Source organism: Drosophila erecta, unplaced genomic scaffold (assembly GCF_003286155.1).
Source record: "Drosophila erecta strain 14021-0224.00,06,07 unplaced genomic scaffold, DereRS2 tig00000126-arrow-pilon, whole genome shotgun sequence".
Lineage (NCBI taxonomy): Eukaryota > Metazoa > Arthropoda > Insecta > Diptera > Drosophilidae > Drosophila > Drosophila erecta.
Genome location: NW_020825209.1, coordinates 9,541,749 through 9,648,178, shown reverse-complemented (window position 1 = coordinate 9,648,178; position 106,430 = coordinate 9,541,749). Strand labels below are relative to the sequence as shown.

The window sequence follows — 106,430 nt, the reverse complement described above, 5'->3', positions numbered from 1 at the left end:
AACAATACTGCCAATAAATCCCAGGAAACATCTAACGCCAACAATCAACTCAAAGATTTTAAAAAACCACCCCAAATTGTTGTTAATATTAGCAACTTAAATGACCTATTTGAGCTCATACAAGAAAAGGCAAGTCTAGATAACGTCGTAGTCAAAGCTAACCAAGGGGAAACAGTCAGAATATTTCCCAAAGACAGTGACACTTACAGAAAAATTGTTAGCTATATGGATGAAATTGGTATGCAGTTTCACACTTACCAAATGCTGACAGAAAAAGCACACAGAATTGTAGTAAGGGACTTACATCACAGCACACAAAACAAAGATATAACGGCCGATCTGAAATGTTTAGGCTATGAAGTACTTCACATTCACAACCCTAGTTCAAGGGTTAATAAAGATGAAAAACTCAATATTTTTTTCATTAACATTAAGCCCTGCCCTAATATTAATGAAATTTATCACGTGAAGACCCTTTGCCGACAGAAAATACGGATCGAAAGGATGCGAAAGTCTAGTGAAATTGCACAATGTCGACGTTGCCAGGAGTATGGCCATACAGCTAAATACTGCCGCAGACATCCAAATTGTGCCAGGTGTGGTGAAAATCACCAAACCACACAATGTACACGTCCTGTAGATGCTCTGCCCACATGCTATCACTGTTCTCACGATCACATGGCTAGTTATAAAGGTTGCCATAAGTACCAGGAGCTTCTCCGCAGATCTATGGGGCCTGCGAAGAAGGCGAATCACTTAAATAGGCAGAATCATGGGTTCAACCATAGAGATCAGCAACAGTTTCCTTCCGTGCAGATTAATCGCCGTAAGAGTACTAACCAGTCAACTGAAGATCAGCAACCAACACAACAACACCAAAATATGGTACAGCATCAACCATCTATAGGCCCTGGGGTAAATACAAAAGTATCCTATGCCACAGTAGCAAAAGAATACTCTAATACAACTCCCTCCAAGGATGGACCAGCTCAGCGACGTTTATATAACTTACAAACGCAACAGTTATCGCAGCAACAACGACTGAACACTCAGCAAAATAATTCACTTGACGTCCAAGCATTGTTACAACAGCAACAACAACAGTTCCAAGAATGGCAGCAGCAAATGCAACAACAACAACAACATCAGTTTCTTATGTGGTTGCAACAGCAGCAACAAGATCAGCAACATCACAGAAATCAAACCAATCAACGACTTGAAAAGCTCGAAAGAATGGTATTTGAAATAACCACCATGTTAAAGCAAGGAGCTGGGAATGAACATACCTACCAGCTTTCTAACAACGCTCCACACCCACAATGAATCCACTAAAGATTCTTATTTGGAATGCCAACGGCATTTCAAGAAAAGCTAAAGATATTGAGCTTTACGCGCACAATAATAGCGTGGACATTCTTCTTGTGACGGAACTTAGAATTAAAAGAGGGGATACTGTTAAGATATATGGTTATGCTTTCTATCCAGCATTTAGGCCATCGCAAAATAATAATAGCGTTGGTGGAGCAGCCGTGTTCGTTAGGACAACTCTTCGCCATTTCCCGCAAAGGGTCATAGAGACACGCAGCATACAAATGTCTACAGTAAAAGTAGCTACAGGACTGGGTGACGTGCAGTTCGGCGCCATTTACTGTCCTCCCAGTGTTAGTATCGACGAAAGACAATTTACTGACACAATACGCTCTTGCGGCCAACGGTATATGATTGGTGGCGACTGGAACGCCCGACACTGGCTTTGGGGCGACACCTACAATTCACCCCGGGGGCGTGAGCTAGCGGAAGCCATCTCTATCACTGGAGCTAAGATACTTGCAACTGGTTCGCCAACCAGGTATCCTTATGTACCCAGTCATACGCCTTCCTGCATTGACTTCGCGGTGCATCATGGTATACCAGATTCCCTAACAAGTATAACACAAAGTTGGGATCTGGACTCCGATCACTTGCCTTTGATCATCAGTATTGTGACAGATAGTACCCATGTGAATCCAAGTCCACGATTAGTCAACAAGCACACTGACCCGCTCGCTTTTAGTCAACAACTGGAGAGCATGATCCCGTTGAACATCACGCTAAATTCTGGTGAAGAAATTGAAATGGCTGTTGATCACCTTACGCAAAGTATTCACAGGGCTGCGACTGCATCTACGCCTTCTGTTCCTCGGACAGGCACCCCCTATGGAATATCCCTAACAAGAGAGGCTAGAGAGCTCCTGACACAGAAAAGGAGACTCAGAAGGCGAGCAATCCGATCTCAAGATCCCTGGGACCGCATCTTATGGAACCGTGCTGCAAAACAACTACGAAATGTGGTAAGAGACCTTCGAAGTATCTTTTTTGAGCAGAAGCTGGCTTCTATGGACTATACGGTGGATGCTGGGTATTCACTCTGGAAGTCCACCAAATCCCTCAAAAGACAACCGTTCAGACAGGTACCCATTAGATGCCCGGGAGGTGAACTTGCTAAAAACGAGGAGGAACAGGCCAATTCCTTTGCAAATCATTTGGAGACTAGGTTCACCCATTACCAATTCGCTACAATGGAGCAGAATCGAGAGACGCTTGACAGCCTAGAGATACCCCTACAAATGTCGCTACCAATTAAACCAATCAGGGTTGAGGAAATTGCCGAAGTCATTAAATCAATGCCAATAAAGAAGACTCCTGGCATCGACAATGTCTGTAATGCCACGTTAAAAGCGCTACCTCTCCGAGCCATCCTATACATGGCGAAAATATTTAATGCTATATTTAGGGTGCAGTCCTTCCCAAAGCAGTGGAAAATGGCAGCAATTCTCATGATACATAAGCCTGGGAAACCTGAAGAGGATCCGGAATCGTATCGGCCCATAAGTCTGCTGTCTTCGCTATCCAAGATATGGGAAAGGCTGATTGCCAACAGACTAGGTGACTTTATTAAGGAGCGCCGTATCCTCCCAGATCACCAGTTTGGATTTCGACAGGGACACAGCACTGTGGAGCAGGTTCACAGACTGGTTAAGCACATTATTCAGGCGTTTGACGACTTGGAATACTGCAATGCTGTATTTATTGACATGCAGCAAGCATTTGACAGAGTCTGGCATATCGGCCTACTCTGCAAAATAAAAAAGCTGCTTCCAGCACCATACTATGGAGTCCTGAAATCTTACCTGGAAGATAGGAAGTTCATGGTCAGGGTCAGAAGCACCTACTCAACCCCTTGCTACATGAGAGCTGGAGTTCCGCAGGGCAGCGTCCTCGGCCCGCTGCTCTACTCAATATTTACCGCGGATTTGCCTTGCCCAAATATGCACCATATGGAAGCTCCCAGGAAGGCCCTACTCGCCACTTACGCTGACGATATCGCACTGTTATACAGCTCCAGTTCTTGCACTGAGGCAGCACGTGGCCTCCAAGAGTATCTCAATACTTTGGCTGCATGGTGCAAAAGATGGAACTTAAAGGTAAATCCACATAAGACCATCAATCCTTGTTTCACCTTGAAGACTCTCATTAGGCGCACACCACCCATACAATTTGATGGCGTAACCCTAGAACAACCTCTGCAGGCTAAATACCTTGGGATCACCCTTGACAAACGGTTGACCTTTGGCCCACACTTAAAAGCTGCGGCACGGAGATGCGGTCAGAGAATGCAACAACTGCGATGGTTGATCAACAGAAGAAGCACCATGACACTTAGAGCCAAAAGGGCAGTATACGCCCACTGTATAGCCCCGATCTGGCTATATGGAGTGCAGATCTGGGGTATTGCTGCAAAATCGAACTATAAACGCATTGAGGTCTTGCAAAATCGTGCAATGCGTGCCATCACCAACTGCCCATACTATGTACGTAGCTCAACCCTTCATCGGGACCTTAATCTGCATACAGTGGAAGAACAGATCTCAAGGCACACAAGCAGATACAGTGATAGGCTTAAAAGACACCACAGCATGCTAGCAAGACGCCTACTCCCTGCCAGGCCTCTAAGAAGGCTTAAAAGAAAGGGCTTTGCCAAAACAATTGGACAGCTTTAAAGACCCCCTCGACGTTTGAGACTCTGTTGTTAGTCTTCCCACGATAAGTGAGAAGTTTGGTTATATTATTTATATGTTTAATTGCAATGTTATGGTACTAGTACTGCATGTACGGATTCGTCGCTTTATAATAATAAACATTTAAAAAAAAAACTTACTTCCACGGTATTTTTCTTGAAAACAGCAATGAAAATATACATTCAGAATTGATTTTTATTGCATCCTTCCGTTCGTCGCATTCATAATAAATATATATAATTTAGTTATTTGCAATATATATAAATGTAGCATAATGTGCCTTTGCTGGAGTGAGGGTGAGGAGGAGTAGGAGTGGGGGGAGCAGGAGGAGGAGGAGGAAGAGGTCACGGACGTCAGAGGTCAGGGAGCAGGAGTATTATGTACACACTTCTCGTGCTCTCTCCCACACTCGCTCTCTCCCTCTCTCTCTCTCGCTCGCACTCGCGCGCTTGACTCCGAATTGTACATTAAATAATTAGTGAGTGAGAGAGTTTTGGATCATTAAATGGGAGATTCGATTCGATTCGGTTTGGTTTCGAGTGTTACAAAATAATATTGCATGGGGTTAAAAATATGCTATACGCTATTTGCTATTTGCTAATCCGTAATCCAATATCCATCGTTCAAATATCAGCTATTCCAAAAAATGTCAAGCCATTTTCGATTTCCATTCCATTTCCGATTAGTGAATTAATATCTAAGGGAATGAATATTACATCCATGTTGTGTACTAAGTGTGGGCATTTTCCTTCATGGGGGCTTTAATCTCTACAAATGTGTCCGCGAGTCATCAAACTGGGACCAAAAACGGGACCACATGTTGGGTGCCAGTTTCTTGTCGTCATCGTCATCGCCATCGTCATCGTCATCGTCGTCCTCCGACTCCGGTTGGGTTGGCCTCCCAATCGGTGCATCGCGCTTAATCGATGTGCGCGGCTAAAATGTCTGGGCATTGCGACAGACACCGCAGCCGAGGGCGAACTCCTCGCCGGTGGGCGGATGCATCACATGCAGCGGGCACTCGTCGCCCAGCAGCTGCTTGGCCTTCGGCCCGGCCGGGCACTGGGGCAACTTGACCTTGGGTATGTTGGTCAGTCGCTGGAAATCGTCGTGGCAGGTGTCGCAGAAGTGTGTGGTTCCAAAGCAGAAGAACACCGCCACCGAGCAGCAGTAGCGGCACTTGTACTCCAAGAAATCGGTGCCATGCTTGGGACACATCTGCGCCCGGGCCACATCCGAGCAACCGCCGCAGACCAGCTCCTCCGGATCGAACTTCTCGCCAATTTCCGCGTCACAGCGCGCCTCCCCGCCGTAGTACGCCTTCTGGCACTTAAAGCACACATAGTAGGCATACCGATCCATCGCCAGCTGGGTCATGTTGACGTCCTTGCTGTCCGTGTCCTTTACCACGCCCTCGTACTTGATCCTGAAACGAAGGGGAGGAATGCGCAGGTTCACCAAACGGCTGTAGTTGAAAACCATTGCACTTACCGCATGAGAGCCTTGCGTTTGACATCCTGTTTGAGGCCATTGATCGGCTCCAGGATATCTGCCAGCAGGGGATGCTGGATGTCCGCCTTGCAGATTGGACACAGGGAGAAGCCAAAGGTGATGCGCGGTCCGCTCCAGCGCTTCTCCAGCACCGCCTTGCAGCAGTGAAAGTGGAACACGTGGCCGCACTCCAGCTGCAAAATGGTTAAACATGAATGGAATTTCCTGGGACACAAGCTAGCGTTTCTCGTACATGTATGGAAGGTGCACAGGACAACGCCTCCACGAAGCATATCATGCACATGTCGTCCGCATCCTGGGTGAGCTTCGGATCCCTCAGCTCCTCGGCCATCTCGTTTTCGCGCGCATGGCATACATGCTGCAGGCAAGGCAGACACTTTCGCTCGCCGGTGACTCCTCCACAGGCATGACCACACGGCTTGGTCTTCAGACACGAGTTGGCCGCGTACTCCTGGCACTGCGCGTCCGCACACACGTTGCCGATCTCTAGCAGCCCAGAGTTGCCGGTCAGGCCACAGAAGCGACACCTGCCCACCGCCTCCTGGGGACCCGAGATGATCGTGTGACTGCCATCCCGGAACTCCACCATGGCCTTCAGCGTCTTGGAGTCGGCCAGGGCCAGCAGCCAGAAGAGTTTCGTTCGGCCACAGGACTCATGCAGCTCCACGCGGATGGCCTCCTCCTCCTCCTTGCACACCTGTAATACGAAATGGAACATGTGAGCCTACATGTATGGAATACCAGCTTATGGCTACTCACCGTTCGCTTGTGGGAGCGGGTTTTGCGGTTCAGATGGAGGAAACGATCGCAGTCGCCGCAGAGCGATCCGCAGGTCTCGCACTGGATGATGGCCGCCGTTTCACCGTCGTCATGGTTGCTGCACAACGGACGCGTATCGCACAACTTGGACCACTGACCGGAGGATAGCTTCTCCACGTGATCGCGCTCCAGCACACACAGACTGGCCAGTGCCAACCACAACGTGGAGGTCTTGGTGCAGTGCTCCGGTGAGCGGTAGATCTCCTCCAGCCGGGTTAGATTCAACACGGACTCGGCTATGGCCGCCTTGGTGATCTGCGACCACTTTTCGCTGAGCTTACCCTGCAAAGAGATGACGAAAATCAAGTTACCAGGTTAAGGTACAGATCGATTGGAATTTTGTCATGACTCGAAGCCCATGAAAATGATGAACTATCTTATTGGACATGTGACTCTAAGGCTTCACTTACGCTTGCCAAATCTCTAATGAGACTGATAATGCTCTCCGCCTGCTTGGTGGAAATGACTCCGTTGAGGAACCACCGCTGGTTGAGGTTTCGTTTCGATTCCTTTCTCGGCGGCAAGGCATCGAACTGGAAGGGATCGGTTGCTCCCGGCTCACCGGTGGGTGGTCTGGATCTTAGCTGCTGCACGGAGAGATCTAGGGAGCTGCAGAGTCGCACAAAGGCCGGAGTCTTCTCCTGCTGTCCCGCCTTCAGAGCAGCTCCGCCGTTGCCCGATGAGCTGCCGGACACGCCTCCAGATCCAGATGGTCCCGCTGAGGCAACTGTGGTCTTAACCTTCACCTGCAACTGCAGTGACTTGGCGATGACGGCCAGGAATATATCAAGCAGACCCAGCCGGCTCATATCAAAGTCACTGGCCGACTGATGGGCGATGCTATAATCCGCTGGAGGTAATCTCTGGACTCCCAGCAGCTCTGAAAAGCTCTCGGGTGTTATTTCCGGAAGGATCCGGCGTAATAATGCCGTCACCTGTCGCTGGACCCGATCACTGCCGGTGTGCAGCAGTCCCAGGAGATCCCTGAGCAGGCCATGTTGCTGAGAGAGATACGAGCGACCAACTACGCTGCCCGACAGAGCCAGCACCATGCTAAGCATCTCGAAGCAGTAGGTATCCGGCGCTCGACTCCGCTCCGGCGTACTCTCGCAGCTGGCGGAAGCGGCAGGGGCGGGCGCAAATGGCTCTTGGGGTGACTGCTTCAGGGCGTGCGCCAGGTTGGCCAGCTCCCAGTCCTCCTTGGCTCGCTGCGCCTCCTTGCGGATGGCGTGGACAATGTGGACGATCACCTGCTTCTGCAGGTGCGATAGTTTGCTACGCGAGAACAGAATGCCCACCATGTGCTCCCTGAGATCCAGTGAATCGGCCAGCAGGGAGGTACTGGCGCAGGCTGCTCCGGCACTTGGAGGGCCTATGCCCGCCGAATCCGGTGGCACCAAGTCCGAGCTCACATTACTGATCAGTTTGCCAAACACCTGGCCAGTAATCAATCGGAAAACTCGCAGGGTTTCCGCCTCACAAATCTGCTGCTGGATGCGGGAGGCATGGCTTAAACGCACGTGAGGCTGGTGCTTGTGATCCGAGGGATCCTCCGCGCCCACTGCTCCTCCTATGGGCAGGCCCAGCAACTTGATTTGGCGCACACGCAGCGTGTTCTCCGGTCCATGGAGCTCCAAGCGGAAGTGCGTGCAGCTGTCATCGCAGATCTTCGCCGAAATCCAGCAGCAGGCCTTTGGATCCACATCCGCCGACTTGATTACATTCGTGTCGCCCAGCGACTGGCCGGCATAGAACACCACGTTGAGCACCTTGTTCTGCAATGAGAGTTGCATTAAATCGATATCAAGAGGTATTAGGGATCCATTAGACCCACCTGAATGTCCCGACTGTTGTCGATGTGCACCAAAAGATAGCGACAGGCGTAGTTCAGCTTGGTCAGTGACAACTCGATGATCTTGCACTTGTTGCGATCCTCCTCGTCGCTCTCCCAAAAGGTTTCCGTGGAGTTATCCGTCAGGGATTCCGCCATGGCTGGACGCGATGACACGGTGACCTCGAACATGCCAGCCAGGTCTGTGTAGCAAAGGAGCCGTGCTCCTGCACCCGATGAGCCGCCCGCCGCAACCGGATGCACCTGATTGTGCTCCGCATCGCAGTCGGGTTTGAGTATCGTGGAAACGGCCATGGCGTCGTTCTGCTCATCCGACTTGGACAATATCTTCGAGATGTTTCCAAATACATGCGAGCTATGCAGGAACTGATGATCCGCCTGGCGAAAACGGATGCCAAAGCACTGGATAGCAACCCGCTGCAATGGCGATCCGAGTGGCAGGTGGAGCGTTAAGTCCGCCACGGATTGCAAAAGCACGTGCAGGGACTGGGTGATCAGATGGGCGAATCTGCCGCTGATCTGGGTATAGGCCACTGGATGCTCCAGGGCAGGCTCGGCGGCCTCCTCGCCCCTGCCCTCTGGCTGCTGGCCGCCAGTGGCATTCAGGGAGCTCACAAACCACCACATCAGATCGTGCAGGCACACACCCTGGGTGACACTGCGCAGGAGCCAGTTGAGCGCTTGCAGGGCGTAAATCCTGCAGGCAGCGATCCGCAAGCTCCTTCGCATGGCTGCCCTCAGTCGGTCCAGTTCGTGTTTTTGAGTGATGAACGCCATGGCGGGACGGCTGAGCAGCAGGTTGCCTCCTCCGTTTTGGCCAGCTGACTGGTCAAATCCCAGCGTGCCAGAGGCATGTTCCTTGCCGGTTCCGTCGCCGCTGGCTGTCTGCATAACGGAAACGCTGGCCAGCAGCTTTGGCGGCACCAGGCGACGCAGATGCTCCGAGGGATAGCAAATCAGCAGAGATCCATCGCCTTCGCTGGTGGAGTTGTTCCTGCGCCTGTAAACCACCTTCGGCTGACCCTCCACCGGTGGCACCTGGTGCTGCTGCAGCTGCAGGTGCAACTGCTGCTGCTGCTGGTGGTGCTGCTGCTGTGGGTGGTGCGACTGCGGCTGGTTATGCTGGGCCAGCGATGCCCAGCCCTGGCCCATCGAGTAGCTGCGATGGAACTTGGACAGATTGCCACCACCCACCGCGCCGGCGGCTGCGGTTCCTGGCGCCAGGGAGCCGGAGAGCAGCTCGTAGTTGTTCGGTTCGCAGGACTCGTAGGAGATCTCCGACAGCGGCTGCGGGCGGGTAGTTAAACGGTAGGATTTAGTTGGAAAAGGACTTACTATAGCCATTTAAAACTCACCCTATCGTAGCCATTGTCATTCGAGTTGGGCCCCAGACCAAACATTTCGTATGGCAGATCCTCGTGCCCAGCGGTGCCCAGGCACTCCAGGCAGGCGAAGCTCTCCGGCGCCATCCACACGTTCTCCGGCGCCACCGGTGGGCCGCCCACAAAGCTCTTGCGGAAAGCTCCGCCACCCACACCTGGACAGAATTTGGAGCCACTCAACCGCGCCATACGGCTGCAACGACTGGTGCTCGGCTTCAGATCGGAGTTGCCCAGCTGGTGCTCGATCACCACGGGCATGGCCACCACGGACATTTGCTGTGGAGAGCGCTTGGCGGCGGAGCTGCTGGCGGCCAGGCTGCCTGCTCCCCCGGATGCTGAACTGGAACTGGAGCAGAGCTCCAGCAGGAATGTGGCGTTCTCGCGCATCGTGGTGTACACCTCAGCATTGGCTATCAGTGTGGTGGACTTCACACCAAACAGATTCAGTTCGTTTCCTGCAAGAACGATAAGGATTAGGATTGCAATGGTGCACATAGTGGGCAGCGGAAGACTCACCTTCGGCGGCACTGGACTCCAGCTGACGGGCGGCACTGTTGATGTTGTTGACGCTGCGGCAGGAGGCGAGATAACGATCCCGGCAGGGATCGCACATCAGGAACCAGGACGAGGCACCCTTGCCGCCCTCGCCGCAGTTGCCAGCCCATCCCTCGCAGAAGATGCCCACGGAATTGTAGCCCTTGCCCTTGGCCGATTTACCGCAGCCGGGATGGGCAATCCTCATGTGATAGGTGACGGGCATGGGCAGGAATAGCTCGCAGATTTCGCACCAGCTGCCGTCGTCCTTCTTTTTGCGCTTGCACTTCCTGCCCAGATCCTTCTCCGCAGCGGAACCCTGGTCCGAGTTTTTGCCCTCCTTGCCCTCTGTGTCCGCATCTCCGTTAAGATCTCGACCTCCGGGTGAGAGCAGCCGCGGCTCCCTCTGCTCCAAGGCATTCGACTGTACAATCTGCACGCAGCCGGAGCAGATCTGCTCCCACAAATAGACCAGGCATCGCAGAGCCGGCGGCAAAACGCTCACCATTTCGGGCAGAGCCTGCAATTTCTGGGCCGGATCCTCGCCGGAATTGATGGCTCCGCCAGCACCGCTTAGAAGATTCTTCCGATACTTGCTGCGATTGTGCAGCGAGCAGTTGCCACTCTTAGTGAGCGTTTCCAACGTGCTCGGCCGGATGTTCAGGTAGTTACCCGCATTGGCCACCTCCACGGAGTGCCGCTGCTGGGCCTTCTGCTCCCGCGATAGCTGCAGCCTAGGATCGCCGGCCTCGCCGCGCCGCGTGACCACTGTGGCGCCCTCCTTGGGCAAGCCGGGATGGAACTTGAGGAAACTGGCACAGGCCATGGCATCGTGGACGACGCCTTCGTGCCAGAGGAGGGCTGCAAACACCGCACGGATGCTCTCCGCGAATGAAGGAGGCATGGCCCGCTTGATTGGCCCTATGGCGCTCCGCTTGGCAGCCGAGGAAGCAGTGGAAGCAGTGGAAGTGGTGGCCAGCTGCAGTTCGCTTTGCTGCTCCCCCTGACCCGTCGTCGTCGTGGTAATCTGCAAGAGGCTCAGCTCGTCATCGAAGCCACTGGTTTCGCTGGGCACAACGGCACTCCGTTTGGGCGTATGCTTCGGGGTGGAGAGCAGCGCCGCCGTTTGACTGGCCGAATAGTTGGGTCTCCTCATGCTGGCCAGACTGAATTCCGGATCCTGCTCCTGCTGGCTGCGATTGCCATTGCCGCGTGGCGAGTCCTGACCACCCATCGCTCGCACCAGCTCGCGCACCGACACTCCGCCAAGCGGAGGCGAATGTGACGGCGTTAGGGGTTGGGATCCATCGACAGCGTCGCCCTTGAACCACTTCTGCAGGGCCTGCAACTTGATGGCTCCGCCGCCAACGACGCCAGCTATGGCGGATCCTATGTGGGCGGGCAGTAGTTCAACGGCGGGCAGTGCCTCCTGTTCCGGCTCTCGATCGTCGGCATCCTCATCCAGCACCTGCTCCTGCTCCTTCTCGCGCTCCTCCTGCACTTGGGCCTCCCGTTCCGCGAGATCGATGTGCTTCGCTGGGTAGAGGAAGGGATTGGTGGACTGGTGACCGGCAAGGAAGCGGCCTGTCTTGGCCTTGGCCGGACTCAGCACTGGACTGGGATCCGGTTCTGGTTCGGGACTCGCCTCGCCACTGGCCGACGGAGTTGCAGGCGGTTGCTCCTCCTCCTCTTCCTCGGCCGCCGCGCCCTTCCGCACTGGATTCACCTCCTTGTCGCTGATCGGCTGCAGGAGCATCCTGGCCAGGTGCTGATTGAACTGCAAGCACCACGCCTCCGTCGGATACCAGCCCATGGTGCAGTGCTGCCGTATGGACTCCGTCGATAGGCGCAGCCAGACGCCATCGTCGTTCTCGATCTCGTCGATGAACGAGATCACGCCGCCCACCCGCACCACGCCCACCTGCTCCGACTGCAGCGTGGGATGGGATCGTATCCGCAGTCCCGAACTGTGACGAGCCTGAAATCGGTATTGGGATTAAATGCGATTTAAGCCGATCTTACATAAGAAGGTAAAATTATTCACATATGGGGACTTAGTCATTATCTGACTGCATGCCTTGACCCGGAATATGGAAAAGATATGGCGGACTGTTACCTGAAAGCGACGCAGTTTGCTGGGCGCTTGTGGTCTTCGCTGGGCGCTGGTCCTCTGAGTGGGCGGCGGGAGAATGCCCTCCTTGACGTCCACGCGGTAGACCTCCTCCAGCGGTATGCCATCGATGGTGACCGCCAGGCAGTAGGCGCCCACTGAACTGGGCGTCCACTGGACACTGAAGGTGCCATCCTCCATGTCCTTGGCGTTGAGCAGCTCCGTGACGCGCGTTTGCACCGGACTCGCATAGCGCAGCTCCTCGAACGAATAGTTGGTGTAGGGCTTCATGAAGGTAATCGCCTTGAAGACCATCTTCTCCTTGGAGGTGGGCTCGTAGTTGAGGCGCGGTGGTGGCGCCATTCCGCCCCAGCCCCAGGTGTCACCGGAGGCGCGACGCATCCAAAGATTCGGACCGGGTGCCGATACTCCGGCCGCCGATGTGCCGGACGGTCCCGTTCCGGTGGCACTGCCATTCGGACCCGAACCCGTGGGTATCGCCTTGATTTCCACCTTGAGTTCCGGCACCAGAACCGCATCCCCATACTGATCCCGTATGGTGACCGTCACCTGGGAGGGCCAACCGTAGCGCAGTGGCTCCGTGATGGTGTTCAGCTCACATCTGGAGGACAAGGCGGAGAATTAATGGGGAATACAGTATTCCTATATTTTGGGATTGTGGACATGGGCTTGGGCAACCTACTTATTGGGATCCAGTCTGGACTCCGGCTGCAACCAGGCGGCCAAACGGGCGCCCGACGATCCTGGCGCCCCGCTGATAAAGTCCTTGAGGAACTGCCGCTCATTTGACTGCGATCTGGAAAGATAGATGGAAATGCCAGGTAATATGAATAAAAATACGATGTAAAACATACATATGCAATTGAATTGGTATAGAGTTTTCATAAGTTTGCATACGGTATATTTATTATTAGATCATCAATTACATCACTTCAGTCATTTAAATAGCACCAATGCTTAAATATGTGATAAAAGCGCAGTGAAACGCATTTTATTGCATATTTTGTATGTATTTACCTTTGAAGTCAACAAATGCTTATTTTCCAACTAACGCAATAATGTTGTAGAAGTATAAGTGGCCATGTTCCAGTCATGCTTTTCGGCCCGGTCAAGGGTCAAGGGGTGAGGGGTGAGTTCCCGAACTGAACAGGTAGAATCGCGGTGCCCGCAAATCCCATACCATCCCATCCAATCCAATCAGACGCACAGCATCAAAGTTGGACCGCCGGGTGACCTGCGGTTCGCAGGCGGAAGAAGTGCAGCACGTAGGGCGACTGGAAGTGGGGGGGGCTGGCTGGAAAGGGTCGAAGGGCACGTAACGGCACAGCGGGCGGTGCACGTGTGCGATTGACTGGACAGGCACACTCACGCACAAGCGTGTGATAAAATAAAAGGACGTCGAATTTAACACTCACGCATCGGAACAAAAACGGGTCGAACTATCAGTTATAACTCTTATCTTTGTAAATTGGCCCACTATCTAATCTTGTGACGTTCAGCTGTGTGTATGTACACGTAAATGCGTAATTGTGATTCACGGTCTCCGCCAATATAAGTATGTATGTATGACGTACATGACTTCTAGAGAGCGTAGAACGGTTTGAAATGGAGCTTGACAAAGCTTGTTCAAACGCCCAATGTTCAACAGGTGACTCCGCTTTGGAGAATTGGGTGGAAATTAACGGTGGTATTTTTGGGTGAAAAGGGGGAAATGGAAAGGAGATGGGGAATACAACCGAAATGCACGCAAAGCTGCGTACACACATTTTTATTTACATAAAACGCAAAAAAAAACAATACCAAAAACAAAACAAATACAAATGAAATGGAAATGGAAACGAAAATGAAAAATGGGTAATGCGTAATGGGAAACGAAAAGGGGAATGGGAAAAGTGGAGTTTTAGTGTTCGAATGAAAATTATAATGTCAGTTGGGGGTAACCCCAACTACAGCACTGTAGCACTCAACCGCGTGGATGCGACCCTGCACTTCAGGGCGAATATAAAAACAAAACAAACCCGATAAACAGGGGGAAGAAAGAACGAGGGGCAAAGATAGAGAGATGGAAACAAGCATAGGGCAGTTGTGTAAAATTAAGTATGTGTGCGTGTGGTACCTGTGGGAAATACGTTTCCACTGTAATTTACCCCTTCTCGCAGTCCTCCTCCTCCGCTCTCCCCCTGAAACCAACGCCCATCAGCCCATACTCAAGCCTACACTTAGAGGAACATTTTGCATGTTTTTCTGATAGTCCAGACTTTGACATGAGCCCATAAGTGCTTTTTGGAACTGGAATATATTCAATATTTTATATTCGTTTCCTTGCAATCCTTACCAAAAATGTTTATTATAATTATAATACTGTTTCCTGGTGTTGGCACCGCATTTCGCTCAGTGCACAAGTGCAGAGAAACAAGTTGCGGGATCCCAACTGGAGTTGCATTGATAGAAAGGGCGGTGGAGCAAACGAGGGGGGTGGGGAGGGGGTGCCACGGGTAGTCGTGTGTGCTCCCTATTGCGGCAATGTAATCGTTCATTCATTCATTCATTCAATGCGGAAGAGTTGCGTTGTCCAAAGGGGCAAAACAACAACAACAAAATGAAAGTGGTGGGGCAGAGGGAGAAAGAGGGGCAAGAGACAAAGGCAAACAAAAAGTTTGACATTCGTTATCGCACACTCAACTCTAGGAAATAAAATGTGACCGTAGAAAATTATAAAATTAATAATTTCATCGCATACATTGTATATATATCGTATATAATATATTTATTAATCGTGGTGTTTCCATGAACTTGAAAGAAAAACCGTCATAAATACAGACATTTCGGACAAGTAATTTAATACAAACTAAATCGAAACATACCAAAAATATTACAAATTGAATTGATATGAACAGCAATTTATAAAATTAAAAACGAATTTTAGAAACAACTATCTAAAATGCGCTAAACTCCTGTTCACTTACACTCCTGAAAAATCATCTGAAAATTGAACGTGGATATCAGTTAAGCCTGGTAATTAACTCTTAGGCTATAAAATCACTTAACTGATATGGGTATTTTATTGATCCATAATAATGAAAACGAAATGTTTGGCTTGAGTTCGCTCAAATAGCGCCGGTGATTCCTCTCGCACGCCCCCATTATAAGTTAATTTTTGTATTGGAAATCGGGGAGGTTTTCGGAAAGGAAAATATCATGATGAAAACTGAAACTCAGACAGAAATCACCGATACAACGATGTAATAATTGAGTGGTTCGGAAAGTGTGTGGCGGGGAACCCGTATCTCCGTTCAACCCGGAATGATCATCTCTCTCTTTCGCACTCTCTGTCTCTACATCTCTCTTACTCTTTTTCTATGCAACTTCCGCTATCCGTGTTGCCGTTAAATTGAACGCAAATTTATTTGCCGCAAGATGTGCAAGATGCACCAAAATGGGGAGAAGGGTCAATATACAGTGCTCTCTAATGGCTTCAATTAAATTTACTAACCAATTTTCCCCTAAAGAAATACTTTCTCATAGAGAAGTTCCTACGGTTTTGAGTTAGCTTAGAGATTCACGAACATTTTCAAAATGGTGCACATTTTATTATAAATCTTATAGTAAGTAAAGGCATAGCAATTGATTAAATATTTCTGAAATGTATGTACATTTCTGATTAAAATAAAAGTCATCTGCCCAATATGAAGTGCTTAGTCATTAATTAAATAAAGAAAACATTTACCCTATTTGTAACAGTGAAATATTAAAATTTGATAAAATACATACCTATATTAATATATGCACATATGTATATTGTGGAGAGTTTGTAACCAGTATTAGAAAAATGTAACAAATTACATAAAATAAACTTAAACACAAATATGTAACAAAGTTTAAGCATATGTCCGTACGCATTTTGTTATTCTAATATGTACATATCTTTAGTCATAGGAGTATGCATTGGATCATACAAATTCACGATAAGTGGGTTTACTTTATTCACTTTCAGCGTTCCTTGTTATCTTCTTGTTCTCTTCTCTGGTTTATCTACTCAAGAGAATCAGCTTCCAGCATGAAAATAAAGAAACAGTTCAGCGGATTATATTTATCTAAAAGCACAGCCGTCTCGATGAGGGACAGAGTGAGACAGAGAGATAGAGAAACACAGAGAGAAGATAGACAGAAAGACAAAGACGTGAAAGAAAAAATGCACGGTAAAAAGGCTCTCTAGGCATTTCACTGTGCGAAACTGTTCCACTTCCACCATTCCCCAACAATAAATCATATGCATTGGTCAGCTTTCATTTAGTGAAATAATTTTATGAGGTATTTCTATACTTCTATATAATTTCTATACTTATTTCTACACTTTAAAAAAATATGGAAATTTTTTTATGATCATATGATTTTTCCATATGATATATTCTTACAAACATATGAGTGTGCGTGGCAAAAAGTTTTTGGCAAATCATATAGTCGTATAGTCGCAGTGTATAGTGTCGTGAGAGCCGACCGAGAGAGCATGGAGAGAGTGGAATCGGAACACAGTCACTTCTGTGTTTTTGATCGGCGGATCAATGCGACTTCAGTACTGAAAGAGCTCTTCTCGGCGAAACAAGTTGGGCGCACGCAAACGAAAAATTGTATACAAAAGACATTGTGTATAATAGACATTATTTTTGTTTTTTTTTTATAAGTTTTTTCTAAAAAGTTTCTGCGAATGACGAAGAGCCCCGTTTTAGTGTGTGCCCCTAAGATCGGCGATCGTAAAATAAGTGGGGTGATATAGTGCGGAGTGACCGACGAGGTTCTTGTTTTTTTACTGAGAAAGCATATCAAAAGTGGAGAAAAAATAAAAAAGAAACAGAATGAATTCGCGACGAATTACTCTGGTCCTACTCGGCATTTTTCATTTGTTTTCTGTCCATGATGCACTAACCTATCCGGAGCGCTTCGATCGTCTGCCCATTTGGGGTGGCCATTCCCAAATCCGTGGGGCGCTGATGGATCCCGCCCAACGGGAGAATCGGGAAAGCAGGGAGAACAGGGTGGACATATGCCGGCACTGTTACTGCACCCATCTCAAGGCCATCTGCGATTACAAGCTGAACAAAACGGTGAGTTTTAATGTTGGCATGGCATATCACTCATCGACTGGAGTCTGGTTACTTAATTAGTCATCGCTTCTGATACATCTCTATATATCGAGATATTAGGCTTGCCAATTGGAAAGACGGCTAAGAAAACTAGTTTCGCTTGGTTTTTTTTAAACAAAACACCCAAAAACCTCTATAACCGTAAATTTACCATTTTATATGATGGAAAAGTCTAGAACAGCCCCAATGCTAATCTTTCAGCCAAGTCAATAAAATTCTCCGAATTGCAGAAATTGCAGTGGGGAGCAAAAGTGATTTTCATGTTTGAGCTCACATAAATATTATACAATTTTTTTTTTGTTGAAGACCTGGTTTGGCAAAGTTGGGCAAAGTAGAAAAATAAGAAATGGAATAGTTATGATTTAAAAACCAACACAACTGGCGAGCGCAAAATCCCGACCTCAGTCCGATTGAAAACATATGGCATGATATGAAAATGATATGGTACGATATAAAAATATGAAAACTTGGGCGATCTTTGGGGGCGTGTAATTCGAAAAATTAGTTAAAAGTATGCCAAATGTCTCTGGACAAAATATTGATAATGAAATTATTTTGTAGTTTTTCTTAAATGGTGTAAAACTGGTGTAAAAACGCTGTTTTTTGTTTTTGAATTATTACTATTCTATAGCTTCTTCAAGTACTTTATTACTTACGCCTTGTTGTTACAAATGAACCAATATTAAACACTACTATGCGCTACAAAACATGAAAACTTTGACCGTGGAATCACTTTTGCTCCCCACTGTATGTACATATACATTGAAAACAGAAAACAGTAGAAAACATTACAGTTTACTGTGTGGACTCCAAAATTGGTTAGTCTTGTTTTTCCAATTAGCGAAACGTTTTAAGTTATTATCTGTTTTTGTGTGACATTTTTAAATGAACTTCATTATATGGTCTGACTTATACGTTGAATTTGGTATTAAGACGTTGCCAATTGTTCGCTTTTTGACCACTTGCTACCAAGAGTGGCATGTTGTCTTATCTTACTTTAACACTTTAACAATTACAATGAATGAACACACTAGATGATCGACTACCTGGCTGATTTCGTATTTTATTACCGAATAATTTGAGTTATCAAATTGACGGTAGTCAAAAAGATAACAAATCATATACATATGTAATGTAAGTGGTTAACGGCAATCAGTCGGCAGACTGTTGATATCTCAACATCTGAATCTCAACTATAAATAAAGTATAGTAATAGCTGAGTACTGAGTAATGATTTTTTTTTTTTTTTTTTTTTTTAACGTTTATTATTATGAAGCGACGAATCCGTTGAGTAATGAGTAATATACAAATATGCAGTATTTTTGAAAGTAATTGCTCCATATCTTAAAAACTTTTCTAAATTTGTTTTTGATTCAGCTGATGCTAAATAAATCCAAACTTAATATACACCACAATATATGTATACAAAATATTCACAATAATATCTTTGATGTACTTGGAGAAAAGTATCCACGTACATACATACTTCAAAGATAAAAAAAAAACAAAATTGTGTAAAATGTAAGGTATTCGACCCTGGAATTTTGGTCGAAAATTATAAACCCCAAGAAAATGCGCTTTTCCAGCAATTTTTGATTAATGACACGCCGAATTGTAATGTAAACAAAAGCTAGAGCAAAAGGCAAAAAACAAAATGAATGAAAGAATGAAATGAAATGAAATAAAAGTTCCCCCTTCCCCTTGCCGCCCCCTCTACAAGGTGGAACGCACGCCCTACCCCAACCCCCCCTCTTCGCCCCGCCAACCCGTTTGACAGGTTATGCTAATGAGTCAGGTGTGCCTGTGTGTGTGTGAGTGTGTTTGTGTGCAGTTGCTGCTGCTCTCTGGAAAATAAAAGCAGTGAGCAAGTGATTGCAGACTGAATTTTTGGATCGGATTCTTAAACACACTAGATAGAGACTAGATCTTTATCTATCTACTTGCTTATCATCTGTTTGGTTATTCTATCTACAACTTAGAGGAAAACTGCATGAACTACAGTTCACAATAATAATAAGATTATAGAAAGTGCAAGCGATGGCTATTTATAATTGAATTTCCACACCGATAAGGGGCTTTAGTAAATAATGATTTACTTCGATTTGCCATCGCAGGCACTTAGTGTTATACTTGTCATTTTTAATTGAAAGCAACTATAAAGCAACTATTTCGATTATAAGAAATATGAAGGTCACTTATTAATTATGATAATTATTCGGACTACGTGCACACATATATATGTATATCTACATATAATTCCATATAGCAGGGAATACGTACAATTTGAAATTTGTTTATTTGTTATTTATTAACACAATATGTTTAGAAAACAAATCAGAGTGCCGTTCTAAGAACTAAAAGCCGTTTCTCCACACAAATCAGCAATCAATAATCCAAATGCTCCACTTTTCCGCTCGTCAAGATCTGTATTTATATGTATAATGTATGTATATAGAAAAGACATATGACCTATGCATGTTTTGTTCGCTCCGATCCAAAAATATATCTTCTAGTTCCACAATAGATGCAGATAAGCGTTCTATCGCCTTCCAAGCCATTGGATTCTGCACTTCCTTAGCAATTGGACGAACTAATATGATTTTTCCAGCGGATGTGGGTGACACTTTCCCCACCCCCTCCTTCTGCCACTTATCGCTTCTTTGTGAGCGATTGAATTCGAGAATTCGAGTATGTGCGCCGCATGTGTCATCATCTTATAGATACAGAATTGTATTTATTTATTTGCCGCGTGGGCCTGCAGTTCAGTTTCAGTTCTCTGCGTGCAGTTCTCTCAGTGAACAGAAACCGAAAGCGAAATGAAAACCGAAAACGGGTGGATAGCAACAGAACCAAGTGGAAATGCATTCCACCCACTTTTCCGGCCCAAATAGCCCCCTTGAAATCTATTGATTGACAGTAATAAGCCAGAGAGACCTCTTATGTAGTGTCGGCAGCTGGAGTGCACCGCGAACACTGCGAGAAAAACTGACATCAATGCTGGGTCACAATTGCCCACGTAAATATTAATGGCTTAGGTATTTAATCTCTTTCAGTACTGGAGCTCCTTGGGTTAGCTGCTTTATTTTTCAAGTAAATGCGAACACGAAATGCGAAAGTATTTTTCAACATTTTCTAGCTGTGCAAGGAAAAACGAATTTGAGGTGGCGGCTTATTTTCGTTTCGAGTGCTCCTACTTTAGTGGAATGCGCCTACTTAAATTCCCGTTTCGAATGGCTACTTAAACTACTTGGGACCAAATGTTATGGCTGTGAGCTGCTAAAAATCCATCAATTGCCACAAATTGAATGCTCGTTTCACGATAACAACAATAAACCAGCAACAAAGTCGTGTACGCATACAGCGACAGTCGATCACTGTATGTGTGCACACGTATGCTCATATATTGTAAATTTGACAAAATACGTTCTTCACTTCAGAAGTTTATGGACTTTCAGTCTGTATTATTTGCCCTCGATTGCCACCAAGTGAAAACTCTAATTTTGTAAGTGGAAAATATATTTGAAGTTAGTGATTCAATTTTGCAACAAACAGGTTGCATATAAAGTTTTTAAACTATTTAGTATATTTATTAGTACAAATTACTAGTATAAAACTAAAAAATGTGCATACTTTGTAAATGACCAATTTTCAGTATTTGAAATGCAAATATTATTTTGTTGAATGTGTTTGCTATGTTCTAATTTGATATTTTTAAAAACTTCGCAATTTTGGGTGGGTAATTCGAGCGGCGATTTTAACTTTGGTGAAACGTTGAGGAAAATCGGGAAAAGATGAGTGCGAATGCAATGAGGTGGGCCATAACAGGTGGGCGCTAGGAGGTATCTGCATATGCATGATCTACAGATACAGATACAATCTGTGATCCTTAAAGCGGGAGTCCCTATGATCCCAAGTATGTTACCAAGTCATTTTGGATGATGTAATTTCAACAAAAAATCGTTATATCATTCTTGATTAATTTATACATCCGTATTTGGTAGAAAATTCATAGGATATACAACAAAATTGAAGGGTAGTGAGATATGAAAATGGTACTTTCTGTTTTAATTTATAATACGAGTTCCAGACATTCGATAAACAAAGTTAATTTGATTCGCCATCCAGAAGGAAATTGCATAAATGTTGTTTATAATCACGCAATTGGTAAACAGAAGGATATTTCAGTGTCGTTCGACCAAATAAACATTTTCGCAGTACATTTTCATTGATGATGTGTCAAAACATTTGCTCATAAAAAACGTAGGTGTTTTTGCAGAACACAGAATAGAATGCATTTGCAATCCAGCTGCTGTTTTGTAGTAAAACGCAGAAAGCAATATTATCTAATTAGTTCTCGAGCGCCTCAAAGCCAAACTGCCGGATGTCTTATCTGCGCATTATGATTACTCAGAAGAGAAAAGAGTTCTTGGCCAGCAAGTCACGTCGAAGTGGCACCTTTCCACACGAACGTGTCAAGGTTGTATCTTGAATACAAACATTTCTCCGATACCACACTGGATGCACTCCCTAAAGGGCATACATGTGTTTGTGCCCTGGGAAATGGGTTGGGAAAGTCCTTTTCCCACCATTTTCCAGCCATGTGACCAGCATGCCATTTGAATTTTCGGCTTTCGGTTTTCAGTTTTCTTGGGCACATAAAATATATAAAGAAATGAAGAGATATAGATACAGATACTGAAAGAGAGCGAGAGGTGGATCATAATTTATTTTTAATTGGCTTTGTTTGGTTATTTATGTTCTGTTTTTGGTTTTGGCACTTCCAGCCAGGCGACGGCAGCTATTTCCGCTTGTCTGCCACGCCTTTCGCCGCACCGCCCCCCAGCCATCCTATATCTTCCAAAACTCCATACTATATGATTCCGTTCCAAAAATATATCGCTTAAAGTTGTCGCCGACGAAAAAATGGCCGGAAAATGTGAAAATTGTGAGACGGAATCTTTTGGAGAAAAGCGCCCTTAGATATATCGGTTCGGATCGGTTAAAGAGTGAGAGGTTCTATATATAGAGCCTAGATTTCAATATATAGCCCAATCTACACAGGCAGAAACATTTTTATAAGGAATACCTCCTGCCTGAAGGTATATTGTGAAATTAAAGCAAGATATAACCATTGTGATACTGAATTCTCTTCTTTTGTATAGAATGTATGACTAATCTTATGTAATTTTTCGCTATATGTAAAGCTATGGATTTACGCATGTATGTTTAAAACTGTGACGATATATGGACGTCGGCTGACGAGATGGAACTTCATAAACTTGTTCAGATCTTTTGGCCACAATTTTGTTTGTTTTTCCTTGTCGACTGATGGTTCCCATAAACTTGAAACCGAATGTTAAAGATGGGCGTAGAATGGGCGGGAGGGGGGAAATGGGGGCGGGAAGCGGTTGGAAAAACTGTCTGTCAGACAAACAAGCAAATTAAAACTCACACGTAATTGAGACTTCCTCTTTAGGAGGAGAAAAGAGCGAGAAACTGGAGCAATTGAAAGAAATTGCGCCCAAAGGCGTGTAACAAACAGACCGAGAAGAAAAAAGGGGGGCATTCAGCAGGAAGAGCGCAGACAAATAAAAAGAAGAATACAAATAAAAATAAAAATCCTAATAATAATAATGATGATAGTAAAAACATATGCATATGTACAAAGCAGGCCACAAATCCCGGCAAGAAACCAGCGAGCGACGTAGTGGGTTACCCAAGATCCAGATCCAGGTTCGGATCCAAAGACATTGAACCCACTGCAGGCCAGACAAAGGAGCAGGTGGCCAGACTTCCAGATCGAGCCGTGCATGTTAAGTGCGTACTAGCCCAATCCGTCACAGTACTACCAATATGGCAACGGGTTGGTAATGGTTGTGCTAATATGCAGCATTAGTCAGACATTACATATGTATAGGGCTCACATTTTCGTTTATTTTTCACTGATAAGGCTTTCAATAATTTATTTATTTAGCCTTGTGTTTTGTTATTTTATTGCAAGTATTTCGCAAGTAGCGGGCAAATATTACTCGAATATTTACTCACGTCCGTAAAAAACCAAGCAAATCTAAATAAACGAGGGACAATAGGTCGATTAATGCGTATTGCGATAATTAGCACAATGCTACGCCTTTTAAATGTAGTCGTAGATATCTAAGCTAGATATCGTAGATATCTTTTAGTCAACGCCATAAGAATTTCGGTTTTAGAATATACAATTTGTACTCAGATTTCCTTTTCCCATTGATTTTCATATAATTTAACGGCATCACTTCGAAGTGAACTAAGCTAATCAGAAAGCACAGTGAATCTGGGGGATTTCTTGAGAAATGCTCTGCTCTGGTCGGCTTTCTATTCACTTAAGGGCCGAGGTAATCCAGATTCATTAACGCAATGAGCAAGATCTTGGGCTTCTCAGTGTGATCAGCAACACGACCATCGCCATCCAGCATCATTTGCGACCATATGCCGTGGTGGACAGCTCGTCAGCCAGCGCCAGTACTTTGGGTTGCAACTATTTTCACTTAATTTAATGAGAAAATTGCACCCTCGGGTGATGGTTCGAATGTGAGTTCGAGTTCCACACTTGGGCTCCTTCCATGGAGCAATGAACGTTGCGGTCAAGTTGCCGTTGTTGTCGTCTGATGTTGCTGCGTTGTTGCTGCTGCTGCTGCTGTTGCTGTTGCTGTTGCTGCATTTCCCATTGTTGCTGTCGCAGACACTGCGTTTAAAAATAGCACTAGGGTGAGGAGCACAGACCGCAAGAAATGTAAGTCAAGCGGCACAGACCCCCGGCGACAACAGCAGCTCCAGCTCATCCACAAAGTATAAAATGAAGCAAAATGCAATAGCTGCGGAAAGTGCCTGGTCAAAAAGCGCCTCCATTTCCCAGTCATATGCCCGTAAATCACATAAATTTGCAGATAAAGCCACTGCTATTAGCTTTAGTTGTACAGTGTTATCAGGTTGTATCACAAAGTGGTTGAAACATTTCATTTATTGTTTAACAGCTCCCAAACGAATTTAACGACGAGTTATTGGTGCCGCTGAACATCAAATACATCGAGGTGCGGCTGACTGCTGGCACCCAGTTCGTGATGTACGAGAACTTCTTCCAGGACAACCAGGTGAACTACTTCGGTGTGATCGGAGTGGGGAAGGATGACCAGGTGGAAATAACCAGCAATGCATTTAGCCACAACAAAGGTGGCTATCCCAGCATCGAAATAAGAAACGTATTGCGCGTTTTCCTGCGTGAGAAATTCCTGACAGGTGACTCAAATGATTTGCCATCTGGATCAGAGCACAAACTAACCAAGACTTTGAATTCAGGTGCGGAGTACAAGCTGCTGGTGGAGGATGTTGAACAGCTATCCGTGTTCTCCAATGCCCTTCAGATGACCAATCTGGACTGCTCCCTCAAGCGAATCAAGCAGCTGAATATTATGAAGAACGCCTTCAATCCCGGCGTTGCCAAGTATGGAATAAACGTAAGTAACTAAAATGGGTTGAAAATGGGAGTATTTTAATCAATCGATGGATTTTCAGCTGCGCGTCGAGGATTCGTACATCAATCAGCTGGGTATCTTCGGCGTGTCCATGGGCAAGGTGAGCCTGTTGCGCTGCCACATCGACATGATCATGAGCAATGCCTTCGACGTCACCAGCATCAAGGAGCTGATCATCGAGGGCTGCAAAATCGCGGTGATCGAGTCCCAGGCGCTGACCAACAAATTGCACAGCGACAAGGTGGCCATTCTGGACACGGTGATCGGTACGATTGAGGGTCAGGCGATAAGCCAGAGTGGTATAACCACAATGATTATGTTTGGAAATACGTGAGTCTACATCAATGTCCTTGGCGATTTCCCAGTTCCATGCTAAATCATCTTCCCCCTCTTGCCCATCCAGAATCACCAGAATACGTACGAATGCCATTCAAATAGCCGCCGTTAGTCTGTTCATACGCAACAATTCAATGAGCCACGTGGAGCCCAATTGGCTGAGTGTCAGCCAGGCCGATCAAGTGGAGATTGCCAATAATCGCTTCCAGGACTACGGACGCTGCGAGCTGAACATAGCCTCCACGAACTGCAGTTTCCGCAACAATATACTGCAGAATCCGCAGGCGGGCAGCCTCAATTTCACGTGTCGCGTCCATCAGGTGCGCGTGGGCAACGAGTGCACGTGCAACAAGTCCTGGCTATCGCAGCTAACCGATCACGATCTGGAATCGGAAATCATGTGCCAGGTGGCGGAGCGTGATCATGACTGCTTCAATGCCACCAATACGGATATCCGCCGGTATGTCAACGAGGCATGTGGCAGCAATGGGACTCGTTACTGTGTGGTTGGCCAGTGGGTGACCAGAACGGCAAGTGATCAGTTCAGCAACTCCATTAAATTGCCCATCACGAAGTTAGCCAAGTGGATTATGATTTCCCTACTAGTGATTTTCATAGTTGTCTTGGTGGCGACCAAGCTTTGGCGCAGTGGATGTGGTGCTGCTGGCGGTGGCATGACCACTAATAAATGCCAAATCGAGGAGGACATTCGCGACCAACTGCTCCAGCTGGCAATGGAACTGCCCGATGGCAGTGTCGCGCGCAAGGGTATACTGAAGCTAATCAACGGTCACCTGGGCAAGACGGAGTGCCACGAGAGAATCTTCTTTATCCTGGAAAACATGCCGAAGTGCGAGTTGATCGAAAGATTGCTGCTCAGGCACATATCGCAGAGTCACGTGGATGCCAGTGACTCGACGGGCGAGGCATATGCCATCAACGCCTTCATTTCCAGTGGCAGTGGCAGTGCCAGTGCCACAGCACTACCACCGATGCCCAGTGCGCCCAGCGCGCCCAGTTCTGTTCCCAGTGAGGGCGGATTCGATGATGAGCCCATCTACCAGGAGCCCGATCAGCAGCGACCGCTCATCGCCGACTACTCATCGCCGCTGCATTCCGTCGAGGATACGTACTCGGAGCCGATCAATGCGACGAGTAAGTACGGCAATGACCACAACTACAACTACAACTACAACTGCCATGGCACCAACAACAACCATAGTTCCGGGCAATCCATGGATACCAATCCGCACCGGCCCCTACTGCCGATGCCCAATCGCTTGCAGTAGCTAGTCTTTCCCCTCTGTTTGGCTGTGCTTACTCACGAATATTATAATTATTGTACCTATAACCCAAAATGTTCAATTACGTATGTAGCCCGGTTAATGGTTATTCAACTTGAAAGATTGACTATTGTTAGTAACATACAAGGAAATCTCTGGAGAGACTTGGCACAAAGAAATGAAGAACACAAGATTACACAAACCGAACATTGTTCTGTAAATAATAATGAATAATTTTAAAAGTTGCCACATAAGAGCATAATTATCATAACTATATTGATATACTCACATATAAACTTAACCACAACTTTAACACGCATAGCACATATTTATATATTTTTTTGAAGTGTCTCCTCACTTTGCTCTCGCACATGTACGTAATTTAAGCACCCAAATATTATTGTACATCCACCCAAAATGATTACAAAAGAAAACACAAGGAGTCGAGTCACAAACACACAATGGCAAAAGGCAATTCACAAGTGCGGAACGTAATAACCCACAAAGGTAGTAAAACAAATCGTAGCTAAATATTTCCAAGTGCAACCCAAAACATGGTGATGGCTTCCCAATTCTGTCTTCCCAATTCTATAAAAAACGTATAAGCGGTATATGTACTTGTATGATGTATGTGTAGATTGTATTCTATGTGTTGCAACCGTAACTAGATCTATATTAAATATATAACCCCTCTATGTTGGTGTAGTTAACTGGTAATTCCTTTGCCTAACCCAGTCCATTATTTTTACAGATACGAGCGACATGCCACCGGCATATCAATATGCCACGCCAATGCGCATCCTGACACGCCCACCGATGCAGCAGCAGCCATCGACGGTGGCCAGTTATGCCACGCCCGTGTGGCGGGCCACGCCCAGTGCCACGCCCACCAGCCGCCCGCCATCGGGATCACAGGGCTCGGCCAGCGCCACGGCGCCAAGAGCTGTCAAGGATCTGAGGCAGGCTCTGCAGAACTCCCCGCAATTCCATCCCAACCAGCTGACCTCAACGCGCAACCAAAGACAAGTTCTGCAGACTCTGCCGCCGCACCAGCCGCTGCAGCCGCCGCCCTACAGTCAGAGGTCACAGGTCAAGGATCGGCGGCGGCGCAGCTTCGAGTGCCTCGATGGCGCCGCCAGCCTGGCGGCCATGGAGCACATGGACTCCGGCTCGGATCACTCCGGCGGCAGCGATGTGACCGTCCAAATCGCCGATGTGATCGACTACGCGGACGCCTAAAAGTATGCAGAGCCCCAACATATATATAGTACTCTATATATACCTATAATTCTGCCACAACTGTCATACCTGCCACCTGCCACCCACAAAACACAGAAAAACAAAAATACCGAAAACACTATGTGATATTCTCTGGATATGCGACGAACTGAGGAGAGCTACGCATATGTTGATATAGCTATATATCTAGGGAGAACCGATCGAGGAGATATATATACCATAAGCTAGATTAAGTTAATTAATTTAAATAAATGGCCCGACCGACAAAGTGCCCACAGCTATAATTTCATTTGAGGGCTTGAATGGAAAGTTACGTCATATCGTTAATAGCTGAGTTTTCAAATAATCCTACACGTACATACATATATCCTAAAAGGCTGAGTTATCGTTTAATTTCTGTAGAACACGTATGTCAAATCCCAATAAACAGATCGCACTTTGAAATGCAAAGCCAAGAGTTATATTTTTGTCATGGCATTGACCATTTGCAGTAGGCTCTAAGTAGAATCTGTAAATTTGATTTTGAATACATTACTATTAGTCATAATTTCAAGTTCTCAGGAATAGAACCCATTTATCCAATTTCCATCGGGAGGGTGGCATATCAAATGGCCGACTTCTCGGCTACTCGAACAAAGCGCTCGCCAATGAGACATAAATATTAATCGCAATTGGCTTACACAGCTGTTTTGAACAGGCGGCTACTATAAACAAAAACTGAAAATAATATCAAATTGAAGCCCAAAGGCAGCGAGAGATAAAAGCCAAGCAAAATGCCAGGCGGGCGTGCTGAAATTGCATTTTTAAAATGTTGCTTAACTTGATTTGCAAGCGCGATCGACGAGCTGTTTTCGCTGCGAATTAAATGCTGTTGCGGCTTTTGCAGCAGCGGCTGCCATGCAAATGCGTTCTAAAAGCCTTTTCGAGTTATTAATGTGCATATATGGTCAGTAAGTCAGTCAGTCAGCTTGATCAGCCTGTGCAAAATAAACGCGGCACTGCGAGAAAACCAATTGAATTGTAAAAACACTGTTCAATTCATTCAAAAATTGACATGTTAATAAATATATTTGTCAAAAAACGAATCTGACGAATTATCCTATTATTATCAAGCTTGCAAGAATTAAAAACACATCTAAGTCGAAAAGACATGCTTGAATCAGGAATGTATGTAGAATTTTACACTTATTCAAACATTTTCAAACATAACATGCATATAATTTCAGTGCAGGTAAAAAGAAATGTGTTGGCAAAAAGCAGCATAAATCCGTTAAATAGAATAGCCATATTTATGACTCAACTACACCACAGCCATCCATTTTAACAAGTTAAATCTCGTGCTTGCCAATAAATTCTCCTAAACAGCCATAAATATGAAATGCTCAATTTGCCACACATTTTTTAGATACAGAAATGAGTTCACCTATTCTAAGTGTAAGATATAGAGGTTAGACAACTGTGAAGTTTAAGGTAGATTAGGCTAGAAATCTATCTTCTATCCAAAACCTTGACAATTTCTAAAAAAAAGGCTAATGGTGTCATTATTAAACATTAGATTGTACTATATACATACATATTTACATATTTACACAGCCTAAATCTTGAAAAGCGCACCGCTAAGTGCTGCATGTTTGCAGTTGCCGCCGAGTAAATTTGATTTGAGTTGATCCACTGTCCACCTCTTCAATCTCCCCCATTCCCATCCATTTGCTCTCTTCTCCACTCTTCTTCGGCCCCTCTTTCTCCACTTTTTTTGCGGGGGCTTTTCAAAAGCGGCAAGTGTCAAGCAATGCGTGGCATCGTTCAATTAAGCGCAGCTCCAGAAATTCAGATACAGATTTAAATTAAAATCCATGTTCAACTTCGACTTGACATACACTCAGAGAATACACTTAAGTTCAAACTGCAATAAAGTTTGAAACTTCTCTCAAAACCTTTTTATACCTTTTTATGAAAACCTCTTAGTTTTCTGCATTTGGTTTTAATAACAATCTTAGATTTCAGCACTTTTGCGGGATATTTAAGGAGGCCAGCTGCCAACTTAAGCAGAATTTTTCTGCGTGCAGCTAAAAACGCAAAAATTCTTCACCTTCTTTGCGGTATTTTTTTCAGTTCTGAGTGTTTTGAGCTGGCGATCGTTTGAGAGGCACAGCCGCTAAGTCGCCGCAGCCAAAGTGGCGCTCGTTCCACAGAAATCCGCTCAAGAAGAGAGCGGAGAGCAGTTACAAAAAAAACACGCCAAAAGGGAGATTACAACAATGATGAACGAGAGGCGAAAATGGCGGAAAAACGCTAAGTAAAATAATCTAACATGGCGTAAACGACCCTTTGTAGCAAATTACGCATACGACCTGTTAAATTTCAGTTTAGTTGTTCAGGGTTTCGTTGCCAGCGCTGTGCAAAACTCAATAAATATGCGCTTAAACTTTGTTCTGTATTAAGTAAGCGCTTGTGCCACGAAGTCCCGTGAAATCTGGCGCAATAATAGCCAAAAGCGCATCACTGACTTCTGGCCGGCGGTTAAGCATTCGCGTCGCGTTTGCCGTTCGCCGCTTTGGCGCTCAGTTTGTCATTTGCACGCGCTTACGCCGGTTGGCCGCCCAACAAAAACAAGGCTGTGGAGTAGAGAAACAGGCTGACCGCTCGCGTGCCTTTAGTTTTAGCCGCTAATATAAATAAATGCGACTACTTACTTGGCCAACTTGCGACTAAGGTGCGCTTACACACATCACATATTTTTTTGAAGTGTTTCCATATAGTTTTCACATGTACCAAAAGTCGGGAGTGTGTACGTGTGCGTTTCTGGAACCGCCATAAAGTTCAAAGTAATAAAAAAACAAAAAGCAATAGGGAGAGCAGGAAAAACTGTTTGCGTCTTGCCTTTGCAAATGCGCTGCTGCTGCGGGACAAGTCAAAACAGAATTCAAACAAATGGAGAGAAAGAATTCTTCCCTCTTTCAGCTCTCTTCTGCTAATTTTTTTCTCGCTGATCATGATGAACGCAGCCCACGCATCAAAGCAAAACAAACAGAACACAAACAAATCAAAGCCCCAAACAAGAATTTAGCATCTCTCCATTCTTGTGTTTTGCTCTTGTTTTCTCGTTTTTTCTTTGCAATTCCCCCGGGGGAATATAAATTAGCAATGTAGATTTGTGAACAAACGCCCCCTTGTTAATAAATTAGATATGTAGATGTATGTACATGTGTGTGTACGTATTTAAATTGGCAGACACCTTGCCATATATCCGTATCCATTATGTCCGCTGCTCGTCATCGTCGTATTTCGATATTTCAAGGTTAAATGACGTCGATGGAAAGCAAACGTTAAATAAAAATCTGTTTTTAGTTTGCGTTTGCCATAAAAACTGTTTCGGAACGGCAAAAAGTGCAAACCCCAGTCACTGTTACAAAAAGGTATTTGAAATTTTCTTCAAGCCACAGTCAAGACTCCGGAAAACGAACGATATCCTTACTACAAATTTAAATGAACAATAAGAAAATATCAAATAAATATCACAGAAAAGGTCCAGATGCGTACATGGAAATCTTTCGGATTTCTAAGATATGGTATATGTTTCACTTAAGGAACTTTTACTTTTACGAAAGGTGGATCGAAAATTGTGCCAAGTGGTGGTGGGGTGGAGAACAAAAAGCGAAGCAAATGCACGAGTTTCAAGTTGTAGAAAGCAAAGAGCAGGCTAAAAACATTAACCCCGTCAAGTGGCCTCAGCATTCTACATTCTACATCTATTTCGCTTTTTAAGGCGCTTGAACCTAAGGTTCAATGAGCTTTTGCGGTAAATTCGCTTTTAACAATTACCTTTGGGCTTTCGAAGAAAGTCGGCGACAGTTTTGCAACAGATAAGATTCGCTAAATAGCTGCAAAGCTTGTGGAAAAACTGTATCGAGGTAAAACTGTAATTTTCAAACTTCCACCATGACTGATTTCCCCAGACATAAATACTCCAGTTAGTCATTAAGTTTACAGTTAATGCCATTCGGCTGTGTAAACTGCATGGAGTAATACGTTTGAAAAGCGCTGGTAACGAAACACGCATGTGTCATCCTGCGAGAATTATGTCAAATGGGTGTTGTTTTAATCACTCCTGACTCATTTCGTTATCTTATCGCATGTATTGATACAAGTTGGCGATAAGAGTACGTGCTTTTCTATTGATATTTGGGATGGTACATTTGAAAAGCCTATGAATATTAACTGAACTATAGCATAATTCCAATTGCCAGCTGCCATTATTGAGACACCAAATAGTTGATTTACTAAAGTAAGTAATTTTCGAAAAGCACATAAAAAAAACAATATTTCTATATCTCAGACGCCATATGGCCTTTTATAGGACACCTTTACATTTATAGATTTTAGAACCAAAAGAATAGATCTGATAGGACATACACACTCGAATTATACCATAATTGCCTTCTAATTGAGCGTAATAAACAGGTCCGTATTACAAGGGGGATTTATGTGCAGTGATTCTACGGATTTTACGGTGCGTGCGCGCGACTTTCTACTCGACAGGAAATGCAATTGCGCTTTAATTCAATTTCCTAACCGCAAGTCAACTCAATGAACGTCACTTGATTCACTTGATTCAAGCCCAAAGGGTTGACCACCGAGTCTGCGACGCATCCGGAATTCTAAGGCCCCGGCGCATGGAGTGGCATGTACTTTGGTGTAGAAACAATGATGAAACTGGGGTAAATTTACGGAGAGATATTGCATCTGCTCTATCTTTATTCTACTCTACTTGACATTATTAGTGTTATGAAATACTAACCATACATATATCTTGAGGCCAAAAAAGATTTTCAACTAGCGCAGTTTGTATGTGTTAAGTGAATAATACTTGGCATATTCGTATGTGATTTTGAACTTGGAGCCTCTGGAATGGCCATTCGTGCCGGTTCCTCGAATTCCCCGACTCGTTCGCAAATATTTGAGCAGTCGCCACTTGAGATCGAGATGGAGACCCGACTCTCGACTAAATTTTCCTCTCGCGCAAATTGAGTTCTATAAACAAATGGAAATCGAAATGGCCATAAACAAATAACAAAGCATAATTGCTCATGTTCAGACTACCATCCGAGACCCAGACTAAGTCTCGATTTCCAGGGCCAGAGAGATTTTCAGTCCAGAGTTTGGTCGATCGTGCAAGTGCGACCTCAGAATTCAATTAACGGATGGCGGAGACGGTGGTGATTGGAGGGCAGGAGAAACTACTGACGAAGTGATCACAATTGGAGAGGGTGTTGTGATTCAATTAGACCCTCGTCTACGTCCACGTCCATGACTTGAAAAACGAGTGTGTTTGCAGATCGTTGGGCAATATAGTTAGCTGATTATGATCGACACACTCAACTGCCCCAAAGTAGTTGGTCGAAAAATCGCCTCAAGATCAGCAATCGATCACTCTGTATGTGGAACAGTTTGAATTTTATTATGCCGTTTCTTGCAACACAATTTCACTCATACGTAACTGCCCACTGGAGCTTTTATAGGAACTGATCCGCCACTTGCCCAAATAATACTCACTTACCCGATTCTGGTTCAGAATAGTTTGTGGTAATGTAAAAAATACCTTAAACAACTTGCTTCCACTACAAAGACGAAGTGGAAATGTTTTAGACTTGAGAATTTTCCTTAATTTAAAGGAACCCTATCTTTGGTAAGCGTAACTCACTCGCTCACTTTAGATAACGCTAGAAACAAGAAAAAAAAAGAACAATAAAGGAGTAGAATAATTCCTCGACTCTTAATACATGTATAAAAAAGAGGGAACGCTATAAAACAAAAAAATAATTTTTTCAAAAGTGTGGGCGTGACAGTTTTGAGCAGTTTTTAGTATACCCATAGAAAATGGCAAGCCAAATAATAATACGTAAAAAAATCAAAACATTTCGCATAAGTGTGGATGTGGCCGTTTTGGAAGGTTTTTGGATTTTTTCTCTCCGCTGCAAAGAGAGAAACTTAAAGCTTGATTACATAGCACACAGCAACAATATATGAGCTTCACGTGTATTATAGATAAGAAACACCTTCAAAGATAAGGACGGAGCGCAACTGCCTATAATCAGCACGACTACGGAACGCGTACGGCGGAGAGCAGTGCTCAGCGGAGCGGATGGTAAATACAACTAGAACAAAATGAACAAAGAGTGGGCCGGAGAATAGAGAAGGCGAAGGCGAAGGGAAAAGAGGGCGCGCGAAAGGCAGCAGTTAATATGAGTGAATAATTGGCCACAGGCGGATCAGACGACCAAGCATGCGGAATATCAGAAATCTCAAGGATCCGACGACATGGACGCGGATCCTGCTGCCGTTCCTCTCCTGCCTACTCCTCGCTGTCCAGGCGGATCAGGCAGATCAGGCGGATCTGGCGAAGGTCACCTGCGGGGAGTACGGCAACACCATAATCTGCGACTGCAATAACTCCAACCAGGTGAGTCAGTTATTTGCAAGTAAATGTTGTTTGCATATCATAGCGTGTTATAAATTACTAAAAACGTTAAATATCATATCATAATTTTTTATTTGAAAATTTTGGAATATTTTGCATCGCTTATGCATTGCCTATTTTTTGATTTTCTATTAGGATATGGTTTTATAAATAAATTATGACAAATATGTGCCGAGTGGTTCATGGTGCATCAGGCTTTTACCCTAGTTATCAATGAGTAATAAGCAAAAAAACGTTTATCGCATATTCCTTATCTATGAGACTAACTGTTTGATTAGTTATAATGCGACCTGATTCGCTGTGCTTTCCCAAGTGGATGTTGTACATTTTAGATGCTCATAAATAACATTTAACATGCATAACATAGACCGATGAATAAACCTCATCCGTTTCATTATTTGCAGCCCATGGCTTTGCCATTGCTGCGTGGAAATGTCTACATGATTGAGATCCGCAATTGCCGCGATCTTCTGGTGGAGGGCAATCGACTGGCGAACACGATGGGCCTGCGCAAAGTGATCTTCCGCCAGGTGGGTCAGCTGGTGCTCCGGGAGCACGCGCTCAGTGTGCCCCGATATGCCAGCAATAAGGCGCTGATCGTGGAGTTCGAGCAGACGAACCTCAAGCTAATCGAATCGCATGCCATCAACGGCAACATCGAGGAGATCTCATTCGTGGGCGGGCGGATTGAGCTAATGAAGCCATTCGGGTTCACCACCACCAAGGATAGTGCCATACTGCTCAAGCTGGACGGGGTCACCATTCAGCGCATCGAGAGCCAAGTGAGTGAAAGTGTGTTGTGGTAACCAGATACTATTGCCTAAATCCTGACTTTGCTCATAGGCATTTAAGAAATTCGCCGTAGAGCAGATGAGCATCGCCAACTGCCAGTTCCTGGGCGATCTGCCCACGCGCGCCTTCTACGAGCTCGAGGTCACCAACGAGCTGAGTTTGCGGGGTAATCGGTTCCAGGAGGTCCACTCCCATGCCTTCTCCTTCAAGCGTAAGTATTAAAGCATGAAATTGTGAACAAAACATAACTAGATCTCCCACAGTTGTCTCCAAGCTAAGCCTGAGTGATAACCATTTCCTATCCGTGGATGGTGAGTGGTTGGAGGCACAAATCCGGGATGCGGTGGCCATACGCGGTAACGATTTCGGGGCCACCAGTGAGATCGCCTTCCGCAGCCTCACCGTCCATCGTTCGTACCAGTTGAGCGAGCGCCTGGAGCTGCGTTTCCACAACAACAGCCTGCGCAGCTCACGACCAGGCGCAGATCCTCGCGTAGATGGCACCGCTGAAAAGGTGGCACCTCAGCCCCTCCGATTCGACAATAGCTTTGCGCTAAACGTGCGCGATCTCCGCTACAATAATGCCTGGAGCTGTGAGCAGCTGGACAGGAATGTGGAGCCACCATTGCCGCGAGCGGAGTTCTTTCGACTGCACAGCGACCAGCTGATGTTCCATCCGCCCGACATTGGCGTACAAGGCCACAACCAGCCGTATATCCCACTGCGATCGTTGATCACCGATGAGTGCCGGGAGCGCAGCTATATGGCCTACATTATTTTGGGAAGTGTTCTACTGGGACTCTTGCTGCTTCTCACGATCCTTTTGGTCTGGTGGCGAGTGGTCCAAAGGAGACGCCGTCGCAAACTGGACGTAGTGCAGCCGGAGCCGCGCACGTACAAGGAAACCCAGATCGTATACCAAATCGAGAACGCTGGCCTGCTAAAGACTGATTTGTAGACGCCAAGGAAAGACACATAGAGCACTGAGGCCTGTTTCCGACTGCTTGGAGTCCCACAGCAGAGCATCTACCCACAAGAGACACAGAGCTGAATGAAGCTAGAGGAGCGGTTGGCGGTGGAGTGGTTGGAGCACCATTGCCACCATTACCACCACCGATCATACGGAACCACCAATGCGTGACCTTTCGCTGTACCAAAACCATAGCCTACAGTTAGTCGTAATATATCCTAATCTAATTATTTATAACTCGCAATTTCGTCAATTGTGTAAGTGGCCCATGTAAATAGTCGCATGTAGGCTGGGATCTTGCCCAGAAATATCCAGGTGGGTAGCCATATCCCACCAAATACGTATATGGAATAATCAATTAAAAGCCAAATGTGGTGCTCTTGCTATATGGTTACATATATGTTAATGCTATTTAGAAGCGTAGTGCTAAAGATATTTAAAATTAGGCACAGTCAGCTAATAAAATATTGTATACAAATAGCGGATGACCGATGTTATGTACATATAAACAAAGTTTTATTGATCCCATGGCTTTCGAAAATATTTTCAGAAGCTTGACACATGTTTACAAGAGAATCGTAAACTTTTAAATGTAAATACTGTCCATCTTTGTTTCCGACACCCCAAAATACTTAAATTCCCTTACAAGTACATTAAAGTTTAAATAATAGTGGGACTCTAGGAACTCACCCGATGGGCAAATAGGATTCCAAAGCCTGGTGAACGGTCAACTGAGGCTCAGATAGGGCAAATCCTTTGGAGAGCAGGGTATGATGAGTGTTGATGGTCTCCTCAATGCCGCTCATGTCCTCCACGTCCTTGTCATCTGGTGTGATGATTAATACGATATATGATTTAAATATAAGCCTGAGTAATGGCACTGCTTGCATAATTCACCTGGCAGATTGAGCTCCTTCTTCATCAGGTTGGCACTGCACATGCCACCCAAATAGGCCAACTCCTGCTCCAGTCGTATCAGACACGAATTGCTGGCATTAATCTGAGCGAGAGGGAAGAGCGCCGTTTAGAAAGAGACAGTACTACACACGAAATCAACTCACCGATGTGGGATTATCATAGCCCACCACTAGACACTTAAAGCCATAGCGATTGTTGTGCGGATCCTGGGCATACAGTGAGGATGTTTCCAGGGAGAACTCCACGCAGTTGCCGGGCAGGATTAGGACATTATGCAGCCAGGTGGAAGCACTAAAATAAGAAGTCATTTATTACTATTCTCTGTACGCCTCATTCGTACATGTTTCTACTTACGTATTGAACTTCTTGACCACAATCCACTCCCTGTCATTGGGATCCTGGCTGCGCAGCGGCGTGGAACAGGGCGCGGTAGCAGAGCCCGGAGCATTTCCACCACCTGGACTCCGGCAGCAACTGGCCATGGTTAACTGGACGCTGGCGGAGCGCTGGTGTATGTTCGGTGCTGCTCCACTTCCGGCGATGCCACCGCCCGTAGTGCGTCTCCTATCCGCCGCCCCATTCACATTGTTATCCGCCTGCTCTAGATAGTCATCCACATGGGGCACTGGCGGCGCCTGCGATGCTGGACGCATTGGAATCGACAGGAGCAGGTAATCCTCCAGCTGAGCCGTGCCACACTGCGGGTCGAACTCGATGGTGAGCCACTGTACACAGGGCGGGAACTCCACGCGATAGCTACTAATGCTGGCACTCTTGTATGGATGATCGCTCTCCACCACGCAATAGTGGTTACTGGTGGTGCTGCTTGAGTTGGAACTGCCAGACCCGGAGGTCTGTGTAGCGAAAATAGGCGGCTCCGGCTGCCGCTGATCCTTGGACACGTGCAACTGGTTCAGGGCAGCGATGTGCGGCAGAATCTCCTTGATCAAGCCCAGAATCTGTACGGAGCTCTTCGGATCACTGCAGGCCAGATTGGCAATATGTGCATAGACCAGTGGCAGCAACGTATGGAACATATTGGAGGCGGCCAGATTGAAAACCTCCAGCAGCTGCACTGCGGCTGCTTGACTACCCACACCTGCCACTCCGCCAGATCCATCTGCCACACTGACTCCGCCGCCGGCAGCCATGCCGGCCACCTCCAGAGGAGCCTCCTCCGAATCGGAGTGCAGCTGCAAGGGCATTGACTGCTGAGCTGGTTGCTCGGCGAGCTCAAAGTCCGTGGTTCGTTCATTGCCGTTTATCGGCACACTTTGACTCTGACTTTGGCTAACACTCTGGCTTTGGCCATTTCTCAGGTCCGCCGATTCCTCCACTTCGGTGGCTCCGATCTCAATTTCCATCTCGAAGGGATTCGTGGATCGCTTATCGAATTTCAGCGTCTCCATGAGACCCTTGCTGAATGACTCAATGCGCTTGCCCAAATCCCTGGCCGTGGACAGCTGCGGATCAATGGCTGTTGGCAGGGCAGCTGTCCTGGAATTGTTCGCCCAATTGATGTCCATGTGCTCCTCGATGGGTGTGATGTTGTGCTCGGAATCGATGGTCTGAGTGTGATTGGAGCTATTATCCGAAGGCGAGCAAGATGCAGCCATTGCATTGCGTGCCAGAATCAGCAGTTCGGTGCACTTTTTGGTTATATCAGCGGCGATTTGCAGAGCTGTATCGCGGGTGGAGACCTCATGGGGTCCGAGGAGCAGCATGCGATCCTCCATATGGGCTGCTACACTGGATCCCTCGCCCGGTCGTCCGCTCGCCGAGATTCCATCCTGTTTCATGGGCGTGCTGTAGTACAAGATGCAGGGCAACTGACCCCTAGCTGGAGTGGTTCCATTGAAGCTAAGATCGCAGGCATAGAAGTGGAACTGGGCGCCACATGGTCCCCGAACCGCCGGCATTCCCGCATCGCCGGAGCATGTTCTTGCTCCTTGGGAGCACAGCCGCAGGGCGTAGCGGGCGTTCTCCTTGATGTGCACCGGATGGTCAAATTTGATCTCTGCCAGATCGTTATGGACCGCATCCTGATCGTAGCTGCCGGATACCGACTCCAGGGTCTCCCACTTGTGCTGCGGCTGCAGATCCGCCGTATTATCGTACAGCAATTCCAACTGGTAGTCATAGCTGCCGGATCCAGAGTAAACCATGGCACCAGCTATGGCCACACCAGGTCGATCCACGGCGAAGGCAATGGCATCGGGTCCAAAGTTGCCGGTATTCCACGTTCTGCTCACATCGCAGCGGCCAAAGCGAGCTCCCGTCGAATGGAGGGTTCTGGGTGGCATGAACAGCTTGTCATATTCACCCATCGCCGTTTGGTAGACAATCTCGGCCAGAACTCTGGCCAGCAGATGACAGCAGTTGTCAATCAAGCCTTGATTCACACACTTTTTACCTCCGGGATAACTGCCGCCAAGGTTTCCCAAGCTCCGGCTGTATATCACCTCTATGCGGGAGCGTATGGGACTGGCAATTATGTCCAGCAGACGCACGAGCACATCCTTGAATGTCCAGGAGTTGCTCAGGAAATCGCTCTTCTCCTGCTGTGTGCGATAGATCATTTGCTCCACCAGCACGGGATACGGGTGGGCATCCGTGGAGGAGAGCATGGGCAAACCGGAGTTGTCGCTGGGACTGATGATAGACTGGCGTTCGTTTCCAGCCGCACTGAGGAGCGAGAATGTGGCCCTCAGTTTCACCGATGGTGAGCATAAACCAGCAAGAATAGCACTCAGCAGGCGGGAATGCAAGGCACCCCGATCCATCTGGGCTAGCAGATCGCACAGGCAGTTCCACTTCAACGAGGACGTCGGGTAGAATGCATCGAAACAGGCCACAAAGCTCAGGTGACACTCGTCGAGGATCTCCAGCGATAGTTCATAGCCTACAAAGTAAGAGATATGAAATGAGCAATATGTTAACCATCCTCCTGACTTAAAACACACCCTCATCAGTGGCAATGTCCTTGAAGATGTCATCGCAAAAGATGCCAATGAGCAGAGCTCTGACATTGCCAATGCACTCCGCCAGCTGGATGTTCTCCATGTTGGTCTTCCGGGTGACGGGGGTTCCGCTCCCAGGTGCCGCCGCTGCCGAGGCCGATGTGGACGGTGCTCCTCCGCTGCTGGCACTGCTTATCATGGCCGGGGCCGCCGATGGGGAGGGGTCACCAAAGTACTTGGCCATAACGGCAGCATTGCCCACCACGCGAGGAGCATTCTTGTCTGAAATTGAAGGAGTACATTAGCAAATGGGCGATTCAAATGTGAGCAGAGGTGTTAACCTTTGTTTGCCTTAGACTGAACCATCTTGGTAGTGGTCGCTACGCCACCACCATGGGCTGCATTGGACCCACCGCCCGTTGCCAGCGATGTGGAGGAGTTCCGCTGCGGGTAAATCTCGTTCGTGTACTTGCGCAGCAGGCGCAGACACGACTTGATGACATAGCCGAGGTACTGCAGCGATTGTTGCAACTGCAGTGGCCGGGAGCGGTCGCGTTCCTCGCGCAGCTGCAGCTTGAAGCAATCCCACGACCAGCTCAGCAGCACCACCAGGCTTTCGAAGCACTCGCGACTCACACTGTTGGCAAAGGCCCTGGAAATACGCTGCACAGGATCGGCGTCCATTTGGGCCGGCGTCTGTTTGCAGTCCTGGGTGACCAGTCGGTATAGAATGGCCGGTATCTGGCCGGAATTGACGTCGGTGCCGTTGTTCGCCTTCTTGCTGGACTTGAAGGAAAATACCACCTGATCCTCGGTGGTCACGGACGCCTGACCGCAGGAGCCGCAATCGGAGGAGGGGCCTGCAATCCGGGCCCACACCAAATACCATCTGCCAGCCACCGCACTGACCGGCTTAGGCAGAAGGATGTGGTGTTTGCTCCTGGCGCCGCATTCGTAGGGCACCTCTTTGGTCTCGCTGATCAGGATGCCCTCCTTCTCGTAGCCACCGCCATCGCCGCCTAAGTCGAAGAGCTTCAGCTTGCAGCTGTACTCTCCACGACCGCCGAACATCCCGAAGCCACAGATCACAATGTCGGTGTCCGCCGAGAAGCGTATGGCCTCCACGCTATGACCGGAGTAGCCCCATCCACCGCCAAAGTTATCGAAGCGGTTGACCACCTGGAATTCACCGGCCTGCGTGTCCGCCGTCTGTTGGGTTGGCTTCAACAGCGGTTGCTCGAAGCATCCGGGTATGTTGTCCTGCGCCGAAGTAAGGATGTCGAGACAGGCGAGTAGGTTCAGAGAGGCCTGTGAGCGGGCCACACGAGAATCCACCCGGTCCGGCAAAGATAACTCCGGCGAGAGCAGGGATCGATAAGTGGCCGCGTTCTGGAAGAGAGAGGGAGAAAGAGTAAGGGTTTAGGGGCAGAGGCAAAAACGGATCTCATCTGTAAGCTTACCGCATCGCCCTCGTTGATGTCACTGGCCACCACATTGTGGCAGCGTAGCTTCCGTGCAGCTCCATCGAAAACCCAAAGAACATTGTAGGTGGGATCCATGGTGAAGGCCAGTTGCGGTGGCGATGGAATGGGTTCCGGGGAACTGGTGCCCTGCTTGCCGCCACGACGACTCCTTGGCACAGATCCCGCTGATACCGGTGTTCCAGGAGCTACTGCTGCTGCTGCTGCTGCTGCAGCAGATGATGCCACCTCCGGTAGCTGTTCCTCAAAGATCTGATTCCTGGCCTCGTGCATGCTTCGGGACATCTGCTCGTTGATGGGCACTCCAGCTGTGGCTGTGCCTGTCAAGGCCGTGAGAAGCGATGAAGTGGAGGCATGGGCCGGTGAATCCGCGACCGGAGTCACGGCCACATCCAAATTGGAGTTTATCTCCGGCTGCTGTTGCTCCGGCTGTGCCTGCATCAGTTTCACGAAGTTTGTTTGTCCACGATAATGGGCCGTACAACTGCCATCCCGCCGATTTATGGAGAGGGTGTGGAAGGACAGCGGAATGCTGGGAATGAGCACTATTTCGGGAATGAATGGGAGATTGGTATTTGATTCGGTAAGCATCTTGTGAGCCACTTACATATCGTCTTCTTATTAGCCACCACATGCATTTTGGGCAGCATTTGTGCCGTAATCAGGGATTCGTCTATCTTGATGAAGGTCTGATCTCCATTGGCTCCAATCCAGGTTACCTTCTTGCCATAACAAGGGCCCAAGCCACTGCAAAGGAAAATAGATAATCATAAGCAATCATTATGCCACTAGTCCAATCGGGTTTCTATACAAGACAGCTCCGGGTGAACAATTCCACAGGAACTTCTGACGCTGGGTGAGCACCGGCAGCAGCGGAGGCATCTCCTTGGAGCCACTGGGCTGCACGATGCCTGGCGATTGGGATCGCTCCGGTCCAGGCATTCCCACCGGCGCAACTGTGGGCGATCCTCCTGCTCCTCCATCAGATCCAGCACCCACCGGAGAGTCATCGTCCTGGTGCGGAGGCTTAAGTCCGTAATCACTGGGCAGCCGTCCCAGTTGCCCCTTCTGGTAATTTCCGAACGTGTAGACCATTCCTTTCGATGTCAGCAGCACGGTGTGATTGCTCCCAGCAGCCACTTGACTGATAGCACCGGGCACCTGAACGCGGACTGGTCCGCTCACCGGCTGCAAATCTCCGCTGCCCAGCTGACCATACTGATTGCTTCCAAAAGTGTAGACTTCACCGGCCAAGGTGAGCACCACCGTATGGTGCAATCCACAAGCCACCTGCACCACAGGGGATGAGCTGGTGAACTGCAGCATCTGCGGCGCCAACGGAGCCACTCGAGGCGGATCCTTATCCAGGTCGGTGGGCGTGGCAGCACCTCCTCCGGCAGCGCCTGTTTCCAGTTCACCCTTGCGCTCCTTGCGGCGCATGATGAGGGTTTTGGAGCGCTGCTGCCGTTGTTGTACGTCACTTGGTGGAGGTTTCAGTTCCGTTTTGGCCTCTGCAATTTGGGATTAGTATTAAGTACATAGCCAAGGATCTCTCAATCAGTGGAAAAGCTCACCATCGCTATCCTGGAGGGCAATGCAGGCGGCGCAGAGTCCACACTTGGCACAGCCCGCATCTCCGTGGCCACAGGGACATATACTGCCCGCCAAACGCTGATCCAGTGGTACGTTTAGAGCGGAGACACAGCTAACATTGTAACCGGTGCATTCCCGACAGATGACGCACACGCGGCACTGGCCCTGCACCAAGTTATGGTCATCGTAGTCGCAGAGCGTGGAGAAGTCCAGTTTGAGGCGCTTGTCCAGTGGCAGCAGGGATGCAAAACAGGCGGCGGCCGTTGAGGATGAGGCAAATGGCGGCACATCCTTCACCGGCTGCAACTTGTTGAATATCCTGCCGCACTGACCCTTGTTGTTCAGGCCGAACGAGAAGAGCTGCCCCTTGGCATTGAGGGCCACACAATGGGCCTTGCCCAGCGCCACCTTGGTCACATGCTGGTCCAACAGCTCACTGACGAAGCCCATGGCATCGCAGTGGGCCGTATCCTTGCCGTACATGATCAGCTTGCCGGTTTTGGTTACAAATGCAGAGGTGCCATTGTTGCAGGCGGCATGCACCACCACATGGCCATCGATCTTGGTCATCTTTTTCGGCTTAATTGCCTTCGGTTGCCTGCGGTTCTTGCTGCTATCGCCATCCTCACCGCGACGCGCTGTGCCCGCAAAGAAAACGGTGCCATCGTCGTTGACCAACAGTGCATGAATGCCGTCGTGTCCAACAGCCACATGGACTATGTTGGCCGCCTTCGAGATGACCAGTTCGGTGAGCTTGAGAGTTGGCGTGCGACCCACGCACTTCAATCCGAGCGCAGCCGACTTGCCGTAATAGTAGACCCGACCATTGCTGGCCCGCACCAAGCCAAACTCCTTGCCGCAGGCCATGCCCATGACATCCACATCCGCATCTCTGCAGGGAGCGGGTAGCTTTGGCTCGAAGCTATTGTGGGCCGACTGGATGCGCTGGATCTGGTACTGATTGAGTAGCTCGTCCTCGAAGGCCGCATATCCCAAGGTCCGGAACTTCTTGCGCGCCAACTGGAGCGGCAGCTCAAAGGGCGGCGGATCAATGTTATAGCTATTGTGGTACAGATTCAGTTTCTTCACCACCAATGTATCCTATGGAAGTAAGTGATAATACTCATTAAAAGAACCCTACATAGTTGAAGATTCAATGTACAATAATCGAAGATTAGGTGCACTCACATCGCGATTGCTGCAGATGGCGTGCAGTGAGTCGTCGTCCGTGAAGAGCACGTAGTTGAGTCCTTCGCGCATGTGCAGCATGCTCAGGGGACTCATCGCCTTGATGGCCAGTGTGTCCAGGCCCACCATTTGCAGCTGGTCACCAGCGCTGCGGCGACAGGTGCGCCGAAAGTAGAGCTGCCCGCCACTGTAGCCCAGCCAGGCGCTCCTCTCGTGGCTGAAGTCCTCGTTCTGGGCATAGACGTGACCCTTGTAGGATCCGCCAAAGCCAGTGCCGATCTTCAGCAGCGTACCTCCGTAGAGTAGATAGACAAACACGCCATCGCAGGCCATTGCGGGCGAGGTGATCGGAGCACCTGTGCTCGAGGGCGGCAGCTTCAGGGGAAACTATGGAAAAAAGGGAAAATTGATGTGTAGCCAGGCAGAAAACAGCTTTCACCCACCTCATCGATCAGCGAATTGTGCGGCACTCCGTGGCTGTAGAAATCCGGCCTGGTGGGCTTATTCAGCGCCGCACTGATCACCGTGTGCTGCAACGTGGCCAGTACCACCGGCAGCTGGACAATCTGGGCGGAGAGCTGACGCGGCGTCATCAGCATGGCGGCAATGGCCTTGAGCATCTTGCCCGTGTCACCGCGAGCGATGCACAGTCCCAGGAGGGCGGCACAGGCCATGGCCGACCAGTTGGCCTCCGCACCGGTGGCCGAATTAAGTGCGGCCGGCATGGTGGCCAAATCGAGGAGTAGATCGTACAGCGGATTGATTAGTTCCTCCGGCTCTAGCTTGAAACTCTCCGGCTGCTGGCCCTGGATGACGTCCAGCAGTGCCTTCAATGCCTTGGTGCACAGCAGCGGATGAACGTGCCGGGCATCGGCGATCAGCTCGAAGAGGCTGCGCAAGCCAGCGCCCACAATCAGCGGCACTGTGGCGTAGACGGGCTCCCGCTCGGTGGGCTCCTCCGTGTCCGAATCCGCATCGCTGTTGGCGCTATCCCGACGTGGTCGCTTATCCGACGGCAAACCGGGTCCGCCGACGACCACCGGCACTGGAGCCGGTACCCGGCCATCGATGATGACTCCAACTGGTCCGCCAGGACCTGCGTTCCCGGGTCCAAGGGCTCCATGCATGGCCATGTGGGCGTGGCAGGAGCAATCGTACATGTTGCCTATCATGCAGCTGTGGGCACACATCATGCAGCAGGCTGAGTTAGGGTTATTGCTCCACTTCTTCGAGCTCGATGCGCTCTGGCCAGCGGCTGCTCCGCCCTCATGGAACAGGGAGTAGCGGGTCTCTGCCTCCAGCACCGTGGATCGAATGGCCGAGAAGACCGCGAACTTGGACGCATTCGGATCCAGTTCAATGTGCGCCACCGGAAACGAGGGCAGGATCATCAGTTGTTCCTTGACCAGCGGTGGATCCAGTGGATTCACCAGTCCCCCGGCCCCCGCATTCCCCTCCAGAACCGCTGCAGCAGCTGCCGCTGCCATTGCTGCTGCCGATTTATCCTTCCGACTTTTGCGTTTCGTTAACACCTTGCGATCGTGCTGCATTTTTCTGAAATAATAAGTAATACAACATGTATGATATATTTAAATTAAAAATCAAGAAACTCTTAAAATCGAAACCTATCCAGAAAATACACCTTAGCTCGAGGAACAAAAGTTCTGAAATCCTTTACAAACCTACTTTAAAATAACATTTTGTAATAAAAAACACATTTTTGAGCGAAGAACCAACACAAATGATAATCTATAAATATTTTTTTTTTTTTTTAAATGTGTATCTGTTCGACAGGTGGAACCTATATTTAGTACTTTCAACTTTGATAAAGGTTTCCGATTTCGTGTGAATTGATGTTATTGTATATACATACTATATCAAAGTTGATAATTAAAACGCGCGGATTACTTTCAAATTCACTCAATGGAAAAAATACTTTTGAAAATATTTAGGGACACAAATATAACTCCAAGTCTTAAATCAAAAACGCATTCCAACTAACTGAAAGGAGGAAGAAGCTTATTTGGCGAGGTCCTGGCGAAGGATTGCCTTTGTTTTTGTTTGCCTACAGGAAGCTTTTCGCTCTTATTGGCTCTTATCAGCTTGTAAGCTTTTATCCCGGATGACGGTCGTTATTTTTGGACACCAGATGCACATGCATATGTACACATATCGCCCACCAAGGTGCAAGCTTTGGGATGTACATACATGTATGTTGTACCCAGACATGTGACCATTTATGTGACTGTGTGCATCCGAAACTTTGTATCCTGCAGCTGACAGGTGGTTTTCAATATGGTTTGACACATCTCAAAAGCAGTGCCCTTTGCTCGCATTTTCCACAAGGAAGCAATAACTCCCCCGAATGTGCGTCAATTTGCTCAGAATTGTGTGGGTGAAATACGTACTTCACCTCCAGCAATCGATTGCCGAGCTTTAATGTGGTGCAATTAAAAAGTTGAAGTATACTAGGGCAAGTTGGCAATTATCAATAAAAGCAAGACAATTGATTTGATACTTTTAGCCCGCCTTCTGCAAAATTGATTTTCTTGAGCTTTGTTGGCATTTCGCCAACTAACTGTTGTCCAGGTGTACAAATAAGGCAACCTTAAGGCCAAGGTCCCATCATGGCTAGAGTACTTAGAGTTTGTATAACGCCGTTTCCCAGTTGTTTTATCTTGGGTATTTTAATTTACTATTACATTACTATTATAGCTCCTATAAATTCACTATTATTACTCAAAACTAGCGTTCCCTTAGGAAATGCAAGATCTTCAATCAATTCCAGTAAATGCTTGCAGATTAGATTTTATTTTTAGATTAGATTAGAGATTTCAGCATGACAAATGCGTGGGCATTTATAGTTCCCAACGTTTCCAACGATAATATAATTTTGGCGGTTCATTGGAGTGAGACATCCTAAACGCCGCACCATCGCCCCCGTGGGCCATTAGTGGGTTAATGCAGGTCGCGAGGCCCTCGGCAGTCAGCTGATTGCGAGCGGCGCTCAGCTGTTCGGCGCAGGACTGTCCACTTCCGCCCGTTGCAACCCCCAAAAATCGGGGGGTGCTGCGACATCGCGGAGAGCGAATGTGAAATGTGTAGGGGTTGAAGACCCAGATTGGAAGCCGAAAGCCGAGTGCAGCGATCGATTTTTCCACCCCAAGGCGGATGGGCTGTACGGGACGTAGGGGATGTAGGGGTTAGGGGGTGGTGGCTGAATGGGACTACGGGACATCTAGTTATCCAGATGCTGGCGGGGATTACCTGCGCGTGTTGTTCGTGTACAGCTCGTAGAAATGGTCGCCATACTTGAGTGGATTGAGCAGGCCAACCATTTTGGCCCGATTTCCCGTTAGATCCAGTGCTCCAATCGATATTTTCTATATATTTTTATGCTCCGTTACCGTTTCTGCTACCGTCTACCGTTACAACGTTTTGCTCACTCTCTCCCGTTTTTCTCTTCTCTCCTTTGGCTAATGATTTATATTGCACAGCGGTTATTAAACAAACTATGAATTAACAACTAGAATTTAACTATTTTGCCGAGCATCGTCTGGCAATTTGAGTGCCCTTTGTTTTTGCCATTTGCCTTTTGTCACTTTCACGCAAAAAAAAAGGAAACACACACCGAACGACGACGCAACGGTACAATGGGAACGAGAGAACTGAAACTTTCGTCCCGCTCTCTTCACCCCCTTGTGGGTGTTGTTGTTCTTGTACGTTTCCTGCGAGAGAGTACGCTCAGCTGTGCGGATGACAGTGTTGGTAAGAAAATGGCATGTCCTGTTCGCGGCTTATAACCTTAAACAATTCTGAGCTTACCGATTAAAGTTCTGTCGGAGTTAAAGGTACTTTAAATTGCACGCACAAGAATTCCATACTGCCCACGGAATACTTTCTAAAAAAGGCATGATAAATTAAATATATATTAAATAAACAAATTTAGCCGCAACCTTTCCGGCTTTACCAAGGTTTTTCCATTTTCTATTTTGACACAACGCATAAGTACCGAGCATGAAATTGCGAATATTTTTGTTTAACTTTTAAGATCCGTGTGCCTTTTCCTTAAAAGTTCCGTTACAAAAGTTTACGTTTCAAAATATTTCATTTACATTACAACACAGCAGCTGTTTGTTCAGTGCTGTAAAACGGTGGCGCACCGCGAACTGGCAACTCTGTTTAGCAGCTGTCACTTGCAACAAAAACAACACGGGCAGGAAGAAGAAGACTTTGACAGCTGCGGCGCAACCGAAATCGAAGAAAAACAATTTACGTAATTTAATTGTGCGAATTTCAATGGTCTGCGAGTGTACTAAAACGCCTTTTCCCCACCCGCAGGATGGGCAACGCGCTGACGCACTACCTGAATCCGGACGTGATGCCCGGCCCGGATGTGGTGCCCTCCTTTGACCCAATGCTGGGCTTCGAGTCTCGCAAGGAGCGTGTGATGATCGCCACCCAGGAGGAGATGGAGTCCGCCAAGCTGCCGCTGGATGCCCGCGACTACTGCGCCCACCTGGCCATCGCCTACCAGGCCTGCCGCAGCGACACCTTCCCGTTTGTGTACAAGTGCGCCCACCAGAAGCACGAGTACCTCACCTGCGAGTACGAGGACTACGTGCTCCGCATGAAGGAGTTCGAGCGGGAGCGCCGGCTGCTGGAGCGCCAGAAGCGCCTCAACAAGGCCGCCTAGGCTTAGGCTAGACACCTCTATACAAAAACAACCCCAACACCATCAGGTGACGCTCCTGGCCGCGGATTCACTGCCACTGCCCTATGTTGCAAGCTAGTTTCCAGCGGAAATGTCAATAAACAACTCCATGCTAGTAATAATGCGGATCTGCTAACCATTTTTTTTTTATTATCCATTAAACGATTGAAAAACTGTTCGAAAAACTGTGCATCGCGAAAAGATCAAATTATAAATGGATTTTGGTGGATGAGCCGTGGGATAAAGGTATGGATGGTATAGGAAATATAAAATACAGTTGATCTGAGCGGAAATATCAATAAACAAATCGTTAATGTATCTGCCAGCTACTTATTTCTTAAACAAAACAATTATTCAAAAAAGTGCACCAGTTAAATTAATTTAACTCGAAAATATTAAAACGAAATGTAAACGATGCCCGCCAGCCAATAGAATATAATCAAATTAAATAGATTGCATAGATTCCAACTGTCGCCGTAGTTCCTAATGCAATTTCTGTGTTCACTTCAAATAGGTAATTGGAATACAGTGGCCTTTGGTCGTCAGCAAGCATTGTTTATCTAACCAGTTGACAATTTTAAAAAAAGTTTACAACTGTGAGATTGCTGGATATGTCGTATTTCCTTTTTGGGTGAAGTATTCGTACAGGAAAAGCCTTTCAACCAATTAATTTTATTTATGCGCAAGTTACCCAGCCAAGGAGAAACCCTTAAAAATGATTCCATTTGGGCATTTCCGTATAGGCAGTAAAACACCTTTTATTCACTGGTTTCTGAAATTTTAAGCTCAATATCAAACTCATCTCCTGGCTTAATCGTACAATTGCTTTCGTTTAACAATGCAGCGAACATGCGCGCACACACAACACACCCCGTATATCACAAGCACACACCCGCATATCTATAAATATACGGAATACTTTATCTCCTGACTACATAATATATGATATATATATGTATATGTATAGAAACTAACGAACTACTGATGATGGCAAGTGGTTTGTTTTATAAATTACATTCTAACTAGAGGGGGAGGATCCAGCTGCCGGATGGCTTTTACTCATTCAATAAATGCATCCTCGGTGCTCCGGCACGCACATCTTTGGTAGAGGCTTCTCCTCGGCACTGGACACAGGATTGACCCATCAAATGCCCAATTTGCGCCACAGATTGTGCATGCGTCCGCCGGTGGCAAAGATGCTGCGCAGCATGAGCACCTGGATGAGGCCAACACCGATCATGGCGCCGATCTGCAGCATTGACCAATGGTTGACCTTCTGGAAATTGGACTCGGCCAGATTGCGATCGCGTGCCTCGTGCGATCGCAGGACATCCTGCAATTGGCGGGCCTTGGTGAGCTGCAGGCGAATGCGTCCAATGAAGTCCATTATGTCCTGCACCTTCATATCGTAATACTCGTCCCGCGAGAGTCCAGTTAGCTCATCCACCTCGTTCCACTGCGTGTCCCCCTGTAGCTCTTCGCCCTCGCGCTCCACAATCAGCTCGAAGAACACCGTCTTGCGGTTGAACATGCTGAAGCTGTTGTCGAAGCAGAACCGATAGTCGCCCTCCTTGGCCACCTCGTGGCGATGGACATTCTCCGGTTTCTTGAAGTCACTGACTATCACCAAGCCAATGGGGTCCAGCAGGGTGAAGCTGATGTCCAGGTCACCGTGCCCGCCATCGATTACCTGGTACTCAAAGTCGATGGTCTCGCCCTGGCGCACCGAGTGGTATAGGCACTCCGTTTTGCCGGCGTCCACATAGACGGTCATCTCCTTGTCGTAGGCCTCCGCATCCTGGACGCCCAGCAGAAGTGCTGCGATGATAAGGAGCTGGACGAACCCAGGCATTCCCAGCCAGATCTGGACGCAGTGACGCAAAGTAAATGAGTAATGGTGGCTAAATTTAGCCGGCTCTTTATCTTACCGCTTGCATTGTGAGCTAATATTAAAAATACAAAATGCTTACCGTGGCAGTGTGCCCGTTTGCCGCGCAGAGCTTGGAGATTCAATGAACGTTCACACTGTTCGCGGCTTTTCAGCGATGCCAAGCCAACTTTTTTGTGGTCTTGTAAAGATATCTTAGCTAAGTAATATTCCTAGAAATTTCGTTTAAATAGTTGTTGGCATTTTAGAAGGGGGCCTAAGTATAATAAAGGTTTAAGTATATTAAAGGTTTGATACCGTAAATTTGATACCTTTCTATAAAATACAAAAATAACTTAAGACTGGTATATTATGTTGAACTTTTAGCTAGATTTCATAAGCAAGATCCGGCAATACTGGCAAATAACGGATTTTGAATTGGCGGCAAATTTAAATGAGAAAATTAAATAAAACGAAAATTAGAAACAAATAAGCTTAAAACAATGCTTATGGCTTAAATAAAAGAAATTAACAAATTATCAGCCCCTGACAATTGGCTTGATTACTTAGGCCTGTGATCAAAGAAAGATAAAAAAGGCTAAAAAAAAACATCAAAAGATCGCGAAAAATACAAACACAGTGAGATGTTCAATAAAAATAATAATAAGTATAGCTTATGTTATCTTGAAACCCTTTTAATTAGTATTTTATTGTATTGAAAACAACTTTGCAAGGTCACACTGACCAGGTCTAGAATAAGCTCGAAAGAAAACTTGGAAAAATAGAAGAAAAAACGTCAACAACAAATCGGAAAAATCTGGCAAAAAAGAGACAGGCATACCGGATTATATGACAGTTCTAGCTGATCACGTGAAGCGATTATTTGCCACGAATAGGTTATATTCGCAAATATGAAGATCCGAACCAGGAGGAGTCTCTCATTTTCCGGCTGCGGCTTCTTGGGCATCTACCACGTGGGCGTAGCCGTTTGCCTACACCAACACGCCCCCCAATTGTTGCTGGAGAGGATTGCCGGCGCATCGGCCGGTGCCTTAGCCGCCTGCTGTCTGATCTGTGATCTCCCGCTGGAATGCATGGCTGGGGATTTCCTGCGGGTTGTCCAGGAGATACAACGACATTCGTTGGGCGCCTTTAGTCCGTGGTTTAATCTGCCGGAGTGCCTTCTCGAGGGCATGCGAAGCTGGTTGCCTGAGGATGCCCATCTGCTGGCCAGCGGACGACTCCATATATCCCTCACCCGCGTCAGCGATCGCCGCAATGTGGTCATGTCGGAGTTCAGCTCCCGGCAGGAGCTCCTCGAGGCTCTCATGTGCTCCTGCTTTATTCCCGGACTCTCTGGATTTGTGCCGCCACAGGTGGGTTTCTCATTTATTATTGGAATCACAGAAGCTTCGATGTCAATAAATATATATATTTTAGTGGCATTAAGCCTATTAAAAATAACTGTCACGCACACCACATAAAATATCTAATAACAATGAAGGAATGTAAGAAATTTAAATATTGCTGTTCTGCGTAGGCAATTTCATTCCCGAAACTAAGATTATCAAAAATGATTACTTACAAACCAAAATTTCAAAGCAGGTGTTTAACTTGAATATATGTATGTCTTTTCAGGTTCGAGGAGTTCGTTATATGGATGGGGCCTTTTCCAATAATCAGCCGCTGCTGGACGAGCACACCGTCACCGTGAGTCCATTTTGCGGGGAGAGCGACATATGCCCACGGGATCAGAACCCCCATCTCCTCCAGCTGAACATCAATTGGGCGAACACTTGCATCCGTTTGTCCAGGAGGAATCTGCGTCGCATGGTGCGAATCTTGGTGCCGGGCAGAGCGGACTTCATGGCCGATTTCTGTCAGCAGGGCTACGATGATACGCTCCAATTCCTGCGCAGGAATAGCCTTCTCAAGGAGGGGTTCAGGGTCGAGGAGAAGGGCATGATCAGTTGGATCCATCAGCAGATGGAGAGGGAGAAGGCGCTGCGAGGAAGTCCAAGGAGTCTTGAGAAGGAGCACATGAATCGCATGCCAATAAAAAAGAAGGATATGCAGCATAAGAAGCGAAGAAATCGAAAACAGAGGACACAAAGACATAGTCCGCAGAGGACCAAGAAAAAGCAGCAGGAGAGGATCAGGAACAGAAAGATTTTTGAAATGGACAAGGACCACCAAAAGGACGCCACCAACACGGAGAATCTGACAGAGATCAAAGAGAAACGTCGGGAGAAAAGGCCTCCAGAGGAGCACGATCGCTATCCCAGTTCACTCATGGGCTCCACCTGGTCACTCCTGCGTCGCGTTATGTTCGCTCCGCCGCTGGCCAGGCACATGGTCCAAGTGATTGTCCGCCACCTCAGCCAGAGTCTCACGCTCTGCGAGCAGCCGCACTTTGATCTCGCTCTGATGCAGGCACCTACCGCCTGTTACTCTTCGAGCACCTCCTGCCCCCCATCGACGCCACTGGGTGATAGCGATAACGACAAAGTCAAGGCCTAACGAGTGTGCGAGGCCAGCCAAATTGAATCGGAAGATCAGGTGGTTGAGGAGGTGGATGAGGTAGGGGGGACATCCGGTGTTCATTAGACGCCATTAGCTTTATCAGGGATCGTCAATCGATCGGTTTCCAATTGATTTTCATGTCTGTTCGCGCAATTACTTTTATTTAATAGAGGAACTTTTCCGCGTTTTGTTTTCTTAAACATCGAATTTTTAAATGTTTTTATGTACTGACTGCTGTGAACTAAATAACCAAAAAATTTGTACTTAATAAACTTGGTGATTTATAAAAAGAGGAAAGGATTTTAAATGAAAATTATACGTTAAATTAAAAATATCCCAGTACACAATATTATTCAGAAGCCATCAGCTAAATTGAAGACTTTTTTAAGGTCCTAGCCAAAACAGAAAAAAAGGAAATCTTTTTTCCTAGCCAAAACAGAAAAAAAGGAAATCTTTGCGAAGATTCTTAGTATCAAGCTACCGAAAACCAAAATAATTGAAATCCGCTTGCTGCGTTGCACTCGATTCTTCTATCCGAATAAACTGATATAACCTCCAGATTCGAGGCTCTGACGCAGATTCTTATCAGCAAGGTGCAACGCAAGAGAGGATGATGCACGACGAGATCAGAGAAGTCGACGCAATAGTATAGTATACCATACTCAATAATCAGAAGCGAGAGAATGAATAATAAGAATCACGCCACTTTCTGCACTTTCCACCTCCGCCATCTCGCTCGCACTCGTGGTGATCGAAGAATGCCACGCCCCTAACGCCGAAGGCGGGTGCTCATCCTGTGGCTTTATCGCCCCCCTCCCCCATCCGTTCCCGCTCCAACTCTCTTTCTCTCTCATTTTTCTGAGTGTGCGTGTGTGTGTTTTATAAAGTCATTCAATTTTATATAGTACTTACTCTTGATTACGTTTATAGTTGGAACGCCTTTATGAGTCCACTCCCTGCTCCTCTGCTCCCCCGCTCTTTCTTCGCGATAAGAATTGTCGTTGCCAGGCGAGGACTGGAAGACTGGAAGAGCAGACCTCGTCATCGTCGCTTCGGGAAGATCGGCTGGGGAGGCCAGGTCCAAAGTCCGGGTCCATTAACATCTCTACACTCGGAGGCCCCCTGTAGAGGTATACACACCTTGCGGTTGCCCCTTCCATTACACTGGGCTGCTGTCCAATAACGATCGTTACCACCATGCCATGATCTGATCATCGAACGGGCCCACTAACGATCGGTGCATTGCACTTACACAGAGGATCTGCTCTACCCATGGAGAAACCTAATCAGAGCACTAAAGCTGCAGGGAATATAGTATGTAGTATAGATTTACTTATCGTGGCCCAACGAACAAGTCTTCAATGGGAAGAATCGGATTTACCTATCAATATCAACATGGTATGAAGTACTACAACAGAAAAGCCTGTTATAAGATGTTCTATAGACAAGGCGTAGATGTACTTATCATAATAGTTCTTCTATCGGAAAGCCTGTATAAAGTAATCCAGGAATACTGGAATAATACTGGAAGGTATGTGGAATTTTTTGCGCTTTTGTTGTAAGAAGAATCGGTCATTATTGAAGCCCTTAGGTATTTCACATATCATATTCATAGATGATATCATATTTCATATTCGATAAGATTTGTGAATTTCATTGGTTTATAGGTTGCTTTTATTGTGATTCATTTTTTTCGCCTTGTGTATGCCATATTAATCGATTGCGGTTTCGGAACCCGTCGAACAAGTCATGGGTTCCATGGGTTCCACAAAAAAAGAAAAAAAAAACCCAATACCTCAGCGAAGCCCTTTTCTGGGCAGACCGAACTCATGAATATTTCGAGCCCCAATGCATTTCGCAAAACTCAATATTATGCCAAGTATGCTTAGTCTGAGTTTGAGATTGATTCCCCAGGCTGGCAAACTGGAACCTAGTCGAGACGGTGGACAGACTGAGCCCATGGCATGTTCCTCTTGTCGGGAGCGCCAATTATAGCGATCGGCCAGACGTGGAGCATACAAATGAGATGGGCGGCATACGGATTCGGTGGAGAGATGCGGGAGTGACTACGCGGAGGGAGTGGAGTGCCGAAGCCAACTGAAATGAAAGGGAAACTCAGAGAAGCCGACGTCGCCGTTTTGCCCAATCTACATGACGGATAATTGCACGGCCATTAACGCCGTCATTATCGACAGGGACAGAGTCACAAGTCCACTGGGCAGTGCACAGTGCGGCTCAAGAAAGTGGGATCTCAACTCAGACTCAACCAGAAATAGTTCCATAGCTAAAGGAAGTTCGAGTACTACCGAGCTAGATAATACGTGCTAACCCAAGTGCGCTAATAAACTAGAATAGTAGTGGACAAAAATGACTAAGATACTATAATATGAAGCACATGGTCTTTTTCTTTTCTTTTAGTTTCGAGTAGCAGCAATTTCCGATCCCCAGCCAAACGCACTTTAATATCACATGTTCGGAAACGTAGTATACATATAGACGCCTTATCTGGCCAGCAAGTGATCCATAAATTCATTCGCTGCAGCGTTCCGGCAATTGCGAGGACTGAACTCCACACTGAACTCGAAGTAAATCAGCGGACCGGGGAGCGCTGTCCCGATAAGGCGCCTAATCAGATGGGGGGCAGTAGGAGCCATAGCGCTCCGCCTACTCCGCTTATCGTTCACGCTCTGCGAGGCGAGTGGGAAAGGCAAAAATAATTGAAAGAAATTCGTTGGCATTTCTCTTGTTCTTCGTTCCAGTTTTGCGTTGGCTCTTTTTATTAATATTTAATATTATCAATCTAGTTGTTTAGAGCAAACATTATGGCTAGGTTCTCCATACAAGTGTGTGAGGGGGTGTGTGTGTTGTGTTGTGTTATGTATATATATATATATATATATATATATGGATATAGATTAGGCATAATTCATTTTCATTAGCAATTAGACATCTTCTGGTTGGGCTCCCAGCGAGCGTACAATGGAAATTAAATAGAGATAGAAATAGCATTAGGTATTATATTACGTATACGTACAGCTAAACCGCACTATGCCAACCGTGCGCGTATGTTCTCTTTAAATTTATATATCATATATCTGCGTATATATTAGGCATATATAGGTGCGTATATTTTATGTATTATTCAATGCATGCGTGGCACTTTAGCACAGCTAAAATTGACGAAAAAAAAAATCGCTCTCTTCTGACTCCCGATCTCTGCGACTACTATTATCTTACAACTAGGATTGGTGAGGGCTATACTTCAAATAAATATTTACAAAGCAGGTGGCGCAGGAGACGGGGTTCTCGGGTATGCGTTTAAAAAAACCTTCTCCACTTTAGATGATCCTCTATGGACGTACTACTCGTATCGGCTAGTACTCAATGAAATATTACGCAAAAAAAAAAAGAAATTATAAAATACATTATAAAATGGGCGGCTTGGGTGGTAGGTAGGGGGTATCTTAGGTGGTGAACGTGTGGGAAAGAGGATAATATCTAGCTATAGATATAGTTGTAAATGGGCTGCTGTTTTTCCACTACTGAGACGTCACCGCCGGCGCCCGTTTGCTTTTGGCCACATGGGACTAGGCCACAACAGCCTTGTTGTTGCTGGTGGAACTGGTGCTAGTGGTCGTTCCAAATGGCGAACAGGTGTCGCTGCTGCTGCCGCCAGACTGCTCCACATTCGTGCCCATCGACGAGTTAATGAAGTTGATGTACTGATGCAACTTAAGGGCGGCTATCAGGGAGCTCAGATAGTCGTTGATGTTGCCCTTCTGGACCTGCTTGATCTGTCGGGAGACATTTCGATAGACGCGACGGGAGATCTTGTTGGATAGCCGTCCAACCGTCTGTACTGTGTGTAGGACTGGATCCTCGCTGGCGGGAACTGGCACTAAAAGTAAAAGGAGGAAAAGTAATCATCATTAACGAGAGAAGCCAGTAATAGTAAGTGGAGTATTTGTTACGGGTTATAAACAAGTCATTGATTGATTAGTAATAGTGGCGCTGTGTTGGCTTGTTTGTGCTTACCATAAACTTGTTGAGTTCCCTATCGATAATGCCTACGATCTCTGGATTTCTTCTAACGTACTCAACAATTTCGGTTATGATTTTCAGGGACATGGACAGAAATACCGTCGAGGCGGCCACTAAGAATCTATCATCAATCTCTTGATCGTGATCCCGGTCGTAGCTCTCCCCAACAACAATAACTAACAAATGGCATAGAGAAAGAGAGATAGAGATGTTAATTTAGAAAATTAGTGTCACTTTTTTGGGGGATGGGCGGTTAATTAAAGCTAGCGGCGGGGACAGCACCAGGATCAGGATCTCGGTTTCGAAAAATTTGAAGGCTAAACAACATTTATCGCTCGACTCGAAATCGTAAATATTTCTGTATATTATATTCCCATTTTGTTCTCGTTTTGTGTGTGAAATTGTCGTCATGCTTGATTAGTGTTCATGCTTTTTTATTTACTTGCTATTTTTATGCTTATTAGAAGGTGTGTTAGTGGTTGACAAACAAACAAACGATCGAACGAACTGAAGATCGGATCGGGGATCGGAAACTTACTGTCATTTTCAGAACTCTTGCCATTCTGCACGACGGCATTTTGTTTATCATCTGAGAATTAAAAATATTTACGATTTATATTTAGAATTTTATTTACACACCGCGCAGAAAAAGTGAGGGCAGCAGAAGGCAAGCAAGCTAATTATACATTTTTGGGCCAACAGATGGAAATGGTACGGAGCCAATAAATATTATTCTCCACCATCCAAAGATCTTAAATAAAACTGAGCTAAATAATACTAACTGAATTATATAATAGTACTGTCGCTTTAAAGACAGTAGTATTAATTTTTAAAATAATTTTTTGAAACAGCTTTAACTATATTTTGAAAAAGTAGTGTTTAGAGAGAAAACCTAATAATTATTCTCGAAGGACGACAGGACAAAACTTTTAGTTTTAGTAATGTCAAAGATGATCTGATAAAATTGGTATTAAATAAATCAAAACAATTTTTAAACGTACAAAAAGATTGGAACTTAAATTGCTTCAATTATCATATATTTTATTAAATTGTAATATTTAATTTAAAGTGATGGCAAATGAGAAAATCACTGCTCTACGGCTCCAATGAATATATATAAATGGAAATACCCGACGATTTGCCCTACTATTTTTGAAAGTCTTCCGTCAACACTCACCATTATCTTCCTCCACATCCGACTCGCACTTGGGGAAGTAGTATTCCAGGAGCCGCTCGGCCAGCGCCGTGGTGGTGTCCACTCCGTTGACAGCCAGACTGCCGTACTGGGTGGCCAGGACCTCGTTGGCTTTCTGCCAGGCGAGATCCTTCAGAGAGGCGGCCTTCTGCTGGCCGGCTGCCTTGAATTTGACGACACGCTCCAAATGGGGCTGCACTACATCGATCACCTTGCTCTTGGCCTGATTGTAGATCTCCTGGGGTGTGTCCTTGATGATCGGCGCCTTTACCTCCAGCTTATCGATGCCCTTGACCAGGGTCTGGTCCACATAGGCGATGGGTCGGTCCAGTTTGGTGACGAAGGGAGCCGCCGTTGTCACCGCGCGCGTCACACAATCCTCGGCTGCCGTTAAAGCCCATTCAAATACACGATTTTTGCCTGAAAATCAGTATGGTTGACATTATAATCAGTTATAAAAATTGGAAATCAGAATATATGTACAAAAATACAAAGTATCATTTGAAACCTAACAGCCACTTTAATCTGGAACTTCTAGAATTGTGTAGTAATACCCCATATATTTGATACAAGATCGGAGAGCGCGTTTATCAGTTGCAACCATAATAATTACAATCATAATAAAAAATATGTAGCATTTCTAGCTGATAAGGAACTGCGCAGTTCACGAACCCCAGGGCCCCTTGGACCCGAATTCTATCTGTCTGGGGCCCGCCAGTTTAGACTTTGATAGTTCGTCACTCGGCAAACACATCATCCAATTCCAATTCCATTCCCAGCAACTGCAGCAACAACTGCGAAATATCACAAACAAGTCGAAAGTCCAACTAGAGTTTTTGTTGTTGCTGCTGTTGACAGTGAGACCCCAATAGCACCGTAGTATCAGTGCTGCCCGCTTAAGTTAGTTTCCAGCCAAATCTAACCTTTTTCGACAGCGTTAATCGATATTGCCTTGTAAATGGTTATTTATTTTAAGTACATGTTTTTCAAAGATCTGTAAATTGGGCCATACCTTAATAAGTTTGATTTCAATATTAAAGGAAAAAAATTATATATTGAACTAACAAAATACTGCATCCTTTACCGATAATTTAAAATTAAATTAATTGTTTTTATATGTCTAATATTGTTTAATGTTTTTGCTATAGGAAACTTAGAAACACCAGTAATATGTTATTCTAGCTATCAATTAAAGCGCCACTTTAGCTTAACTTTTGCTCAGCCCTGGCAACGCTGCCAGTGCCAGTGGCGTGGCCATAGAGTCCGTTTTGCATTTCCTCTCATAAAATCGAGCCCCCTTTTATTGTCGGCGCCTCTGCGACTGCAGCCTACGTGCGGTGGCCTTTTAGTCGGCCCCCGTTCACTCTCTCTCTCATTCGCTCTCTTTTGCCTTTGGCCAAGTGTTTTATTATTATGTAAATTTTAAGCGAACTTTGAACGCAACGCGTCACGAGGGCAAAGTGCCGGCCTTTTTGCTTTTTTTAACGCTAGGTCATGGTTGTTGTTGCTGTGATTTCGATTATTGAACGACCGGCAATCAATTTATATCAATTGAGCTTAATTTCTGGCCAATTAATCGAAAAACATTAAAAAACAAAAAAGAGTGGTTGTTGCTGCCCTCTATCTGCGTTTCGAGTTCGAATTGCAACTCGAATTAAAATGGCGAAGCGAAGTCAAAAAAGCAACGGTTTCGGTTTCGATTACGGCTTCGAGTGCATATGGTCGCTGCAATTGTTGTTGCTATTTGCCTCCTACTCCTACTCTCCTCCTCTACCGATCGTTTATTCTCTATATGTGTTCCGTTAGGCGGCCCAAAGTAACTGGACTTGGGCGAGTTCAATGCACTCGGAGGTCTTATTTTCATTTTCTGTTTTTTCTTTTGCTGCACTCACCTTTTACTTTGCCATAGACATCCTGGGATTTGTCCCATGCCGCATTTACCACGGGCAATTTGATGATCCGCTCGAGGGACTCGAGGTGCGGCAACAGGTCCTTGGCATCCTTGGGCTGGTCCACATCGTTCACCGCCGTTCCATTGCCAGTTGTTCCGTTCCCGGTGGCGTGTTTCTGCTCTGCACTGGCCATGATCTGTTCTCTTTGGTTCCTCTTGCGCTGCTTTCTGCTGCCCTTTTCACTTTTTCTTTCTTTCGCTTCTCGGTCTTTCGCTATCAAGCTCTTTCGCTTGCCACCGCACTTTTCTTTTCGCCTATTGTTTCTTTTCTTTCACGAACAAAAAAACAGCTTAACCTGCGAGTAAGTGTGCGAATGTAGGGTATCTGTGTCTGGAAGCACTCTTTTGTTTTATTCCTAGCACTTTTTGGCACGTCTGCTCACGTCTGCTCGCTGGGACTCTCTGACTGATTTGCTAGCTGCGCGGCTGGTTTATTATATGAGCGAGTGCTGCCGCCAGTGTTGCCAGCGCCGAGCATCAAAAAAGCTATGAGCGACAGTGATGCCGCATTTTAGAAAAATAGCTAAAAACTTATGTTATTACAATTTTTATTACAATTTATTATCATAAATCTCCAAGATTTATGACTAGGCGAGGGTCATAGGAAGAAACCACAAATTAAAATGTAACCATGAGAAAGTGCTTGTCGCTTATTTCAAAATATTATTCAGAATAACAACAGAAAAGTAGTTGACTAGAAACCAACTTTTTTTTCAAACATGTTGAACATTGTAGTGATATATTTATTAAATTAATGTAAATACTGCGGATATCATTAGCAGTACTATAAAAATAACGCAATAAGAGAAAATAAGATTGTCTGATATGAACTAAGGAAAATTGCATGGCAAAATCTATCTTGAAAATGGCTAGATCGATTGCTCCTGTAAGATAGTGTTCACGGAGAGCAGAGCGCCAAAGCCAAAAAGACTTAAGATTAGGACTCTCTTTGGAATTCCATATAATTATAAGACGAATATTTGTCCACTAAGTTTTGGCCAATACGCATAAAACAAAATTTTTTAAAATGTGTATCAAAACTAATCGCAATTTTACGAATCCTGATTATCTATTGTAGAACAAATGTTTTGTTTAAAATAGGTACACATTATGTACCACACACATACATACATATGTACATAGCTGTTTTAATTGCAAAGGATAGACATTATTTATAAATACTTTTTATTATATTAATTTTTGGGGTGAGAAAATGTATAATTACATGCATATATTAAAAAAATAATGCTATCATGATCTTTAAAAATATATTTTAAAGTTCTTCCGATCCAGACACAGTTCATAGTGCAATTCTTCTTTGTTATCCTTGAAGGGGGTTCAATTCTTCTGCCCAGAAAGCAAGAAAGTTGAAGAGAAAGAAAGAAATTTGGGAAAATAAGAGAGACATGTTTGTTCGGCATGCTTGACAACTAGATTAATTAATACGCAGTGTCGGGCGCAAACAAAGTTTAGATTCAAGCACATTCCAATATGTATATGTATGTATATTAACATATGTACATACATACATATGTATTTTTGTGCATGGGGGCACTTCGATTATCAATGGCCAGTGTGCACCGCCACACAAAAGCTTCGTGCGACCTTTGAACTCCTGCCACAGCATCGATAATACGCCACTGCACTGTCACACATCAACATTCAATTTTCTACGTAATTATTGCCAAATGCTATGTAATTCGCTTGGCAATCCAAAGTCCGATGGGTGACAAAACGAAAACAAATTACGAGAACTACAAGCGAAACGTGCTAGCCGCGGAAAGTTAACCCCTAAAAAGCGGCACCATCCCCCTGTTTTAACCCATATTTCAGCACGTTAAGCAAGACCCTAAAATCATATATGTATATCCCTAAAATATAAAAGAAAACTTTTCTGCATTGATGAAAAGGTAATGAAAACTATAAAAAAGAAAAGCCGACATTCCAGAATGACCAGACTTAATTTTAATAATATACATAATTTAAATTCATGTATAATAATTTATAATAATTTAAAATTCGAATATAAGAAAATGTTTTTTGCTTGGATTTTAGTTCAAATACGATCTGAGAAAACCCCATTAGGACGGAATTTTCTCGATCTTTCCATAAACCCAAAATGGGTTAATGCCCTAGTGAATTATGAGCTACTTATATATAAAGGGTAATTATGTCTGTCTGATAAGGCTTAACCAGAACGCCAACCACTAATGCGCATATTAACCAGGCCCTCGAGATGGAAAGGTTGCAATGGCTAGTCCGTAATTCCAAAGTCCGGACCTGTCGTCACAACACTGTTTATGTTGTAACCAAGAGCAGGTGCTTATCGTCACCAGTTGATCGGTCTAGGCTGGGTTCCGATCGGCGATGTCGGACGTACATATGTATGTATATAAACAAATGTAACCAATTCGATCAGTTTATTATAGTTATATGAAGTTTTATGTGGACTTTGTAGTCGTGGTATCTCGACATTACATTAAACGAAGGAAATCACTTCAACCATGTTTGCCTAACTGATTTCGCTAGCAGATAACGAAGATTACTGGAAAATAGTAAATATTGGAGGGTTTGTTACGACAATATTACGAAGCAATTCTTTATTCTCTTTTATACAGAGCTTGGGCAACGTAGAAAATTGGGAAATTAAAATTTCAAAATTAAAATAGGTTTTACTGTTATATGGTTGTACATATATTTTGGATTATGGAATCGGAATAATCCGCTCAAGAGCTGCATATGGAGCCGATTAGCACTTGGGCGCACGTAGACAAGCTCCAGACCGTATGTATACCTTATAGGCTTAATAGGCCCCAGTACGCGTAAAGTATGTACATATATATAAAGACATACATATATACATACATAAATACATATGTGGGTATTTTCCCAAATGGTTGAGTCTAGAATTCCATTGGAATGGATGAATTTTGGCATCTAGTGCCAAATTTCAGGGGCCTAGGCGTTATCTATTTATAGAAGGAGGAAACATTCGGGTAATGATGACATATATTGGACTTTGGATTAGCGGCGTGAGTGAGTTCCTCTATATACATATGTATGTACATGTGAAAGGCGAATGAGTCGCTTGCTGATTATATTAAGTTTTTATTTCCTTTTTTTCGCACATTTCAATGCTTTCTAGATGGATTGTACTTTGCTGATAAGGGGTTTTGAATACTTTTTTTACACTCTGCTTCATTAATTTAATGCTTTTGTTTTATAATTGTCGTCGGTTATCGTTACGATGTGTGTACAGCCTTTAAGCCACCTATTAAACAAAGTTCGCCATGCTTATCGCAATATAGTGACACATGGGTTCAAATTGCTCGACAGTCCAATTGCAGAGGCGATTAAATTTTTTGTTAGATTTCCATCGATGAGTGCTAAACTAGTTGTGTAGGCTTTAGCACTAAGGTAGACCTACTCGAATACTGGGTGTAAGTCTCACGTAACTTGACCTCTGCGCAGCTTATCTCAGTGAAATTTGGAATGCAATCTTATAATTGAATATAATGAAGATAAATGTAGGAAAGTCACCAATCAAACCTTTTTTTTTTGCAAATACCCCGCCTGGCATATGTATGTTTTACGAAATATTTCAGTTCTCTGAGTTGTACGACAATGGGATCTAAGTACATACATATGTATGTGCAAGCACTAGGGAAAGGGGCAGCTCGGGGTAAGTCCAATTCGTCATGGGGCGAAAACCCACAGAAGACTAGAAGGAACAAGAATGCGCCGGCACCACAAAAAGTCGTCTGGCGGTTTGGACTTTGGACGGTTTACGTGATGTTGTCGTCGTACGATGACGCTGTCTTTGGGACTGAGAAAATTCGATGCTGGTGCTGGAGCGTGTGCTCCATTGAAAACAAAAAAAAAGAAATAAATAATGAGCACAAACCAGAAATTAAAGAACTTTTCGATTAATTTTAGACGGGGCCAAAGACCAATTCATGTGAATACGTCATTGCTTGTAGATAAATGGGTGTCTTCGTACCACGGTGTGCAAAAGTGGTTCAAACTTGTTTTGATGGCCCCAAACTAGAAATAAAGCTTTTTATTTACCTAGAACCCTATGGGATAAGCGATATTTGTAAGACTGCATAAACAACTGTAATTTTCCGAAATTAGGGGTCTTAAATATTATTTTCGAGAATTTCCTGACTGGTACCATAGTTACTAGGGACTTGACCACTGAATATTGTTTATTTTAACTGGAATGTACTGAAAGTAAGGGTTTACAATATCGTTTGCGAGAATTTCCTATGTGCAACCTCAGTATCTTGGTACCAATCTTATATAACTTGCCTCTCCAGCTATATATCTAAACAGGGATATATATTTCTATGGGAAATTGGATATGTGGTATTGTATCAGGCCCCCTGCAAAATGCGTCTGTGCCCCAGATTGTGGATCAGCCCTGTTCCGAGTTAAAGTGGGTCTCCATTTGGCGGCAGACATCTAATCAGACGGCGAATTGCCTCGTTTCAATTCAATTTCGTCTGACTGAAAGACGCAAACAAACCAAATACTACAAACATACGCACATGGATATCTGTATATATACTAGTATATTTTAATGATTTCTGCGGTTTTTGTACACAAGCTGATAGTGATAATATAGTTGCCCCCACGCATGCAAAGCGTGAAATGTTCGCCCTCTCTTTTTTTCCTATCTGTCTGCTTCCGTTTCCACGTCCCTGTCATCGAATTGGTGATTATTTTCTCTAAAATGTTCAATTGGTATTTAATTCCAAATGAGCTGTGTAAATAACTAACAGACATACAAATGAATCGAGTGATTAAATATTAATTAACTGACATGTTTAAAGTGTTTAAGGTTATCAGAGGATGAATGAAGTATAGGTGGCTCTCTGCATGTATAATTCGCCAAAAAGCGAGCTCTAGATGGCGCCTTGAAATCTTTTGCTGCATTTCTACATCAAAAAAATTTTAGAAAAATAAATATTTTTAGAGTATTGCGTCAGAAACATTTAAAGGTATGCCACTTCAAAATCCGATTAAGATAAGTTGAGTTATGGAGTTTAAAACTTCAGCCTTGGGACATTTTTTTTAATTTTTTCTAATTTCTACATCAGAAAAATTACAAAAAAGTAAAAAACAAGAATGAATGCTGCAGTCAAGTTCCTCGACTATCAGATTTCTGTTACTCAGCTAGTGTAAGTGCAAACGAGAAAATTTCGGAATATCGGTAGAAATTGGGGAGAAAATAAAGAAATGAAGAAAAACTTAAAAAATTAACGTGTGGGCGTGAGAGTTTTCTGCCGTTTATGGGCGTGGCAACTATGGAAAGAAACTTGCGCTGCGTCTATGTCTCTGGAAGCTGCATGCTTCAACATTCTCAACGCTCAACATTCTAGCTTTTGTAGTTCCTGAGATCGAGGCGATCATACGGAGAGACGGACGGACATGACCAGTTCGACTCGGCTATTGATCCTTACCAAGAATATATGTACTTTATATGGTCGGAAACGCTTCCTTCTGCCCGTAAAAAACTTTTCAACGAATCTAGTATACCCTTTTACGAGAAACGGGTAAAAAAAATGCTAGGAATACCGCAAAAATAGGGTCGATGGGCAGTATTTCCTTTAAATATTTAATAAGCTGTAAATGAGGCCAGTTGAGGGAACCATGTCACCTGTTGTGCCTACTCCGCAAATCGGCCACCTTGGCCACGCAATCACCTGCGAACTGTTGACGGACAAGGAACTCTCGCCATGGACAACGGACCGACTGATGCCACGCCCACTGCCGCCGCCTTTCGGCTGATTCTGCTTAGCAAATCGAATCCCGTGATGGGTTGCTACATGTTCTGGACCAGTCTGCTGGTACTCAAGATGCTCATAATGTCGCTACTCACCGCCCGCCAGCGAATGAAGACCAAGACCTATGCCAATCCGGAGGATTTGCGCCTCAGTCGGAGCCCGGAGGTTCGATTCGGGGATCCCAATGTGGAGCGAGTGCGACGGTGAGTGAAAACATTGTATACAACTTAGTTGGTCGTATCATTAACAATATATTGTATTGAATCATAAAACAAAGTTTTGCTGCATAGTATTTTATATGTTTTTATATACATACTATTACCTTTCACCTATTTTATGTCTTACAGTTTGGACAATTTAATATAAGATCAAGAAACATAGATCACCTTAATTTTTGTATTAGCAAAATAATCAGTGTTTAATCTTTTTTTCAGGGCCCACCGTAACGACCTAGAAAACATTCTGCCCTTTCTTCTGATGTCGCTGGCCTATGTGGCCAGTGGACCGAATCCCCTGACCGCCCGTCTGCTCATTCGGATCGGAGCAAGTGCCCGGCTGCTCCACACGGTGGTCTACGCCATCATCCCGGTTCCGCAACCAGCAAGAACCCTGGCCTTCTTCACCACCTTTGCTATTACCTGTTTTGAGGCGGGCTACGTGCTCGTCTGCTGTATCAAGTGCATTTAGACTACTGCTGACCCCACTTAGTCAACTAACTACTCACCCACTCGCATTAATAGCACCAGTGATGTCAAGTGCCTAGGTACAGATTTGGGTGCTCATTTTCAGTAAAACGTATGGATTATGCATTTAGATGCTTTAATAAAGCAGCATTTGTCCTAATTTACAAGTATAAATCACCAATAACAAGATCGCCTACAAAGGCTTTTGCTTGGCACGTTAAAGAATATTTATGTGCTAGAATTTGCTATAAAAGAAGAAAGTTTTATTCATATTATACGATCCAAATTTAATCTTATTAAGTAATAATAAGATTTAGAAACGTTCAGAAAGAAAACATGCAAGTTTGCATTAGTTTAAAAGTAATATTCAGATTATAATACTTTTTTTTCATACATAAAACATATGTTTTAGTTCTAAGAAATCACTTTATATAATAGAGTAGTTTAGCTGGCCACATAGATGAAATAGAGATACTACTTGTCCCATGGCTGCACAGCACCTTAGATTCAGTTCGACGCAATTCGTAACCAGTTTGATCGCATGCTTATGATCTCCACAATGAGCTGAGAGTGCGGCCTTACCATTTGTCGAAGTCGGCTCAAAGCGAACGCACACACATTCCGCATCCACCATGTCGGCCACAGCTAGTAATACCAGCCGGATGATGACATCGCCGGGCGATATGTTTACCTTGGAGAATCCTGTCTTTTGCTGCTATCTTTTTTGGTCCACGGTCCTGGTGGTGAAGATGCTGCTCATGTCTCTGCTAACGGCCGTCCAGCGTTTCCGGTATAAGGTAGGCTATATGAAGATATGTTTATGTCGCTGCACTTGCTTAAAGGTCATCATCATTCCACCATTCCATTCACAGCTGCTGGCAATCGTACCGTTGACACTACGGCGCAGGGTAAAAACTAAAAAGCTCTATGTCATCGTGATCACATTAGATTAATTTGATTAACCTGTTTTAGCCTCGTTCTAAAAATGGTTATTTTCCGCTCTTATAGATCTTTCCCAACCAGGAGGATCTGTTCTTCAAGAATCTCGAAGTGCAATTCGATGATCCGCATGTGGAGCGGGTTAGAAGGTGGGTTGTTACCTCAGATCTACAGTCGAAATTCTTTGCCCTTATCCTCCTACAAGTTTCGGCATGAGGAAGTTAAAAACGAGTACATACATATGCGTTTGTAATTGACTTAACCATGATTTAGAGAAGTTCGACTGCAGGCTATAAAACTATTGTTTCATTAACTTCACAGTTGAATAACTTTTCCTTTACTTTTTAGGGCCCATCGCAATGACATGGAGAACATTCTGCCGTACTTTATCATGTCCTTGATTTATATCAGTACCAATCCGAATGCCGATGTGGCCTGCATACTGTTCCGCGTGGCCTCCGTGGCCAGGATCATTCACACTCTGGTTTACGCCGTTTATCCGGTGCCGCAGCCATCGAGGATTCTGGCCTTCGCCACCATGCTCCTGATCACCTTCTACATGGCCGCCGTGGTCGCCTTGCGCACCCTAAGCTTTATCTGAATAAATTCAAGTCCCTTTCGGCTTAACCCTTGATTACAACAGGCCTTTTTCACAATTGGGTCAAGATTAACATTACGTATCTAGTTTCTGGGTTAAAGGAGATAAAAATAACAAATTTCCACTTCAATTGCCACATTTCTAGGCAACTTCTTCTGCAAACATAATGACGAAAGGATTACCTATCTCTCTACATTTTGACTAATTAAAAGCTAGCAAACTGCTATTAGCAACAGCCTTGAACAAAAAAATTACAAACCAGTTGGCTTTCAATTAATTTAGTTCTATAATTAGCTTGAGATGCAACAAAAACAAACAGGGACTGGGTATGCGGGTTGTGGCACTGGGTGTTTCGTGCAGGACTAGTGTTATCCTATAATCCTGGTGCCTTCATCCCAGGATGTGCCGGTCTATCTATATATTGAAGCCGGCATCGCGCATGCACTTCTTGTGTGCCTCTATCAGCGCCGAGCAGTTCTCTTCTCCGTTCTCCACAATGCTGGCGGTGATTGGGTATCGAAATTGGATAAGAATTCAGTTGTTAGCCATGTGGTTGCGTCACGGGATGCAAGGGGTACACTCACCAGGCGTCACGTGCCCTCTTGGTCTCCGGACAGGCACAACAGGCCTTGCACTTGGGCTTTTCGCCAGATGCGGACGCTGCGGATGCGGTGGTCACCGGCTGGGCGGCCGAAACACTTGGAGCTGGGACTCCCTGGGATGCGCTGTTGCCCATTCTCCAATCGGGTATCGGTCAATATCTATTGAAAAACCGTATACTGGACGTTACTGAATGGCTCGCGTTTGTTTATATAATAAAACTCACTTCGAGACGGATATTTCACCACAATTCGGTTTATCGGCGCACAGCACACGAAAATAACTAAATTCAAGTTCACCGAACAGGGTTGTCAATGGATGACAAATATCGCCGTGAGAGCTCAGGGTTTGGCAGCAGTGATGCTAATTTAGCCCTAATTTAATTTAATTTTGGCAATTAAATAATAAATAAATAAGTAATAAGTAAATAAGTAATAAATTAAATAAGTAATTAAATAATAATATATTATTTTGTCCTAATTATATTAGTGAGTGAAATAGTGAGGTCTTTAAAGTGAGTAGTAAAAATTGTCTTAAATAAAGCCTGAAGAATGTTTAACTTACTGTCGGAACACATAATTATTGCTGCTTTTAATATTTGCTTAGGAAACATATTTTCGTGTAGCCCTTCTTGTAATTCCCAACTGGTTCTAGCGAGGACTGTAAGGCATGTCTTCAAATTTAGAGTCGCACCGGTCGAGCAGTGAGTGTGGTGTATGTGTAGTGTATGTACCGGTGTATGTATGTATACATATGTATGTATGTATGTATGTATGTATACATATGTATGTATGTATGTATGTATGTATATATATGTATGTATGTATGTATGTATACATATGTATACATATGTATGTATGTATACATATGTATACATATGTATGTACGTATGTATGTATACATATGTATGTATGCATGTATGTATGTATGTATGTACGTATGTACGTATGTATGTATGTATGTATATATGTAGTGTATGTGTTACTTGCACAAAGTAGTACAAATTGTCTTAATTAAATATTCATAAAAAATATTTAAAATACAATATAAAATTCTTGTTAAGAAATTGATTACCCTACACTGAAGGGGATATATATTTTTATGTTTATTCGTATACAAAGCAGTGATGCCAATTTAAGGTTTTTGAAACCATGTGGACAGATTTATGTCACTTGACAGCCCTGGCGAAGTTATCGATGACAAAAAGTGTTGCTCAACAGCACAATGAAAATGTCAACAAACAATAATAGTTTTTAATATACATTTATTTTATGTTTCCATCTGCTCGCTGGTTTCTGTTTTACCAGACTGCTCCTTCAGCCGCTGCAACATGTTATAGGAGACCAGGTCGAGTTTCAGGTGCTGTACACTGAGGGCACTGCCGTCCCAATCTCTCAGCATTTTCAACTTGAGTGGATCGCAGAGGTTCATCAGCTCCAGGCCGCCAGTGCGGAACTCGTTGCGTTCCTTCTCCAGCGTCATGGTGATCACATCCTTGCGGGCTGCATGCTGATTGGCCCGATGTTTGCCAATCGACTGCTTTAGGTTGATCTGCTCCAGCTCCTCGTCGAATCGGGTGAAATAGAGCTCAATCAGATCCTCCAACTCCTGCGGAGTCAGCGGTTCAGTGCGTCCCTCATCGATTTGCCCGAGAAACCAGCTCAACTTCTCGCCGGTGATGTTGCTTTTGATGGCATGGCCCAAACGGACCTTGTGCTTGTTGTTTTGACGACGTGCCTTCTTGCCCAGCGCCTTGGTTTTCCGACTGTTAGGGTGCTTGCACTTCTCCAGTTCCTTGCGCAGGTTCGTCTAGGGATTGAATGTGTGACAACATTGGTTTTACAGATAAATTGCCCACTATTTACCGCGCACTTACCATTTTTACCTCTGCGATTGTTATTCACGTTGTTAGTCAGTGTTGGTAAACACGTACAAGCACATGTCATGCATGATCAGCTGGATCCCTAGTGGTGGGCACTTGGCAATTGCCGTAACTTTATTTAAATGAGAATGTAAAAGAAATCGCCAAAAGAAATACTATTCAAAACTTGATTTAATAATATTAATTATTGAATAAATAAATAGTCATGCATTGTGACTGCAATAACAATTTTTAGAAACGGCTTATATTGATTATATTATTGATTTTTGATTTGAAGTTTTGCATTGGTGATCTTGCGGCTATATCGATAGCTTGTCCATCTCTTCTCAGAATCATATGTTGCCGCATGCAAAAACACACACACACACATACAGGCACAGCTGCTCGATCGCATGAGGCTAAAACACACGATTCCATCCGATCCCTTGCATTTCTTGGTTCAAAGTCCCGCTAAATGGCAACACACCTTCTCCTACGAAACGGCGCTACCTGTTGGCTGCTCAGGAACTGCATTTCACAACGTGCCACGGTAAGAAACCAACAACCGCCAATCAATGGTTAAAAGAAAAACAACACAGGCGTTATGTAATCTCGCAAACACCTTTCGTGCGTGAAAGCGAGATAGAAGTACATATCTCTACACTCTTCCAATCGGAGGAATTAGTTGTTCTTACACAGAGGAAAAAAAGTGAGATCAAATATCATTAAGGTCCAGATTTGTTGGAATATATAAAAAAGATGAGTATATTCTAAAATTGTAAACCTTTTGATTCCTTATATATTTGTTGTTAAATTTTTCAAAATAAAATGTTTGGAATGTTAGTATTCATTTTTTATATCAGTCAACTCAACTTTAAAATATCGCCATGCATTAATATTTCATTTTTGAAAATAATTGTATGATTTTAAATATTTGGATACCAAGGCCATTAATTCCTCGACATGTAATCTATATAAATCTATAAAAAGATTATAGAATACCATAAGTTTTAAACATTCGGCTACAGTATATAATAAATAAACCATTTTGCATGCATTAAATAACTATATATTTTTTTATTCAGTTGAATCGCTGCCTACATGTGACCTCCAGCCTGGACAAGACAGTCTCCTTTAATCTCAGCGACATTGGTGAGGGAATCCGCGAGGTGACCGTCAAGGAGTGGTTCGTGAAAGTGGGCGACACCGTGGAGCAGTTCGACAATCTCTGCGAGGTACAATCGGACAAGGCATCGGTGACCATCACCAGTCGCTACGATGGCAAGATAACCAAGATTCACCACAAAATCGATGAGATTGCGCTGGTGGGCAAGCCTCTGCTCGATTTCGATGTGGTGAATGAAGAGGAAGATGAGGCGGAGGACTCTTCCTCCACCTCCACAACTTCCGATAGTTCTGCCAGCGAAAACGAGGAGAAGCAATCAGCTGAAGCTTGCGCTACGCCCACAGGTGGTCGTGTGATTATACCCGCCACGCCCTCGGTTCGTCGTCTGGCCAAGGAGCACCAGTTGGATTTGGCCAAGGTGCCAGCAACAGGAAAGAATGGTCGTGTGCTCAAGGGTGATGTCCTGGAGTTCCTGGGCCACGTTCCTCCGGGTACCAACGTGCCACATCCCACAGTGGTGGCCAAAACGCCCAGTGGCGCTCCCCCTGCAGCAGCGAATGTTTCTGTGCCCGCTGATCGCGTCGAGGTGCTCAAGGGAGTGCGCAAGGCCATGCTCAAATCGATGACGGAATCTCTGGTAGGTGCTTCTCAAACTAAGGCACTGATTAATTAATGATTATACTATTTTGGTGGCCATAGAAAATCCCCCATTTTGCCTACAGTGACGAGATCGACATGACCCAGTTGATGCAATTCCGTAACCAACTGCAGGCGGTGGCCAAGGAAAGTGGAGTGCCTAAGCTCACGTTCATGCCGTTCTGCATCAAGGCTGCCAGCATTGCGCTGTCCAAATACCCAATTGTTAACAGTTCCCTGGATTTGGCTAGCGAATCGCTGATTTACAAGGGTGTCCACAACATAAGCGTAGCCATCGATACGCCACAGGGTCTGGTGGTGCCGAATATTAAGAACTGCCAGACGAAGACTATTATCGAGATAGCCAGGGATCTGAATGCACTGGTGGAGCGCGGTCGGACTGCCTCCCTCTCTCCGGCAGACTTTGCCGATGGGACTTTCTCGCTTTCCAACATAGGAGTGGTTAGTACAAGTGATACATTTGAATATTTGCGAAAATTATAATATTCGGTTGAATCTGTCAGATTGGCGGTACCTACACACATCCTTGTATAATGGCGCCCCAGGTGGCCATCGGAGCTATGGGTAGGACCAAGGCGGTGCCGCGATTCAACGACAAAGATGAGGTGGTCAAGGCGTACGTGATGAGCGTGAGCTGGTCCGCCGACCATCGCGTCATCGACGGCGTAACCATGGCCAGCTTCTCCAACGTCTGGAAGCAGTATCTGGAGAATCCTGCCCTGTTCCTACTGCACTAGAGGCTCTATAACTCGAAAATGCTCACTTCTACGGATGCGGCTTTTCTCCATGCTTTTATATAGACATATCTAATATTGTAAATTGTACGACAATCTGCTTTGAGCTGGAACATGTGCCATGTGTCGCAACCCATCCCCAAAATGTGCATTTATAGGAGGCAAGCCACTTTGAGCGGCTCCTCGATTACTTTAAGCTACTGGCGCACATGGCTAACTTTCCGTGTATCTACTTTTATTGTTGTTAACCTGCATTTATTAATTTTTTTTTTTTAAGATTGTTAAACAAGAACTTTAGCGTACAGTTCAACTGTAGTGCATGCATTTATATTAAAGCTTTGTTTAAATGGCTGTCCAATAAATATCAAAAACGGTTTATGTAAAGCCACCATCTTTTTGCATTTGCTCCGTTGGGCTAAGTGAGTTTAAAATTGTTTGTAATTGTCTTACAGTTTAATCTTGAGATGCCTTTTTGCTTGGTTTACCTTGGTATCCCTTTTAAGCTGATATTAAGTAAGTTAGTTTGCTGTTGTGGATGTTCTTAAAGTTGGCTTAAGGTACAACGATTTTAAAAACGAGTTGGTGCTTGGATTATTATTGTCTGTACATATAATATAGGCAATTCAAGCCCTTAATGTTTCTATTTATTGGATTATTGGAAGTCAAGCATCTTTTTAAGAACATTTTGCGTTTAACTTGCCTACCTCGCTATGCGGATATGTACATACGTACCAGCTTTAAAACTTTGTTTTGCTGCAGGTATAATTTAATTTGGGCTCCGTTGTTCCGTTCAGCTCCTCCAAAGCCACCAGAATCACTCGCACCGAACGCGTTACTACATATACATACATACATACATATATGGATTTAAGCACACATGTATATGTTGTTACATGTTTGCCTAATATGGCCAAAAGTTCCGCTAAAAACGTAAGCTATAAAGCTAAGACCATCATATTTTTGGAACTTTCTGACCTCATAACTAATAATTTTGAATGCGGCCCTAATAAATCAAATATTTAAGTTTATCCGCATACCCTTTGAAGCCGTGATATCTCCCAAATATTGCAGAAGCTGTTTTCACATTTTAACCTTCTTAGAGATGTCTCCTGTATACCCAAGTACCCAAAAAAAGCTAGTTTCTAAAAGCGACGAAGTGCCATCACCAAAGTAGCAGTAACTTTAATATGCGGGACTTGCGCAGTGTTGCCCATTAGGCGAGAATCCAACAAGTGCGGCATGGAAATGATATTCGGCACCAGACTTCGTGACACTTCGTATCGCTTCGTGGCATTCCCAACGGTACTTTTCCAGCCTGAGCAGAGCAGCGGAATTTCAACACCACCACGCATATTGCATTGGCGCCCGAGCAGAAGCATTGCGGTGGGAATGGGCTTGGTTTGGCTTTGGCGTCCTTTGGTTAAGTTGCTTGGCCCGACGGCCAGAAAATTCAGTCACACCACGGCCATCGCGCAGTCAGTTACAGAAAATCAGAAGCTAACGACCTGCTATGCAGCGCTCCTTCGTCTGCAACTGACCACGAGAGCTGAGCAAAGAGCCTATATATTTTTTTTGCTGTTTTGTACAATTGGAAAGACATAGGCATAGTGATTGGTCCGGTGAATATTGTGCGTGTTCAGCCATGTCAACAGAATGCAGCTCTCTGATGGGGAACTACCTGTAATTAACTGAGGAAAAACAAATAACAACTAGGAAATTAAGGTGAGTCTTTTAACAAGAAATTAACAAAAAATGTGCCCCGCAGTATTTAGACCTAGCTGTACATATACTGTGTATATCAAGGCATATACTGTGTCTCTGTTGTTTCTATTCCGCCGTCGAGTGTGTATTTTTTTTCGTTCTTAACGATTTTTCCAGTGACCTTGTTGCGTACGCTAGAACGTACAAATTCACTCGGTATGTGTGTGTGTGTGTGTGTGTGTGTGGCGCTGCTGCTTAGCCTTGCCCGCCCCCTTTTATCCACATTCCGCATATACACATACACATCGCGGTGTTCTGTTCTGCGCATATATTTTGGGGCCCAAATCGGTAGCATACTTTTGAGCGCAGAGCACTCGGAATTTATGCGGGAGTTTTGTCAGGGCCGAAAACCCCGACATCCAAGGCATTTCACTTAGCATATTGCTTGTTCCCGGGTTTTTGCATACCGTGGATTGTATATACAGCCACAGCTGCGGTCACGATAATAGCCCCCCAAAAACGTGTACCCATAATTGACACAGCTTACATTATCTGCAAACATAATAGTAGGGGTTGTTTCACGACACTTCCAATTAAGAACAATTATAGACATGACTAACGGAGAGCTAGATGGCAGATTAGCTTAAGTTTGGCCAAATATTTAAGGCACATTTGGACAACAGTTTTGTATAATATAATAATATGCTGATATGCATTAAAAGTATGTTTGATAAATGAAAGACTTATTTGAAGAGATCATTTTAAAATTAGAATGTGCTGTATGTAGTGCTATTGCTTTGCGCGTTATCGTACTATGATTGGAGCTTGTTAATACCCGAATGATAAGGCCATTGGGCATCAACATTTGTGGCCTGGCCTTGATGTACGATTGTTTATACCACACACATATGTATGTACAAATATATATGATGTGGCTTCAGCTTGTTGTCAGGGAATGCAATTGCCGAGCCCTTTATTGATTTTATGATACCATGGCCAGGAGGAACCACCATCCAACATCCGAAGTCCAGTGCCCCGCCCCCAGCGGTGGCACGTGCAAAACAACAAAACAAACGGGCCAACAACGAGTCATTCACACCATTGGAGTAGGAACAACAGGACAAAAAAAAATTATAAAAACATAATGCAGCAGTAGGAGATGTGGGTGTTGAATGGAAATTGCAAGCAGAGCTCGGCTGGCTTACAGACAGGCCGCCCACTCTAAGTGGCTCGAGTGGTGACAGGAGGGTTTTTAAGGGAAAAATGCATTCTATTTTCTTTGAGCTCCGCTCATTCAGCTTCCATGGACCTTTTCCTTTTCTCTGACGCGCTTAATTCAGCGAAGAAATTCCATTGGAGTCCGCTGCAAGTCTCATTCTGAGGCGTGTTGCACGACGATAGACGCAATTGGGGCCTAGACACACGTCGAGAAACGCTTTATTTGCCTCATCCGGCTTAAAGGAACGTAGGATTGTTATGAACTCCTATTGTGAGTTTCCAACAACAGATGTTATATGCGTGCATTTCCTGGTTCAGTTTTATTTCTTCTCTACTGACTTAAGGGACACAATTGTTTTTCCTTATGTACTAAAACCATTTTAAATATGGTTTATATTATTTTTATTGGCAATCGCAATTTGAAATACTCAGCGTGTATAATAAATTCGTTTACGTTGAAATAAGTTCTAGTTATTCTTGACAGCGACGACGTAAAAGAAATATTTAAAAACCACTCCACTGTGTTACTTAAGTACCTTTTCAACGAATTCCATTCCATTTATAAACTGGGTAGCCCTGAAAGTCCAGGGACTCCAGGGACTGGTCAGAAAATAGGTTTGGCGCCATTCAGTGGGGTTTTTAGGAAGTTTCCTACCGCCATATTCTGACTTTCAGTCTCAAGTGACGTGTAGAAGTTCTTGGATCACTTGAAACCACGCAATCAAAACGCTTGCCACGCGTCACATCTCCGATTCTAATGGCGGATGATTTCATAATACGCACGCTGTCCATGGCGTAGACAATTTTTCGGTTAATGACAGTTTCGCTCTAATCCCCGCTACTCTGGACTATTTTTAACCCCAGTCAGAAGGAGTCCGGGAATGGAAAATAGGGATTGGTATTAATATTGTAACGCCTGTCACGTCCAGGCTGATGTCATTTCGCGGAGTCTGCGGTCTGAGGCTAGTATGGGGTCTCCGCAAAGTGGCATCAACTCAGTGGGTTCTTTTTTTTCGCGGAACGCGTTACACGGCTCGGGGGGATGGGGTTGCAGCTGTAGCCTTGACATGATTCGCCCTGACATGTGGTGGGAGGTGGACTGACGAACTGGTTGCCCAGTGAACGTGGGAGTCCTTTGGTGGAAAACTTTTCCGCGCCCGCAAACAATGCACAAAGTGTTCCCTTCTCTCAAGTATTTACATTTAATGTAAAATGTCTGTGTACTTATTTATATTACTTGACTTTGAAAAGTTTAAGAGTCTTACACAAAAATAAACGACCTACATTAAAAAATAAAGGAGGTTCAGGAATCTTATGACTTCAATGCATTCCGTGAATGATGGGTTTCATTACAGAATGCCATCGTTCACTTGGAGCTCATCCGATTATGAAATACTTGACTTGACTTATTCTGAGTGTGCGCTGCCTGTCAATGATATTAATTTGTGAAGGATGCTGATGTTGGCTGTGGATTTCAATATATCCTCGCGTTCTTGCCTCACATTTGCTCCATTTTCCCCCGTCCTTGAGGCAAATTCCACGTGGCGAATTGCAAAGGGATTCGCATGCCAAGTGGGCTAAACTGGCATTCTTTGGACCACCCGCAGTACAATTTGCCGCCTTAAGGGCACATAGCTCACTCCCACTGACGTCAATGGGGATTTGCAATTTGTGATTGGGCACTTTAAAGTATTTTTGCTTTGACATTCAATTTACTCGACCGGGCTTTGTTTGCCCACCCCAACTGGTCTCCATTGGCATCCCGCCTAGTTTGCCAGCGGCAAGGTCATGAGCCAACAAAGAAAAGGCCACTGGGTTGACTGACTGACTTTAACCCGAAAGCTGTGGAAATTGCAAAGTTGTCAGGCTTTGATTAATTTGATTTGACTGAAAGGATGCGAAAACTAGAGAGTCATGGGCTTAGGCTTAAGACTTTGAGTAAATCATAGTAAAACATAATAGCTGTGTGAGGATATAGCACGAGAACTACTTAGTAGATGTCCCTGAAGAGGATTTCACTTTTTAATAAGCTTTGCCTGACAGCTAATGATAGAAGCCTTGAAACTCTTTCACATGCAACAGTCCTTGGATAAATAATCCTTTCCTCGTCATCCTTACTGCCATGGCAACTCACGTTTTCCCATTTCTCCTTGCCTTTCAATGACAGCAAACACAATCCAGGATGTCGGACCAGCAGAAAGCCTCCCTCTGCCCCCGTCTGGTGGACTACATGGCCATAGTGGGTGCGCACACAACGCCTCCGATGCCAAAAGGACTGCAGGGCCTCAAGGCCCCGCCAGTGCAGGTAAGTCGGCCATTGATTATGTATGTCACTTGAATTATCGCTGTGCTTGATTTATACAACACTTGGCTTTAAACTTATTTTATATTTATTTTATATTTATTATTTAATGTTAAATATGTATGTTTTCATCAGGTGCCCGACCTGCTGCGTCGCTATCCCCCATCGGATCATGCGGATTTCCCGCTGCCCCTGGACATGGTGTACTTTTGCCAGCCGGAGGGTTGCACCAGCGTTGGACCCCGACGCACTGGCTCCGCCATTCGGGACATGACCTCCTTCGTATTCGCGCTGACCGACAAGGATTCGGGCAAGACGCGCTATGGAATATGCGTGAATTTCTACCGTCCCATTGAGCGACCTAGTTCGGCGGCGGGAGCGGCGGGAGCTGGCAACGATCGTCCGGGCAATGGAGGACCTGGTGGCCAAGGGGGCGGCGGAGGAGGAGCAGGAGGCGGAGGGCGCGGTGGAAGACGGTCATCGGCCTTCAGGCGGGAGTCCTGGCGCAAGAGCATGGAACGCAGCTCGGACTCGGCATTTAGCAGGCAAGTGTTGTGTGCCAGACGGCTGTGGTGTTTCGATGATAAGAGTATAATACAAAAAAAAAAAAAATCTATGCTAAATCCTGTCTAACGCATCTCAAACCATTTCCATAATAGTTACGGCCTCTTAACTTCTTCTAGCGACTACAGAAGTAACGTAGCGCCTAGCGATTCGGACCGTGAACTGACCTCGCGTCGCGATTCGGACCAGCAGCGCCTGCACTCTCACCACTCGCACCAGCACCAGCCGCACCACCCGTCGTCGAGCCCGGCAGTGCCCAAACTGGGTCTGATGGCTCCTTCGGCGGACTCCGAGTCCGGCGGCAGCCATTCCCCATCGCCGCGAGCCTCCCGAAAGAGGACGAAGCTGCGCAACCAGTCCCTCACCTCGCTGTGCATCATCTCGCACCATCCGTTCTTCACCACCTTCCGCGAATGCCTCTTCATCCTGAAGAAGCTCATCGATGCCTGCAACGAATCCTCGTCGCCGAAGCGGGTGGGTGCCTCCCAAAAGATCAACCGGGACAATGTGTGGACGGTGCTGACGGGCCATGTCAGCGATGCCACGCCGTCGATTGTCCTGCACGATGTGCGCGAAATCGAAACCTGGATCCTGCGACTCCTCTCCACGCCGGTTCCGGTGCCGGGATCTACCAGAGTCGAGGTGAGTTGCTAGGATAATTTCTTTAAATTGTGTACTTGTGTGCAGGTATCATTTATTTAAGCAGTCAGTTTAGATTATGAACTTGTTTTTCCGTTCCTCTAAAGACAGAAACAGCGACGCGAATTCTTCAGTAGGAATATAGTTTCAAAGATACACTTATCAATTTATACCTTTTCTTTCTAGGTTGAGGTGCTGTCGCCGACGGTGCATGAGCCACTGCTGTTTGCACTGCCTGACCACACTCGCTTCTCTCTGGTGGACTTCCCGCTCCATCTGCCACTGGAGCTGCTCGGCGTGGAGACCTGCCTGAAGGTATGGACCCTGATCATGCAGGAGAACAAGGTGCTGTTCCAGTCCCGCGACTACAACGCCCTCTCCATGTCGGTAATGGCCTTCGTCACTATGCTATATCCGCTGGAGTACATGTTCCCGGTCATCCCGCTGCTGCCCACCTGCCTCAGTTGTGCTGAGCAGCTACTTTTGGCACCCACGCCCTTCGTCATCGGGGTGCCCGCTTCGTTCCTGGTCTACAAAAAGAACTTCCGGTGGGATAAGCATCTTGTTATGTTAGAATTATATTAGTTACATATTCATTTTAGTCTACCGGACGACATTTGGGTGGTCGACTTGGACTCCACCAAACTGACGCCACCGACTGGTGGCTACGAAGAAATACCACCGCTACCTGAGCCCGAGGGCACCATTCTGAAGAACCACCTTAAGCAGGTAAGCCCAAAAGCCTCATCCTCAAACCCTTGTATATAACCAAATATCTGAAATCTTACGGATGCAATGAAAAGAATATTTTTCTAAATTTTGGAAATTCACTGACTTTCGCAAATTCAACAGAAAACAATGTTAGCAATGACCGTTTATGCATCAGGAGTACTATTTTACTTGTATAACGAAGGTTTACATATTTTTGTCTATTTCTTGATTGCACTATTCAATTTAACAAATGAGAATGAGGGATTTAACTTGGCAGCTCAGTGTGGGTTTTCCAAGGTAGACTGACAGTTATTGAGAAGATCGACGCAGTGGTCGTAGAGGGCAGTGTCCAGTTGGCGCAGCTCCTGCTCCTTGTCCATGTCGATGAAGCGCTTCAGCTTGTCCACCTCGTTGCGCAATTTGAACACGATGCCAGGTAGCATGCCCTGGGCCTTCTTGACCACTTGCTCCTGGACCTGTAGACGGCGCTGGTTGACTCCCTCGCAGCGGAAGCGCTCCAGACGTTGGAGTTCCAGATCCCGCTCGTGGCTATAGTGGGCCCTCTGCTGCAGCAGGTGCTGCAGCAAGGCCCGATAGACAATCAGTTGTTCCAGGCGTGGATCCGTGTGGACGTTATCCGTGGGATGACGCTGGAAACGTAGCGTGGCATTATGGCGCGTGTCGTTGGGCTGTACGGCCGATAAGAGGGCGATGTGGGGACTGTTGTACATGGCTCTAACTGATCACAACTGATGAGAATATGCACGAATATAGATAGATATGCACCGACATTGGGCTAGGGATTCGAATGTTATGAAGTCAATGTTATGACTGAAGTAAAATTCAAGGAGTTCTGTTGTTTTGAAAGTTCAGTTAAGATAATCAGCCATATTTAAATATTATAGATAGATCAAAATAAAAGAAGATGCGTTTTTAAAACGGGTTGATATAAATAGTATAGTTAAATCAGAAGAAAAGAAGGTGCTTTCCAAACAGGTGAATTTCCAGAATTTAAAGAATATGTGTTTCTACTTTAGATTTCCGCGATTTGCATACTATAAACGTTATAAATATGCGCGGGACACAACTGAATATCGCTTTTCCATGTCTTTTTACCCGATGTAACTGAAAATGTATCTGCTTCTGGGGAGAATTCAACCCAAAAAGAATTGCCCAGAGCAGATGCATGCAAGAACGGCGGTTACTCATTGTAGCTAACGTTATCGATGTCATATAATCGTTATCACTGCTCCATTCAACTTTGGTGTGATTGTTTTAATTCAAATGATATATCTCACCACATTCTGTGGTCTGTCACAGAGCAAATATATAAAGAGAGCACCCCAGCGATATTATAATTTGAATTTATTTCTATATCTCATTGACAAACTCCTCTTACACTTGTACAATTCTCTATCTCTCTCTCTTTCTTTTATTGTGTTCTTTTTGTGTACTCACTCTGCCTCTCTTTCTGCCTATCGATGTGTGTCCATCTCTGTCTCTACTCTAATGCTATACTTTTTACACTCATGCATTATCTGTTATATGAAATTTTTAATACTCGATCACAACAACTACTACAACTACAACTACTACTACAACAACAACAACAAATCGTATATCTACAACAACAACATGGGCAGGCTATGCTATTGATGGATGAAGCTGGACTTGGTGTAAATATCGTTCGCAAAAGTGTTAACTACGTTTGGTTTATCGTTATATTTGAGTTGAAACCGTTTGTACATAGTAAACATAATCCATATTTATATTTATAATTATACTAGCTATATGTGAATAAGTACTTGACATAGAACATAGAACTAACCGCATGCACAGTCATTCTACATAGACGTAACGACCTTGTCTTAATGTTGAACTCTCATAATCGGAGCTCGAAGACGGTTTTCAATTCGCTAGGTTTAACTTTCAAGGTGTGGAAAATTTAACAATTTCCACCCGAAACTCCTATCATGTTCTCCACCTATCAGTCGCTGTCCTTAGTGTTACGTGTTTCGTGTGCATGTCCTGCCAGTCTTTCCTTCTTCCCCTCCGTTTATCAACTTCTATAGCAACCTGAGTAACTAACTGACTTACTAACCGAAGTGGCCTTACGCCCCCAAAAAGCCTTCCAAAAATCCCCCCAAAAATCTTATAGTTAGAGAAGTTGAAGTCCTAATTTAGATGGCTAGTCTTCAAATTGACACCGTGCTAATTGCTCTAAATGGATTGCTCCACAGGCACTTACCTCAATGACGGCCACCAATACGGCGGTGTCCTCACAACAGCTATTGCCATCGGTGCGGGATAGTCTTCAGGAACCACCATTGCTAGGGTAAGTGGAGATGTAGCCTCTTTAGACACAGACTAGCACTGGGATTCTAACAAAGTTTTCTTAGGTTGCTCAGTCTTAGAGATCTCATTGACACTCATCCGTAACGTGATACCATTTTACTGATTATCCAACAGGGTTTCCCAAGTGAGACTGCCGCTCCAGACGCCTCCTCACTCGGCACAGGCCAGTCAACGGAACTCGATGTCCGCCCAAGGAACGATCAGTTCCCGCCAGCCGAGTCCGATGAATTCACCAGCCCTCAATCCATTCGTTTACGGAACGGATGTGGATTCCGTGGACGTGGCCACACGTGTGGCGATGGTTCGATTTTTCAATGCTCAAAATACATTGGCCAATTTCGCTGAGCACACGCGCACTTTGCGGCTGTATCCACGTCCAGTGGTGGCATTCCAGATCAATAGTTTCCTACGATCCCGACCAAGAGCCTCCCAGTTTCTGAATCAATTTGCCAGAACTCAGGCTGTGGAGTTCCTGGCCGAGTGGTCACTAACGCCCACAAATGTGGCGTTCCTTCGTGTGCAGACTGGCGTTATGGATCCCATGCAGGTGGGCGATAAGCCCAAGTGGTTCGCCCACGCTCTGACCCCCATTCGATTTTCTGTGTGGGACGATGGCAGCTCACTGAATGGAGCCCTGCGATCGCTGAAACAACTTGAGTGCCAGCCGACGGACGAGAGTGGCTCGGATTCGGAGGGAGCGGACAGTAGTAGCTCATCATACAGCTCCCTCAGTGACTTCGTCTCGGAAATGGCCTCATCCGATCTGTCGCCCAGCCTGCATGATGTCTTTGGGTCTTACAATCGGCCACACGTTGTTCCTCAGACTCTCTCCTCGAATTTGGACCCGGCCCTGGTGTATCATCCACCAAGCAAGCTGCAGTATCCCGAAGGCATTGCCGATGCGGTGGCCAGCAAAGAGGAGGAGGACGAGGAGCGTGCCGATAGCCCTGTCTCCTCATCCTCCAGTCGCTCGGATCTGAGTTCGCCCAGCTTCAATCGCGACTCGGAGTTTGATTTCCAGCCGAAGGGTGGACAAACTCTGGGATCGACAGCAGTTGGCGGTGGAGCGGCTGCACCCAGTTTCGAGTTGGCCACGCCGTTGGCCATGCGACTGGAGGCCACCATTAAGATGGCGAGCATTGAACAGGAATCGGACACGGGATCCACGGGCAAGACCATAGCCGCCGGTTCGAAGCTACAAAGACATACCAGCGACTCCGAATCGCGACCTGAAAAGAAGATTCCGGTAAGTCAAGGTTCATTGACTCCTTAGATAAGCGGGCTTATTTCCCAAAAATATTACCTAATTTATAGCCTCCACTAACGCCGCCGGTGAAGCAGCCTGGAGTGAGCAATATCCTGGCCCGAACTGGCAGTTCCGGCTCCAGTTCCAGCAGTCCTGGACGTCAGAGTTCCCAGAGCTCCCTGTTCGAGAACTTTGCCTCCCATGCCAAGGAGTTGGTGCGCGAAACAACGCGTCAGAGCAGCCAGGAGGGTCTGCTGGCCCATGTGGATAAGGTGGGTAAAATTGAGGTTCTTGTTATGGGCTGGTTTTTGAACTAGATGTGCTGTTGTACTATGATCGTTGATCTGATTTTCTTGCCTTTCTTTCCGTCCGTCAACGTGGTTATTATTTTTACTTTTTATTCCTTTTTTATTATTAATTTAATGGATTATTTGCGTTGGTTGATTGAACCTGACATAAATGTACCGTACTGTAGCATGCGTTGGACGAAGATCTTGACGACAAAATGCGTCATACCTTCGAAAAGGTTGGTACTCCCGCCGCACTGTCCCATCCCATCCAGAAACGATCCAACCACGCTCATAACAATCATGAACATTGCCTTAATCTTATACCATTTTTGCATTCATCACATTGCACACCACATACACACATCATCAATCAATTGAACAACGTGAGTCTGGTAATGGCCTAAATTCAATTGGGTCACAGAATTTTGCCCTTACACTTTTTCTATCATTTAAATGCACCCACACCTCATATCCAAGAAGTACCATCACAAATCCCTCCTTAAAGCATCCTGACCCCCACATCCGCACCACACCCTTCCGCAGATCTTTGATTCCCTCCTGGGAGTCGTAGTGCCATTGTAGATTGCTTTAAGCTAGACCTCAATCCGGTGTCACTAGGGGTTGAGGACTCAAGCTTTGATTGTTAGCACCACTTAGGCGATTGTGTAGACTTGGAATACCACCCATTTAGGTCTTGATTACTAATTTGTATCCATATGGATCCATAGTTCACGCTGCACGCAAAGAAGGCGGCTGGAGAGGCTTCGAAGCAGGCCCTGGAAGTGTCCAAACAGGCGGCTGGGGTGAGCAAGAATACCCTCGAAGATCTCACATATGTGGGCAAATCGACGCTAGGCGATCTCACCAAAACGGCCAAGGAGGCGGCCACCAAAAAGGGCATCATTAAGATCGAGGAGCATTCGGCGGGCGGAACTGGACCACCGCTAAAGTCACCCGGATCCCAGCTAGCCACCCACAAGCAGGTGCAGCAATCTGGCGGCCAGGGTGGTGGCAACAACTTCTTCTCCGCCATTGGGACGGATTTCAATGGGCTAGCCTCATCCACATCCACCATGTTCTCGGGCATGTTTGGTAAAAGTAAGTGACATTTAAAGATACTCCAAAAAGAATTTCTAATTACAAATTCTCTTCTTGCAGAGAACCAGCAAAAGCCGGTTCCTGTACAACAAAAGCAGGCCAACGTATCTTCTGGGAAACCCAAGTCGGGCATTAATTTCGATCCCTTCCCTGGACGCAAGGGGCTCGTGGAGCGGACGCCGTTGATTAAACATTCAGGTCCTAGGCAAACGCAGGAGGAGCTGACCCGCCAGCAAAACCAGGAGCGTTCGCACAGTAATGCCGAGAACCAGACATTCCTCAAGGATGTGACCAACCAGGTGCTCGCTGGAGAGGGAGTCGGTTGGCTGAAACTGAATCGGTTTAAGAAGCTAATGGAGGACGAGTCCTATCGCACACTGGTGCTCAGCAAACTCAATAAGACGCTGGACAAGAAGATTGCTCCAGATGATCATATTGACGATGTGGTAAGCTTCAAAGATTTGCGAGATTGCACTACCAGGGTAACCTCATCGTTTATACCTACAGTGCGTGACGAAGCCCGTGTGGAAGGGTATGCTGAAGTGCATCCAGGCCATAGCCGGCGGATTGGACGTGACTTTTGCGAATTTCGGCCTGGGCGGTATGGCTTCTGTGTTCCAGTTGATGGAGGTGGCCCACACGCATTATTGGAGCAAGGAGATCAACGAGGGCAGCGACATGTCATCCAGCCTGCTCTCCAGCCACGCCGCCAGTCCGATGGGCAGTAGGGAGAACCTGCGATCGCCCAGCTCGCCAAATGGTTCCCACTCGGCACTGGGCAGTGAGTGGGCATCGCCTCAGGAATCACGGAAGAGTTCCACCCAATTGGCACACGGTGGACCAGCTGGTTCGCATACGGGAGCACCGATCAACCGGCGATTGTCGTCGGCGGACAGTCAGGATGGTCAGTCCACCACGGAGATGTTCAAGGACATGCTGTCGCAGAAGAGAAGTGCCTTGAAAAACATGCTCACCTCTTTTGATTCAGATGTAAGTTGTGTTGCTCGGTGTAGTTTCTTAAGATATCAGTACCCCACTAAGTCATGTAGAGCGTCCATTCCATCAATGCCAATTGTTCTCAGCTTGCCAAACCAATCCTGTATTTCGCTCAGTGTATATATATATATATATCGTATCGTATGTAGATTCGCCTATCAGCATTTCAGTAAATACCTAAATCAGTACCAATTAGCATATATCAGTATCCACCAGTATGTAACATATACTACATGTACACGTATGTATGTCGCATAGCGAGTGTCAATCGATGTAGTCTGCCGATCCTCCCACCGTAACCTCTCAACCGTAAAGAACATATGTATTCGTAACCGCCACCCGCTCCGCCTAAATCCCGTATCGTTACCGTCCAACCGATATACCCGATTGTAGAGTACTCTAACACTCAGTGTGTGTAATCCGTAGGCTGCTGGCTCCACGGGGGCGCTTTCCGTTGTCAGCTTGGGCGTCCGCTTGCCCTCCAGCTGCCGATCCACGGTCTCAGACACCGAGTACGAAAATGTAAGTACCCCAGAGGTTCAAGAATACGGCAAGTTACTCAATTTACCCAAGGAATTTTTGAAGAAAAATGAATATTCTGAAGTTGGCACAGAAACAGAAACCTCGTTAAACCGAAAGAGAAATCTGAGTGCCATTGAAATCTTCATTCGGGAAATCATTCTAAAACCTCCTTAACAACCTTACCAAGTAATTGAGTTGTCTACCATTTCCTGTAATACGCTTTGGGTAGACATTTTAATCTTGAGAGTCCCTATCCGCTATTGTCCTAAATCAGGTCCAAAGATCAAAATGTCCGACCCAATCTAAGCCGAACTTCATTTTGCAGACAACCACGTCAAAGGATTCCAAAAAGAGCTCTGGCAACCTGTGGTCCGGCAAATCAACGCTTAGTGCCGGATTTCGTTATACTGGAGGACACCTGATCAACACCTCATCTTCTCCCTCGCCGGACAGTCCGCGGGTTTATCTCTTCGAGGGGTTGCTGGGCAAGGATCGGCTCAATCTTTGGAACCAAATGCAATTCTGGGAGGATGCCTTTCTCGACGCGGTTAGTCAGGAGCGTGATATGATCGGCATGGATCAGGTGAGTTTGATTGGTAACAGCGGCCTCTATAGTTTTATAACATCACCCATTTTACAGGGTCCCATTGAAATGATGGAGCGCTACAAATCACTAAGTGAATCGGAGCGCAAGCGTCTTGAACACGACGAGGATCGCTTGCTTTCCACAATGCTCTACAACCTGACGGCCATCCTGGTGATGCTGAATGTGGCCAAGGACGAAATCCGACGCAAGATTAGACGCCTCCTTGGCAAGAGCCATATCGGCTTGGTGTACTCCCAAGAGGTGCACAATGTGGTCGATCAGATAAATAATCTGGTATGTTTTAGGGTTAAGAGCGCTCGATTTATATGTTTTGTAAAATACACTTTCCTTGCAGAACGGCAATGACATTGATCTAAAGCCCCTGGGCTCGCGATTGCTGCACCGCCAGAGCTTCACCGTCCACCAGGGCACGGATGTGAATGGACCACTACGATTCATGGAGGTGCGGGATGATGGTCTGGTACTGCGATCAGTGGATGGCACCATTGTGGAGCGCTGGTGGTACGAGCGGCTGGTCAATATGACCTATTCACCCAAGACCAAGTTGCTCTGCCTGTGGCGCCGCAATGGCGGTCAGACCCAATTGCACAAATACTACACACGAAAGGTGGGTGTTTTTGGTTGGTAAACTAAAGATGTATCCCATCATAGCAACGATTACGCTTTTCCCGTACAGTGCAAGGAGCTGTACAATTGCATCAAGGAGGCCATGGAACGGGGCGGTACGCCCACCAATGTACCTGAGCTGGGCGGCGAGTTTCCCGTTCAGGACATGAACACGGGCGAGGGTGGCCTGTTGCAGGTGTGCCTCGAGGGTGTCGGTTTGTTGTTCTCCAACAGCAAGGTGAGTGCCTGAGATGTATTGACTTGCTATAAATCAAATCCCCACCAACACTTGGCATACACAAAACATTGTAACACATCCAAAACTTATACACAACCAGCCAGCTTCATCTCCGAATGCCTCAAACTACTAGTATTCGTTTTTTTTTTTTGTACACCACTCCTCATCAAGCAACGCATATATTTCCAAAAACGAATCCCCCAAACCAGATCCATATCTAATTGAGTACAGATACACTGTAAGCTTATGATAAACTTCCTTAATCCGAAGCATAAATGAGAGACCTTGATATTTTCATCTTGTTGTTTGGGTTCACCAAACAGCGAATAGAAAAGCAAAGGGTGTCACCTGAATGGTGTTGATCTGGGTCAACATACCAATAGAACACCAGACCCCAGAAATGACGGGATTTACATACAGAACGAAGAAAAAGATATATACGCCTCAATTGGATTGCCCAATAACGCCACATATGGTATTGACCTGGGTCACCCAAATAATCCAGACTTAAACTAGGACTATACTCGTACAAATTCGCGTCTATCTGTCCAGATATCGATACATACTCCCACTGCCTTCGTTTCAGTGTTTCGTTTTCAATCGTTTCAATCGTATGTTTCGTTTCGGTTTGGTTCAGTTTTCATTTCAGTCTGGCTTTCTTTTGGTTTCTTTTCCTTACGATTTATAAGTTCGATCAATTACCAATTATTTTCTTCTTGTGTGTGTGTATCGACTGCATCAAGATCAAGGGCCCTCTCAATATACATCTATATGTATAAATATATATATCATGTTTCGTTTTCAGTTCGTGCCTATCCGATATGTCTAACCTACATATGTAATAGTAATTTGAATGATCAACAGAAACAGATTATAGGAGACTTGTGTAGGTCCGCCCAGTCTGCTTTGAAAATAATAAAAAATACAAAAAAAATGCTATGGTGTCTATAACCGAAACTGAATGTGAGAATATATGTTAACTTCTAAAAGGTCTGGATATCGGACTTCATCGACGCCTGAACCGATTCTTTTCGGGTCTTTTCATTTGTTAGCCATAACCGGAACCCCGTCTCCACCTATCCAACTATCCAAGCTAAACCCAACTACGTATTATATTTTACCGATCTCTCTCACTCTCTCTTTATCTATCTGTCTCGCTCTAACTCTTTCTCTTTTGTTCATTGGCTTTGGTTTTGGCATTTTATTTTGACTCGCCTTCTTATATATCTACTTATATTATTCCTAAATCATTATATAATCCACAAAAAATTGAAAAATCAATCAAATCTTTTATCTTATCCAATTTCTAATCGATCAAGTGAAAGTATATATGAACAAATAAATATATATATATGCAGAAAAATCCATCTATATCATACCCATATATTGTGCTAGTGAATGTACTGAATGCTGTATTCATTATACTCTCTATTTTATTTATTACCTAACCGATTCAATGATAACGCCATCAAAACCAATAGCAAAAGAAAAATAAGAAATCCCAATTCTCCTTTTCATTCTTATCGATTACGATTGTCATTCTAACGATCCTTACGTTTGGTTACTTATATTCACCGTTTGATATGTTGATATTGTCATCTTTATCTCATTTTGATTATCTTTATAATCGATTACTCAGATTACAAATTACCGATTTACGATTACCGATTAGTATCGTTCCTAAGAGTACTGTACTTCATAAAAAACAAAATCGATATTTGTATGTATGTATCCTCGAAGCACCCATGACAAAAGTGTTTGTCCACAAAAAATCGATTTATCTTAAGAAAAACTAAAACTACAAGCAAATTTAATGTAACATTAAAACTAGGTTACAAAATACACGTTTGCCTCGACTATTTCGAATAGGTCCCTCGAACGTTTTTGGAGTCCATTCAATTTCGTATACCCATTTCTGTTTACTTTGGCAAAGTGGTTTATTTTCCTGTAAATATATAGAATACCCATCGTTTTTTGATACGGGAAATATGAATTGCAGCACAGGGGTCTGTCTAATTGGTTCTGGGTTAAAACTAAGGTATATTGTTAATTTTTAATTTTATTTTCCTAATTTTGTATTAAGCTTTCGGAGCTCGCTTACGAAAACAAAAGTAATAAATCTATATATATTCATATATATGACATAGAAAAAGCAATGCATCGAAAGAAAATTATTAAGCAAGAAACATAAATATTCTAAGCTGGTAACTTTTGAGATGGTCCTTGTGCAAAATCCTATAATTTGCTTTGTTTTTTCCATCTTAAGTACGATTTGGTTGGTTTTCATTTGATTTTTTGTTTTCCTATCTCTATTGACATATGTGCGTATATACATATATAAATAATTTCCTCTTTATATATACATATATATAAATGTCACTGTCTGTCTTTCTTCTAAATCTGAATCTTTCTCTTTTCCGTGTTATATATGCGATATATAAGAAGTTTTTACGTGAGCTCAGAATATTCTGCCTTACGCCATTTTCGGTTCTATTGTTCCATTTCGTTACATTTCAATTCGATTGCGTTCTTACATTCAGTTTTTATTTATCGTAGTGATTCCGTGCCAAATTGTTTCCTAAGTATTATAACCAAAAACAACAAGTACAAACAGAAAAAGTAATTTAAGCTATAGTAGACATGTCCTACCCCATGATATCTCCACAGTTACCGTTGTAAAGCCGATAAACAATACCGATACCAAAACCGAAATTGAAAATCCCCAGAAAAAATGTCCCACCGTCTTTAAGCAACTGACTCTAACATAACAACAACAGCAACAACAACCACATTTCATATCGTTTCTATTTAGTCTATCTACAAAAAATCCAAATATACAAAAATAATACAAAATTCGCCAGCAATTTAGAAATTTGAACAGCAAATAAAATGAAACAAAAATATTTGAATGAACAGTTTAAAAAACAGTTTTCTCAACTTTCCTTTTTATAATTTTCTTTGTTGTTTGTTTGATATTCTCTGTCGAACGCGGAACGCTGCACCGTTGCTCGCTCTCCCTCCTTTGTGGACCAACCAAAAATCACGTTCCGTATTCGGAACGAACTGATCCGATCCGAAACCAAACCGAACCGAATTGAATTGTATTCTTCCAATGATTGGTCTACTTTTCAAACGATAACAAAAACAAAACCCAAAAACCAAATCAAAAATCCAAATATAATCAAAAATCTATGATAAAACGATCTGAAAATGTCTGAAAAAACGATAAAGGATTTCGAGGTATTGCAATGAACCAATTTCTTGTTATATTTGAACTTAAATTTATAAGCAACTATTGTTCTTTAAATGCCCTGCTGTCCACCACCCACCGAGTCCTTGAACCCATCCTCTTATTCCCCACCCGTACCTCCCATTGTCCTTTTATAAGAAATCAAAGAAAAATAGAAAATATATATTTTAGTTTGCGTTGCTCTTTTGTTTTAACTTGGACTCTTTTGCGTTCATAACACTTGATTTTATCCTTCACTTTCACTCACCCAATAAAGGTAAAAACCAAAAAAGTATACAAAATAATCTGATATGGCATAAACAGTTAAAAAAAAAAAACAAAAATTTGTAGTTGATATTGAATTTAATTCTTAAGCCGCAAATGATATATATACCATAATGTAAATTATTTACCCATATTTTTTGTGTTTTATTCTCTATATCTCTCGCTATCTCTCTTATCCAACTGAGATTTTCGTTTTTGAACTGTTGGTTGATTGATTGGTTGGTTGGTTAGTTGGTTTGTTTGTTGAATTGAACTTTATTGAATTGAATTGAAACTGAGCCGTACACTTTGTATACCTTAATGCCGATTACCGATTGCCGATTATCAATTGTTGATTACTGTTATTGATTAACGTTAGAATTACCCGTTTATCATTTGCGCCTCCAGTTGTCGACACGTTATCGATTTTCGTTTACCAAGCCACCAGCGATTTTCTTTATTTGTAATGTTAGACAGCACACACACAAGCTAACACAAGACCTCAAAGTGCTCAAAGGAAAATCTCCAGACTTTGAACTTAAGCATGCTTAGCACACTGCACAGTTCAAGTGCAATCACTTTAAAGTCCTTGCAAGGACTGCACCAGAAATCACCACAGTCTAACACGATTCACTACACTTGCATATGTCCCAGTCTGTCCGATATCCTCTCTTTATTTAGATAACCATTTAACTAGACATGATCCCGATTTTAGTTATATACCACACACAAAAATAAAATATATCACCAGCTCAAACTTGAAAATACACGTGGCTGTACTGATCCATTCCATTTCGTTTCGTTACTTTCTGTTTTATACCGCTTAGTTCCGTACCATTATGTTTCGTTGGTTGCGGCCAAAGTTAGATGACCTTTCACTTGGAGGGAAAGCAGCCCCCTAAGCACTTAGAAAATGTTTGAAAATGATGCAGGGTTTGTTTAGTGGTCACAAATAGAAATACTATTCAGATCACTACAAATAAATTACAAGCCCTGTGTCCAATCTCATTTTGCTGTTACGTTTCCTTCTACTCCCCCTATAGAGTGTGCCAGACAACCAAAACCGAGTTACCAACAATAGACCAATAAAGATTACTTAGTGTTGATTTTGAGTTTGCTTGTGTAGAATTACTTGTTTAGCAAAGAATTAAACATCAATTGTAGTTGTAGTTTATTAATTAAGAAACTAAAGGAAAGTATTAAAAAAATGAGACAAAAAGTTAATAATACCGTACACTTAGAGGAAAAATACCCACTTAGAAACCCCATTAATATAGTCGTAAGCTAAAAACCACAACTGCTGGCATATTTCTTTTCAATATCTATAAGCTATTGCTAAAAGACTGGCTTTCCCGCCCTTCTTTTTCAATTCTCTCGTTCTCGCTCCCTATCTATTTCTAATTTAATCATTTTCAGCCTGTCTCTACCTCTGTTTACCTATTGTTTCTTCAAACCTTTGATATCGAGCCAAAGAAAAAACACAAATTAGTATAGAGTAACTGATTGAGTAGGATGCTCAATTTTGATCCTATTACGATTATATTCACTGGTTCTTAGTGGTAGCGACACATGCTGCATGCTGTTACACGTAATTCTCCCTGACTCCCATATCTCCCATTTCCCAACCTACAAACAATCACCCTATTAAAACTGAAAAATCCCTATAAACTCATCGACCAACGGATTATAAGAGCGACTGTACCAAAAATTTCTACTTAAATCCAATTGCTTTTCACGGAACAAAAGGGTTGCTCCCCCTTACAAAATTATTTGCTATAAACCCCTTATAAACGAAATAAATATTTGCTTAAATAAATTTTTGTTATATTATAACAACTTCTCTAGAGAAGTACACACACTCGGATACCCAACACTGTACCCTAATTTATTAATTTAGCGTTTTTAATAGTGCGAATTGGGGTTGCAAGGTGAACAACTCCCATATTTACCATAATTATGCATAGAACCAATGCCTCTCAGTATCCAAAATTCAAACTACCTAGTATACGACCATCTCACAAGTGCTAATTGGAAACGTCCTTTACCAAGAAAAAAAAAATTTAAAGAATTACAATTTCATTAAATATGGAAGAAGAATAATATTGTCGATCAAAAATATCAAGTAAAACAAACTAATTACCAAACTTGTATTTGATTTTGCTGCATTCTCTTTCTGTCTCTAGCTCAATCGGTCTGAGTCCCACCGTTCTTTAAGTTTTAATTTTTGCCATTCCATTTAATTTAATATTGCGTTTGGTTTTATTTCGTTTTTAGTCCTGAGCACTGATTATCGCCAAAAGCACTTGATGCGTGCCATGTACATAAATGAATGTCGTTAACTGTACTTGGTGTCCTTGTCTTGCTGCCTGTGTCGATTAGATCGATAGGATTGGCCCATGCGCTTGCGTAGCATTTAGCTTTTGTTTGCCTGCCTGCCTGCCTGCTTGCTTGTGTTCCAATGCCGTACCGTTTCGTTGGGTTGGTTACTGTACTTTTGACGATACACCTTTATGAAAAAGAAAAAACAAAATATGAAAAATATTTATGGAATCCGACAAAAACCTCCCAATTGCTATAATTTATTACATTTTACTGCCCACGCGTAAATGCTATCTCTGTTCCAACGCTCTCCAACTATCTCTATCTAACTCCCACTCTGCCTATCAACCAGTCTCTTCCTCTGTTGAACAGCGTTTGTGTGAAAGCTTTTTGGTTTGAACCACCTTATAATTTGCATTCCGTTACCGTTATTTTAAGTTGCGTTCCGTTTTGCTTGATTTCGTTTCGTTTCGTTTCCCCCCTTCCGTTATGTTCCATTCATGCGCTCCGTTTTGTAACGGAGCCTTGAAGCCAAAGAAAGAATGGCAGTCGTCTGGCATTGAAGCTTAACTGATTTCATTCTCCACCCGTATTTCAGTTCTTCGTGCGACTGGACCATATCCGCAAGTGCTTCACCCAAAAGGGTGGCATTTTTGTACTGGAGGAGTACAGTAAGTACTGTATATGTAGTGTCCTTGAACTTGTTTCCAAACTTAAGTAATAACCATGTATTTTCTGCTTTTTCAGATCCAAAGACGCGCAATCTCATTCAACGGAAGTACCAGTCGAGCATGGTAAGTGCCCAAACTACAAATCAACCACTATTCGCCAACACAGCCATCATGCACTGCCCACCACTTGTTTCGAGTTGCATCCCGTTCCGTTCCGGAACTATTGTTAATCGAATAACTGTACATAAACTTGCTTAAGCCTGCCGAGTTATGCAAATTTCTGTACAAATCAAATGTGAACCCCAAGCCCATCTCAATATACATATATCGATATATCTGCATATATGAAGAGATTTCAAAATTTTTTTACCACTGTATGATATGGCACATTTAATTGCACTGACAGTTTGTATATACGATATTGAGATAATCTCTTTGATTTTCAATTTTTCCTTTCTTTCCGTTTTCGTTTCCCTTTGTGTTATTTGCATTCGTTTTTTGTGAATATATTTCTATGTCAACGACAACTCAACTACTCAACAACAAACAATGCCTGCAACAACAACACACAAAACACCAATAACACCACTCATATATCATCAAACACAAATAAAAAACGATCACACACCGAAAAATAACCTTCACCAATTGAATTTGAAACTGAAATCGAAACACCAAAATGTGTAATTGAAACCAAAGGCGTCGGAAATTGTCTTGAGCTTTCATCGCGTGACCTCTGTGCAGTTTGCCTACATCTGTCATCTAAATGGCAAGCGAGGTACAGTCACCAACAAAAGCATAACTGGAACGATGGAATCGGATACAGCTAAGTTTGTGGACACACTGGAAGCGAAGGAACCACCGCTGGCGAGCGAATAAATAATGTGCCTAATCTGTGAAATCTATGTAAATAAAATCAAAAATCCTATTTATGTAACTCCTTTGTATGTATGTAATTCCTGTAACATCTGAAAGAGAAACACCACAACAAAAATCAATGCATAAACAACAAAAATAGTATTTTCGGTTGGCTTTTCGTGATTTTTTTTAAAAGTAATGTTTTACCAAATTTTTTCTATTCCTTTATTTTTTTCACTTAATTTTGTTAGTTGTCTCTACTTCCAATTTTGCGAGTCGCATGCTTTTTATAATGCCTTTCTGCCTTGTTGTGATGTGCAAGCACCATCCACCCAAAGAAAAACCACCCATTCAGTTCACTCAAAAAACGAAAAACACATCACTTTGAAAAACAAGAAAGTGGCCATTTAAGCAGCACTTAAAAATTACGTATACGCTCCGTAGTCCGATCAGATTTGCTACTCGGTGCTGTGCGTATTCTCCTACGTGGCCGCCGGTCAGGATCAGAAGAAGAATCCAGTGGTCATCACGCCGCAAATACAGGACATTCATGCCCAGCAGAAGCAAAAGCACCAGCAGCAACAGCAGCAGCCGCAGCAGCCACATCAACCGACGACGCAGCAACATCAGGCCACAACAGTAGCATCTGCAGTGCCCACAACAACTGCTCCAGCCGGACAAGCCAATCCCAACCGGATGAGCGGCAAATCGCAAGCTGGCAGCATCTCCATACGTCACACGGTGCCCATGCAGAAGCCCACCATCACCATGTCGACGGTGCAGCCGCAGGCCAGGATGCCCGCACAGGTGGCAACCGCATCTGTTCCGGTCACGGTGCCAGTTCCCCCAACTCCCGCTCCATCCACATCCAATCCCGGCAAGCTGCCGCAATTGCCACCGCGCGTACCATCACAACCTTCCACGGAGAGCCTGGCCTCAATCTCATCGCCGCCACCAAAGCTACGGGCACCCATGTCCGCTCCACCCGGACCACCGCCGGCCATACCGCCGCGGACGGGGGCCATTTCACGGAGCGGATCGGTGCCGGCGGCCCGATCCTTTGTCCGCCAGGCATCGGCAAACTCCACACCGCCACAGTATACGCCACAGCCGCCGCCGCCCTTCGTGATACCCAAGCGGCACAGTGGACTGGCCAGGGCTTCCACATTGTCATCATCCACATCGGCATCGATGTCATCATCGTCCGCCTCCAATTATACGGGGCATTCGCAGTCGCAGCAGCGCGCCAGCCACGGCAGCGTCGCCGCTGTGCTGCAGTCAATGCCGGAGGCTGAGCCCGGTTACGGATCCGGCTCCGGTTCGATATCCGGCTCCAGTTCCGGCTCCGGTTCGGCATCGGGCTCCATTGCCAGCTCTTCACCGCAGGCCCATCGCAAGCACTGACGAAGGAGTTCGTTCTTCAAGTTTGGAGGCGGCGGAGGCGGAGGTGCTGCAGGTGGCGGGGCCAATCCAGGGGCAGGAGGCGGTGGCGGTGGACAAATGGGCGAGGAGCCGCATCCACATGCCCATCGACGTGACGTCTGCCGCACCATCTGCATCCCCTGGCTGTGATCCCGGCAGCCGTCCGATTAAGACGGTTCATCATTCCAAGCGGGGCTTTCCTGATCCCTGATCCCCCTACACAAAACAAGCCAGAAAAAAGTGCTACGCTTATGCGCAAAATAACAGCTAACTTCTTGAAACACAATATATTTCATAGAATATCATTTGTTTTCAAATTTCGGAGCATTTCAACATAAAATTGTCTTTATAAATATATCTTTGTGGAGGAAAAATTGATAAGCGGTTAAAGTGTTTGTTACTTTATTAGAAAGAAAATTAAATATGGAGCAACGTAACGCCGAAGTTAAAAATGAATAATAATATTTAATGAAGATTTTGTCAAGTTCTTTTCTTTTCAACGCTACTCCAATTTTTCAAAATCAAATTTTGCAACAATTTGAACATTTCCAACCGCTTAGTGAATCATGAATAAATATAAATATCCAAGTTCTACTTGAAGAAGAATATCTATTGTTTAAAAACAAAACAATCAACTCTATGAATATATATATTTGAAAATCAAATAATGATGAACTAATTATGTTACAAAATATCAACGATTGTCTGTAAATATACGAAGTATCGAAATAGATCACAAACTTAACCTTGCGCATAAACGTGGCAAAGTCATAGTCCTCGGTCACTAGAGCCAAAGTTACAGTATTTTCCAATCGTCCACTCCTTCCGCACGGATCCCGAAAGCCCCGCGATCAATCAGTTATGCTATATACATATATATATGTACCGTATTCGAACCTACTTTAGCCAAATCATATCATTAGCCGCCTCTAACTAATTCCATAGACGAATTGTTTCCTGCTAAGCTTTAAGGCAGAAAGCGCCAAACAAAACCAAAAACTCGCTTACACCTACCTAAAAATAGATAATGACAAATATATATACACATATACATATATACACTCAGATCGGGACTTGACTTCACTGTGGGCCCTTTGAGAGGGCACAACAAGCAAAACACAAGCGAAAATTGAAGGCAATCTAGTTAGGGATATAGTATACTAAACCAACTAAATTCAAGCAAGCAAACCAAATAATAATACATGTTATGTGAATATCTATCAGACAACTACATAAGTATATATATATATATATGAATATATATTTATGGTAAAGGAATTTAACTAGTTGTACAAGAAACTTTAAAGAGATGGTATTGCAGCAAGTGGTCCTAAGTTCAGATCTGTTGGGATCGGTAGATTAAGGAATTGTAAGGGAACACGAGCACGGACGACGGATAGTTTTGGATTTACGGGGACTCTGGAGAGCAATAAGTATGTCTGTGTATGTAGTTTGTAGAAGGAGATTGGCGTTGACCCAAAAAAAATATATATAACTATTTTTTTGTTTGCTGGCTCTGGATGTTAACCACAAATAAAGCCCAGCACCCATATACATGCACATATACGAGTATACATACCTCTTTAACCGTGTATATATGTATATGATCGATTGTATTTTTCAAAGTTCAAAGCGGGAAATAAACAACAACAAAAAAAAAAAAAACAAACAATGATTTTCGAGTTTGTCTAATCTATATGGCAAGGCTGTAAGTGATAAGAAATGGGCCCCCAGCTGGGCCCCTCAAACTGCGTCACTGTGCCAGAAATGTTTTCCATTGTTCACTAAGTCGTTAGCTTATCTTAACCTAGGCTATAAACTAGTTGTTCTAAACAACTAGCATCATATTGAGATAATGGCTTTATGCCGTGCTTCCGTTCTGATCCCGTGGCAAGATCCGAAGTTTAATGCCATTGCCACTTTTGGTCACCAACTCGGCCAGCGGCTTTGGCTGATGATCCTCGTCGGCCAGAAAGCGATAGTTCCGCAGGAGCATCGACAGCGAGGTCTTCAGCTCCAACATGGCAAACTTTTGGCCTGAAAGCAAACAAATTAAACTATGTTAGAGCATCCGTAAGTACTTGATTGCATATAGTCCATTAGCTTTGGGCGCTTCTTCAAAATAATCTTTAGCCGCATTGTGTTTTTATAAATGCTCGGCCTATGTTTAGAAACTTTAAGCTGTGAAATAATCTTGACGTTATCAACAAGCTATTTATAAATATATGTTCAGTACTCTAATAATAAATAAACCTTTTTAAGCTATCTGTTCGTCTTGAGAACCAGGCATCCGAAAGTTTCCCGTTCTTATCAGGTATTTAAAATAAAAATGTTTTTTAGAAAGGAAATAATGACCTAATGATACCTTTTTATATGACGAATATGAAATCGCATTTCTAAAACGTATGTTTCAGTTCTGCTTGTTTTTAATTGGATTACTGGTGTGTAGATTATTAGGTAATTACCGAGGTGATCTTACCTATGCAATTTCTGGGTCCCGCGCTGAAAGCGGCGAAGGCAAACGGATGCATTTGCTTCTCGTTGAGCAGGAAGCGTTCCGGATCGAAACGCTCGGGATCCGGGAAGTTCTTGGGATCGCGATGGAGCATGTAGATGAGGCAGCTAATCGAGGCTCCCTTGGGCACCGTCAACTTGCCCACCTCCAGATCCTGGAGGACTTTCCTCGAGAAGAACGGCACCGAGGGGTAGATGCGCAGCGTCTCCTTAATCACCGCCTCCAGATAGGGCATCGATTCCTTCTCCCTGCCCTCCAGTTCACTGGCCTCCTCGAAGGCGCGCTGCTGCACAGCCGGATTTTTGGAGAGCAAACTCAGGGCGAAGGCGATGGCCGAACTGGTGGTGTCGTGGCCCTCGAACATGAAGGTGTCCACTTCCTCGCGAATATCGGTGTCACTCAGCTCCGCAGTGCCCTCCATTTGGGTGAGCAGCAGCATGTCGAGGAAGGCCAGTCGCCGCTTGGCGCCCACGTCATCCTGCTCCGCTTCTGGGCGGGATTCGCTGCGCTCCTGGATCAGCTGTTCCCGTCGCAGCCGGATCACTCGATTGGTCTCGTCATGGAGCACCTTTAGAGCTGCCTCCCGTTCCTTTCCGGGCTTTGTGTGCTTGAAGAATACGTTTAGTCGCTGCCAGAAGGAGAAGCTCTGCTTGTGCATCACACGGCAAATACTGAATGCAAGATTTGAATAAAATCAATTGGGAATTCTCGGCAGCAAGCAAGTAGTTTTTAAATTAGTTTTATAATTCACACTTACGATTGAACAGCTTGCACATATTCGGAGTCGCTCTGCAGCTGGGCGTGCTTCTTGATGCCCATGGCCGTTTCGCAGATGGCGTCCAGGGCGAAGAGGGTGATATATGGATAGATGTCGAAGGATTCGCCATTGGCCCTGGTCGTCAGCCGACGCACCAGGATGCGGCAGTTCTCCTCCATGGGCTCCTTGAACTCGCTGAGGATGCGGAAGTGGAAGCCCGGAGTGAGGAGCTTTCGGCGGCGATGCCAGGACTCGCCGCCATTCGTGAGCAGACCCTTGCCCAACCAGGGCTCCAGCAGCTCGTAGTTCCGCGACTTGGTCAGCAACTGGTTGTTGCCGAGCAGCTGCTTGATGTCCTCCGGATCCGTGAACATCACCGTCAGATCCTTGCCAAACCAGATGCGGAATACCGGACCATGCTTCTCCCTCAGCTCCTTCAGCCAGTTGAGTATCTCTGGGTCACGAAGGAAGGGACTTTAGTTGTGTATAGCACTTCTATTTATTAAATAATCATTATAGAGTAGGCATTGTAATTGAGGCACGCTTACATAAGCCAACATTAATTTAAATTTTAGTTAGTGTTCATAGAGCGCACAACAAAAGTCACAAGAAGTCAACAAAATAGCAAACCTAACTGGAAGCAGAATTTACGACCTTTTAAGTTATGCCAATTGCATACAACAGCAAGGGCAACGCTGCGTATGCGTGATAAAATGTAGAACCATTCCATGGGCATTGAATTCACCAACTCACCCCCTTTCTTTACATTGGCAATCAGTTCGCCAATCGTGGGACCCGGCAGCGTTTTCGCGAATCTCTGGAGCCTGAGAAAGTTTAGAATCTTGGGCAGATAGAACAGAAAAGCTGCCCAAAGGACGAAAGCCACCAGTGCCAAAGTGCTCATTTCGCCACCGATTTCAGTCCAGTACTGGCTCAACGAACCCAAGAACGACGGCTATATAAATCAAGTGAGAACTTGGCAGTGGTAGTGTGCTGAGCTCGCGGTCACTGGATGACTTGCATGCGAACTTAAAGATTTTGTGATCTGCTCGACGGCGCGGCTCGTTTGCAACTAATTCCCACTCGGAACGCAGCGATGTATGTGCTGTATGATGTATATGGTTCGAGCTTCGGGTCTCTACAGCTAGCAGATCACCAAGGTGGGGCACGCTGGATGCCCTCCGATTGGCGATAGCCGGCCACCAGGTTTATGACAACGGAAACCAAACCAACATCACTGGAATTCATAGATTAAAAGCTTATAAATTGCTTCTACTCCTAATAATATCTAAAATTAAATTATATTATATACGAAAATATTCCATGGGCAATCTGATTAATTGTTCAAAGTACGCCCAAAACCACTGGCTCATAAACAAAAAAGTAAGTGCTCGAAACTAGATTATGTCGGAAAGCAAACTAAAAGCGAACGCACATATTATAAAAAGATGAGTATTACTATCTTATTTTCGCGTACTTCATCTATACTAAGCTATACATATTAAGATAAAGTTTTTTTTAATTGCAACTACATATTTCACTTTGATGAAAAGTATTCAAAAGTTTGCTACGATCGAAAAGGTGCCGCGAATCGGTCGCCAAAGTGAGGATCCCATGAAGGTGGACGACGGAACGTGGGGTTCTATATCATCAAAACAAGTTATATTGCAACGTTCGTTGTACGAACGGCAGAATGAGGTTGCCGCTGACCCACTTAGAACGTGTGGATTTCTGAGAAGTATGTTCTTGTAAAACTGCTCTTTAGAACTGGTTCTTTTTAACCATACCCCCTCGATAAAAAAGATTTATTTACTTCGTCTTAAGGTGGCAAACAACTTAATCATACAAAATAGTAATGCTATTGAGAGCAAAGTTCATGTGGCTAAGTAAACCGAAATTAGTTTGTGCACAAAAATATGAAATTATATTATACATTGTATAATTATGTCTTCATTTTTTCGCCTTATCTCACAAGGCTGTTATATTTCAACTATAAAACTTAAAGTTCACAAAGTTGTTTACCGCCTTGGTAACTTTAGTTTTGATTGCCAGGTGTGTGGTCTTCGTTAATCAATGTAATTAAATGAATGTGATAGTTTAACCTAGGGGCTGACTGATTACTGGGTTATCAATTACTCAGATTGTAGTATAATTATAATAAAGTGCATTACTCTTTTCACACTTAAATTATGCGTTGCTTATATAAGGCTTATCATTTGCGGATGACATTTGTTGCGATTCATAGTAGAAGGTTAAATGCACTTGAGAACAAACGGAGCAGAAGTTATTACTATTAGTAAGTATTATATTATTTAATTTGCTTGTGTTACTTGCATGCCCCAAAAGCTTTTTGAATTTGTCAGATTTTTTGGAATACTTTCAGGCTGCGACAGTGAGAATCGCTTTGTAAATCTAAGCTTTTTCTAATGCTAAGAAATAAGTGTGGTTTTAATATTATCCAAAACATTATTTTGACATTCCTTATAAAAGATCATAAGCAGTTGGCCAAATTTTAAAATGCGAACCGTCCATGTCAAAAACTGTTTACTTCGCAAAAACGAGCGAAAACAAGTAAATAACCAGCGAATAACCGGCCACAACATGGTCTTATAGGGTGGGTCAAGGTCGAGCTGGACTTTGAGCCGGGCGCCCAGTTGGCCAATAAGTTAGGTAGCCAAGGCCAAAATCCGGGGGAGCTCCCGCCGACGATTTCGCATACGAACGTGCCGACAGGTGTTGGCCAAATCGGCCAAATCGGATTCAAGTAAAACTAAGCAAATAAACAAATAGAAAAAAGTAAATGTTCAATAGCCAGCAGCGAAAACCCTTAGATTAGATCACCCTGAACCGGACTCTTTGCTGTTGTCCGCCCCACAATTAAAAGCAGTTAAGCAGAATTCAGCAAAAGCCGATTGCCAAATAAGCCAAATTGTCAGCAAGAGCCAAGCCCCAAACGATATAGCTAAATAATATATATCTGGGTATATGGACGGTATTTCTATAGCCTTGGCATGCCAGCGGATTTGCTGAATACGGCACAATCCAACCAGAAAAAGAAATGAATTATAATATGGTAAACATACTGCAGATGGGTCAGCAGAAAAGCCATGCCAAAGAATGAATCTTAACCTGTTTGGGTTTAGAGCATCCGGATCGACCCTTAAATGGAAACGGATTCTACACAAAGAATTACGTACGTACCGGTGTGATTAGCATATTCCGGCATTCTGCTGATTCAATATTTATGCATATTTGTTGACTTAATTACCCCTACTTGAGTTTGGATACTGTGCAAAGTCCAATTTAAATAGGAAACTGCTAGCGCGCGATGATAATTTAATAATAAGAAACAGAAAGTGGATATATGTCCACAAATATTCTAACAACGAGTATCTGTACTTTATTGGTTGCTTTCTAAATGACACTACCTATAAATTGGTTTTAATGCACAGTATTTATAGCGAGAAGGGTTCTTATATATTATAACAACTCTATATAGAACAGAGATTTGGAGGGCCAACCAACTATATGTTTTTTGTTTAAGGCCAAAGTTGGCCTAAGAAAAACGGAAAGTTCCATATTATAAGTAGTCCAAGTCCAAGAAAGAATCAAAACAACTCTCTCTATGCCGAAAGTTTTAAAACCGATTCAGACTGAATTCATTGGCCCCAAAATAGACGTGTCAATAACTTGAATAAATGTTGACCAGCCCATATGATCTATTGCCCACCTAGAATGACTCGTATATAGTACGATATCGGGTGAATAGGAAGAGCTAATGGGCGGGACAGCCGTTCAGCTTCAACGACTACTATTTGAACTATATTCGAGGAACTCATTGGATGTATCGTCTTCTTTTTTCTACCACGCCTCAATGCTTCGCATGTTTCCGGGCCACAAAATCGCTGATAGTCCCAATTTTCGTTTTACCGTCCCATGGATTTGGGAATAAAGACGCCGCGTTAGCTATAAGTGCCAAAAGTTGAAAATTAAATGTATGCAAATGCAGAGACTCGTTTTGGCACCATACTCGTATCCCGCTATTAATCTAAGCCAGAAATATTCCATTTGGCAAACCACTTTCGAAATTTTGACGGGGTTCTAGTATGCCTAATGCCTAAGATGAGAGAATCAAGCATTGAATATCAATTCTTGTTCACAAATTCGATTGGTAGATTCTGCCAATGTAAACACGCAGCTTTGTTTTAGCGCTTTTTTGTGGGGCCTTGAACCTGCGAAAAGGGAGGCTGATCTCAAGTCATCTTTATGAATTGGCCAAAAGCAAACAGACAATCGTCTCCATATGAGCGTGGCTATGTGCACATACCTTTGGCGACAGTGCGCGACGAAAATGGTGGGCTATCTTCACTAAAAGTGGGATAAGTCGTGAACAAACACACATTTCAATTTATAATTTGAAAAAATGTGGGAACTATTGGAAATATATTTTTTCTCCTTAAAGCGCCGCAACTTGTGGATATTGCCACATAGAAAAAATGTTCTGCGCTGTTGTTATAGATTCCAGAAAAGTCCATTTATACAACTTTTTCATTTTGGAAAAAGGCAAATAAATGATGTGCAGAAATATGATACAAATGTTGTTAAAATATCGATCAATTGTGGTTACTACATGAAATATACAAATAAATGCATTTAGGAAACAAGTCTTACAACTGTGTGACGCACTGTACGCAATGTATCTACGGTTCGCTTGGATTTGTTCGAGGCGTAAAATACGCGAACATAAATCGTTTTTACGGCATTTAAATTGCTGGCCGCTCTTCATCTTTGGTTGGCTGCTAGTTGTTCGTTTTTAGCTATTCACTTGTACAATGTGGATTTAGTTGTTTGGTTATGGACATACGAGTATGTACAAGTACGAGTGGTAATGGAGGTATTTTGTGGCAATGTGTGCTCGATGTGGACTTCCTTGTTCTTTAGCCACTTTTATGATGCATCCAGCAACTTGGAAGTGTAAATGTAGTAGCTGTTATTGCGGAACACGGCTTAAACTTCCTTAAAAACCGTGGAACATTCACTTCAACTAAGGTAACAATTAAGTCACTGAATCGGGAAATTGGTGTTAGTATCAGGGTTTTACGGGAGGTCTTACTGAATTCATACTACATTTTCTTGTCTAGCTTTTGCACAATAAATATATGTTGGCATTAAGTTATTTATAACTAAACATACATGTACTCATATTCACAAACTGATTGACATCTTAGGCTTTTTAAGCCCAAATAGCTGGGGGTACATTTTTATGTGTCGCGTGTCAGTTTTTTGAAAAGGAAAAATGATTTAAAGACCATCAATCTTAATTTCTGTTTAAAGTCTAAGATCTTCACCCGGAGAACGAAGATCGCTGGACTTCTTGAATTGGTTGTTCCGGAGCATAAACCTGTATGTTTGCCCCCAGCTGCTTCAAATTTGAAGAATGTAGAGGCATTTTGCGAATTAATTGCTCATTAAATTCATGCATTAAGCAAATTTAAATCAAAACTCACAACCTCAACAAGTGATGGCGACTAAAATAATGTTTCGACGGGGAGATGCTGAACAATTTAATTGTATTTAATTACGCAGTGCGATTTGAATTTGAACTTTAGCATTAGTTCAACTCATTAATTGGACAAAGAGCCATTAAACAGAAAACTTAAAAATACAATAATAAAGTTAAAATAAAATAAAGACCGAAAGTAAACACGAATTCAACACGCAATGTGAATTGGATGGATTTGATGTCCGGTGACGTGGTCACTTTTTTGGGCCTGGCTAAAAGCCGATCCCAATCCGATTCCGACTCGGAATTGGAATTGGAATTGGCCAAGCTACATTGCCCTTCGAGC

General features: G+C 44.6%; 15 protein-coding genes and 1 long non-coding RNA gene across 25 annotated transcripts; 8 read left to right on the top strand and 8 right to left on the bottom strand.

Annotated features, from left to right (window-relative positions):
• Positions 1–4,235: 4,235 nt before the first annotated feature.
• On the bottom strand, positions 4,236–47,932 carry LOC6550644 (E3 ubiquitin-protein ligase highwire). Its single transcript, XM_001978096.3, has 23 exons — positions 47,443–47,932; positions 44,619–45,729; positions 44,176–44,562; positions 42,969–44,088; positions 42,206–42,905; positions 42,002–42,141; positions 41,374–41,939; positions 40,255–41,302; positions 39,917–40,195; positions 37,308–39,855; positions 37,097–37,244; positions 36,933–37,035; positions 36,726–36,861; positions 12,971–13,084; positions 12,274–12,889; positions 10,140–12,135; positions 9,597–10,078; positions 8,224–9,528; positions 6,800–8,164; positions 6,330–6,671; positions 5,803–6,267; positions 5,550–5,743; positions 4,236–5,484 (listed from the first exon to the last, which is right to left on the bottom strand). The coding sequence occupies exons 1-23, from the start codon at positions 47,511–47,513 to the stop codon at positions 4,995–4,997; spliced, it is 15,726 nt and encodes a 5,241-aa protein (XP_001978132.2). The 5' UTR covers positions 47,514–47,932; the 3' UTR covers positions 4,236–4,994.
• On the bottom strand, positions 13,526–14,100 carry LOC113564537. The gene is made up of 2 exons (XR_003408079.1): positions 13,863–14,100; positions 13,526–13,787 (listed from the first exon to the last, which is right to left on the bottom strand). It is a non-coding gene; the product is annotated as an uncharacterized LOC113564537 (long non-coding RNA).
• Positions 16,821–28,063, top strand: LOC6550646. The gene is made up of 6 exons (XM_001978098.3): positions 16,821–17,390; positions 24,440–24,701; positions 24,762–24,919; positions 24,978–25,267; positions 25,341–26,428; positions 27,308–28,063. Exons 1-6 carry the CDS (start codon positions 17,142–17,144, stop codon positions 27,793–27,795), a joined length of 2,535 nt encoding a protein of 844 aa, XP_001978134.3. The 5' UTR covers positions 16,821–17,141; the 3' UTR covers positions 27,796–28,063.
• LOC6550645 lies at positions 30,296–36,538 on the top strand. 5 transcript variants are annotated; one of them, XM_001978097.3, is made up of 5 exons: positions 30,296–30,508; positions 33,841–34,255; positions 34,678–35,055; positions 35,117–35,276; positions 35,329–36,538. In XM_001978097.3, the coding sequence occupies exons 2-5, from the start codon at positions 34,079–34,081 to the stop codon at positions 36,021–36,023; spliced, it is 1,410 nt and encodes a 469-aa protein (XP_001978133.1). In that variant the 5' UTR covers positions 30,296–30,508; positions 33,841–34,078; the 3' UTR covers positions 36,024–36,538. The 5 variants fall into 5 exon arrangements, with proteins under 5 accessions (XP_001978133.1, XP_026838078.1, XP_026838075.1 ...); XM_026982277.1 differs by lacking the exon at positions 30,296–30,508 and adding an exon at positions 31,156–31,211; XM_026982274.1 differs by lacking the exon at positions 30,296–30,508 and adding an exon at positions 31,992–32,080.
• A 275-nt stretch (positions 47,933–48,207) lies between the features above and the next one.
• LOC6550643 (NADH dehydrogenase [ubiquinone] 1 beta subcomplex subunit 7) lies at positions 48,208–49,154 on the top strand. The gene is made up of 2 exons (XM_001978095.3): positions 48,208–48,451; positions 48,517–49,154. Exon 2 carries the CDS (start codon positions 48,518–48,520, stop codon positions 48,869–48,871), a length of 354 nt encoding a protein of 117 aa, XP_001978131.1. The 5' UTR covers positions 48,208–48,451; position 48,517; the 3' UTR covers positions 48,872–49,154.
• Positions 49,155–49,621: 467 nt separating this feature from the next.
• Positions 49,622–50,930, bottom strand: LOC6550642 (transmembrane emp24 domain-containing protein 5). 3 transcript variants are annotated; one of them, XM_026982187.1, is made up of 2 exons: positions 50,860–50,930; positions 49,622–50,753 (listed from the first exon to the last, which is right to left on the bottom strand). In XM_026982187.1, the coding sequence occupies exon 2, from the start codon at positions 50,739–50,741 to the stop codon at positions 50,034–50,036; it is 708 nt and encodes a 235-aa protein (XP_026837988.1). In that variant the 5' UTR covers positions 50,742–50,753; positions 50,860–50,930; the 3' UTR covers positions 49,622–50,033. The 3 variants fall into 3 exon arrangements, with proteins under 3 accessions (XP_026837988.1, XP_001978130.1, XP_026837989.1); XM_001978094.3 differs by having other exon boundaries at positions 50,818–50,901; XM_026982188.1 differs by having other exon boundaries at positions 49,622–50,790; positions 50,860–50,901.
• A 509-nt stretch (positions 50,931–51,439) lies between these two features.
• Positions 51,440–53,571, top strand: LOC6550641 (1-acylglycerol-3-phosphate O-acyltransferase Pnpla3). The gene is made up of 2 exons (XM_001978093.3): positions 51,440–52,132; positions 52,395–53,571. The coding sequence occupies exons 1-2, from the start codon at positions 51,668–51,670 to the stop codon at positions 53,274–53,276; spliced, it is 1,347 nt and encodes a 448-aa protein (XP_001978129.3). The 5' UTR covers positions 51,440–51,667; the 3' UTR covers positions 53,277–53,571.
• A 2,441-nt stretch (positions 53,572–56,012) lies between these two features.
• Positions 56,013–60,907, bottom strand: LOC6550640 (lipid storage droplets surface-binding protein 2). 3 transcript variants are annotated; one of them, XM_026981704.1, is made up of 5 exons: positions 60,408–60,907; positions 58,498–58,935; positions 57,859–57,909; positions 57,315–57,496; positions 56,013–57,177 (listed from the first exon to the last, which is right to left on the bottom strand). In XM_026981704.1, the coding sequence occupies exons 1-5, from the start codon at positions 60,598–60,600 to the stop codon at positions 57,034–57,036; spliced, it is 1,008 nt and encodes a 335-aa protein (XP_026837505.1). In that variant the 5' UTR covers positions 60,601–60,907; the 3' UTR covers positions 56,013–57,033. The 3 variants fall into 3 exon arrangements, with proteins under 3 accessions (XP_026837505.1, XP_001978128.3, XP_026837506.1); XM_001978092.3 differs by lacking the exon at positions 57,315–57,496; XM_026981705.1 differs by lacking the exons at positions 57,315–57,496; positions 57,859–57,909.
• Positions 60,908–66,028: 5,121 nt separating this feature from the next.
• On the top strand, positions 66,029–67,122 carry LOC6550574 (microsomal glutathione S-transferase 1). The gene is made up of 2 exons (XM_001978091.3): positions 66,029–66,458; positions 66,690–67,122. Exons 1-2 carry the CDS (start codon positions 66,208–66,210, stop codon positions 66,940–66,942), a joined length of 504 nt encoding a protein of 167 aa, XP_001978127.1. The 5' UTR covers positions 66,029–66,207; the 3' UTR covers positions 66,943–67,122.
• A 404-nt stretch (positions 67,123–67,526) lies between these two features.
• LOC6550573 (microsomal glutathione S-transferase 1) lies at positions 67,527–68,517 on the top strand. Of its 2 annotated transcripts, XM_015155202.2 has the most exons (4): positions 67,527–67,735; positions 67,811–67,846; positions 67,947–68,026; positions 68,226–68,517. In XM_015155202.2, the coding sequence occupies exons 1-4, from the start codon at positions 67,571–67,573 to the stop codon at positions 68,476–68,478; spliced, it is 534 nt and encodes a 177-aa protein (XP_015010688.1). In that variant the 5' UTR covers positions 67,527–67,570; the 3' UTR covers positions 68,479–68,517. The 2 variants fall into 2 exon arrangements, with proteins under 2 accessions (XP_015010688.1, XP_001978126.1); XM_001978090.3 differs by lacking the exon at positions 67,811–67,846.
• Positions 68,518–68,737: 220 nt separating this feature from the next.
• Positions 68,738–69,404, bottom strand: LOC6550572 (cytochrome c oxidase copper chaperone). The gene is made up of 3 exons (XM_015155806.2): positions 69,302–69,404; positions 69,060–69,236; positions 68,738–68,974 (listed from the first exon to the last, which is right to left on the bottom strand). Exons 2-3 carry the CDS (start codon positions 69,209–69,211, stop codon positions 68,890–68,892), a joined length of 237 nt encoding a protein of 78 aa, XP_015011292.1. The 5' UTR covers positions 69,212–69,236; positions 69,302–69,404; the 3' UTR covers positions 68,738–68,889.
• A 918-nt stretch (positions 69,405–70,322) lies between these two features.
• On the bottom strand, positions 70,323–71,055 carry LOC6550571 (translation machinery-associated protein 16 homolog). The gene is made up of 2 exons (XM_001978088.3): positions 70,952–71,055; positions 70,323–70,884 (listed from the first exon to the last, which is right to left on the bottom strand). Exons 1-2 carry the CDS (start codon positions 70,952–70,954, stop codon positions 70,345–70,347), a joined length of 543 nt encoding a protein of 180 aa, XP_001978124.1. The 5' UTR covers positions 70,955–71,055; the 3' UTR covers positions 70,323–70,344.
• Positions 71,056–71,256: 201 nt separating this feature from the next.
• LOC6550570 (lipoamide acyltransferase component of branched-chain alpha-keto acid dehydrogenase complex, mitochondrial) lies at positions 71,257–73,827 on the top strand. The gene is made up of 4 exons (XM_001978087.3): positions 71,257–71,486; positions 72,022–72,699; positions 72,762–73,160; positions 73,223–73,827. The coding sequence occupies exons 1-4, from the start codon at positions 71,412–71,414 to the stop codon at positions 73,454–73,456; spliced, it is 1,386 nt and encodes a 461-aa protein (XP_001978123.1). The 5' UTR covers positions 71,257–71,411; the 3' UTR covers positions 73,457–73,827.
• Positions 73,828–74,733: 906 nt separating this feature from the next.
• Positions 74,734–99,003, top strand: LOC6550568 (MAP kinase-activating death domain protein). The gene is made up of 23 exons (XM_026981483.1): positions 74,734–75,175; positions 78,540–78,677; positions 78,810–79,219; positions 79,358–79,880; positions 80,064–80,425; positions 80,480–80,606; positions 82,232–82,264; positions 82,829–82,923; positions 83,058–84,189; positions 84,258–84,461; positions 84,665–84,715; positions 85,208–85,577; positions 85,638–86,023; positions 86,085–86,567; positions 87,000–87,095; positions 87,421–87,678; positions 87,736–87,975; positions 88,037–88,309; positions 88,379–88,546; positions 91,778–91,786; positions 94,957–95,029; positions 95,106–95,152; positions 96,332–99,003. Exons 2-23 carry the CDS (start codon positions 78,555–78,557, stop codon positions 97,289–97,291), a joined length of 6,423 nt encoding a protein of 2,140 aa, XP_026837284.1. The 5' UTR covers positions 74,734–75,175; positions 78,540–78,554; the 3' UTR covers positions 97,292–99,003.
• Positions 80,753–82,021, bottom strand: LOC6550569. Its single transcript, XM_001978086.3, has one exon. The coding sequence runs from the start codon at positions 81,317–81,319 to the stop codon at positions 80,867–80,869; it is 453 nt and encodes a 150-aa protein (XP_001978122.1). The 5' UTR covers positions 81,320–82,021; the 3' UTR covers positions 80,753–80,866.
• A 148-nt stretch (positions 99,004–99,151) lies between the features above and the next one.
• Positions 99,152–101,679, bottom strand: LOC6550706 (probable cytochrome P450 4s3). The gene is made up of 4 exons (XM_001978084.3): positions 101,335–101,679; positions 100,582–101,035; positions 99,789–100,495; positions 99,152–99,346 (listed from the first exon to the last, which is right to left on the bottom strand). Exons 1-4 carry the CDS (start codon positions 101,483–101,485, stop codon positions 99,171–99,173), a joined length of 1,488 nt encoding a protein of 495 aa, XP_001978120.1. The 5' UTR covers positions 101,486–101,679; the 3' UTR covers positions 99,152–99,170.
• Positions 101,680–106,430: the final 4,751 nt, after the last annotated feature.

Coding starts and splice junctions, on each gene's coding strand:
- LOC6550646 (XM_001978098.3), top strand. CDS start 17,142: ATGAATTCGCGACGAATTACTCTGGTCCTACTCGGCATTTTTCATTTG. Junction 17,391..24,439: donor ATTACAAGCTGAACAAAACG/GTGAGTTTTAAT, acceptor ATTGTTTAACAG/CTCCCAAACGAATTTAACGA. Junction 25,268..25,340: donor ATGATTATGTTTGGAAATAC/GTGAGTCTACAT, acceptor TTGCCCATCCAG/AATCACCAGAATACGTACGA.
- LOC6550645 (XM_001978097.3), top strand. CDS start 34,079: ATGCGGAATATCAGAAATCTCAAGGATCCGACGACATGGACGCGGATC. Junction 34,256..34,677: donor ACTGCAATAACTCCAACCAG/GTGAGTCAGTTA, acceptor CATTATTTGCAG/CCCATGGCTTTGCCATTGCT. Junction 35,277..35,328: donor CCATGCCTTCTCCTTCAAGC/GTAAGTATTAAA, acceptor GATCTCCCACAG/TTGTCTCCAAGCTAAGCCTG.
- LOC6550644 (XM_001978096.3), bottom strand. CDS start 47,513: ATGGTTGGCCTGCTCAATCCACTCAAGTATGGCGACCATTTCTACGAG. Junction 42,142..42,205: donor TGTTCACCCGGAGCTGTCTT/GTATAGAAACCC, acceptor TTTCCTTTGCAG/TGGCTTGGGCCCTTGTTATG. Junction 5,744..5,802: donor CCTGTGCACCTTCCATACAT/GTACGAGAAACG, acceptor ACCATTTTGCAG/CTGGAGTGCGGCCACGTGTT.
- LOC6550643 (XM_001978095.3), top strand. CDS start 48,518: ATGGGCAACGCGCTGACGCACTACCTGAATCCGGACGTGATGCCCGGC.
- LOC6550641 (XM_001978093.3), top strand. CDS start 51,668: ATGAAGATCCGAACCAGGAGGAGTCTCTCATTTTCCGGCTGCGGCTTC. Junction 52,133..52,394: donor CTGGATTTGTGCCGCCACAG/GTGGGTTTCTCA, acceptor ATGTCTTTTCAG/GTTCGAGGAGTTCGTTATAT.
- LOC6550640 (XM_026981704.1), bottom strand. CDS start 60,600: ATGGCCAGTGCAGAGCAGAAACACGCCACCGGGAACGGAACAACTGGC. Junction 58,936..60,407: donor TGTCTATGGCAAAGTAAAAG/GTGAGTGCAGCA, acceptor ACTGATTTTCAG/GCAAAAATCGTGTATTTGAA. Junction 57,497..57,858: donor CAAGAGTTCTGAAAATGACA/GTAAGTTTCCGA, acceptor GCCATTTGTTAG/TTATTGTTGTTGGGGAGAGC.
- LOC6550574 (XM_001978091.3), top strand. CDS start 66,208: ATGGACAACGGACCGACTGATGCCACGCCCACTGCCGCCGCCTTTCGG. Junction 66,459..66,689: donor AATGTGGAGCGAGTGCGACG/GTGAGTGAAAAC, acceptor TCTTTTTTTCAG/GGCCCACCGTAACGACCTAG.
- LOC6550573 (XM_015155202.2), top strand. CDS start 67,571: ATGTCGGCCACAGCTAGTAATACCAGCCGGATGATGACATCGCCGGGC. Junction 67,736..67,810: donor TCCAGCGTTTCCGGTATAAG/GTAGGCTATATG, acceptor TTCCATTCACAG/CTGCTGGCAATCGTACCGTT. Junction 68,027..68,225: donor CATGTGGAGCGGGTTAGAAG/GTGGGTTGTTAC, acceptor TTTACTTTTTAG/GGCCCATCGCAATGACATGG.
- LOC6550572 (XM_015155806.2), bottom strand. CDS start 69,211: ATGGGCAACAGCGCATCCCAGGGAGTCCCAGCTCCAAGTGTTTCGGCC. Junction 68,975..69,059: donor AAGAGGGCACGTGACGCCTG/GTGAGTGTACCC, acceptor AATCACCGCCAG/CATTGTGGAGAACGGAGAAG.
- LOC6550570 (XM_001978087.3), top strand. CDS start 71,412: ATGGCAACACACCTTCTCCTACGAAACGGCGCTACCTGTTGGCTGCTC. Junction 72,700..72,761: donor AATCGATGACGGAATCTCTG/GTAGGTGCTTCT, acceptor TGGTGGCCATAG/AAAATCCCCCATTTTGCCTA. Junction 73,161..73,222: donor CGCTTTCCAACATAGGAGTG/GTTAGTACAAGT, acceptor TGAATCTGTCAG/ATTGGCGGTACCTACACACA.
- LOC6550568 (XM_026981483.1), top strand. CDS start 78,555: ATGTCGGACCAGCAGAAAGCCTCCCTCTGCCCCCGTCTGGTGGACTAC. Junction 78,678..78,809: donor TCAAGGCCCCGCCAGTGCAG/GTAAGTCGGCCA, acceptor TGTTTTCATCAG/GTGCCCGACCTGCTGCGTCG. Junction 84,716..85,207: donor TGCGTCATACCTTCGAAAAG/GTTGGTACTCCC, acceptor ATGGATCCATAG/TTCACGCTGCACGCAAAGAA.
- LOC6550569 (XM_001978086.3), bottom strand. CDS start 81,319: ATGTACAACAGTCCCCACATCGCCCTCTTATCGGCCGTACAGCCCAAC.
- LOC6550706 (XM_001978084.3), bottom strand. CDS start 101,485: ATGAGCACTTTGGCACTGGTGGCTTTCGTCCTTTGGGCAGCTTTTCTG. Junction 101,036..101,334: donor TGCCAATGTAAAGAAAGGGG/GTGAGTTGGTGA, acceptor TTCGTGACCCAG/AGATACTCAACTGGCTGAAG. Junction 100,496..100,581: donor TATGTGCAAGCTGTTCAATC/GTAAGTGTGAAT, acceptor TCTTGCATTCAG/TATTTGCCGTGTGATGCACA.